Source organism: Haliotis cracherodii, unplaced genomic scaffold, assembly GCF_022045235.1.
Source record: "Haliotis cracherodii isolate W230 unplaced genomic scaffold, xgHalCrac1.p SCAF_18, whole genome shotgun sequence".
Taxonomy (NCBI): Eukaryota; Metazoa; Mollusca; class Gastropoda; order Lepetellida; family Haliotidae; genus Haliotis; species Haliotis cracherodii.
In genome coordinates, this window is record NW_027266273.1 from 5,093,709 (window position 1) to 5,237,887 (window position 144,179).

The following is a 144,179-nucleotide window of genomic DNA, read 5'->3' on the forward strand; positions in this document are numbered from 1 at the left end:
GTTCAGTACAATTATACTGAAGGATGCAAAGTTGGGGTGTAATATCTGTATTGTACATTGTATTCTGAGTATATATGATAGAACCTGACCATCTGTTCAGAACAATTAATACTGAAGGATGCAAAGTTGGGGTGTAATATCTGTATTGTACATTGTATTATGAGGACATATCATAGAACCTGACCATCTGTTCAGTACAATTAATACTGAATGATGTTGGGGCGTAATATCTGTATTGTACATTGTATTCTGAGGATGTATGATACGACCTGACCATCTGTTCAGTACAATTAATACTGAAGGGTGCAAAGTTGGGGTGTAATATCTGTATTGTACATTGTATTCTGTAGGATATATATCTATCTATCTATCTAAACTGAAGCTGAAGCTAAATTAAACATTAATATTTAGGCGCGAAGGTGCCAATATCCTAGCAGATCCCTATTGCCTGCCCAAAGACTATAATAGTTGATATTCAAGAAGTTTTTACTTTGAAATCAGCAAATATGAAGTCCGTAGTAGTGCAATTTCTGTAAGACTTTCGGCGACAGAATGTAAGAAGTTAAAATAAATCCGGGAAAGAATGTCAGACAAGGTTTGAAGAGAAGATAGGAAGAGAAAAACACTAATTTTGATTCGTTTAGGGCGTAACACATGGACCTTAATCACAATGAAATAACATGTAGGAGTGAATAAGCATTTTCACTAAATTTTCCGAATCATTCATAAAAAATGTATGGCAGTATTTATTGATGCACGAAGTATGTGATAAAATATGAGAGTCAGCGCATATCCTTAACGGCCACAAGTGATTCAATTCAAAATTGATAAAAATATGAATATATCTCCTTTCTATTGAAGAAAATAATGATTTCTGTTGTATTGTATTTCTTTAGATTAATATCTCTGTAGACGTCTATATGAGAGATGTTAGAAGTCAGGACGCGGTACCCTGCTCCTGGGCTTGTCTTAACATTTCCATCCACTCTGATCCCGCCTTTCTATGGATGCCTTTCTCCATCATCACAATCTTCACTGAATATATTGCAAACATCAATACAGTGTCACTTTTCAATTTGCAGGGTTTTTTCCGACGGACAATCCGCCAGAACATCACGTACAAACCGTGTGATAACCCCAAGGGTTGTCTTATCATGAGGATCAGCCGGAACAGATGTCAGTTCTGTCGCTTACAGAAATGCCTAACTGTGGGCATGTCTCACGAGTGTGAGTATATCCTTACGCGTGTTTGTTTGTCTATGTGTATGTTTATAACGCTGCACTCGGCAATATTCCAGCTATATGACGGCGGTCTGTAAATAATTGAGTCTGGACCATACAAACCAGTGATTGACATCCTGAGCATCGATCCTACATTCAGTATGTATTAAGTTGTAGGCAGTAAAAGAGTGAGTAAGTACGGGAGTGAATGAGACGGAGTGAGTGTTTTACGCCGTTTGTAGTAATAGTCTGGCAATTTCACGGCGGTGGACACCAGAAATTGGCTTCACACATTGTATTGGAGAATCAAACCCGGGTCATGACGAGTGAACGCTATAACCACTAGGCTACCCCATCGCCCTCCATATACGTTGAAACCTCGTTAATCCGGAATACTACCATACAAGGAATCAACGACGATTGGGTGTAGTTTTCCATTATATCGAGATTTTGACACCAGAGTGAGTGAGTGAGTGAGTATGGTTTTACGCCGCTTTTAGCAATATTCCAGCAATATCACGGCGGGGGACACCAGAAATAGGCTTCACACATTGTACCCATGTCGGGAATCGAACCCGGGTCTTCGGCGTGACGAGCGAACGCTTTAACCACTAGGCTACCCCTTCGCCCTCCAAATACGGTGAAACCTCGTTAATCCGGAATACTACCATACAAGGAATCAACGACTATTGAGTGTAGTTATCCATTATGTCGAGATTTTGACACAAGAAGTTCTATTATGTGAAGAGCATACGGTTCGGACGATGTTGCCTTAGGGTGTATTGCATGTTTTCATGTCTATTTCCTCTTTCAGCGGTACGGTTAGGACGCTGTCCGAAAAAGGACCGACCATCTAGCGCCAATTTCTTTGTCCTTCCACAAAACCAGAGCGGTGCAGTTGATGTAGATAAACAGGTGAAGAACGAACAGATGGTTCTCTGTATACATGACGCCTTCAAGTCCGCCTCGAAGGAGTTTGACAGAGTCTCCAAAGACGTGGCCCCTGTTGAGGTCAGTAGACAAATATTATTTGTAGCAGGGATATATGTGTTGTCCGTGATGTGTAAAAAAGTTGATATAAATCATTGGAGTCATATTGTAGAGGGTATTTGTGAGGTCGACATTTACCCTGTGGCGATTCTTGGACAAAATAGGCAACGAGTACTTCATGCTTTCGGTGATACCAAGAAATCAGCGTCAGAATAGGTCCGCAGCTTGTCCAAGTGGTCAGGGTTCGTTGACTATAAATTGTATGTCATCGGGCCCCGACAGTGTTGCTCACAATATCAACCACATGTTTGTCTAGTTAAGACTCGATTAAGTACAGGGATATTGTTAAAAGCTAAATGCGACATTAAACAACATTCACTCACACACAGCGTCTTTAAGATGTGGATTATTCTGTATCTATCTACCAAAGATAATAGTTTATTATTAGAGTAAATTGGCAGTGAATACTTGTGGAACAGCATTTAGATTGGTTATCGTTAGGAGGTGATGGAATATATTATTGATTCATTATTTATTATAGTTTGTCAAATTGTAAATATAATTGTAAAAAAAATATTTATATAATATGGGGAAAGGTATTATGAAGAATGCAGTGTGCTTTCACGTCAACATGGTGGTTGAAACCTAACTTTAATAAAACTTTTATTCATTTGTCAAGCTTATCCTCACTGAAAATGATGAAATTTCATATTCAGTTTTCTGTTACCTTTTGTGATGAGAAGTGCTTGCAAAATGCAAAATAACAACATAATTAATTGAATACCGTGTTACTGTAAATTTATTCCTTGTTTATTCTATCGCGCTTTATGATGTGGGGTGGTTGCAAATTGCACAGATAACAACAAACGTTAAATACTTTGTCAATCGGTCACTTTAACAGCCGCTGTGGCGATGAGACTGTCTACACAGAGAGCATGAACTGCCTCCTAGAGAGACAAGCTATTGACTTCACACTAAATAACAATGGAAAATTGTGTATTCAATTTTTAATTGATAAGAAATGTGTGCTGAATGGTCGCAATACTAGTGACAATTTATGTCAAACCAGGGTATGTATATTGTTTTTTGCCCTATGAAAGCTTTGATACGTTTCGTAATTTTATATATACGCCCTTCAGATGGGGAGGCACTACTCAAGATAGCCCACTCAGTGCTGACCTGGTGTAGTACCTCGTGTGAACCATACATTGGGGAGATAACTCTGTCCATTCCATGAGAAAATTCTAGCAGGAAAACCACCGGAATATTTTCTTCAGACGAAGTGAAAACATGAACAGATTTAATAAAAATAAGTTGGAATCATCGATGAAGGACCAAACGTGTATTGACGGGGCATAAGGTGAATTTGTGGACGTCGTTTACTCCAAAATTTACATGTATAATAAACAATTGATAAAACGAATGAACACTGTATTCAGTATTGTCTTATTTGTCCAATTTCCCATTTCCATTTGCATAATTCACAGTCCAGATGGGAAACAGTATTGTGATAAAACCGTTCACTGGTTTCTGGTTGGCTAGAAGTTGTCTCTTCTCCCTCAAGGTCATAGTCTAGGTTTCGATACTACGTCTTGGGTGCCATCAACAACTACCTGGATTGTGATGACATCCCTCGAGATGATTTGTGGCGTCGCCCCGCTGTTCAGAGACATTTAATTGTGCTTCGTGAAAGTCAGCTTTGGTGATTGTTGCTTAAATGTAGTAATGATGTTAGCCTGCTGTTTCCGAGGCGCTAAGATGATCATAACTCCCATACTTTAACCTAGGCTTACAATAGTCTCTGCTCTAAGATGATCGTAACTCCCATACTTTAACATAGGCTTACAATAGTATTAGCGCAAAGATCGCTCTGTGCAAGTGGACCCTGGTCTTAATCGTGAACTTATATCTGACAAAACCCAAGGGCCGTTCTCTCTCAGAATTGGGAACGAACTGTAAATGGAATGTCACAATGGAATGGCACTCTTGTCTGCCCAAATCGTACTAAATGATTAATATGTTCACTCATTCATTGATATTTATGTACTTTCACTCAGCACAGTGTATGTGAATAGTGTTCACCAATTAGTTGTGTCGTCATATGTTGTGAGCTATTCATGAATTACTTGTCTGATGTGAGATGCCCCCCTAATCCCATATTGTCTTACCCATCACTACGCACGGGTGGATCTGTACCCTTAATAGGTACAGGTACCCTCGGGTCCGCGCGGGACAAATAGAAAGACCCGTAATAAACCACCAGGCAGACTGGGAGCCGGCCTGATCGTTAAGACAGCGCAGCGCATCAGGCAGAGGGAACCTGTTTTAACCTCCTACAAGGGGAATCCTCTTACCGGAGGATATTTTTCGTTTGGGAGACGATTTCGTGTGTCGTTTATTATTGTGTTTTTCACACGATTTCCGATTGCCACATTTAGTTTTGGTCAATTATTTGTGATTAACTATGCCCTAAAGTATTTATATCTGCAAAGTTGACTTAACTTGCCCTTTGGGGTCACGGGTGGCCCAGTCGTCTAAGGCGCTCCGAGTTGCGTCTCTTAGGCACGCCAGAAACCTATGATAGTGGGCTCGAATCCCGGTTCGCTCCGCTTATGTTTCTAGGTTTGTCAGCACCATACCCGTGCTCGGGGGTTTCACCGAAGTGGTTAACGTCTGAGACCTGCATAACTTCGGGCTTTCCTCCCAAATTAAGCTGACACGCCGTGATATGACTGGAATAATGTTAAAAGCGGCGTTAAACACAATTCACTCACTCACAGACTAACTTGCCCTTTAATAAACCCACGAAATGTCTTCGTGGGCACTTGTGTGCGTGACTGAACTTTTACAAAATAACATTGTATGAACTTCGTGTACTTTATCACATTAACCAGTCTCAGTACAATGTAGAGGCTGTGAGTAATTGTGAGGGCGTGGGTTGGGTTTAGCTCCGATTTGAACAATATTTATAATTTTCACCTGGCAGTTTGGTGTAGGAGAAGTCACAAGTAACGCAGGTCAACCCTTGGGTATGCCGATGAAAAAGACAATGGGAAGAAATATTGAACAGGTTGTCAAGCTTTACCCTTCTATGTACCCACAACACTAGATCTGAAAACTATTTAGAAAATACTAGACATATCTTCACAAGAAATTAGGAGATTAAGTGATGTTCATGCTTCAGGCGAAACTGTGAGGTGATGAAGCTAGGAATTAAAACTATGTATAATCATGGAATGAGTGTTAACGTTCCTTTTCTCCATCCTTAAGTGAGGGGCACGGGTGGCCCAGTAGACTAAGGCGCCGCGATTCTCTGTGCAGAGTTGCGTCCCTTGGGCACGCCAGAAACCTATGACTGTTCGAATCCAGGTTCGCCCCGATTATGTTTGTAGGTTTGTCAGCACCACACCCCTGCTCGTGGGTATTACCGAAGTGGTAACTTTGTAACTTGATGTAACTCTAATACTGTTAAAAGCCGCGTTAAACCCAACTCACTCACCCCATCCTTAAGTCATTAAGACTCAACAACCGTTTACGCTTTGATATTGCGGAAATGTTTTGTTTTGTTGTCATGCAACGCTAATCCATTTATCTATAAAGAGGAATCTCTGTGTAAAAAGCAAGTTATTTGTTCAGAGCGGTAGATTTCCTGTTGAGTGCTACAAGCTCATGATGAACCATTTGCCCTGATCGCCGACCTGAGTGGTTCGTCAGTGAGCGTCGATATGTCAAGCTATATTGGTTATATGATGTAGGTGGGTCACATATCCTTTGACAAGAGTAGGTTTACTCAAGGCCTATGTCTTTTGGAATTACACATGACATTTAGATTGATTATTGTTATTAAAACGTCCTTTGTATACAGGCGTGTGTGTGTCACTTTCAAATGAAGAGTACACTGTTGTAGGCGTCCATTGATTATCAGTACAGTTAGTCCATTGTGTTTCGCAAGTTAACATTAAGATCGTGACATTCCTCTGTGATTGAGACAAGTGCATGTACGGGGTAAAGAACTGCATGGGCATTTAAACCGCTGTGTAGCATTAACGGGAAACATGATATACTGGTGTTGAGGAATGGTTGTGAAATCGTGATTGCTGACAGATCATTGATATTAATGGGTTAGCGCCATATGGCTGTTTTTCAATGATTTGTAAAGGTCAGTAAACTAGATCACAGCTGGTCATACAGAGCCTGAAACAAATATATCCAATCCAAAGTCTATAATAGTTAGCGAGTTTAGATTTCAGTTTCTGAAAATGAAAAGTCTCTGGGCTCCTTTTTTAATATTGTATAAGATAATTTAACAACTTTAGTTTTCTGTAAAATATCTTAATTTCAGAGACTAGAAGGGACCACACAAGCTATTTTAAAAAAAGACACTCGCTTCATTTATTTTTTCCAAGTACTAATCGTTTGCAGTAATAAGTGAATAGAGTTTCTTAGGAAAATAGGAACGTAAACAAGCATTTCCTTAATAATAGGAAATCTCTACTTAAAGCAGAGTCGGTGTATGATTCCGACTGCATTATAAACATGTGTTCATGAATCACTATCAAATAGTAATGATACCAGGTGTTCGCGAAAATGTGAGCGTATCCTGCCCCACTAGTGGCAGCCGTCACAAACACACGCAAAGGCGTGTCAATTGTTTACCTGAAAAAACAAAACCACGGGAACATATGGTACAAGTCAATATATTAAATTGTATCAGACATCATATTTGTCACTGAATGGTAAGAAATAAAGTACTAGAATGAGACTAAGATTTAATGGTTGAATGTTTATGTAACGATTAAGTTGTTTTTCAGGGTATTTTTGGTTATTGTCAGCCCACAACTTTGGTCGTTGTGTCAACAATAATCTGGGAAACATATACATATATGGCGATCCGTTACATGTGTGTTTATATCTATAACTTTGTTCTTTAACTTTGGTGGAATATCACATTGATCACATGACACTACTTACCGACACGGGGTAGAATAGGTCTTTAGCCACCCATACTTGTCGTAAAAGGCGACTATGCTTATCGTAAGAGGCGACTAACGGGATCGGGTGGTCAGGCTCACTGACTTGGTTGATTGGGTAGATCGATGCTCATAATGCCAATCACTGGATTTTCTGGTGTTAACTTAAACGTAACTTTATAAAAATTGAATGATACAATGCCTCAAGGCTAGACGTTTCCCAATAGGTAGAATTTGAGGAACCATCTGGGATTATAATTACCCATTCTGACCATTGTCAATGTTAATCCAGGGTCTGTTTTTCACACTCAGGCCTTACTTACAAATCACTATTATATATCTTCTTCAAACTTCAGCCCTTACTTACAAACCTCTGTTATATATCTTCTTCAAATTTTAGCCCTTACTTACAAACCATTGTTATATATCTTCTTCACACTTCAGCCCTTACTTACAAACCACTGTTATATCTCTTCTTCACACTTCAGCCCTTACTTACAAACCTCTGTTATATCTCTTCTTCACATTTCAGCCCTTACTTACAAACCACTGTTATATCTCTTCTTCACACTTCAGCCCTTACTTACAAACCTCTGTTATATCTCTTCTCCCCACTTCAGCCCTTACTTACAAAACCTCTGTTATGTTCCAGATGGAAGTGATATCCACCCAGGAAGAGTCGAAGAACATCTACCTCCGATATCTCCCAACCATGGTGCGTTGTATCTCGACATTCGCCAAGGAGATTCCTCAGTTCCTTGACATCTCCCTTGAGGACCAGCGTGTCCTCATCAAGTCCTGTTTGCTGGAGATGGCGGTTCTCCACGACTCCACCCATGTTCATCTGACTGATGGGGTTTGGGTAGACGAGAAACTCAAGTTCCATATGGAGACGGAGGCTCTTTCTAACCTTGGGCTCATGGGAACAGTTTTCAGGAACTTCCACGATGTCGTCAGTAAAATCAGGAAGTTTGAATTGACGGATGTGGAGATGTCCCTTGTCTGTGCAATTGTCCTTCTGTGCCCAGGTAGGAAGCAGTTGACGGCTATGTTCAACGAAATGTTTTTAAGGATTGACTTCATTAAATAAATACGACAAAACCCTTTCCACATTCATAATAAAGCTCTGCATATGACACAAGTAAAAAAGGGAATAGCATCGGGCATCATGTTTGTCACTGAAGCGTCATATTTGGAAACATCTTTCCTAGACAAGAGCCTCCACTAGCCTTTTTAGCAAAGTCTTGTTTCCACAAACTAGGCTTTGATATAGGCAAGTGGACACGCTTGCCTCGGGAAGATGATCTGGACATGCCATCCACATATCTGCATCAAAAGCCCTTGAAAGCTCCACCGAGACCTTGAATGTTGTAACCCGGACGAGTTATGAATAAAAACGAAAAGAAAACGTGCTCTCCACTATTTGGGTCCGTATAACAACCCCAAAGCGTTTACCAACTCCAACAAAATATGTCAAAACTGGAATTTTCATATGTTGACATATGTTGAACAATTAAAGTGTTCAGTGCCAGTTTTAGGTGTGTTGAAGTCTGAAGGCTTCTTTGAAGAAATTGGATTCTAAGAATTTGATTTTGAAGTAGAAGCGTAGCATTGAAAAGCTTTCGAATATTCTGAAGCCCGTTTGTTTTTTCCTTTCAGATCGTGAAGGGCTAAAGACGAGGAAGATGTTAGAGAACCTGGAGACTGACCTGTGCATGGCCCTCAAGTGCCAGCTTCTCCTCAACCACGGCGAAGGGGTCCTCCTCCTCGCCCGCATCATAAACATGCTCGTCGATCTACGGACAATCTCTACGAAGTACCTGGAAGAAATTCTCAATGCTCAAGTGGACATGGGTTCGACAAAAGGTTGATCCATGTCCGGGGGACAAAAGGTATCATGACGATACTGGAAGCACCGCCAAGTGCATTCAAGATCTGTGATAAATGTGAAGACACTTTCCACCGACAAATGGCAGCTCGGTGACCTTGTGACCTCTTGCCATGCAAACTTCAGCTTGTGTCGAAGGGAGATAACTCGATGATGTACGTTGATGTTACCGTGGCAACGAGCATTGTCGTACATTCCACATTTTTGTCTTTCACAGTAGTAACCTGGTATTATTCATGTTTTCTTACAGTGGAGCTAAATGATTGTGTCGTACGCTTTGATGTGGATCGTAAATACCAAGTAAATCTATCCGGAATTATGGATGCATGTATTTTTATATGTTTTTTTTTATAAAAAAAAACACCTGTTGGTATCATGTATACACCAACACTAAATGTGTTTTATGGTCTAATAATGAAATTAACAAAACAGAGGTCATATTTCAGATACGAATGTTAATAAATATTAACCATGGGTATTCTCCTGTTCAGAATACTTATTTTGTTGTCTAATGGTATGAATGCTAAGTCGGTTGCAGCGAGTGTGTGCTTCTTAGTATGGTTGAATCGTCTTGAAGAGGGTACGGAGGCTCGATTTTCCAACGAGACTAGGAAGGCTAAACATAACTAATATTTTAACCTACAGCGAACAAATATTTTCTCGAAAAGGTTACCAAGTCATGACACATTTTTTAATCACATTATAAACTGGAATGTTTTTTAATATATTTGATGTCCAAGAGACGTTGGTCAAGACATGACGGCACAACAGAAAGGCTGGTCCTGCGCCATGACTGGAATATGTATTTTATGAAACCCATCCAGTGTAGATTATGAAAAAGCAAGTCTTACCAGATCTAAGCACATAAAATCAGCTCCAGGAAGAAAATAATATTAGAGGAGAGCAATGCGTTGTTATACTAAAAGATTTCATGGACTATATGCCTACAAAAAAGACAAAAACATTATCCTTACCCTTCAAAATTAAATCATAGATAAACAACTATGCATTTCAGTCCCTCATGGTGACTTGGGTTAGAATAGATCCCTTGTCCCCTGTGCTGGTCCTAAAAAGCGAATTAAATTCTGGTGTGTCTGGTAACATTGCAAGGATCCGGCGGCCCCGGACGTTGAAGATAATATCAACCACTGGTTTGATCAGACTCGATTATTTACAGACCTCCATGATGAAGCCGGAATATTGTTGACTGCGGCGTAAAACAACAAACACTTATAGTTGCATGCATCAGGTGTATATATAACATAACGTGCGTGTGAAGTGATATGATATGTATGTTGGATGTACGCGAGTTTGAGGTCATCCTGTCCCATCATATGGTGTCCCCGGCAAGTATATACCACCCATTTCTTTGTCCCCCGACGTGATATTGCCGGAATATTGCTTAAAGCTGCGTAAAACCTTAATCACCCAGTCACTCATATATACCAAGCATCGGCGTGTACATTGAGGTTGTTGTTAGTAATGTATCGGGGTCCAAAACACTGGCTACATTTGTATTTGATTCTTATTTCTTATTCAACATCTAAGGAGGAAAACGTCACTGGAAACGTTCGCTGGAACATATATGGATTGTTTCCCATGTTTTGATTCATATATATATGACATCACATCACATCACATGAAGTTTCGAAACGTCCAATCCAAATTGGAAAATAGTATTTCCAATGATTTATACAATGTAATGGACGTCATTAGGTTTGCATCGTAATGATAGTGCGGCACAGTCAGGAAGGCGGGACTGCTGGCTTCTGTGCAATAACTGAATAAATATGTATCTTTACACATATAAGTGGTTGGCTAAAGGTTGCCCAGGCTTATATGTGGCATGCTTGTTGTTACCCTGTCTGGCACTCGGCATTAAGGGGCTAAAACAAGGACTGGTCGGTTCGGAGTCAGTATACTGTGTCTGAGATGGATATTCATGTTAAACTGCGGCATGGTATCTCAGTGAGCTAGCACTATAAATCGGCATCAGTCCGGTCTAGTGCAAGACACACACACACACACACACACACACGTCGTTATATAAGTGCAATAATCTTGAACGCGACGTAAACCCCATTTCACCTCACCTCATATGAGTGATAAGAATTATCACAATATCAGTTATCCTCCGGTTGCAAAATAAGCCAGGGAATAATAAATTGATTATACAGAAACACTCTGTTCAACCCAGACTTTTTTTGTTTGTTTGATTATGTATTTATGTTATTATCTCCACACATTGTGTTACTGTGTTACATGTTATTGATGCTTGTGTTATAACACAACGCGTGTTTTGTTGAAGTTAAATGGCGTATTTGGTGCAGAGGATGCAGCATGTGTGTTGAAGATGTGTACGTTAATGGGTTTCACGAATCGTTCGACGAGGTGTCTCTTTTATGAATTGCCCATTCTCCTTCAAGGCTCTTAGAATGTGCGTTGGGTAGATTAAGGGTATTCGAAGGGTGGATATTTTCTGCTTATTTATTGTGTACATAAAAAAACATATTCATATTGGACCTATTTTCTTCGCCATGACTTACACAGAGTTGAATAAAACCTATTCAGAATAATAGTTGTTTTTTGTGGGTTTTTTATATTACATGTACCAGTCAAAGATTTTGAATATATCCGAATATGCAACCCCGATTTGTCAGCACCATTAGGTTTCACCAAAGTGGTAAACCCGTAAGGATCCGGGTAGGATTTGGTCTTCAACAACCCATGCTTGTCATAAGAGGCGACTAACGGGATCGGGTGGCCAGGCTCGCTGACTTGGTTGATGCATCTCACAGCATCCTAATAGCGTGGATCGATGCCCATGATGTCAATCACTGGATTGTCTGGTCCAGACTCGATTATACACAGACCGCCGTCATACAGCTGGAATATTGCCGAGTGCGGCGTTAAAACAACAAACAAACCAAATCAAAACCTACACGTCTGAAACCTGCATCACTTCGGTCTTTCCTCCAATATCAAGCTGACGCGTCGTGATATAACTAGAATACTGTTAAAAGCGTCGTTAAACCCAACTCACTCAGAATATGCAAGAATAGTGGTTGAGTGAGTATTGTTTTACGCCGCTTTGAGCAATATTCCAGCAATATATCACGGCGGGGGACACCAGAAATGGGCATCATACATTGCACTCATGTCGGGAATCGAACATGATCGGCATGACGAGCGAACGTTTTAACCACTAGGCTACCCTACCGCCACTGCGTTGTGGTTGAATTAGATTTAACGCTAACTGAACAGTAGTCCGGGTTTATCAAGGCCTGTCAACTTAGAGTTGGAGGAATTTAAAGAGCTCAGTTACGATATTGGTTAAACCCATGTGGCTACTTACTTTGACTAAGCTTGTCGGAAGAGGCGACTAACGGGATCGGGTGGTCAGGAGCGCTGACTTGGTTGTTGCATGTCATCGATTCAAATTGCGTGGATCGATGCCCATGATGTCATTTACTGGATTGTCTGGTCCAGACTCGATTATTTACAGGCCGCCGTCATATAGCTGGAATATTGCTGAGTCATTGTATATTCGGTCTGGAAATATTATCTATCTGAAAATTTATAATTATTAGTCTTATAGGCAAATGTAACTGCGTTACTTTCAATCTGACATACTATTTTAGTTTCCCAGCTCATTATATCAGTGGAAAAATGCGTAAATAACACAGAACAGGGTTATAAAACAACGTTTACCTCATCTCGTTGACCTGATCCAGTTGACACTTTCACTCGTCAGCCAATAAGACAATCCACGTGTGATTTCACAAAATTAGCCAAGTATCCTCGAGGCCTAATATCTTCGATCTTTTCACGTTGTATTTTTGTTGTTTCGCGCAGTTACATCCATTTCCACACACATGCAATTCGAACACAATGGAACCTCACCTCACATAGTTCAATATTCTCACACAACATTCTCACGTGTGTATAAATGCAATTCGAACACAATGGAACCTCACCTCACATAGTTCAATATTCTCACACAACATTCTAACGCGTGCGTGTATAAATGCAATTCGAACACAATGGAACCTCACCTCACATAGTTCAATATTCTCACACAACATTCTCACGTGAGTATAAATGCAATTCGAACACAATGGAACATCACCTCACATAGTTCAATATTCTCACACAACATTCTCACGCGTGTATAAATGCAATTCGAACACAATGGAACCTCACCTCACATAGTTCAATATTCTCACACAACATTCTCACGTGTGTATAAATGCAATTCGAACACAATGGAACCTCACCTCACATAGTTCAATATTCTCACACAACATTCTCACGTGTGTATAAATGCAATTTGAACACAATGGAACCTCACCTCACATAGTTCAATATTCTCACACAACATTCTCACGCGTGTATAAATGCAATTCGAACACAATGGAACATCACTTCACATAGTTCAATATTCACTCACAACATTCTAACGCTTGTATAAAATTTATACAATTAGAACACAATGGAACATCACTTCACATAGTTCAATATTCTCTCACTGCATTCTCACGTGTGTATAAATGCAATTTGAACACAATGGAACCTCACCTCACATAGTTCAATATTCACTCACAACATTCTAACGCTTGTATAAAATTTATACAATTCGAACACAATGGAACATCACTTCACATAGTTCAATATTCTCACACAACATTCTCACGTGTGTATAAATGCAATTTGAACACAATGGAACCTCACCTCACATAGTTCAATGTTCACTCACAACATTCTAACGCTTGTATAAAATTTATACAATTCGAACACAATGGAACATCACTTCACATAGTTCAATATTCTCTCACTGCATTCTCACGCGTGTATAAATGCAATTCGAACACAATATGGAACCTCGCCTCACATAGTTCAATATTCTCACACAACATTCTCACGTGTGTATAAATGCAATTTGAACACAATGGAACCTCACCTCACATAGTTCAATATTCTCACACAACATTCTCACGTGTGTATAAATGCAATTTGAACACAATGGAACCTCACCTCACATAGTTCAATATTCTCGCACAACATTCTCACGTGTGTATAAATGCAATTTGAACACAATGGAACCTCACCTCACATAGTTCAATATTCTCTCACAACATTCTCACGCATGTATAAATGCAATTCGAACAAAATGGAACCTCACCTCACATAGTTCAATATTCTCACACAACATTCTCACGCTTGTATGAATGCAATTCGAACACAATGGATCTTCACCTCACATAGTTCAATTCTAACACAACATTCTCACGTGTGTATAAATGCAATTCGAACACAATGGAACCTCACCTCACATAGTTCAATATTCTCTCACTGCAATCTCACGCGTGTATAAATGCAAATTGAACACAATGGAACCTCACCTCACATAGTTCAATTCTAACACAACATTCTCACGTGTGTATAAATGCAATTCGAACACAATGGAACCTCACCTCACATTGTTCATTATTCTCACACAACATTCTCACGCGTGTAAAAATGCAATTCGAACACAATGGAACCTCAACTCGTGTAGTAAAACATTCTCACACAACATTCGCGCACGTATACTTCAATATATGCTGGCTGTTATAATTATCCGATGTGATACTCAAACTGTTGATAAGCGAATGGTGAATGAATCAAAGAGGTGCAATATTTACAATGCAATTGCGTGGATCGATGCTCATGACATTAATCACTGGATTGTCTGGTCCAGACTCGATTATTTACAGACCGCCGTCATATAGCTGGAATATTGCTGAGTGCGGCGTTAAACAACAAACCAACCAACCAACCATTCATACCTATAGACTCAAGAATGATAAATCTATATTTTGTTCGTTTTGACATTTTCATTTTTCAATAAAATCCTTTGAACTGACATATACATTTGTCTCTCTCTATCTATCTGCGCGTGTCAGTGATTGCCAGGCTACTTACATCTGCATGCTATACCTGGTCACCAGGCGATATTAAGATATCGTTATGAACAAAAAGAATGCTGGCCTAGTATCGAGGTCCAAGTCAGGCTGAGCTTTAGCTACGGCTAAATGTAATTCAGCCTTCTTGGTTATCATATTGACAGTGGTTTTATTATAAATAGGTAGACATATGTAACAGAAAGTGACACTGTGTGGCTCATACAAACATCTTCGTCTTTTGTCTAAGCATTATTGTAACACCAGCAGTTTTGATGATGATGAGGAGGAGCAGGAGGAGGAGGGGGAGGATAAGGATGATGATGATGATGTTGGAGATTTAACGAGCGCTTCCGGTGTTGCCGATTTCGCACTAGGCAGCTTTGTTTGTTGTTTAACGCCGCACTCAGCAATATTCTAGCTATATGACGTCGGTCTGTAAATAATCGAGCCTAGGCCAGACAATTCAGTGAATGAGCATCGATCCATGCAATTTGGATCAATGACATGCATCAACCAAGTCAGCGAGCCTGACCATCCGTTCCCGTTAGTCGCCTCTTACGACTAGCATAGTCGCCTTTTACGGCAAGCATGGGTTGCTGAAGACCTATTCTACCCCGGATCTTCACGGGTCGTTGATGCATGTCATCGTATCCAAAATTGAGGAGGCACGTGTGGCCAAGCCGCCTAAGGCGCAGCGATTCGCTGCGCAGAGGTGCGTTCCTTGGGCACGCCAGAAACATATGATTGTGGGTTCGAAGAAGAAGGTTTCAATCTGTTGGCTTTTTTGGATAGCCAATCTCTTTGCCAGGACAGAAGCAAGAAGATGACTTTCGGAGGAATTGTCTCTAGGGTTGCGTCCAGGAACGAAACTTGATCCTCTCTGGATCACCGAATAGAACACATTTTCACTGTGGTTGCGTTGTTCACAAATTCCTAAAACATGTCTCTCAAACGCCACCTTAAACGTTTCACACGTGCAAATTATGGAAACCGTACGGGCTCTACTTGGCTATAAAAAGAAAACACCTGTCAACAAATTTGTCATTTGGTTTTGCAAGTTTTAACGATTTTAACTATGCCACGACGAGACAGTGCAGCAGGCAATATCGCCATAGGGCGACTTCAGGCTGGAGAGTCGCAGACATCAGTTGCCTGTCGTCTAAATATCAGCCAGGGTACAATTTCCACGTTCCGGTCGGCCACGACTCGCCCTTACACCGGCCCAAGGTCGGTACATCCGGGCGCTGCATTTACGTTGTCGGACTGTCACGACCGAACACAGTGCTGCCAACGTACCAGGACTATGAACGATAGCCGCCCAGGCTGTACGGAATCGTCTTCGCCAGGTTGGATTAAGTGCCAGGAGACCTTACTTTGGCTACGTCGTACGACGTGATCTTCGCCTTCAACGCGTTCGTTGATGTACAAACGTTCCGATCTGGAATCTGCGATATTGGGGGCGTTTATGGTGATGAATCACGGTTTTTTATTACAAAGGCGTGATGGTGGAGGATCAGCAGAACGTACGAATCTTGTTATTGTTATGTCTTGTGGGGTAATCTGACAACTTTACATGACATGTATCATGAAACGCGTTCAATATATAGAAGATTTTTAGATCCACCTAAACAGCACATCATAATGTCATGGTTCATCGTACTTAGGGCAAACAGTTTGGCTGAAGTGAATCCCTATTCCCTCCATAATCTGTTATGGATTTGGTGAGTGAGTGAGTATGGTTTTACGGCGCTTTTAGCAATATTCCAGCAATATCACGGCGGGGGACACCAGAAATGGGCTTCACACATTGTACCCATGTCGGGAATCGAACCCGGGTCTTCGGCTTGACGAGCGAACGCTTTAATCACTAGGCTACCTGACCGCCAGTATTTGGTCCGCCTTGGCTTCCCAAGACACCTTTAACTTAATAATATTCTTCGTTCAGTCCACTTTGTTAGAAGTACCTAAATTTGATGTTCGTACTAGCTGGCACAGTAATGTGTCATTGTATGGGTGAGTGAGTGAGTATGGTTTTACGCCGCTTTTGACAATATTCCAGCAATATCAGGACGGGGGACACCACAAATGGGATTCACACATGTACATTATACCGATGTAGTGATTCGAACGCAGGACTTCGCGTGACGAGGGAACGCTTTAACCACAAGTCTATCCCACCGCCCTGTCAGTCAGGGTAGAATGATACTGTACACAAAGATGCAAAAAGACAACCTTCAAAGCCACTGCTCGTAAAACCTCAGGTAAAAAGTAAAATTTATTAGTAAGAACTTATAGGTTGTTTCCAATGCATCGATATCATATTCAGAAAAATAAGTTTCACGTTTCAACACATCATGTATTAGTATTAACCGAGAGCCCGACACGACTCTTGGAAAATTTCGCAGGCTGATTGTGTGAGTTCGTGCCCTGGCGTGGATCGTTGCTTGTGCTGTCAGCAACTAGCTATATAGTTTGCCTGGCCCTTTTTCGAATATTTACAGGTCGGCATGATGAAGCTGAAATATATCGAATGCGATAAAAAACCAACATTATTCGCTCACTCAGTCAAATTAAACCATATATCCTTGTAGAATCTTCATGCTTTTACGGCGCTTCAAATCATATACTCTCTGATCGGATAAACGAGGCTAAGCGGTTACAGGAAGTGGCTCAATGGCTCGTACGCATGAGTACCGGAAGCTAAACAAGCATGGCTACCAGCGCGGGAGACTGGTGTCTTATTGAAAGTGATCCAGGGGTTTTCACAGAATTAATACGAGGATTTGGTATATTGAGTTTTCTTTATCATATATTTATGCATTAGTTTTCGTAAATTTGGGACCCGTTCGAGTGAATATGTCGCACACGCTCACTCGTTTTTCTTCACATTTCTCAGTGACAAGTAATTTTTATGGCACATATTTTTCTATGGTTCTAGCCTTTTAGCGCTTGTCAGTTTTTATCAGTGTCAATTGACGGCTCAATTTACATTTACAATGTATTTGGTTGGTGTTGTACACTTGACCTGAATCTGGAAACAATGCGTCATCTCTATGGAAAATCTAGGTTACAACTAATTCATTTTCAAATGCTTTTACACACATTAGTCTGGGCAATGTACAAGCAGCCACACAGATGCATGCACGTCGTTATGTATATTCAATAATCTTGAATAACGCAGAGCTACAGATAAGCTTTTGGTGTTGTGGGTATTTTAGCTATGCATTTTAAAATCATTGAGTATCAGTAATTTTTTCAAGGGTGATGAGGATGGATCTTTGAGCATGCTTTGGGGGTGTGGATTTGGTGCATTATTAATATGCACATAATTATGCAATTATAGACTTTTTCAGGTGGTCAATAACTGTTTCAATAGACCCTAGATATAAAATATGCAAGATTCTTTAGTCCTTGCCAAACTGCCCAATAGTTAAGGTATCCTAAGGACCAGTAGACATTTTCCCATTTTAAGGCTTTTGCTATGTTGGTTGGTTGGTTTGTTGTTTAACGCCGCACTCAGCAATATTCCAGCTATATGACGGCGGTCTGTAAATAATCGAGTCTGGACCAGACAATCCAGTGATTAATATCATGAGCATCGATCCACGCAATTGGGACCGATGACATGTATTAACCAAGTCAGCGAGCTTGACCACCCGATCCCGTTAGTCGCCTTTTCCGACAAGCATAACCGCCTTTAAAGGCAAGCATGGGTTGCTGAAGACCTATTCTACCCTGGAATCTTCACGGGTTGCTTTTGCTATGTGTTATCGCAGCTCAGTCATGATGATCCTGACAACTAAAAACATTGGTGTCCTCTGTCCATATCAAATAACAGTTTTACTCCGCTAGTCCTTATAATGGAAATGCTTTTGCTATGTCTCCGCCAAAGGAGACATCTGATTGGCTGAAATCAAGGGATAACCTAGTCCTTGGGTTTTCCTGCTATTTTTAGTAACTCAAGTAAATATTGTTAATTATCAGTTAGTATGCATTTCTATAGACTGTCATGTGATCACTTCTTGGTTTGGCGGGACCTGTGTAGATCCGGGGTAGAATAAGGCTTCAGCAACCCATGCTTGCCATAAAAGGCGACTACGCTTGTTGTAAGGGGCCTCAAATGGGATCGGGTGGTCAGGCACGCTGACTTGGTTGATGCATGTTATTGATCCCAATTGCATGGTTCGATGCTCATGATATTAACCACTGGATTGTCTGGTCCAGACTCGATTATTTACAGACTACCGTCACATAGCTGGAATATTGCTGAGTGCGACGTTCAACAAACAAACAACAATTTGTTCACCCTGCTAAATTTAAGGATTTTGATTTAACCTGCACCAGGTGCATGTTGACATGGAAAGCTTGTTGCTCCAGACTAAACCAGGTTGCACCCTAGTCCCATAAATTCATTCTGGCTTTGTTTATGTCACCATATTAATTTAGGCTTGTGGGGACATAGGTGGTGAGAGTTGCGTCCCTTTGGCATGCCAGAAAACTATCATCGTGGGTTTGAATCCTAGTTTACCCTGATTATTTTTCTAGGTTTTCTCAGCACCATACCCATGCTTGTGGGTTTCACCAAAGTGGTTACTGTGTAAAGTCAACAATGAACCAATATATATAAATATCAATGTAATTAGTGTTTTATTTTAGTTGATAGTTTATTTGATAAGCAAGAATATACTTATATAACCTAGTAACATAAATTGCATCATTGTTTGAGTCACAAATAACAAAACTCGAGTACAGTTTCCACAATTATACAATTCCAAGACTAGTGCTATAACTTGTACATATTATAATAGTTACTTGATAAAAGATAATTTCAAATGCTTTTGGCTACCTACAATATTGGCTTGACTTCTTGATTTTACCACTGGCTACATGGAAAAAATACTTCCAGAAGTAAAACAATTTAATGGTCTTTGCATGCAATATGAGGGTCCTGTAATGTGATGAAATGGTGTAGTTTACTGTAGGTTTTAATAGTTACTTTAGATCCAGGAATGAATCGATGATCATCATGGTTGATGGATGAAATTAGGCCCGTAACTGCACTTGATGCACTGTAGGTAGTCTGTCGTAGTGCACGCATGTTTATAATAGTTGGCAAGTCACTGGAGGGGGTCTCTGGGCTCCATTATATTGAACAACTGTTTTCACTGTAAAATGTGTTCATTTCAGAGACTAGATGTAAGCCTACACTGTAGGTACAATGAATTTTATTATTCATCCTGTGTGTCCATTGTCAACATTTGTGCATACTGGAAGCATATTTGTGAGACATAAAACCCTCCATAAGAGATCTGAGGTTGTACTTGTTTCTACTAGTTAGTGCATCTGTTTCTCCGTAACAGGTGACTAAGCTTGTCGTAAAAGGTGACTATGCTTGTCGTAAAAGGTGACTGCTTGTCGTAGGAGGCGATTAATGGTATCGGGTGTTCAGGCTCGCTGACTTGGTTAATGCATGTCATTGTATCCCAATTGCGTGGATCAATGATCATGGTGTCAATCACTGTATTGTCTGGTCCAGACTCGATTATTCACAGACTGCTGTCATATATCGTATTCGACGTAATAAGCGCCCAGGGCGCTCTCAAAATTAGAAATAGGGGTCTCTTATTGGAATATTATTTTGGTGAAAAAAATTCGTGAATTTCGTGGTTTATGCTGACTGCCTGAAATATTTATATACCACATATATATTTTTCCAGGATTTAATTGGCCATAATTAAGGGTGCATATAACACACGAGTGCGTATTATACACGAATAAATAAGTCTTGTGTACATTGAACAATCGGAAGGGGTGCTAATTGAGATTGTTCACTAGCCAATATATTAGCAAATATCGCCGTGGGCACTTATTAGAGCGGGGCACTTATTACGTCGATTACGGTAGCTTGAATATTGCTGAGTGCGGCGTTGAACAACAAACCAACCAACCAAAGCATCTGTTTCAACTTTGGCAGATTTATTGGACATGATGCAACCTGGTGCAACAAGCTTTTCATGTCATCATGCACCTGGTGCAGGGTTAAGTTCCTTAGATCGAGCCCTGCCATGTTGAACCACCTCACTCAGCGTGTACGTCTGTTTCAGGTTGTAAAGGAGTGCAGGTGGAGGAGATATGGAGTCTGGACAGTGACAGCTTCAAGAACCTAAAGTAATTTTAGTCCTGCAGCAAACCCTGTGTTTGTTCTTCATGCCGCCATTAATGTGTATGCATCACTCACTCTCTGCTTTGCAGAGTTGCATCCCTTTGCCATGCCAGGAACTGACGATTCTTGGTTTCAGTTTCCAAGTCATGATCCAAGTGGTCAATATAACCTGCAACCTCGGGGTATTGCGGTACTTGTCATGTACGCTAAACATGCTAAACGGAAGAAAATGCACTCACTAACCTTTATGATTATTCGTGTTCTCTATATCAGGTTATTTTATTTTATCTAACAATGCATATTTTACTGACAAAAGTTCATTATTTACATTAGTAGCTCCGAGTAAAAGCCGGGCCTCGCACTCAGTTTGACAAGGGAGAGAACTCCATCGTATCGCGGTACAGAGAAAAGTTGTGTATGGAGGTCCGAATTAGACAAAAAGAGGACATAATTCTACCAACCACTTGGTATGGTCCTGCAGACATCAGTGATTTGTCCAGACAAGTGCAAAGACAGCACAAGTAAAATTCTAAATGTGTTAGTAATAGGTATTCAATGCATATTTACCGAAAAGTAAGAGAAGAATTTTAAAAATCAACAACAAAATATAAGAAATGATATTCTAAGATTGTTTTAAAATAAAATTTGGATGACAATAATTTGTCACAAAATGGAAAAATGTTTAAAGTCAACAGTAACATATAAAAAAAGCACTAACAGTACGCCCAAAGTATGTATTTATCTTTTGGCTACTAGTGAAGAACGTATTTCTAAGTTTGGCATTATGGCCCTTATGATCTCCCAATAGATTCTCGGCACAGAGCGGGGAAAAACGTGCGGACTACGTAACCTCCGTTACCTTAGTCGCCATGAATATGCAGATGATATAGTTCAGGTCGATAGAGAAAGTTTACTTGGGGAACTGCGGGTTATATCGTTGGCCATTAATAGATGGGGGTAAGGCAATATTAAAAAAAAATGCCAGAAGTAAGTATCAACACATTAGTAACTCCTTACTTACGGCAGACGGAACATTCCGAGGAAATTGAAATTGTTTAGAAGTGAGCATTTCCTGGTTACTGATTTGCATTATTAGACAGCCGCTTAGAGGCGTGTCCCGTGTGAACTACCGGAAATCGCAAATGCCGTGATATGATGAATGCCGCGATACCACGATTAAGTTGTTACTCACGTAAACACAAATGTTATACACAAATTAACTTGGAATAGTGCCTATAACTGAAGATAAAAAAATGAATGAAAACAGGACAATGCTACGCGCAATATATGAGAACTCTTGCACCTAACGCTCACCATAGTAATTTTCCTAATATTTGCAGATAATTTTGTTTTGAAAAAGACAACTATATCAGGTATCATGTGTATATCAAAAGTTGTGTTTTAATTTTTTATGTTTCAGTTCAGTCATGAATGATTAAACTTTAAGCATGTTAACATGGTTAACAGAGAGTAGCAATAACATCTAGACTTTTCGGACAAGCTAATTACTTGCAGGTTTCTGTTAATTGTCAACACTATTTGGAACATAAAGTATTGACTCCAGTGGTCGCATTCCACTAGTCCACAGCTCATTTCACACTAGTGGTTGATGGATATGGAGAAAACATCTGCTATTTAACCCTGGTAGACCTCCGGTGCTGAGTGTTGTATGTGTCTCCCCCAGACCGGTGCATGGCCTCATCTTCCTGTTCAAGTGGGGGCCAGACAAGGACCCTGAGGGCAGTGTTGTGCAGGACAGCAGGCTGGACAAGATCTTCTTTGCCAAACAGGTGCTTGTAGCTAGAAATATCAGCCTTGTATCTGAATAACACTCGGTGCCACTCTGTGCCATCAGAATGTACATTGTCACATGATCACAGTTCATCTTGGGGCGTTATCGTTTGACAGTCTTCTCTTTAAGAGGGCTTAAATTTTCATAAATAGCCTTGAATTCAGCTAGATCTTGATTTGGGCTAGTGGACACTCCTGCCTCAGGAAATGGGTTGTGAGAGGCAAAGGACTTTCTGTTTCACAGTTTACTTGCATTGGGTACCTGTGGAGATTCCGGTGTAGAATAGGTCTTCAGCAACTCATGCTTGTCGTAAAAGGTGACTATGCTTGTCGTAAAAGGCGACTAACGGAATCGGGTGGTCAGGCTCGCTGACTTGGTTGATGCATATCATCGATCTCAATTGTGTGGATCGATGCTCATGATATTAATCACTGGATTGTCTGGTCCAGACTCGATTATTTACAGACTGCCGTCATATAGCTGGAATATTGCTGAGTGCGGCGTTAAAGAACAAACAAATCCTTAATGATAATATGAAATAGTCATGCATGACATTGACAGACTTTGTATTGTTTTAGGTTATCAACAATGCATGTGCTACGCAAGCTATTCTGAGCATCCTACTCAACACCCATCATGCAGACGTTGAACTCGGGGACACCTTGGGATCATTTAAGGAATTTGCCCAGTCATTTGATCCTGCAGTGAGTGTCGTCTACATCAGTATCGCCTGTTGTGTTTGGGGGCCAGAACAAGTCTCCAGCACTCCTTGCTGGTCAAAACAACTGACTAATGGGAATAGTTACAATGTTTTTAAGATATGGGTTAGAATTGGTCTTCAGCAACCCATGCTTGTCTTAAGAGGCGACTAACGTAAACAGATCGGGTGGCTCACTGACTTCATATCCCTATTGAGGTAGATCGGTCATTGGATTGTGTGGTCCAGACTTCATTATTAACAGACCACTGTCATATAACTGCAGTATTGCTGAGTGCAGTGCTAAACAACAAACAAACATGATGTGTTAACTGGCTGGTGGCACGTCTTCATACCCAAACAGTACATATAGATTGTTTGTACTATTAATTGCTCCTATTACAGAAAAAAAAAGTTGCTTGATTTAAAGAATAAACTCAAATGAAAATCCCATGTCTTTCCCCCGCTAACATTATATGATTGGTTACTGATGTTCTGCTTATGACAGGGTTTTACGTGACACTTAATAACTGTGTGTTTCACACAATAATTTCCAGAAATACTCCGAAATGTTTTGATATGAGTCATAACTGACGCAATAAATTCACCAAGAAAATCTAAATTCAGACTGAGTATTTCCGATATTTTGTTTTAGATGCTGACCACTACTCTGCTAGGTGATTTAAGTGATACAAATCGACAAACTTTCAGAATCAAATTAGACTGAAGTAACTTTCATAAAATAGAAACTGGGAATTTGACTCTCAGTTTTAGAAAATGACACCCACCCCCAAAAAATAAAAAATATATATGTTTACAAGGCTATGTGAAACCCTGTTATGCTTGTCCCTTTCATATCAGTACATTATATGTGTACCATTTATTGCACAAATATTACTGGTATAATTATAACTTCTTATTTCGATTGTTTCTTTTCCAGCTACGAGGTTTAAGTCTCAGTAACTCCGATGTTATACGAGCTGTACACAATAGTTTTGCAAGGTAAATACAAGACGGATAACTATGGTAACAGGTCCTGAACCGAACAAGCATGTGTAGCGTTCTACAACAGTGAATGGAAAATGAAAGGATTTGAGATTTGTCCTATGTTGAGATAACAGTTCTGTGTATTTAACCAGAATTATAGCTAAAATGGATAGAATTATCATTAAACCGCCCGCACGTTATCAGAAATGAGCGTGCCACTGTAACTTGATAATGCCCTCATATTGCTTGACGACGGGCCATTATCAAGCCAGTTGTTAGGTGACATCATGTATTATAGTGACGTCATCTGGTTTGTTCTATCACGTTTCCATATTTGTAAAAGTGGGTCAGTGGTATTCGTATTGACTGCAGTAAATGTTTAAGCTATAATAATGGCATCGCTGGGCAGTTAATGGAAGACCTCGGGCCTCTGCAAATGATAATGCCCTGAAAATTAGCTTTACCCTTATATCGTAAGTGCTAAGAGGCCAGCTCCTTGTTTATCCCTTTGATTTTGTTTGGCCTATACTTGCTAATATCTGGTAGCATCAAGTTAAGAACATTGTTGGTTTGTATTAATGGCTTTCTTGTTTAGAACAGTTTTGTTTTCTTCCAGACAACAGATGTTTGAATTTGATGAGAAGCAGTCAAAGCACGACGATGATGTTTACCATTTTGTAGGTTATATGCCTGTTGATGGGCGTCTGTATGAACTGGATGGTTTGCGAGAGGGACCAGTAGACCTAGGTAGGTTGTGTGTAAAGATTTAGGGGGACCCTAAATTCAAACACTACAGGTACAAAGAATAATTAACCCCAAACCCCCATTATTATTCCTCTGGCATATAATACGGGGGATATATTTGATGCCTTGTCTGTTTATCCGTCCGTAATCATTTCATTTCCGGAGTGTAACTCGAAAATCATTCAATATTTTTTAACAAATTGGCCAATATATCAAACAGATCCTGAAGTGGTGCCTTTTTCCATTTACAGATTTTTGGCATTTTTATTGTTCTCGATAACCATGGAAACCATTTTTACTTTTGTACAATTTGTCTCAAAAGTGGGGAGGTGGGGTGTAGGTGTCAATCTTGAAAACTATGGAAGACTTTTCATCCAAACCTGGTACATGTATTAACCAAAGATGAAAGTGGTGCCATTTGCTATTTAGGATTTTTTCAAAATGTGAATTTTCCTGGTTTACATGGAAACAAGTTAGACTTAGCTGAAACAGATGTTGGTGTTGTTTCTGAAGAGGAACTAAAAACACATTCATCATTTTTCATCCAAGCTTGGTACATTAATCAAGGGCTGAAGTGGTGTGTTTTGCTATTTAGGAAACTAATATTTTCCTCTTGCCATGGCAACAAGTTTGACTTTGTTCAATGTTCATAGTGAGCTTCCTTCTGCTCACTCCCATCTTCCCGAGGCAAGAGCATTAACTGATTTTACAAGTCCAGTTTCCACCCTTGCCGAACTAGGCTGGAATTCCTAGGCTTGATCGTAGCGCCACCAATGGCTATTACAAGTTGTGTCCTTTCCATGCCTCTCCCATATGGACCAATCAGATTCCACCTCTCGTATCACATGCATTTGCTTCAAACAAAATGGTGGCGCCCAGTCAGGACGATCTGATCAACCATCAAGATCTATTTTGTGATAAAACGGTTCTTACTTAGTGAAGTACATCAAATCATGTGAGCACCTTTATTAAAAACATAAAAAGATTTGGAAAATATGTGTTGACAACGAGTTGGCGATGCACATGCTTTGCAAATTTTGCAATCGGCCGAACTCTGCATGACAGTTTATGAACCGGATTTCTATTTCGGTGCATGATTTTCATTGGACTATGCATAGACTCGTTAGTCCAGCCAAAATGCAACTCCATAATCCCAGCCTAGTTCGGCAAGGGTGGAAACTGGACTTTTATAGTCAGTTAACTCTCTTGCCTTGGAAAGATGGCTCACTCCACTCCATGTTCAGGCTGTCAAGATGCCGCTGTAATCTGTGGGACCTAATTCCTAGGCCTTGTTTCACAAAGCACCCTGATCTCAACCTGAACTTAGGGTACTAGCCTAGGCCTGGTTGCGCTAGTAAGGCCATATGACAGTATTTGTGGATGGCACTGTTTTAGGCTGATTTGCATAATCGTCTTCACTTTATAGTCAGTTAACTCTCTTGCCTAGGGAAGATGGCTCACTCCATCTGCTGCTGACCTTGTCTGTTGATCCATCCCACTGACTGTTCATCTGCCCCCTCCTACAGGTGCTGTACCAGCTGACTCCGACTGGCTGGACCTCGTGAGACCAGTCATAGAGAAGCGGATGCAGAAGTAGGTTGCTAGCACATGACTGTTATGAAACTTGTTGATTCCCCAATGTAGAAGATTTCATGAGTCTAGATACTTTTGAATGGACTCCGGCTGTCCATGAAAATATTGACTGGGCAATGTAGTAATGATGTTAGCCTGCTGTTTCCGAGGCTTGGTGAGCACTAAGACGATCATAACTCCCATACTTTAACATTGGCTTACAATAGTCTCGGCGCTAAGATGATCATAACTCCCATACTTTAACCTAGGCTTACAATAGTCCCTGCTCTAAGATGATCATAACTCCCATTGCATGATAAGAAATCACATTCCGACTGTCACTTTCATAATCTGGTAAGCGACGCTCTGATTGGTCGGATGAAAGGTCGTTCTGACGTGACCCCTAATAGGATGTCTTCAGATCTTTGTTGAGTGGTAGCGAGATCTAAGGTCTGATTTTAATGAGATTGGGCTTACAATAGTCTCTGCGCTAAGATGATTCCCATACTTTAACATAGGCTTACAATAGATGGGTTTCATTGTCAAACACTGCAGGTTGTTTTGAAACATGGGCATCTGTCACACAGTCAGATATGCTGGTAGGAATTTTGTTTAAAGGCAAGACCAGTTTTGGTCTTTTGATTTTTTTTAGTTGGACTTTTCTTGAAAAATATTAAGTGTGTTTAGCCTCAAATCAATACTTACAACCTTGAATATTTAGCTCACCTGACCAAGTGTCCAGTCATATGCCTGCCTCTCTCTCTCTCTCTCTCTCTCTCTCTCTCTCTCTCTCTCTCTCTCTCTCTCTCTCTGAAACTGAAAATGGCGGTAGTGCACCTTTTTGGAGCAGATCTTGAAATGTACAAAATTTCTTGCCTTGCACACAACCAGACAAGTAATTTTGATGGGGGATATGAACATTTCATCCTTGTTGAATTATAGGTACAGGTGTGTGGTTTGATGTGTGTTTCTTTTATCAGATACAGCACAGATGAAATCCACTTCAACCTGATGGCAGTTGTGTCCGACAAGAAGATGATGTACGAGAAGAAGCTGAAGGAACTTTCAAATAAGATGGAGGTGATTATCGTGAAGTGTATAGAAGCAGAAACTTGTGCTGAATAGGTCCCCGGTATTTGTCTTTCACCCCAGTGACACTTGGTGTCTTCCCACACACAACTCATGTCGTTGAGTTGTCTCCCTTTGCATGGGTTCCTCCAAGCTCCTTCCCTTCCTTACTCTCGGTTACTCTTGGTAACATCACTGTCACCATTACAAAAGCTTGTGATTTGCCCACTAACCCCAAATGTAGTAAAGTTTATGCTTTTGTTTATGTCCTTGGGAATGACATCATTTTGAAAAGGTTTACGACTGACCATCTAAAATTAAAAAAAAATGGCAACAATATTTGTTTAAGATATGAATAGATAGTTGTAATTGCTAATCTCGTTCACAAAGTTGTATTTGTAAGGCCCATAAATGTTGCACATCATGACGTTTGTTTATTTACAGTTATATATTTTCATGAACATAATAGATATTGTACCAAAAGGAAATATTTACATTATAACTTAGTGTAGCTTTCTATTACAATTGAATACCCATCTGTAGACTTCACAAAATGAATCCCCTGTGAACATGTGTCCTACCTCACATGAAACCTGGGTGAACATGTTCTACCTTGCATGAAACCTGGCCAAACATGTCCTACCTCACATGAAACCTGGCCAAACATTTGTTCTACCTCGCATGAAACCTGGCCAAACATGTTCTGCCTCACATGAAACCTGGGTGAACATGTTCTACCTTGCATGAAACGTGGCCAAACATGTTCTGCCTCACATGAAACCTGGCCAAACATTTGTTCTACCTCACATGAAACCTGGCCAAACACATGTCCTACCTCACATGAAACCTGGTCAAACATTTGTTCTACCTCACATGAAACCTGGTCAAACATTTGTTCTACCTCACATGAAACCTGGCCAAACACATGTCCTACCTCACATGAAACCTGGCCAAACATATATCCTACCTCACATGAAACCTGGTCAAACACATGTCCTACCTCACATGAAACCTGGCCAAACACATGTCCTACCTCACATGAAACCTGGCCAAACATATGTCCTACCTCACATGAAACATGGCCAATCATGTCCTACCTCACATGAAACATGGCCAAACATTTGTTCTACCTCACATGAAACCTGGGTGAACATTTGTTCTACCTCACATGAAACATGGCCAAACATTTGTTCTACCTCACATGAAACCTGGGTGAACATTTGTTCTACCTCACATGAAACCTAGCCAAACACATGTCCTACCTCACATGAAACCTGGCCAATCATGTCCTACCTCACATGAAACCTGGCCAAACATTTGTTCTACCTCGCATGAAACCTGGCCAAACATATGTCCTACCTCACATGAAACCCGGGTGAACATTTGTTCTACCTCACATGAAACCTGGCCAAACATATGTTCTTACCTCACATGAAACCTGGGTGAACATTTGTTCTACCTCACATGAAACCTGGGTGAACATTTGTTCTACCTCACATGAAACCTGGCCAAACATATGTCCTACCTCACATGAAACCTGGCCAATCATGTCCTACCTCACATGAAACCTGGCCAAACATATGTCCTACCTCACATGAAACCTGGCCAAACACATGTCCTACCTCACATGAAACATGGCCAATCATGTCCTACCTCACATGAAACCTGGCCAAACATATGTCCTACCTCACATGAAACCTGGGTGAACATGTCCTACCTCACATGAAACCTGGGTGAACATGTTCTACCTCACATGAAACCTGGGTGAACATTTGTCCTGGGAAGAAAAGGTTGGTTCCTAAAATATTCATGTCAGGAGTTGCTTTGCCCCCTAATTAAAAAAACAAACTTAAGAGGGCTGTGATAGGCGGCCACACCCATACTTGGTGTTGAACTCTCAGTCAACTGACTTCTACTTTTTTACAAACAAGTCTTTGTCAATTTGAATTTCTCTTTCATTTTAACTATCATGTAATTGGTATCATCAGAATGCAAGGGGGAAGTTGGGTACCTTTTCGTTGAACAAAAATATAAATTCATCTTTCCAAATTCACTGACATACTCAAAAAAAAAAAGTCAGTACATTTGGAGTAAGAGGCAAATTTCGAGATTCTTGTAAGAGCCACCTGCACACATGGTAGCAGTGATGATAACAAGGTCCCGTTCCACAAAGTGATCTTGGCGCTACGATGATCGTAACCCTATGTTAAAGTATGAGAGTTACGATCACCTTAGCGCCAAGTTCGCTTTGTGGAACAGGGCCCAGAAGGGTAACGAAGATGTCAAACTCTAGGAAAAAACTTGCTGTACCTCACATTCATGGAGGGGGCACGGGTGGCCCAGCCATCTAAGGCACTGCGATTCGCTGTGCAGAGTTGCGTCCCTTGGGCACGCCAGAAACCTATGATTGTGGGTTAGAATCCCGGTTTGCCCCAATTATGTTTCTAGGTTTAGCAGGACCATACCCGTGCTCGTGGGTTTCTCCGAAGTGGTAAACGTCTTGAGACCTGCGTCACTTCGGGCTTTCCTCCCACATTAAGCTGACACGCCACAATATAACTGGAATACTGTTAAAAGTGGCGTTAAACACAACTCACTCACTCACTTACATTCATGGACTTTACTTTGTATGAACCTTAGTAGCAGATCACCGAACAGTAGGATGTAAAGCTGATACTGTTAAGAGAGCTGTTAAACACCGCTGAAAAATGTGTGGACATTTGGTGTTATCGGTTGGCAGTCATGAAATTATAAGATACATTGGTGAGGTGCTGAAGCTACTTTATAACAGCATTCCTTTGTCTTGTGTTTAATTTTGAAAGCATCAGAAATGAGTTAGCAACTGCTAGAATGTTCATGTAACAATGTTGTAGAGTGGTGGCATGGTCACTGATGATATTCAGTCGGAGCTGACCCAGCTCACAGTCCTCATCCAGGAGGAAGAGATGAAGATGAAGAGATACAAGGTGGGTCACACACGGGGCTTCAATGAGGGTCAACAGGGCTCCGCTCAACAAAGCGATCTTAGCGCTACGATCATCGTAAACCTATGTTAAGATATGGGAGTTACAATCATCTTAACTCTAATGTTGCTGATGTGAAATGTTCAGGCTGTCAAGATGCCGCTGTAATCAGTGGGACCTGATTCCTAGGCCTTGTTTCACAAAGCACCCTGATCTCAACCTGAACTTGGTGTACTAGCCTAGGCCTGGTTGCACTAGTAAGGCCATATGACAGTATTTGTGGATGGCACTGTTTTAGGCTGATTTGCATAATCGTCTTCACTTTCACCACAATGTGACCTAACTTAATTCCATACCTCTGTGTCGTTGTTTGATTAAGAGCTGTATTTAAGTAAAAATATACAGCACCACACATTCTGGATAAACTACGGAGACAAGTACAGTAGAACACGGATATAACAAACTACAAGGGACCAGAGAAATCAGTTTGTTATATCCGTTGTTCGTTATACACGTTTTCGCTCGGGAAACGTTCGCCATCTTGGATAAGACAAAACACAGATTTCACAATAACAGACATAATATTTTAAGACAATATTACATGTACAGATAAGATTAACACAATGCAAATTTAACAAGGTTGATCCGTCACCGCTGATTGTGTTGATTCACCGCTGATTGCGTACAGCCAATTGTCAGTGACACTTGACACTGAGTGAGATTTCTCAGTTCGCTATACACGTTACTAATTAGTGATAGATGATTGGCTTCGGTGATCAGATATCAGTTCGCTGTAGAGAGTTTGTTATATACGTAAATTTTATATGATATTATATAGGAGATCAATCGGGGATTTTTGAACAGTTCGTTGTATCCGTTTGTTCGCTATATCCATGTTCTACTGTACTGCGAAAATATGAAAAAAATAACAGAAAGAATCTCAAGACAAAAATAAACCATGACTCGACAGTTTATCTGTAGGACCATCATGCATTTCTTGAAAATGGCGACTTTCTTTGTAGCAGACGAGGCGGTGATAATGCTAAAATATGCCGGCTGTAGTCCTGTACTTGTTGAAATCATATGTTTTTACTACAGTTATCAACACAACCTCTCTTCCTTCAGTACACCCTTACTTTATACTTCAAGTCAATACTGTATCCAATTTGGAAGTGTTCATGTCATCCCCCTGAAACAAAGAATATCACAGGGACGTTCATAAAGTATTATGTGTCTAGGTTTGTCAGCACCATACTCATGCTTGTGGTATCGATGCTCATGATGTCAATCACTGGATTGTCTGGTCCAGACTTGATTATCTACCAACAACACCAAAGTTGTTAATGCTGTAATATAACAGGAATACTGTTCAGAGCGGCATTCAACAAAACTCACCATGCTCACACACAAGTGCTTACATCACTAAGGTTTCGTTTCCAATTGTGACTGTGTCGATTATACAACTCAATCATGTGTTTGTTTTTATTAAACTCTGACCTGAAAGGGCGGGTGTATATAGTTTTATCATATAATGGGTAGGTTTCTCTGCAGGATAAAGCCAACGGATAAAAACGATATCCGTTGGGGTCATATGCCGATAGAGATGCAAATGTCAAAGGTCAAGTAGGGACTACTTTCACTGTTTATAATCAAACATGGCCTCGTCCTCGTCATTCGACGATCGAGTCGGAATTAAGCATCGGGAATCTAAATACTACAGGGATAATTGCTATCATTATCAAAAGAACAGTTTAATATACTGAAAATCAGTGTCTTACTGTGACGTAGCGAAGGCATTTTATAAGTTTTGGCAACTTTGGAGATGTAAATTTCGAAACAATTTTGCGAGGGCACGAGGCCTAGCCAAGCTTGGCCAGTAGCCATATCTGTGCTTGTAGATCTCTGCGACTTGAAACCTTCTCCACAAATTAAAATAGTTGGATTTTGCCGATATATGTTTGAATTCTTACCTTGTTTGGTTTTGTCGCTGTGTGTACATCTGACTGCACTTCTTAACGTTATGACAGACCGACTGTCAACGTCTGACCGTGGCCGTGACGTCTCATAGACTTGGGTTAGAGTAGCTTCCCTTTCACGAAGGGCAGTTACTCTAGCGGACAGACCGATGGATTGCCTCGAAAGGAAATTAAAAACAATGGTTGTTTTGCATATATGTTGCTTCGCCACGGTGTAAGAAACAGATTTCGGTTGGAACTATATTGGCTACTGTCACTGTCCGACTGACACATCACTTATAGACATTAATGCGTGCATTCCAGGAAAACTCAATGTTTCGGTAATGTTTGTGAGAGAGGGAAAGCGATTTTTTGAAGCACAGATTTCATTGAAGAATGACATTATATGATAAAGAGGTTATCACGCTTGTGTGTTTGGGGATGGTAAATATCCTGCATTAGGAATAAACATTGTATTTAGCTCGCCAAGGCTCGCTAAATACAATGTTTATTCCTAATGCAGGATATTTACCATCACCAAACACACTCGCGTGATAATCTCTATATACCAAGGAATTCCGTCCTTCCCAAGGACAAATTTTGTGTTACCTTTTTCATGTTTTAACGTAGAAATATTTTTGAGTCTAGGGCGGGGGTTAGTGAGCCCTGCTCACTTTTTGCCTTGTTTATTATGTATTTTTTTTTATTGAATTCCAGTAGTTCATGAAACTGGTGTACGTTAGAAATATGTATAGTTGAAGTGTTTTGTGAAAGAGGATGTCAACACTAAGGTTTCTTGAAACAGGGTCCTGGGTTAGACAGCACTAAATTGCTTGTTGTAAGAGGCATCAGAATTGGACTGGGTGGTTAGTCTCCTAACATGTTTGTATGCTCATTATGTCAATTAGTGTGTTTTTTTGCCAACATAATGGCATTTATCCACAGTGTGATCTCCACTTTTCAGGTTGAAAACATTCGAAGAAGGCATAACTACCTACCATTCATCATGGAATTGTTGAAAATTCTGGCAAAAGAAGAAAAACTTCTTCCTCTAGTAGAACAGGTTAGTTACAGGGTCTGTAGGGTAGGTTGTCATGCTACAGGGTTCGATTCTCCACATAGGTGTTAATGCGTGAGTCCAGCCTTACCTGAAAACATCATCACTGTTCCTTCCAGGGGTCCGGAAACCGTCATATGCGCCGGACATGTCCGATTGGGAATCTCAAATGTCCGGTCTAAAATATTGCTTACCGGACATTTAAATTTGAGGAACTTCCTTCTAATCATGGAACCTTAATGTCTTTTGTCACAGGATCAGTCTGAACAAGAAAACAGTGTTATCACTATTCCTACCATGAGGCACATTATAAGTTTGTCACTTGGGCCCCTCATGTCATCAGAAGAAATGTTTTCATGTGAAATTAATATACACTTCAGGTCCCTTCCTTGATAAATATCTCTTAGATAGCTAACCTCAGTAGTGTCTGAGAAAACTATGCACAGAGTAAAATAACATTGATTATTAAGGGCCGAAACTCTGTAAAACATTTTTACGAAATCAGTTTTTGAACTCAGTCTTAGCATGCCTATCCAAGGGATAACTTCAGTTGTTTCTGAAAAACTTCTCCCCATTTCAAACAGTATGCACTGAGTTGAAAAAAAACAGGTCAAGGGCCATAACTCATTTCAGATCATTACCAGTAATATCAGTATGTAAAGTTTCATTCTCTGACTTAAATAGTTTTTGAGAAAATTAGTCCCCTTTTAGAACTGAATGGACGAACTCCGGTCCAATATTAATCATACTTAGGAGTCCTTCAAATACCAGATTTGCATCACTGTTTGGTCTCCTTAATTCAGTTATGTTGTGTTTTCCAGGCGAAGGCAACTGCCGCCAAGAAACGTGAGGAGAAAGAGAAGAAATAATGTGAGTAGCTTCATGTCTGGTTGTCCATTGTTTTATAAAGATGCTGCTATAACACATGTTCACATGACTCGGACCTGGTGATGAATTAGCTTCTCGTTTCAGGTGGTACCGTCGCCGTGGCCTGCTAGTGATGTACTGTTATCGTCATGTCTGGTCATTATTGTTATTTATTGTACAGTCATTAAACTGCTTTCATGTACATCGATGTCCTTGTTAATATTTTTACACCGCAACAGTTGAAATCACAGCAAATAAAACTGTACCCAGAGATGTGAACATTACAATTTTAAGCCTAAAATACAAGTTTTACCTTACCTGATGCTACAGTGCCAATAGGTGTAGCGTCAGGTAAGTATAAAAACATTGCTCATTTTTCTTTTAACAAATTATTTACTTGCATAAATGTCCCTGAAAGTGAATTGTTGATGCAGGGTAAATGCCTGATGAGAGCCATGAATTCACATTGTGTTTAAAACATCCTTTACTCAGTGATATGAGGTCTCTGCTTGTTATATTAAGACACACCCAAGTCAATTTTTGCAGGTGCTGACTGAGTAAAGTTTGCAGTACCGGTCGTTCCCTTGTTCATACACCGACACAATTAGAAATGGATAAGTAGTTTATTTTTGTGTGTATCTATGTACATATCATTGGCTGACTTGCATAGCAGCCTTTGAAATGGATATGTTTTCTTTTTTTAATGAAATCAGTTACATCAATCACATCAATCAAATTGAAAAAGTTTGTTTGCCCTATTTCATACTTCAGAAGGAGATGCTTCTACTTCTTACTGAATTGAGTAAAAGCTGATGCAAACCTTCTCCGGGCTGCTATAGCATCAGGACTGTTTTGGTCGTCTGAGCTACCACCATCACTTTCAGACTCTTTGAAAAATGACAGAAGACTTGCAAATTTCTGCTTAGATGTGTCAATCTCTGGAGATCTGCTATCTGACATATTGTCTGAGGCAAAAGATAGGTTGAGATTGTCCTGGTTTATACTGTTGTCCTTGTCCTCGCTACTGCTGGAGCTCTCCGAATCAGAACTGTCTTCCCCAACTAACCTTTTGCTGTCTGTATTGTCATCACTGCAGTCCTCAACTGTAATCTTAGGAATAGCTTTTGTCACGCTCCTTTTGGAGCTCAAATTGTTCCGAGAATTAGACAGTTTAACATTATCTCTAGACCTTGCTTGCTTTATATTGTCTTCAGATCTGGACAGTCTCACATTAGTTTGAGATGAGGACTTTTTCACATTGCTCGGAGGACATACATTGACCTCTGCCTGCACCGTTTCATTGACGATCTCAACAGAGGTGTTCTTGCTTTTCCTTGCATGGCCTTCCTTGCTGGAGCTTCTGGAACGTCTTTCCTGGGACTGAGCCAAGATGTTCTTGCTGCGTTTCCTATTTGGAACTAGTTTCTCGGCAGATTTTGTCCTACTTTCTTGAGATTGTCTTAGAGTAACCTCTGGATCATCTGATGACTCTTCCACTTCTATGTTTTGTTGCACTGTATTCGCGTTTGTGTGCAATCTCCTTCCTTGATGCCGTTTCTTCTGTGATTTAGTGACAAGCATCTTTAACACCTCATTGGTCAGATCATCCTGTGATAGTTGGGTCCCTTCATCGTCACCTGCTGGGTCATAGCCTTGATTGTACTTGGCCAGTTGGTGCTCCTGCCTGTGGACTGCATCCCTGTAGTAGAAAAAGTAACATTTATTCACTGTAACTATAGATCTGAGCAGTCTTTGATAACACAGTAGGTGTGTTACTGCATTTGTTTCTGACAATGCAATATCCGCATTTACGGTTCGAATAATAATAATATGCTTAACCCATTTCAGTTTATACAGAGGCATATGTTGGAAAGAATTGATCTCCTTCTTATACCCTACTTTTGGCTCATTGCCATTGGATACCTAAAGTTCAGTTTAAATCCCAAATCATCAATAGGCATCAGTTTCACCACTAGACTGATCTGTACAACAAGTTTCATAAACAAAATATTCAATGGAACCTTATTTACTCCTCATAAAAAGTTAATGACCACACAATTCTTTCATATTACAATAAGTTAATCTGTCATGACCTGACATACCATAGTAATATGGAAGAATTAGGTAGTCATTAACTTTTTTTTGAGTAATTAGCCACAGGCAGGAAGACAGATCTACCTGAGAAGTATTTCTTTGCTGGCCCTCTCCTTTACTGACTTCTTCCCGTGCACTACTGCAACAGGGATTTTGTGTCGATCTGGTGATGGAGATGCAGTGATCACCTTGGGGGGATCGGCACCTCCTGACATCATCTTTGCCAACCGAGCTGCTGTCAGGACTGATGATACTGAAAGACACATGTGTTTGTGAAGTTGATAGATTGTCGAAGATGCATGCCCCTGTGGCAGGTTATTTATTTTGGAAGTCTGGACCTAGTATTTTGGTTTGGAAAATGATAAGCAGTTTATAAACTACTCACATCACATACAGCTTGTCAATCTCTTTTCAGAATTGAATATGAGAAATTATTTGATATGACTATTGCCATGTACCCAAGTGGCATACCTGCATTAGTCATGTCTTTCTTCCTGGCCTTAGGTTTTGGAGCCACAGCTGGTCCTTTCCTCTGAATAACTCCGTCACCCTCAGTGTCATGTTTAGCTGGAACAAACATGCAAACCCGACTGATTTATCGCCACATGCTCAGTTGTAAGAAGAGGGTTGTGTGTGAGGATGCAAGCCATAATGAGGTTCAAGCTTCATAATAACTGTCTTCAATAGGTAAGATTATTATTGCTTACCAAAACATACATGTGTTTTCGTATTGATTGTTATACTTTATACCGCGTCTTACCGTCTGCCATAGCGTAGACTTTCCTTCTGCCTTCTGTCCTTTCCTGAAATAACATACACCATTTTGGAAACTGTTCACAACGTAAATTCAAGCGCTCAAATAGTATTAAATATATTGTCACGTCTGCAGTATTTTCAATATATTGTAGGGGGCATGGGTGGCCCAGTCGTGGAAAGTGCCATGATTCGCTGTGCAAAGTTGGTTCCCAGAAACGTTATTGTGGGTTTGAATCCTGGTTGGCCCCGATTATTTTTCTTGGTTTCCTTGGTTTGTCAGCAACATACCCGTGCTCATGGGTTTCCACAAAGTGTTAAACGTCTGATACCTGCATCACTTCGTACTTTCCTCCCATATTAAACTGATACGCCACGATTTAACTGGAAAACTGATAAAGTGGCGTTAAAATCAACTCACTCACTCAGTTGTATCAGATCAATAATTTGCTGCCACTTCAACCATATTTGAGTTTACAGACCCAAATGTCTTGATCTTTTGGAAATAAATATTTTGCATTAAACTGGTCCAAGATAAACATCTATGTCCTCGTTACTCACATATTCCAACTGATTGCGCAGGTCGTTATTGGACTCTCTTAGGGACCGTCCCACAGACACTAGGTAGTATATCGTCATCCTACAAAGGGGGATAACTATCACAACATATGCCATGTATAACAAATTATGGTAACATCAGCAATCCTGAACCCATATAACTAGAAATATGTTATCTTTAGCATAAACTAGCGTTTGCAACATCAGCATCATTAAGTTCTCAAAAGCGAGGCCCTTCCTCTTTCAAAAAGCTGCTCAAGCCTGCTTCCATTTTGAACCAAATTTGTGCTCAGATGATGTAGAATAAGCCCAGAGATGAAATAAACCCATCATTGCGGGAGGTCTATGTATTCAATATGATGTGCTCATCCATTAATGAATGAGAGTAATGGGGCCTTAACACAGGATGGCGATCTTTGTGCCTCCAATGTGCGACCATAAACTTTGCCAGATTGTCGTTGGAGGCTCAAAGGAGGCAGAATGATTGCCTCGGTCATTCCAATGTGACACACAGGACGCCATGAATTTTTGAACATGTTCAAAACAGTCGCACAAAGGTCGCCGAGGAGGTTGGTTGCTCAGAGACTGCTCAAAGGAGGCAGAAGGAAGGCAGAAGGGAGGCACAGTGATCGCCCAATGGTCGCCAGGTAATAGATGCGTTCTGCGGAAATATTTTCCCGTCATTCAGGGCGATGCTTCTGCTTCCCTTGTGCCTCCTTTGGGCGACCCACAGCGTGCATTGAACGAGTGTGGCGACCGCCGTGTCTCCATTCGGCGATCAGAGTAACCATTGAGACACCATGGCAATGCTTCTGCCTCTTTTTTGCATCCTTTGAGTTACCTGCAGTGCCTCCTCAGCCTGCCTATAAATAGAGGACGTGTACCTGCAGTGTTTCATTGTGATTACAGACGCTGAATAACTGCTAGAGCAGTTACATAGAAACATGTTTTTCTGGGTTTAGGCGACCATTGAGCGTCCTGGACAGTTTTTGATCGCTCAAAGGTCGCAGCCCTGAGTAATGGGGGCTTAATTAGTTTTGAAAACGCAGTCCAGACATGTTGTTTTGATTGTTCAACGTCGCACTAAGCAGTGTTCCAACAATATGACGGCGGTCTGTAAATAATCGAGTCTGAACCAGACAATCCAGTGATTGACATCGGGAGCATCGATCCACGCAATTGGGACACGATGACATGCATCAACCAAGTCCACCCGATCCCGTATGTAAGCATGGATTACTGAAGACCAATTCTAAACGGGATCTCCACGGGTTCAAGCCACTTCTACGGGTGAGTAACAATACTTATATAGACGGTTCTCACAGCAGCAGGAGGAAGATGGGGATGATGATTGCGGGGGAGGCGGCGTATTTCAGAATGGAGTTGACCCATGACGGTAGCCCGCTCTGCATCGCGTCTGTCAGGACCTCGTACATCGCTTCCATGCCACTGAAACATATATATATAATATATGAACAAGGGCACATACAAGTTCAATTTTGAACAAATTTCATATTATGTGAAGACTGTATTATACACATAAAGTTTTCAGTTTGTTTCTGCTTATTAATAATCGGCAATAAACATATATCCCCGAGACAAATGACATTTTCGTTTACATCATCTATCCTGTTTTCACATAAAAAAAGGGTTATATAATGTATGTGGTTGTGAGTATTAACTTGTTATATATTTTTAATAAACTTAGCACCTTATCTGATCAGTGTGCATGGTCCTTTGTAAATGTTGTACGAGGGTTGTCAGTCATTGATTATATGTAACAATGAATGCTAATGTATTTTCGTAACCATGTTCTTGATACTTTTGTTTGATGAACTAGTACAGCCGACAACGCACACACGCGAAGGGAAATTACAAGTAATAAGATTGGAAAAGAAAAAAACACTCCAAAACTTACTGGGTACTTGTATTTAACAAATACGGAATGGTCAATATATCACTGAATAAATGCACTCACTAACCTTTATGTTTATTCGTGTTCTCTGTATCAGATATCATTCATGTTATCAAACAATGCATATTTTACTGATAAAAGTTCATTATTTACATTAGTAGCTTCGAGTAAAAGCCGGGCCTCGCGCTGTTTGACAAGGGAGAGAACTCCATCGTATCGCGGTACAGAGAAAAGTTGTGTATGGAGGTCTGAATTAGACAGAAAGAGGACATAATTTTACCAACCACTTGGTATGATCATGCCAGACATCAGTGATTTGTCCAGACAAGTGCAAAGACAGCACAAGTAAAATTCTAAATTCTGTTATCAGAAATAGGTATTCAATGCATGTTTACCGAAAAGTAAGAGAAAAATATTTTATAGGTCAACAACAAAATATCAGAAATGATATTCTAAGATTGTTTAAGAAAAATTGGATGACAATAGTTTGTCACAAAATGGAAAAATGTTAAAAGTCAACAATAAATATATACAATGCACTCCTAGTATGGCCAAAGTATGTATTTATCTTTTGGTTACTAGTGAAGAACGCAAATCTAAGTTTGGCATTATGGCCCTTATGATCTCCCAATACATTCTGGGCACAGAGCGGGGGAAAATGTGCGGACTACGTAATTTCCGTTACCTCAGTCGCCATGAATATGCAGATGATCTAGTTCAGGTCGATAGAGAAAGTTTACTTGGGGAACTGCGGGTTATATTGTTGGCTATTGATAGATGGGGGTAAGGCAATATTACAACAGATGCCAGAAATATGCATCAACGGATTAATAACTCCTTACTTACAGCAGACGGAACATTCCGAGGAAATTGAAATTGTTTACGAAGTGAGCACTTCCTGGTTACTGATTTGCATTAATAGACAGTCACTATAAGAGGCGTGAACTATCGGAAATGCCGCGATTCGATGAATGCCGCTGAATTTGGCTTGCTAAATTAACAACTAGTCGACACAATAATTATTATGTGCAGCTTTTGAAAAGGTACTTCATTGACACTCTTGGGTCGCCAAACACAATGATATTCTGATCAAATTTGGAAAACTCGGAACTTGTCACAAAATTACAATTTGACGAGGCCAATACAAACGTATGTCAAACCCTAGTGAAACTCACCATTGCTGTTTTCATTAGATCTAATTCAAAGGAACACAAATGATTTTATCATAATACCGAAATTGAAAAGAATAGGGATGACTTTTCAGAAGATTTCCTTGAAAATACGTACATGTTGTATATTGGGTTCCAAATGTATTCTAATTAAATTAAATTAATTGAATTACAAAACAAAAGTCATGCGTTCTGCACCGCGGAGAGCTATTTCTTCCTTCATGATGTGTTGGGGGGAATTTACATGTTTTGCATAAATTAAATAGTGACAAGAGTTTCCCGGTCCTACACGTAACAGTTATGTGAAGAGATTCTCACCTGACTGAATTGCGCCTGATAGAGGTGTTTTTGTACTACCCATTCAGGAGAAAAGCCATCAATTCTTACCACCTGTTACAATGTTCCACCATGTAAAAAATAACCGATTCTCTAAACAGTGTTGCTGACGTCACTTACTATGACGTCATTCGCCTGGCATGATGACGTAAACATTCGAACGTCGGCGAGTGGGGCACGGGTGGCCCAGTCGTTTCATTCGTGACCAACTCGTGTTATTCCGGGACAAGCCGAATAGCGACTCGTGCCCCTCTCATGGCCATTTTTGCGACCGGGTTCAGTCTTAGCGCAAACGGGCATTCCTAAAACAACTGTCAACTCGTTGCGTAATGGTTAACATGTATTTCCCAATATATTATATATATTTCATATGCAATTTAAAGCACATCTGGACATGCGGAATTATTCAGTATGATTGAACACATGTCACTGTGTCTTGTGTATATTTTTAGATGCAAGACATATGTAAAATCAAAAATTATTTCTGAGGGTTTCTACGACGAAGAACTTGAAATCATGCGCGCATTCTGATTGGTTTGTCGTATTTTTGCACATAACATTCATCGATAGGGGGACGAGTCTTCTTGCAGGTTACGGAAAGGGGCGAGTGGTGACGAATGCAGTCGTTTAAGGCGCCGCGATTTGCTGTGCAGAGTTGCGTCCCTTGGACACGCAAGAAACGTATGATTGTGGGTTCAAATCCCGGTTCGCCCTGATTATGGTTTCTAGGTTTGTCTGCACCATACCCGTACTCGTGGGTTTCACCGAAGTGGTAAACGTCTGAGACCTGCATCACTTCGGACTTTCCTCCCACATTAAGCTGACACGCCGTGATAAAATTGGAATACTGTTGAAGCGGAGTTATACCCAACTCACTCCCTCACTCACTATTTTAAGTCGGCCTAACAAGAGAGTGAGAAAATGTTACTTTACGCAACGGCAATATTCCAGCAAACGCATTGCGGCCTGCAAATTTTGAAATAATGACGCCCCGGACAGGAATAAAGTGGTTTATCGCATGAATGAGCTAGTCGTTTTTCACGCCGCTTTTTGAACAGAAGTCCAGTAAAATATGGCGTTTCAGATTTAATGAGTAAGGAAAACCCGACGTGACGCAAGTTTCAGACGTTTACCGCTGTGGTTACCCACGAGCACGAGCATGAGCATGTACTGACAATTCAATAATAATATTCAGGGTAAATCTGGGATTTGAAACCACGAGCCTAGGATGGTGGAAGGCCTAAGGGAAGCAACTCTGTACAGACGGCTGGCCTATCCGTGACATCCGTTTGTACAGTTTGTAGCATGAACAAATCTTTTCAAGTTTTTAATGAAGGTGCTCACGTGTTTTGATGCACTTCGCGATGTAAGACCTGTTTTCACACAATATAGACCCTGATTGTCGATCAGATCGTCTTGACTGGGCGCCGCCATTTTGTTTGAAGCAAATGCGAACAAAACGAGAGGTGGAATGTGATTGGTCCGTAGGAGAGGCATAGAAGGGAGATATATAACCCGTAACAGCCACTGGTGGCGCTACGACCGAGCCCAGGAATTCCAGCCAAGTTCGACAAGGGTGGAAACTGGACTTTTCAAGTCAGTTAACTCTCTTGTCTCGGGAAGACGCTTACAACAAGCATGGGTTGCTGGGGATCTAGTCTAACCCGGAATCAGCACGGGTCCCACGGGATTGTCTGAACGACATATGAAAAATGAAAACGTCTTACCTGAACGGCCCACATCTAGGCGATGGCTCCACGCCCACGATAGCAAACAACGGCGGAAGCATACACAGAAACAACATGACGAGAAGTAGTGCGTAGTAAAAGTTGTTAGAACGCGAGGCTCGGAATATCCTCTCCTGGGGGACATTGCACACCATGACTGACCAACATCGGACATACACCAAGATCATCAGTTTGACCATATTGAGGACCGGAAGTCCGGGAGCAAAGAAAGTGCCAAGCCTGGAAAGAGCAAATTAAAAATAAAATGATATTCATACAAACTCTATACCAACAAGTAAAAAGCAAGATTGTGCAAATACACCCCGACTTGTTATTTCAGAGTGTATATCATGATGTATGTATGTACTTGGTGAAAGTTTTTGTTGTATGCCGATCGATTCATCTGTTCATAAATGATTTTGAAAAATAATTCAATCATATTTACTCTGAAGCCCGGAAACCCAATAGTTTTTTTTAAACAAAATAGTTACCAAGTGTAGTTTTAGGCATCTTGTGACAATAGTCAACGACGCCATTGCTGGGGACACGAGTGAGTGAGTGAGTGAGTGAGTATGGATTTACGCCGCTTTCAGAAGCAATATCACGGCGGGCGACACACATTGAACCAATGTCTGGGAGTCGAACCCGGGTCTTCGGCGTGACGAGTGAACGCTTTAACCACTAGGGCTGGGGACACGAAGAATATGTACATCGCCTTTTACCCATTTTTTTTAATAACTTCTTCGCTCATTGCGCCACAAGACAATAATTGTTGTAGACGTACCATATGACGCCCTGGTTGTTGATCAAATGGAGGAGATTCTCTGCGGTCTTAAAGTCCGGATATTCGGGCTGAAATAGAAACAACCGATACACCTCTGGCGTCTAACAATACAGTGTATTTGCCCCAGGTGTCTTAAGATTTTTGCGAGTATGTTTGTTGTTTAACGCCGCACTCAGCAATTCCAGCTATATGACGGCGATCTGGACCAGACAATCCAGTGATTGACCAAATGAGGATCCATGCAATTGGGATTCGATGACAAGCATCAACCAAGTTACCGAGCCTGACCAATTGAAGACCAATTCTACCCCGTGTATTTATTATGTAACTTGTGTATGTTTTTAACTTGAACCTTCGAACAAGGATTTCAGAGCGGATGTTTGGAGTTAATCAATTATTTTGATTGTGCGATTTATCCCCTTGATAATGATAAGTAATGAAAAGAAATATAATGTCAGACCATCCTCGGTTATCCAGCGTATCAAAATAGAACGGAGATATAATACGCTGGATTTTCGAGGATGGTCTGACAGTACATCAAACTGAAAACTGCTAGATTAAATTAAAAGCCTTTCGTAAAATATGAAATAAATACCTCGTATTCATGTAAAATATATTTATCTCAACTATGAGACTGAATCATTACAAGAAATGAGCGAGTGATAAATTGTAATGGCTTATGTAGGCTCCTAGAAATCTAACAGTTCAGAAGGTCGACAAAACGCCCTCAACGGGACGATTCGTTAACATTCTCAAATCTACCAAGAGGTTTTTTTTTTATTTTTTATTTTATTTTTGCGAAATGTTCGTTCTTTAAAGCAAAAGAAAAGACGGCCCAACTCATTATTAAAAGGGCCTTTTTATACTACCTAAAATAAGTTCACAAACACCCATGATATGACAGATTGACCATTGTAATATGAAAGAATTGGGTGTTCTTGAACTTGCTTAAATTAAGTACTTCCTTCCTGTAGCATATATCAACACTTACAAACTTCTTCTCCATGTCCCAGCAGCAGATGTTGTTGCAGTAGCGGATAAAGACGCCACGGATGAAGTCGATGATGACGATCTGCCCCATGGTGAAGATGAGATCCATGACAGTCAGCTTGAACACCTCCTGGGACACAGAATCACAACCCCACATGGGAAATCTACGATTACGCCAAAATCTAGGCCAAAATAATTTGATATTGTCTTTCGTCGGATAATGTTTGGTCCTTTAAGGGAAGTCGACATTTGAAAACATATACATTGATGACAAATTCTCATCAGAATAAAAAAAAGGAGATTTTTTTACTTCAGGTTGGTGTATGTATGTTAAAGGTTCAGCCCCATAACATTGAAATACAAAACAATAACAAAAATCTCCGCTTTTACCTCGCAATGCTCATATAGATGTTTACGTTTTCCCCCTCGAAACCAGAGAAACCTAAAAATATTATTCTTATGGTTGTTTGGCGGAATAATATGTTTTATATAGAAAATGAATTGTATGTGCTGCTTTCTTGAAAAAAAGTACATCCCTTTCCATATCGATCTACATTGAAATGGTTTTGTCTGTTATTTTATTAATTAGGATTTGAGAACTTTTTGGGCACAGATCCGTAAATCAGGTAAGTAGTAAACACAGGAATGACTTACGAGCGTCCCCTGACGGCGCTATGGTGAGATCGTTATTTACCTGGCCAATCATTGTTTCCCAGCAAAGGTCGGAAGTTTCTTCTAAGACAGTACAATTCGGGCGTCCCACTGGGGACTCTGAGACTGTAGGTACTGTTGTGCTGATGTCGGAACAAAGGATGGTGTCGTTTCCGAGGCTGGCCACAAGTGCGACCCTCTCAGACTGGATCTCTTTTTTCTGTGAACCATTCAACGTTAGAGTATTGAGAACATTACATCCATATATTGAAACACGCATGTAGTCAACAAAGGACGCACGCGTCACTCTTATATAAGCAACAAATAATCAAATCTGGACCAGACAATCCAGTGATTGACATGAGCGTCGGACCAAGTCAGCGAGGCTGACCACCCGATTCCGTCAATCGCCTCTTTCAGCTAGTAAGTGAGGTAGTGAGTATGTGAGGTGAAATGGGGTTAACGTTGCTTCCAAGATTATTGCACATATATAGCGACGTGCATGCACTTTTTATGTGTGGCTGCTTGTCCTAGTCCGAACAGATGCCGATTTATAGTGCTAGTCGACTGAGATACCACGCCGTAGTTTAACATAAAATACCCAACTCAGACACAGTACACTGACTCCGAGCCGACCAGTGCTTGTTTTAGCCCTTAAATGCCCAGCGCCAGACAGAGTAACAAGTACCACCTTTTTACCTCTTTTGGTATGACGCGGCCGGGGATCGAACCCTGGCCCTTCCACACCCCGGGTGGACGCTCTACTACTAGACCATGTAGGCGGTCTCAAGTCATTTCACGCACACAGCATTTGGCTTCACACATTGCACGTATTTCGAACCCGGGTCTTCGGCGAGCAAACGCTTTAACAACTAGACTACCCTACCGCCTCCACAGTCACGGCGGAGGACATCAGAGCCTGCAAGCATGTGAGGGTCGAACCCCGATATTCAGCTTGTAAGCCAGTGTTTCAGTTATATCACAGCCTGTCATCTTCATGTGGGAAGAAAGCCAAAAGTGACGCAGATCCCAGATGTTTACCAGCTTAGCGAAATCGACGAGCACGGGGATGGTGCCGACAAACCTGGACCCCGGGATTCGAACCCACAATCATAGGTTTCTCGCATGCCTTAGTGGCACAACTCTGCAAATATAGAGGCGACACCCCAGACGACTGGAGACTAGATCAGCCTCACTCAGCCTCGATCAGCCAGGTGAGGACCGATCACTTGGCAGTCGTCAATTATACGGGGACAAGCATGGATAAAAAGTCCCACTTGAATATCCGCGATAAGAAGTTTGTGTCAAGGGTGTAAAAGGCAAAAATTCTATCCCTGAAACACCACAAAGGTTAAAGGTTGTGGCTCATAGGCTTTTCCAAGGTGAAGGTCAATGCTGCGGATGTCATTCAGAAATAAATTTTTAATTTGAAGTTTACACGATATACGGCTTTTCCATTGGACGAGAGAGCGGTCACATGACCGCGAAATTGACGTTCATAAGTGTATGAACGACACAATTTGACGTTCATACGTTTTTCACGAGACCGTGTTCTTGAAATGACATAAACACTGACGGACTACTTCCACATTCCTCGGGAACCCCCTGGGAATTCCCTAGCACGAAAACACGCATAAGAGTTCTTTCTGATAATTTAGAACCTTTATTCTTGGTCTCAGCGTTTCAGTATACATTGAGAAATGTCAGAGAGCTTGACTGCATGATTGTTCACGAATATCCTCTCTGCGGCCTATCTTAATGAACAAACGATGAAATGCACATCTAAACTATCGTAGTGTCGCCTCGATCCGTGCCTAGGCTGACATTGACCGTCTCCAGCAATCTATGAATTTACCTTAGTGTCTGTTTGACTCATCTTTATTCACCTTTCAATGATCGGCCGGTTGATCAGTGAAGACTAACACATGTAACCGCCACAGGTTCATTAACAACTTCGGAAATCTCTCCCGTCACGTTTATGTCGGCCATTATGACGTCTTGTACTTGATGTAAATGTATTACGACGCGCTGTCATTGTGACTGACTTACTGACGTAGTTCTTTACAGACCCTTCTCATCTAATGAGGATATGATTTGAACACATGTGCTGCTTAAGATGTTTCTGAAGAGCAAGTTTTGCATCCATACGCCCATGTCACCTCTCTTTTTGAGGAACTATTTTACTCCGCGATATAGCTGGTTGTTGTATGGCTGTCAGTGTAAACATGAAGTCACACGTACTAAATAAAATTGTGTTTAGATCTTGGCCTACATCCTTTGAGGTAAGAAATTGTGATAAAAAAATTATAAGAATTGACTTTCACTTTTTATGAGTTCATTGGAGTATGAACCTTCATAGAGTGAGGGCCAAACATTGTATGAACGTCGTCGCAAGCTCCGACGTTCATACAGTTTGGCCCTCACTCTATGAAGGTTCATACTCCAATGAACTCAATCAAAGTGAAGGTCAATTCTTAAGTAAACGACCCCTGGTCGTTGCTTTAGAGGTAATTCTGAAGTATCCTCCCTGGACCGCGAGAGGTGAAGATCGGGGCTCTTTGGTACATGTAACTGAGACTTTCCTGCCCTGAAATACTGTTGGGCAGCTGCTACCTACCAGGTCAGCCTGCTTGTTGTAGAGGGCGATGAAGAGGGTGTAAAGATTGAGGAGGTTGAGGGCAAAGATCCTGGCGAGCTGGAGACGCAGGTTGATCCGGGGATGGTACTTTTCCATCATGGAAATCAGGTCGGAGATGTTAGGAAACAGGGTGGATATCAGGGTCATTATCACCGTCAGCTGGACAAAACATACAGATATCAGAGAATTGATGGGTGGATGCTTGTGTGAGGTGAGGTGTAATGGGTTTTAACGTCGCGTCCAAGATTATTGCACTTATATAGCAACGTGCATGCACGTGTGTGTGTGTGTGGCTGTGTCCGGACAGATGCCGATTTATAGTGCTAGCACACTGAGATACCATGCCGCAGTTTAACATGAATACCCCACTCAGACACAGTATACTGACTCCGAGCCGACCAGTCCTTGTTTTAGCCCCTTAATACCGAGCGCCAGACAGAGTTGCTGAAGACCTATTCTACCCCGGAATCTTCACGGGTCCCTTTTAACGGCCGGGCCGGGGATCGAACCCCGGACCTTCCGCTCTCCGGGTGGACGCTCTACCACTAGACCACGGAGGCGGTCGGATGCTTGGGATGTCCTTGTGTCACGAAATATAACTGATAGTGACTACCCGTTTGTTTGTTTAACGCCGTACTCTGAAATATTCAAGCTGTATGACGGCGGTCTGTAAACAATCGAGTATGTACCAGACAGTCCAGTGATTGACATCATGAACATCGACCTACGCAATTGGGACACGATGATATGCATGAACTAAGTCAGCGAGCCTGACCATCGATCCCCTTAGTCGCTTCTTACACGGGTCGCTTTGCAAATAGTAGCGTAAAGTCCCTGCACTTTGTTGCATTACTGGTCAGTCAGCAATATTCCAGCTCTGCGACGGTGGCCTGTAATTACGCCAAAGCCAACCGGTGGTTGACAGCATGATCAACGATCCACGGGTATGATGCCACACAATCAGCCAAGTCACTGATCGTGAGTGAGTGAGTATGGTTTTACGCCGCTTTTAGCAATATTCCAACAATATCACGGCGGGGGACACCAGAAATGGGATTCACACATTGTACCCATGTCGGGAATCGAACCCGGGTCTTCGGCGTGACGAGGGACAACTAGGCTACCCGACCGCCCCCACTGATCGTGAATAACTGTAGATTGGGGTACGATACAATCGAAGTATTAGTACACCTTATTCGGAATATAACTCATACACCACTCGGTATTATCAAGTTACTAATTAGCGATACTTAATGCAATAAGTTGAGTTGTTTTATGATCATTTGACCCTGTCATTGTTTAAAATCGCGATCGATTAGGTGGGGTTAAAACGGGTATAGCGTCGCTCTCATGATTATTGCACTTACATAGACAGTTTTATAGTGCTAGCCCACTGAAATACCATGCAGCAGATTAACACGTATACCCCACCCAGATGGAGTACGCTGACTCCGAGCCCACTAGTCCTTGTTTCATCCCCTAATGTAGGGCACCAGGCAGGTTATCAACATGTACCATCTTTTAACGTCCTTTGGCATAACGTTTATGGGGATCTGATACGGCCGTGCGTCTATGTTTGTTTGTTTGTTGTTATATTCCAGATATATGTCTGTAAATAATAGAGTCTGGACCAGGCAATCAAGTGATTGACCTCACGACCATCGATCTTCGCTATTGGGATACGATGACATGCATCAACTTCGTCAGCGAGCATGACCACCCGATCTCGTTAGTCGTCTCCTACGACAAGCATATCGTGCGTCTAGGTGTGCCACGCAATTAGGATATATGTCGATTGACGTATTATACGCATGTCCCTTGTGTGTGGTTATCCCCGACCTGCTGACACCCTCATCCTAATTTATGTTGTTTGTACGGCTAGTTGCATGGTTCGTATGGCTTGTTGGCGGTGCCTGCTTCCAAACTGAACTCAGTGGGTTGTTAACCTTACGAATAACATGCCATGAACTTTAAACTGAAGTGAATGTGTATGGTTTTACGCCGCTTTTGTAATATTGCAGCAATATCACGACAGGGGACACCAGATATGGGCTTCACACATTGCACCCATGTTGGGAATCGAACCCAGGTTTTCGGCGTGACGAGCGAATGATTTAACCACTAGGTTGCCCCATCGCATCTTTTAACAGGATGATAAGGAAATATTGGTAAGGAAATGGCACATTAACAAAATTGAAAACGAATATTATTTTACTCTAATTTGCCCCAAATGTTATTCATAACGTTTAAAACTCATTCCTAAATACTACTGGCAAAAACCTAGCATGTTTATATTTGTTGAATTGATGGTCAATGTATTATATTTGTTTGTTGTTTATATGACGGCGGTCTTTAAAAAATCGAGTCTGGACCAGACAAACTGGTGATGACATCATGAGCATCGATCCACGCAATTGGGATACGGTGACATGCATCAACCAAGTCAGCGAGTCTGGCCACCCGATCCCGTTAGTCGCTTCTTACGACAACATAGTCGCCTTTTACCACAAACACGGGTTGCTGAAGACCTATTGTAACCCGTATCTCAATGTACTTAATATGTAAATATGTAGAATATGCATGTAAACACTGATTCTCTGTCCATCCTCAAATATAATGAAAATCGCAAGAAACGTTATAAGCAATATTCCGACGAGGGGCTTATAATCCAAGTCAAATTTATAATTTATGTTACCTCATTCTCTGCCCAGAAACCGGCCACGAAGTTCTTGTCCTGTCGCTTACTGAGCTCCATCTTCCGCGACCTGTCCACGAACAGCTGGATGATGTAGGCGCTGAGAGCCAAGGACATCAGCACCAGGACATTGGCCAGCACCCTCAGGAACAGCAGCAGGTGCCTGCAGCAGTCACGGGAGGGTAACCAGTCAGGATTGAGTGAGTGTGTTTAACGCCGCTTTTAACAGTATTCCAGTTATATCACGGCGTGTCAGCTTAATGTGGGAGGAAAGCCCGAAGTGAAGCAGGTCTCAGACGTTAACCACTTCGGTGAAACCCACGAGCACGGGTATGGTGTTGACAAACCTAGAAACATAATCGGGGTGTACCTGGATTCGAACCCACAATCATGGGTTTCTGGCGTGTCCATGGGACGCAACTCTGCACTGCGAATCGCGGCGCCTTAGACGACTGGGCCACCCGTGCCCCCCTAACGAGTCAGGATATTCGCATACGATGTGCTACTGCTTACAAAACACTCGTAGTGACAGAAATATTCATATTTGTCGCGTTTTATTGATATTTTGTTGCTCATTTCATCAGCACTTTATTTCAGGAAATCAAAACTTGTATCCTTGACTTCAGGCCGGGCATAACAGGAGATAACCGAAGTATTAAACCTTAATCGCCGTATAACAACTTATTTGCAATATTTCAGTTTGGAATTTGGATTATCAGTGCAGTTTCTTTTACCGTCATTCATCGATGAAATCTTCGCTTTGAAACAAGTATATTTTCAAGAAAACTTTAACTACAAAATACACACAAACACCTTCTAATGGACGTGCAACTGTACCAGTGAGTGAGTATGGTTTTACGCCGCTTTTAGCACTATTCCAGCAATATCACGGCGGGGGACACCAGAAATGGGCTTCACACAATGGCCCCCCAGTGGGGAATCGAACCCGAGTCTTCGGCGTGACAAGCGAACGCTTTAACCACTAGGCTACCCGACCGCCCCACAACTGAACCATTTGCCGGATCTCGGAAATCGTCTTCGGAACTGAAGGACGTGTTTCACAATTTTTATGTTCTAATAACGGGAACAACTCCATTCCATCATTTAACACAGTATTTCTCTAGTTCATCAGTATTTGATCGGATAACTAGTTTGAGCGGCGTCTTTCAATGGTTCAGTGCGTGAGTTGGATTACGCCGCTTTTAACAGTATTCCAGTTACATGGCGGCGTGTCAGCTTAATGTGGGAGGATAGCCCGAGTGATGCAGGTCTCAGGCGTTTTCCACTTCGGTGAAACCCACGAGCACAGGTATGGTGCTGACAAACCTAGAAACATACTCGCGGTGAACCGGGATTCGAACCCACAATGGTTTATGGCGTACCCAAGGGACGTAACTCTGCACAGCGAATCGGGGAGCCTGAAACGACTGGGCCACCCGTGCCCCCTTCAGTGGTTCAGTAGGACGCTGTGGACACAACGGTAGTGAGTGAGTGAGTGAGTGAGTGAGTGAGTGAGTGAGTGAGTGAGTGAGTGAGCGGCGGGAGACACCAGAAATGGGCTTCACACATTGTACCCATGTCGGGAATCGAACCCGGGTCTTCGGCATGACGAGCGAACGCTTTAACCACTAGGCTACCCGACCGCCCCTGGACACAACGGGTCCACGGTATTCACCCCAATAGAATGGTGATATTATGTCGTGGATACTCAGGGATGAAAGGAAAAACCTGTATGGGCGATTTCAACATACTTGTTTCCCTCTTTCGTCTTCTCCTCTTCCTCCAATATGGCTTCCTGTAATGAACAAGCATATTATGTTGTTCGGGTGGTTATGTTACGTGTTGTCACTATAGGTTATGGCCCTGTCTCACTACAGCGTATAGCAGTAACGTATGGCGACGTATGCAAATGTTTGCCAAACGCTGAAACACGCTATGGATAAGTTAGGTGTAAGTTGTAAAGTCAGTTGTTAAAAGCACGCTGGTATACTTTCTAGTACGCCGAGGCTTAAAAACATTTTTGTGCATGCACACAATATTTTCGGAGTATGGGAACGTATGAACCTTTTACATATCTAGACTGCTCTCGCTTTTCGTGGTAATTTGATGAATTGGCGTACAGTACTTAGTCTAGTTATACTGCCGCGGGGCCCGTGTTAGGCACCTTTTCACTACGCTGAGGGCGCTAGTCATACGTTACTCATACGCTGGGCATACGCTCGCCATACGTTGAACACGCCAGACACAGTCTGGCAATACGCTTTTATACGCTGTCATAAGCTATGTATAAGTCAGTGATACGCTACTATGAACATGTGCTAAAGTAAGCCCATATTTTATTATATTACTACGAATACCACATGTTTGCTTATTATCAAATTTAATCATGATACAAGCAGAAATGGCCGAATAATGAGCAAAACGTCATTTTTAATATGGCTATCCGAGGCGGCCATGATTAAAATCGAATCTGATTAATCTGAGTATTATACAGACAGTGTAGCTGGAATCATCCATGCATAATGTCAGCGTTTTGTTTGTTGGGAACGTTTTGTTTGTTGTTTAACGACGCTTTCAGCAATATTCTAGCGATATGACGGCGGTATGTAAATAATCGAGTCTGAACCAGACAATCTAATGGTTGATATTATGAGCATCGATCCACGCAATTGGAATACGATGACTCAGAAAGCCTGGTAACCCGATCTCGTTAGTCGCCTCTTACGACAGGCATAAACGTTGACGTACTGCATGCAATTATTGAATTAAATTATCTCAGTTTGAACTTCTTTGATAGTGTCGTCAAAACGCAGCATCTATTGTGAGCATGATTTCTACGTGCAAATTTGGCATCCAGATGAGCACATTATAACATCCAGGTGAGCACATTTCAAACAATGGCGTGAAAGGCGAATAACCCATGATGTTATCAGCCACCCCAAGGCGCTTTGCAATGAACATGATCTTTGCCTCCTTCTTACAAATATATGTCAGTCGTTTAGAGTTACCTACCCTCATTGTGGTGACAAGAGATGCGTGTTTCGTATTGGCTGTTTCCTTGTTTCCGATCATGTAGTCCCACTCAGTAAACAGTTTCCACGAGAAGGTGAAATGTTCGTCTTTGGTCGACATTCGACTTTGGCGAGAGTTGGATGCCATCCTACAACACGCATGATATACAACTCGTACAGTTAACGATGACTACAATTGGTTGTCAATATTTGATCTTCCATCCTTGAAATTAGACAGCGTAAACACTACATATAGTTGCGGGTCAAGTCGGCTAAACATAATTAGTAGACTTAAGCATTACATCTGAAACTCCGCTGGATACATCATCTATTCTTTTGAAACCAGGGGGACCCGAGAGCGGAAGGTCCAGGGTTCGATCCCTGGCCGCGTCATACCAAAAGACGTTAAAAGATGGTACTTGTTGTTACCCTGTTTGGCGCTCGGCATTAAGGTGTTAAAGCAAGGACTGGTCGGCTCGGAGTCAGTATACTGTGTCTGAGTGGGGTATTCATGTTAAACTGCGGCATGGTATCTCAGTATGCTAGCACTATAAATCAGCATCAGTCCGGTCTAGTTCAAGCAGCCGCACACACACACACACACACACACACACACGTGCATGCACGTCGCTATAATAAGTGCAATAATCTTGGACGCGACGTTAATCCCCATTTCACCATACCTGAAACCAGGGGGCACGGTCGTCTAAGGCTTAGCAACTCGTTGTGCAGAGTTGGGCACGCCGGAAACCTATGATTGTTGGTTCGAATCCCGGTACACCCCGATTATGTTTCTAGGTTTGCCAGCACCATACCCGTGCTCGTGGGTGTTAACAAAGTGGTAAACGTCTGAGACCTGCATCACTTCGGGCTTTCCTCCTACATTAAGCTGTCACGCCGTGATATAACTGGTATACTTTTCAAAGTGGCGTTATATATTCTATTGAAATCAAAGGAGTATTGCTCAAAAAGGAATACGTAAATAGTTCAGGGCGAATCGGGATTCGAACCCACCATCATAGGTTTCTGCCACGATTGTGCCTCCCTAATGGATAACCAAGGGAGGAACAATTTAATGAACTCATTTCATAATGTCGGGAGTCACCATTTACACTAGCAACTGCATGCACCACTTCGGTTGTCCAGAATTGACATCTGATCAAAGTCGAATAATCGTTATATCCGTCTTCGTTATGAGAATTTGACTTACATAAATGTCTGTTCATGAGTTCTTTGATTTTGATAATACACTTACGAACAATATCGTTACGATTACAAAAACTCACGTTTTGAGCACAAAGATGAAACTGAGGGCAAACGACATGAAACATGTCAGAAGATAAGCCAGCGGCAAACGATATCCGCTTCCAATTGTGCCGGTGTTACCATAGTAACCATAAAAGACAACTGAATACTTGAGTATACCCTGAAATAAACAAAACAGCATTGATAGAGGAAATAAATAGCACCCAAATTTTCATTAAGGACATTTTTTTACTTAGAAATAATTCATAAAATGACAAGAGCTATCGTTTGCTATCGACTTGTTCCTGAGTGTATATTGTTTTACAACACAGTCAGTAACAGTTCGGCAATGTCGCTGCGGCATGGACACAATCGGGTCTGGGTCAGAAAGCCGGTGGTTGGTATGAACATCGCTCCACGCTGTGTAATACCCGATCCTCATTACCAGACTATTACTTTATATTTGTTGTACTGGAGACCTATGCCCCGGAATACCCGCACGGGTATTATTTTTCATTGTAAATCTATAGAAAGTGTGTTCTGTGTTGTGATTGGCTAATTTGGGTCACATGACCAAAAGTCAAAGGGTGAAAATGTGATTTGAATTCCCTGAAGCATTCGTGACCAACTCGTGTTATTCCGGGACAAGCCGACTTGTGCCCCTCTCATGGCCATTTTTGCGACAGGGTTCCGTCTTAGAGCAAACGGGCATACGTAAAACAAGTCAACTCGTTGGTAATGGTTCACATATATTTCCCCATATATTATATATATTTCAGATGTAATATAAAGCACATCGGGACATGCAGAATCATACAGCATGATTGAACACATGTAACTGTGTCTTGGGTATTTTTTTAGATGCAAGACATATGTAAAATCAAAAATTATTTCTGAGGGATTCTTAGACGAAGAACTTGAAATCATGCGCGCATTCCGATTGGTTTGTCGTATTTTCGCACATAACATTCATCTATAGGTGGACGATTCTTCTTCCAGGTTACGGAAAGGGGCGAGTGGTGACAAATGTTCCCTGAAGCAAGCGACCGAATCACTGTGAAGGAAATAGAGATTACTACACGAGTGTCTGTCAGATACCATTGATCTTACGAGTTGTTTCAAAACGTATCTAACGAGCGAAAGCGAGTTAGATACGCTTTGTAACAACGAGTTGTAAGATCAATGGTATCTGACAGGCACGAGTGCAGTAATCTGTTTCTTTCACACCCCAAAATAGCATATTTTTAGCATCGAAACGATGAATTTGTCATGATTGCAGTGGCGCATTATACATGACACCACTGTCATAAGTGACGTCATCCTATGTGCTGCTTACTACTCATAAATAATGTGACCCGACACAAAAAAAGTTTCCGTCATATCTGGATTATCAAGGCGATGATGAAAATGCAAACTAGACAAAAACAAAGAACACGCTGGGTGCCAAGTTGAAAGTTTACACCTCAAAGAAGTTACCAAATATGTACAACAATGTTTACTTCCGTATGACATCACTACCGGTGACCGGCTTTTATAAAATGGTGTGTTCACTCAACAGTACGCGGATGTTCGTTGATGGAGGGATCGTATACACATAAATGGGTCACGTAAGTAATCAGAAGCATTCTGACAATCTGCGTACTGTTATTTGTTTATCATGTTTTCCAATGTAAGAAAGAGATGCAGATAACTACCGCCAGAAATGCAGATAACTGCAGTCATCGTTGTGCGTGATTTAGCGTCAGTCATGGCGCCACACAGGACGTACACTTTTGTAAACGGCTTCTGTTGAATTTACCACATCATTGTAATGTATATATGTGTATTTCCATAATTAGTGCAACGATACCCTTCCATGAATATTATCAAACGCGTGATCGAGCCAATGTATGCAACAATTAGACGAAAGTGTTTCCGTAAGATGGCGGACTGCGATGTTTCGAAAAACTCGCCTCACTTGTTCATGTATAGATTTTTGGTTATTAAAACAAAGGTACGTACCTGATTGTATTAGAACATTGATATACATCCATTTACTCTGTAAACCTGACGAATTCTGAATGGAATAGACATGTATAGTGCTCGTATGTAGGCTTGAGAAAAGGAGGACTAGATGTCCTGAACAACTCGAATAAGTTCATCCCTGTTCTTTATCTCGTGCACTCGCCTCTGTAGACAAAGTTTTAATTTTCTCCACACGTTTTCAATAATATTCAAGTGCGGACTTTGTGCCGGCCACAACATTGTCGGCATATTGTTCGTAGTTTTCCATTGCATCGTATGTCTTGACACATGGGGTGGTGCATTATCATCCTGGAATATCCAGCGGCCCTGCGGAAAAACTTTTGCCACTACAGACCACAAATTCTCATCAAGAATGTCTCCATACTTCTGGGAGTTTATATTCCCATCAACTCTTACCAGTGTCCCCACACCGTCGTATGTCAAGCATCCCCTAAACATGACACTCGCCCGCACTTTCGGATCAGGATATGCATGTTCACCTAATAAAACCTCGGGGCCCATTTTTCATCATCCTTTCTCCAAATAACGACTTTTCTATCTTTTCCCAACACAATCTGCGTCTCATCAGTAAAAATAACACGTTTCCAATGATTTTCAACAGTTTGATGAAGTCTTGAACGACACCATGCCCGTTTCCGAAACCAATTCCGCTTCGATTCGACAATTTTCTTCTTTACAACTCTTCTTTTGTAACCATAAAATTTCAAACGTCTTTTAACTGATGTCTCAGATATTGTTGTTGGGGCCTGAGCATTAAAAAGTCCTGTTATGTCCTTTAAAGTTTTCCTGCGATGGCCTTTCACTATCCGTAAATGTTGGCGATCCGACCTGACGTCACATTTTGTTGGCCGACCACTTCGTGGTGTGTTCTCCAGAGATCCACGTTCTTTATGTCGTTTGAGAAATTTGGTAATGGTAGAAGGATTAATTTTCAACCTTTCAACAATTTTTCGGCCACTTACTCCATCATTTGACATTTGTACAATGATTTCTTTTACACGTACCGGCAATTCTTTCCGCTTGGTTGCCATTGCTAAGCAGACGACAAAAACAAAAGGGGGGTAATTCGGGTTACTTCCCTTGTCAGATTCATCGGTGTTGACCCACTTAACATCCCCATTACAAAAGATCCGTCATGAAACCGTTTGAGCGGAAAACGCGAAGCGGTTGTAAATCATATATTCGGCAGCCATCTTGCGGAAACACTTTTGGCCCAAGAGTGGACACTTCGGCATTCGTGTATGCGTATTTTCCAAAACATTTTAAACGATTCTAGGCTTATCAGCGACGTTTCAGAATTATCAGTAGTGATTTGATACCCGTGATCGCTAATATGCTAATTTTCTACTTTAATTTCTCGAGTAAATATCCGATATTTAGATTTCTAAACACACAGTAAATATTATATAACGCCGTGAATTGTCATTAGGCGAGATTTACAATGTATCTAATTTTCAGAAGTCACTTTCAGTAATTTTGAATTGCCTAAAATGACAGTAAATGATAAACAGAAAGGGGAATTCAAAACTGTGAAGTGTATTATTTAATCTGCGTGATGTATTTTGAATTTTATTCGATTTCGAAGTAAGGGTTGAAGAGGAGGGACATATGTGTCGCTGTGGTATCCAGGGGGTTTACACTCTGAAAAAACGATTACCGGGTATGTTGACATAACAACAGATAATGTAACTGATAATAATAACAAACAAACCCGCAGTTGATTTCGAGTTTGTTTATTTTTATTATTTATTATACGCCAGGGTTCAGGAAATTCATCAAATGGAATGTCGATAAAATACACTGGATAATCGAGTTTGCGTTGCGATCACAAAATCACATAACAAATAAGGATCCGAAATCAACAATCGCCAAGGACCACTCTTGAGGGAATGTATATTCTCCCCAAGAAACCACCTTGCAAAAGTTAACTTACCTCGGCGTCCCAGATTGTTTTGAGATCGGCTGATGTGGCCTCCTCCTCTGCCGGCACAGTTTTCCTCGTCATGTTGCCGTGAGGGGCGCCCACGATCAGCTGAGGACGTACAATGCACGTGGAAAATGAGTGATTTGGTTGGTTGGTTGGTTGTTTAACGCCGCACTCGGCATTATTCCAGCTATATGACGGCGGTCTGTAAATAATCGAGTCTGGACCAGACAATCCAGTGATTAATATCATGAGCATCGATCCACGTAATTGGGATCGATGACGTGCATCAACCAAGTCAGCGAGCCTGACCACCCGATCCCGTTAGTCGCCTTTTACGACAAGCATAGTCGCCTTTTACGGTTGCTGAAGACCTATTCTCTACCCGGATCTTCACAGGTCGGAAAATGAGTGAGGGAATTTAACGCCGCTTTGAATAATATTTAAGTTTCATTGTCTAATACTGGATGCTACAGTGTCCAGTTTGACCAAACGTTAACAATAATCAATACATTTTCTACGAAAAAGGGCTCTTTTCGGCCCACGAGATCTACATAATTTAATATATTTAAGCAATAGTTTTCAGAACCATTTATGAAATTTTCACATAATGAATAAGAATTAGACTTAAATATTCGAGTCTGGTCCGGAAAACCCAGTTATTGACATAATGAGCATCGATCTGAGCAATTAGGATACGATGACGTGCATCAACTAAGTCACTAAGCCTGACCACCTGATCCCGTTAGTCACCTCTTACGACAAGCATGGGGTTGCTCAAGATCAATTCTAACTCGGATCTTCATGGGTACCATGGTTTGACCTGTTACAACACGAAGCCTTATTTTTTTGGTAATGCTAAAATGTGTGTTGTAAAACTGGATGTTTTGAGATATTTTCTATTTTTTTCTCTAAATTTTGAATATAAGCAAATCTTTTGACTTGGATCGTATATAAATTTTCTCTAAAGGAAGATAGGTCGTCCATTTTCATTAATTGTATCCATACAATCTTTGATCAGACAGAGTGAGTGAGTCGCTATCTGGGCAGACTCTCGACCTATCCACGAGTGAGTGATTGAGTGAGTTGGGTTAAACGCCGCTTTTAACAGTATTCCAGTTATACCGCGGCGTGACAGCTTAATGCGGGAGGAAAGCCCGAAGCGATGCAGGTCTTAGACGTTTACCACTTCGGTGAAACCCACGAGCATGGGTAAGGTGCTGACATAACTAGAAACATGATCGGGGCGAACCGGGATTCAAACTCACAATCATAGGTTTCCGACGTGCCCAAGGGACGCAACTCTGCACAGCGAATCGCGGCGCCTTAGACGACTGGGCCACCCGTGCCTCCTTGATCAGGCAGAGATAATGAAATTGCAAATGTAAGAAGGGAAAAGGGTTGCTGTCAGACCATTGACCATGTCTTCGTACCAATATTTCATATATGTTACTTTATATGTTACTTAACATTAAAAGTTCACATTTTCAGTCTTTTTGCCGAGTTCGCCTCAGACTACATCGAAAGGTATAATATTCTTGAATACACTTGACCTATGTATATTGTGTTTTAATTTATAGTAATGCGATTATAGGGATCCTCTGTCTTCGTTGAAAACGCCTTGATGAGGTTGATCTCTCATAAAGAACTTAATTTAGTAATTTTAGTAATTTAGTGGTTACACTATGACAAAGAGGATCACTTCTCATGTGCTGTGATATCACGAGGGGGTCGGAATGCAGGATTGTAATTAAAGATCATCAACGGACTCCAACATACAATGCCTATGTTATGGTACTATCTTAGCTTTACACAAAACTCCGACAGACGAGGGATCATAACGGACCAATATCTGAGGAGCTGCCAAGGGAAGCAATTCTGTACCGTTGGTTATGGCGCATTATATCCCCCATAATAACGTTGCTTGCACGATCATAATTGACCGTGTGTATCAACTGCGTTAGAGAACACATAAAGTGATGACGTGTACCTCGGGAATGATGACGAAGCAGAGCGGCAAGAAGGTGAGCCATATATTGATCCAGATGAGCCATCGTAGGAAGACAAAGTAGGAGGCCACCACTGACCCGAAGTGACCTGAAACATAGCACTCGTCGTTATGTCCTTACTTTACCCATCTCTGGATATGTCGTTAATCTACCCATAACTGGATATGTCGTTAATCTACGCATCTCTAAATATGTCGTTAATCTACCTATTTCTTGATATGTCAGTCCGGACTAGTATATACTAGACTAGTAAATATGTCGATAATCTACCCATCTCAAGATATGTCGTTAATCTACCCATCTCTGGACATGTCATTTATCTACCCATCTCTGGATATGTCGTTAATCTACCCGTCTCGACATCTGTCAATGTTCTTCCCATCTCTACACCTGTCAATGTTCTACACATACGTCTGTCATTATACTGCCCATCTCTAGATGTGACGTTAATCTACCCATCTCTAGATGTGACGTTAATCTACCCATCTCTGGATATGTCGTTAATCTACCCATCTCTGGATATGTCATTAATCTACCCATCTCTAGATATGTCGTTAATCTACCCATCTCAAGATATGTCGTTAAAATATCCATCTCTAAATATGTTGTTAATCTACCCATGTCTAAAAATGTTGTTAATCTACCCATCTCTGGATATATCGTTAATCTACTCATCTCAAGATATGTCGTTAATATATCCATCTCTAAATATGTCGTTAATCTACCCATGTCTAAATATGTCATTAATCTACCCATCTCAAGATATGTCGTTAATCTACCCATCTCAAGATATGTCGTTAAAATATCCATCTCTAAATATATTGTTAATCTACCCATGTCTAAAAATGTTGTTAATCTACCCATCTCTGGATATATCGTTAATCTACCCATCTCAAGATATGTCGTTAATATATCCATCTCTAAATATGTCGTTAATCTACCCATGTCTAAATATGTCATTAATCTACCCATCTCAAGATATGTCGTTAATCTACCCATCTCTAGACATGTCGATATTCTATCTATCTCTGGATATATCGTTAATCTACCCATATCTGGATATGTCGTTAATCTACCCATATCTGGTTATATGGTTAATCTACCCGTCTCGACATCTGTCAATGTTCATCCCATCTCTACACCTGTCAATGTCCGACACATACGTCTGTCATTATACTGCCCATCTCTAGATGTGACGTTAATCTACCCATCTCTAGACATGTCGATATTCTACCCATCTCTAGATATGTCGTTAATCTACCCATCTCTAGACATGTCGATATTCTATCCATCTCTGGATATATCGTTAATCTACCCATATCTGGATATGTCGTTAATCTACCCATCTCTAGATATGTCGTTAATCTACCCCTCTCGACATCTGTCAATGTTCATCCCATCTCTACACCTGTCAATGTTCTACACATACGTCTGTCATTATACTGCCCATCTCTAGATGTGACGTTAATCTACCTATCTCTAGACATGTCGATATTCTACCCATCTCTAGATATGTCGTTAATCTACCCATCTCTAGACATGTCGATATTCTATCCATCTCTAGACATGTCTATATTCTACCCATCTCTAGATATGTCGTTATCTACCTATCTATAGATATGTCGTCATCTACCCATCTCTAGATATGTCGTTAATCTACCCATCTCTAGATATGTCGTTAATCTACCCATCTCTAGCTATGTCGTAATCTACCCACTCTCTATCCGCTTGATCCGCATCTCCCAGGGCACCAGCATAGCCACAAGGTTGTTCCAGTTTCTATTGAGCTGACGGAAAAACTGAAACAGAAAATATGTATGGAATAGGTAATGTGAACTGAACGCTGCACATGAGTTAATCCAGTCATATCAATACAGAGGTAGTATGACAACATCGTTTTCATCAAATCACTAATTCACATCGGCTTTGTAGGTTGGTTTGTTGTTTAACGCCGCACTCAGCAATATTCCAGCTATGTGACGGCGGTCTGTAAATAATCGGGTCTGGACCAGACAATCCAATGATTAATATCATGAGCATCGATCCACGCAATTGGGATCGATGACATGCATCAACCAAGTCAGCGAGCCTGACCACCCGATCCCTTAGTCGCCTTTTACGACAAGCATAGTCACCCTTTACGGGTCTCGGCTTTGTTTTTATATCCAAAACGGTGTCTCTTGTGGGATAAACATTAAAGGTTGTAAGAAACAAAAGCTAAAGCCCTTTATCTTGACAAATGTACACCGCTTAAGAAATAGTAAATGTGTTTTAATCCTCCATCACCCACCGTTCTCCACTTCTGTTGATAGCCCTGGCTCCTAGAGAGTTTCCCCTCGAACTTCTCCACGTAGGCTTGAGCAAGTCTGGAAAAAACCATACAGTTAACTGCGGTTATAACGAACTCAAAGGGACTACTAATTTTAGTTCGTTATAACCGTAGTTCGTTATAAGCATATATACAGCATAATTACAGCAAACAGTCGGGACCAAAAAGTAAGTTCGTTATATCCGTCAGTTCGTTATAAGCGTGTTCGTTATAACCGTAGTTTACTGTACATGTATATTAAAGGCAAACGTGAGTTCGTGACGACTGACACCGGCGAGGATGAAGAGGTTCACCTTTTAGCGAACACCTGGTATCATCACTATTTGATATGGCCGGGAATCCTAAATGGAAGATATTTCTTGCGATAATAGAAAGGTTTTGTTACTTTAATGTCGATCATGTTCTTATTCATGATGCTGTGATCTTTATTGAAGAAAAAACATTATTTTATCTGTGAAGATCTCTGTGTTCAGTTGGACTTTGAAAAAATTGTTTGAACGTTTAAAAAATTCAAAGTTTCAAATTAAAAGTCTCTCAAGCAATTTTGTATTCTTTACACAAGTTCTCGCAATGGCGTTTTGTGCCGGTATTTTAAAGTGTATTATAAAATGACAATACGGTGTCTCGGTGAGATTTTTAGATAAAACAGTTCTACATTCAAAGTCCCTAAAAGGTGGCAAATCAACTCCAAAAGATGGATCTCAGTATTCTGAGCGGTCTTTGAGATCGATACCTAGAACTTAGCATCATGACATGGCATATTAACTATAGTAATATGAAAAAATCGAGTGGTCCTTGACATCTTTTGAGTAGTATATATACAGATATAGTGAAAATGTGTCCATTGCACATTAACCGCAAAGGTTTTGCAATGTTGTTTATGGATTTACCAACTTGCTAACATATTTCTCTTCATAATTGTCCGATATTTTTACTCTATTGTACATACCCCAGCATTTTCATCTTCTTTGACATCCCCCATGGCTGTAACTTAACGTTATCTATTATGTCTTTTTGTGTCTGTAGGTTTTCTAATAACTCCTCCTCTGTCACGGCCTTCTTGCTGTCTTTGTACACCTGCATCAACTCCTCCTCATTCCTGGAACATCAAGGATCAACATGAGACACTTGGTCTCCTTGTCTTAGAGCAAGGATCAATGTGAGACACTGGGTCTCCTTGTCGTAGAGCAAGGATCAACATGAGACACTGGGTCTCCTTGTCGTAGAGCAAGGATCAATGTGAGACACTGGGTCTCCTTGTAGAGCAAGGATCAATGTGAGATAATAGGTCTACTTGTCGTAGAGCAAGGATCAATGTGAGACACTGGGTCTCCTTGTCGTAGAGCAAGGATCAACATGAGACACTGGGTCTCCTTGTCTTAGAGCAAGGATCAATGTGAGACACTGGGTCTCCTTGTCGTAGAGCAAGGATCATGTGAGACACTGGGTCTCCTTGTCTTAGAGCAAGGATCAACATGAGACACTGGGTCTCCTTGTCGTAGAGCAAGGATCATGTGAGACACTGGGTCTCGTTGGAACGACAAAGGTCAATATGAGACACTTGGTCTCCTTGTACACTTGCACCATCTTTCCTTGTCCCTAGAAAAGGCAGAGATCAATATTAGACAGTGAGCCATTTCTGACACAATATTTCATTAAACATGTTACTGCAAGAATGGCAAATAAGCCTCGTACATTTATATGGCCTACAGCAATAACATGGAATGTAAACCCTAGAACGGAAACACAAACAGGCTGCAAACACCAAATACCATGACATTATAAAATGATAATTACTGCATCAGAGTAAGATCAAGGTCAAGGTCAACGAAGCAGTTACATCGAACACAAAAATTACTTAAAGAAAACGAGTCTGGACCAGAGAACATGACCATTGATCCACCTGGGATAGGATGACATGCATCAACGAAGTCAGCGAGCCTGACCACCCGATCCTGACCACCCGATCCTGTTAGTGGTGTCCGTCCTAGGTTGCTGGGGACCACTCTTAACCCAGGAACCCCACGGCACCCTTGTGATCTACGACAATGTCGTACAGCAAAGTTGACAGTTGATGAGATTTTGAAAGGCCAACGGCCAAAAAGCGAATGTCAAGATAAACCGATTCCCCACGTCAACTCTACGATCCCGATAATAGTACAATGAAGACCCATCAATTCCATCCGGCTTGTCAGGGCACCTCGCCTATCGGACCATTACAATTGTAACAATAATAGACAGGGAACCATGCAATTAATTTATTTTCGTATTTATTATTAATTGCAGATAAATATGTTTATCATATAATGGGTAGGTTTCTCGGCAGGATAAAGCCAACGGATAAAAACGATATCCGTTGGGGTCATATGCGGATAGAGATGCAAATGTCAAAGGTCAAGTAGGGACTACTTTCACTGTTTATAATCAAACATGGCGTCGTCCTCGTCATTCGGCGATCGAGTCAGAATTAAGCATCGGGAATCTGAATACTACAGGGATAATTGCTATCATTATCAAAAGAACTGTTTAATATACTGAAAATCAGTGTCTAACTGTGACGTCGCCAAGGCATTTTATAAGTTTTGGCAACTTTGGAGATATAAATTTCGAAACAATTTTGCGAAGGCACGAGGCCTAGCCAAGCGGGGCCAGTAGCCATATCTGTGCTTGTAGATCTCTGCGACTTGAAACCTTCTCCACAAATTAAAATAGTTGGATTTGGCCGAAATATGTTTGATTTTTTACCTTGTTTCGTTTTGTCGCTGTGTGTACATCTGACTACACTTCTTAACGTTATGACAGGACAGACCGACTGTCAACAACGTCTGAACGTGGCCGTGACGTCTCATAGATTAGGGTTAGAGTAGCTTCCCTTTCACAAAGGGCAGTTACTCTAGCGGACAGACCGATGGATTGCCGCGAAAGGAAAAACAATTGTTGTTTTGCGTATATGTTGCTTCGCCACGGTGTAAGAAACAGTGAGTGAGTGAGTGAGTATGGTTTTACGCCGCTTTTAGCAATATTCCAGCAATATCACGGCGGGGGGCACCACAAATGGGCCTCACACATTGTACCCATGTCGAGAATCGAACCCGGGTCTTCGGCGTGACGAGCGAACGCTTTACCCACTAGGCAACCCGACCGCCCCTGTAAGAAACAGATTTCGGTTGGAACTATATAGGCTACTGTCACTGTCCGACTGACACATCACTTACCCTGTGACGTAATAGATTAATGCGCGCATTCCAGGAAAATGTTTGTGAGAGAGGGAAAGCGATTTTTTGAAGCACAGAATTAGAAAATGACATTATATGATAAAGAGGTTATCACGCTTGTGTGTTTGGGGATGGTAAATATCCTGCATTAGGAATAAACACTATGTATTTAGTTCGCCAAGGCTCGCTAAATACAATGTTTATTCCTAATGCAGGATATTTACCATCCCCAAACACACTCGCGTGGTTACCCCTATATATACAGAAAATAATACTGTGTGAGGTGAAGTGAAATCATGTTTATCGTCGCGTTCAAGAAGATTGCGTATATAAAGCGACGTGCATGCACGTATGTGTGGCTGATTGTACTCGTCCCGACTAATGCCGATTAATACCAGCCCGCAGTTAAACATGAATACCCCACTCAGACGGACTCCTAACCGACCAGTCCTTGTTTTATCCCCTTAGTGTCGAGAGCCAGATAGGGTATCAACAAGTACAACCTTTTAACTTGTTTTGTTACGACGCGGCCGGGGATCGAACCACCGACTTTCCTCTCTCCGGGCAGACGCTCTGTCCACCAGATCACGGAGGCGGTCGGAACAATGTAAGCATCATGTTACATGGATATAGTATTCGACGCTAACGATAAGCTGTATGTTACCATCCATCGGCTCTATGAAGCAGGAGTGAGCGACTTTGTACTACGCTGCAACAGCAATAATGCATCCATATGGCAGTTGCCTGTAAATAACCGAATCTGGACCAGCCAGTACGACCTATGAACTACGTTATAAGCAAACTAAACGAATTTAGACCAGCCATTACGACCTATGAGGTGAGGTGAAATTGGGTTTAACGTCGCGTCCAAGATTATTGCACTTATATAGCGACGTACATGCACGTGTGTGTGTGTGTGTTGCTGCTTGTACTAGACCAGACTGATGCCGATTTATAGTGCTAGCACACTGAGATACCATACCGTAGTTTAACATGAATACCCCACTCAGACACAGTATACGGACTCCGAGCCGACCAGTCCTTGCTTAAACCCCTTAACGCCGAGCGCCAGACAGGGTAACAACAAGTACCATCTTTTAACGTCTTTTGGTATGACGCGGCCGTGGATGGAACCCCGGACCTTCCGCTCTCCGGGCGGACGCTCTACCACTAGACCACGGAGGCGGTCACGACCTATGAACTGCGTTATAAGCAAAATAAACGAATCTGACCACAGGACCAATTTAGTTGCCTCTTACATCAAGCATAGACTGCTGGGGGCCTATTATAATCCGGATGTCAGGCTCGCTGACTTTGTTGAAGCTTGTCAATTGGTTGAAGCTTGTCCCAACTGCGCGGATCGATGCTCATGATCTCAATCACTGAATTGTCTGGTCCAGACTCGATTATTTACAGACCGCTGTCATATAGCTGGAATATTGATGAGTGCGGCGTAAAACAACAACCAAACAACCAACTAATCTGGATGTTATAAATGAGTGAGTGAGTGAGTGAGTGAGTGAGTATGGTTTAACGCCGCTTCTAGCAATATTCAAGCAATTTCACGACAGGAGACATCATAAATGGATTTCACACATTGTACCAATATGGGGAATCGAACCGTGTCTTCGGCGTTTCGAACGAACGCTTTACCCACAAGGCTATCCCACAGCCCCTAAAACTATATGAAGGAAGATCTACTCTTATGTGGGGATTCCGAGTTAGAACTGGTCCCAACAGTAACCTATGCTTGTCGCCTAAGGCATTTTATTTCTTTTATTTGGTTGACTTTTTTTCTCAAAAACATGGGGTCAGTGGTCGAAATGAGTGAGTGAGTGAGTTGGGTTTAACGCCGCTTTTAACAGTATTCCAGTCATATCACGGCGTGTCAGCTAAATGTGGGAGGAAAGCCCGAAGTGATGCAGGTCTCAAGACGTTTACCACTTCGGTGAAACCCACGAACACGGGTATGGTGCTGACAAACCTAGAAACATAATCGGGGCGAACCTGGATTCGAACACACAATCATAGGTTTCTGGCGTGTCCAAGGGACGCAACTCTGCACAGCGAATCGCGGCGCCTTAGACGACTGGGCCACCCGTACCCCCGTGGTCGAAATGAAAATAGTCGGTTGGGTAAAAAATATATACAGTGCATGATCAATTTTACAATTTTTTAAGACAAAACATTCTGGTGCCAAGATAGCCGCTGTGCCAATCAGTAAACAACGGTTACACGTATAACACACTTACTCTCTTTTAAATTACATTACAGAGTTCAGTTTATTTGGTGATATTTGAATATCACGGCGGGGGACACCAGAAATGGGCTTCACACATTGTACCCATGTGGAAAATTGAACCTGTTAGCGTGACGAGAGAACGCTTAAACACTCGACTACCCGACCGCCCCCACATCAAGATCTAAGCGTATTAAGATAAACGCTCTGATTCTAATAGCTAAATGAAGTTTGTTTAGATTCCGAATTTCCTGTCGTATTTGGGAAAATGGGTTGTTTCCGGTCTGTTCTTTTGATTTCCATGACGGCTTCAGTCACCGCCTAATCGTCACCTGACAGAAATCGTCACCGTGACTCGTTTATTCCTTCGTACATGCTCCCCTAGTTATTAACTACTTTATAGAAACCAACCATGACGGCCCACAGATGCTAACAGTAAGACCATCTAAGACCTAAAACTGTCGATACTACATTATATAACTAACACATAAAACGATAGGGAGTGATACCTTTCCTGAATGCCATTCGTTTGGATAGCCTTAAAAATCGAAATTATATTATCCGTGACAAAATAACAGGCACTGGACTCTCAAAGCTACAGTAAAGAGTAGATGGGTTAAAATCCAAACAGGTAAAGTCCCGTGTGCGCTAAGTGGCGGATATCGATTCCTGGGAATAATGTCAGCTAGTCACGATAGTGACGTCACACAAGGGAGAATGGTTTTGGCACCATCATGGAATGGTAAAGTGCATCTGTCAGGTGTTGTTGTGCGAAGCTTGTGATTGGTGACGGGTTGTGTGAGGAACTGAACATATTTCCATGTTAATGTTATATTCTGTATCTATGCAATTATATCTCGCGGAGTAAATAAAGTTAGAGTTCCTGAACGTCTATTTATGAGGTGACCGATGTTTGAACGTGTTTAATGAACGATTTAGTAGACATTAAACAGGTCCCCGGGTAGAGTATGGTAGAACCGCTGCCCGGGTATTTACTCTGTTCTGCTACTGGGGTAGAATTATCACCTGTTTATTGCACATCGGAAAGGAATATTGAGCTATTGTTAGACTAACGATAGTTAAACTGAATTGGCGAGTGCTGTTTTATACCGTGTTCAAACTTTAAAATAAACCAAAGTGCAAGGAATGGTATATCGACGCAAGGCAGACAGGAGCAATACCTCATGCTGTACCCCCGAGTACCGTTACATGAAGATTCAAGTACCCGAGAAGTGTAATATAAAAACTCTACCTTTTTATCATTATCTTTAGAATTTCACATTATTCGTTAAAACATATTTAACTCTACACCAGTATTATTGCACATGCACCCGAAACAAATTAAATAAAAACATATATGAACAGCTTTCAACCGCTTAGTCTTAATTCAATTCTTCAGAATAGTTTATCCCGCGTTCAATAATACGTCACAAGAATATACAGCCACAATATACAATGGACAATGTTGAGAATCGACCCGTGTCTTCGGCGTGACGAGCAAACGCCTGAACTACTAGGCTACCCTCGTTGTGGTACACAGTACCCCAGTACTTATTCTATATAGAGAGACCTTCGAATGACACCTGGCCGGTAATTGTATATAAATAATGACGCACTCATTTCATGCGACCTTGGCCTCCAACCCACCTTTCACCAAGGGAAGGAACTCCATATGATGACCGCCTACGGGAATTCCGACGCTTGCTCTTGCGTCGATTGGCTTGGCGCCGGTTTCCCCCGTGGCCCCGTCCTGATTCCTCCAGAAACTGACCCATTGGGATGTTAGTACTTCAGAACGGTCAATCCAGGAAATAATGGCCCATCACAAAGAGACCACTGAGATGCTGTCTTAATTTACACAGTAATCAAATTCTCATTTGAAGTCTCATTCTAAGAATGTCTTTTCCGAATCAAGTATCCTTCCTGTAGAATTGTATGAAGGCTCAAATATTCACGTCTCGATATCCTTATTATAATATCTCCATATATCACAAAACATCATTTTTTTATCTCGTTTCGGTCATTGCTACAAGAAACATAATTTAAAGTTGTGATTCTATGTAATACATTATAGAAAACCTCACCAAGATGGCAAGACAAACGATAATACGAACGTTAACCTCTAAAGATCGGTGTCAAACCTCTTCGTTCCACAAGAGCACTGTTTCCAATTATTTCAGAAATGTAAAACCAATAAAGAGTTGCCTTTGCCTTTACATGTTTCATCAGCCATCACAGCAAGACATGAACGCGGCTCGTCAATCAACCAGTGTTCTTTATGACACAGCAAACCTTCCCCCACAAAGAAGCAACAAAGGTACTCGCTCCGTTCGTCATCATCAACCAGCACACGTCTTTGTTCGATGACCCAACTCTCGTGACCTACCCATACTTCAGTGTCGTTTATCATGCAAAATCGTCATTTCAATCCATAAATTTGGCATCAGCATTCAGTACAGTCCTGGATGATGTGGGGAATCTTTCCCTCGAGGAATCTCAAACCAGGCGACATGGGCACTTTTACGTTTCATCGGAGAAACCTCAAACCAATTACAGCACCAACTTCGAGAGTTTCTCAAAATAAAGTACCTGTAAACCAATGACTGGACACTTTTCCCTAGGTTCTTGACACCTTGTGGGTATTAATAGATTGTTGGTATGTTGAGGATGTATCTTTGAGAGCCTCTGTAATATATGAATCATAGTTTATTGTGCACCAAAGCCATGATTTGCGACACGGGTCCTGTCCGCCTGTTCCAACCTGGTTAACATTTTCAAAATCCTTTGAAAATGTGTTCCAAGAACGAGTCAGTTCGGATAAATCTATCAACTCAAAACCTTTTCAGTAAGGGTTCACTTTCGAAGGCATTCTCTCGTAGACTTGTATGCGACTGCATCGTATTGCGCTGTTCAGTTGCCTTTCTAACAGTAGGCGTGTCCAATGAAGAGTTTTCCGGGACAAACCAACACCACACACTAGTCCATAACAGGTTTCCTGGTCTATGTGTTTACTCTGTGAATACATATTACAACAGCGCAGTGTATTCAGATTAAATAGAATTGCATAAAGTCTATTAAGTATGATTCTAATGGTCGTACATAAATTAGGGAATCATAAAAGTCCGTATTCAACCCACGCAATATGATTGTGATGTTTGTTGAAAACCTGCTGCAGCAACTGCATGGGTGTTAGCAATCTATATAAACACATTTGGTGTCAATACACTGTTATGCAACCAGTCCTGGTATTTGTGACAATACTCTCCTCTCAAAGCACTCGTGAAGGGACATAATCCATTGTCCTTATCCTTCAAAAGATCCAGTTAATGACATTCACGTTAATTTGTAGGATGGTCTTTCCCTGTGATACGTAGATGTATGGAATAACAAACAAGGTATTCACTGATGCTCACTGACACTTCTTCAAGAACAAATCCTGACGAATGATATAAAATTAGTCATTCATCATCTGATAATGCTACTGACGATGTCAAGTATTTGCCTTTAGATCTGTCATTTTAGTGACGGGAACAGCCAGAGGAACACCTTTTGTCTTATCGTCGTCCACACCATTCTAAATCCACAGTCAATACCTCTAACGTTCAGATCCAGCATCAAGCCAGTCGTCTACTCGCAAATACCATAACTCCCACACTCAAGAAGGCGTAATTAATCCGTTTCACAAATTTCACACCCGAGTCCAAAAATCCATGAATGTCTATATACTCCTAATATTACGTCTGTCGGGCGTTGAAATCGTTGATGAAAATCGCTTCTGGCACAAAATGAAATCGCTAATCTTTTAGACTCCTTGTCAGAAGAACTCATACTATCAACTTGAGGCTCCGAGACACTGCATGTGGACTACCTGGCGTCTTCCAAGTAATTACAGGTAAACGCAGGTGAATACAGAATACAGGTGGATGCTGGTACAGTTGCTTTGACCCGGGGCTCAGTAAGTGTCTGTTTGATCTTTAAAGCGTACAGTGATTGTGTTGATGTTTATTCGGTAGACGACACAGGCGCATACTCCCGATCAATGCGGTAATGGACGATGCTTGTCCACATTTGCATCTCGTGTGAAATTTCTAGAGCCGCCATTGTGAAAGTCAAGAAACCTTTTCAACCCAGGTTTCCTCAGCAGAGAGCCCCAGCTCGATATCTCGGATGACGGGTGGTTAACTCTTCTAACCGTGGATCATTTCAATGAGGGTGGGGAGATTTAATAGACTTTGGTGGGATATTTTTCATTAATGGAGAATTCATTGGCATCAATCAGTAGATGTGAGTGATTATTGATAGCGGGAATTATTAAATGTTCTCATTTTTGTATTTATCATTCTTTAGTGCAAAGTCCTGTCTGTCGATATGCCGGAAAGTACTTCATCGAGGACATTTCCCTGTTGGTAATAAACCCGGTGAGATTTCCATGAGTGAAATCTGTATTCATTTTTTTTTTTTTTTTTTCAGAAATCTGAATTAATGGGATCACAATGGAGGTAAACCCCTATTTTAGGATAAATAGATTTTATATATATTGTACAGAACTTGCGTTCCTTTTTCTTGGGATTTTATACACGACATTCCTCAGCGTGATAATGGCATATGGGGGGTTAATGTCCCCCATACAACACGTGATTGACAGTCATCATTCATTGACAGCGATATGTTTGTTTTTATGATATCATCTTTTAAAGACAAAAACAACCTCCCACTAAAATAATCGGTGTTTTTAGTTCTGTCCACATTAAGATCAATTTTCTTCAGAAAACCATCAATATTGCTTTACGAAACGTTATATTTTACTGATAATGTATTTTGCTTTTGAAGGTTGAAATTTTGCTAGTTTCGGAGACACACATGTAACTATAAAACATGTGCAGGGTTTCGGAATGTGTGGTGGTTTGGGGTGAGGATGGAAGGTTTCAGATTGTGGGTTGTGATTTTTTGTTTTTGTTTTTGAAAATACAAGTCCCATAATCATTGAGTGCATTGTCAGATTTCGACTACATGGCGAGCAATCAGACATAATTTCTGTCACTCATGCGTCAAATTGGGAATTGTCCTCCACATGTCTGCCTTAACACTTTTTGAAAGTTTTATCGAGGCCTTGAATGCAGCAACCCTCGTATGACTCGCTTTGAAATCTTCGTTGAGAGGGCGTGCTCGATTGTAACTCAAAACTTATCAAATGTAGACACCAAAGGCCGGAGCTACTGGAACATTGCTCGACATGAAGGGAAAGTTGATTGTTGCAAAGTTCAAATCACCCCATCCAGTCTTGTGGATAGTTTTTGTCACTCTGAATCTTTATGCATAGATATTGTACCCTAAACGTTATGAAATGTAGACACCAAAGGCCGGAGCTACTGGAACGTAAAGGAATACTACTAGTATTTGACTTCAAGAAGTCACCATCATAGAAGAAAAAGAAGTTATCGTACAGTGTTGTGGATAGTCTATTGTCACTCTGAATGAATATTGATATAAAAAGGAGGTTTCACGTGCCTCTTCTAATTTTTGTTCAAAAGGATAAATCTGTAAATGGGAATGGTCTATTTGACCATGACATCAGATCATCGATGTACCTGGCGCTAAAGTTCAACTTCTTGGTCAAATTCCCTTGTTCTGATTTTGTCAATCCGAACTGACATTCCGACTCATATACTGAAGATAACAAACCTGCAAGAAGGGGAGCACAATTGATGCCCATGGGGATGCCTACTTCTTGCCATAATGCCCTGTCCCCATACTCCACATACAGTAAACTACGTTTATAACGAACATGCTTATAACGAACTTATTTTGTAGTCCGGGCATTTGTTGTATATATGTTGTTACATGCTTATAACGAATTACGGTTATTACGAACTGAAATTAGTGGTCCCTTTCAGTTCGTTATAACCGTAGTTTACTGTATATACTGAGACACTTTGAAATCAGATATTCGAACTTTTGTAATGTTTGGCAAAGGTCCACAAAAATCAAATTAAGTTGTCCTGTGTGTTCAGGCATGAGATAATGAAACGCAACAATGTCGTCGTTCGGGTTCAAATCTCTCAAATCTTGATGTGTTTCGAGATGAAATTGAGCACAAAACACATCTTGTCTGATGCTAGTAACCATTATTCTTCTTCAATGTGTGTCACTATATGTACCTATGAGGAAGTCTAGCATACATATTGTTTTCCTTCATACTGATAACTTTTGACAAACGTTTGAAGAAGCATATTTATGCGACGTTTTGTGATAGAGGTGTATAGCTAGGAAAATTCACATACTCTGACAGATTTGAACTTGGTTCTTTTCTGAGATTAAGAAATTACTTTTTTTGTACCAATCCCACTTGTCTCAGATACTATCCGTGAATACGAAGATAGTCCTTTCCTGGCTGTCTGAAGGGTTATAGTTAATGTTAGGTATGTTGATTGGATGGTTCATGTCCTGAACCCTGCGATACAACTCGGATTGTCATGGTGATGCTCACATGCCATGCTGATGTTATTTGAGGCCTACTCTTATTCACCTGTAACTTATACCAAGTGCTAACATTTGCTATGTTCATCTAATACATGACATCTGAAAGGTATTGAAATTTACCTACTGCAGTCGGACCCCGGTATCTCGAACCTAGCGGGACCCTGTTGTAACTTCGAGTTGTCAAAACATTCGAGATAGCGAGGCGTGGACAGCCGTACATACCATGTAATAGTATAACAGATCCATAACAATACGATAGCGGGCTTCTCGAACCTAGCGGGACCCTGTTGTAACTTCGAGTTATCAAGACATTCGAGGTAGCGAGGCCTGGACAGCCGTACATACCATGTAACAGTATTACAGATCCATAACAATACGATAGCGGGATTCTCGAACCTAGCGGGACCCTGTTGTAACTTCGAGTTATCAAGACATTCGAGATAGCGAGGCATGGACATCCGTAGAGACCAAGTAACAGTATTACAGATCCATAGCAATACGATTGCATATGTGAGAAACTAAGAACACTACACGTGTATGCGATGATATGTTGACATTATTTCGCAGTCACTAATCAATAATAGCTGTGACAAATTAAGTACAATATACATGTATTACATGTAGGACAAAACATCCAGTACTCAGTGTTGTAAACACTGAACCATACATCATTCCCCACCTCGTCAGGTGCGAATGAAATGTGGTGCTCAATATACAACGACACAAGAGGCATTCCAGAAACTCACTGTTTGAATACATGATCAAATTATAGTGTGCGGACATGTATATACATCCACATTATCGGAATTTTGATATTGATGGAACAATTGCTTCAAATTGCACTGTATTTTACAGGATGTTAGCTGTTTTGTGTGAGGAAAGGTACAAGATGTATCTTGGAGAATTGCTCACCGCTATGTGAAATGCGTAATCATTTACGCTTCTTAAAAACTGTTGATGACTTCGAGATACATGTACAGAATTGTACATGGTAATGTCAAAGTAGGGACTAAGTTCAAGGTTCGAGATAGCGCTATATATTTGTGTCTCGAATTCGAGATAAGCGGTCACATCTTGTATGCATATATTAAGAAGGGCGGCCCTGATATCGGTACATTCGAGTTCGAGATAACGGAGTTCGATTGTGGTTGGAGAAGCCGAATGTGCAATTTCCTGTACTAAGATGCTTGCCACAACAGGTAAATAATGGCGTGAGGTTTGGATATAAGAAACGTGGAAGATATCCCCTTTGGCGGGTACATGGATAAGTGAGGTTCCACTGTATTTAGATCAAGTTATAGAGCAGTACCAATATGCTAATATTGTTCATTACGGCAAGAGAATTCAATACAGCAATCACCAACTGACAATCATCAATAGTTTGCCTTATTAAAACATGAAACAGATGTAAAGCTGTTCTGGGCCACAATTAATTTCGTACAAATGTGGAAACGTGGTCAAATTTGATGTATCGATTCAATTAAGATAATACTAGCGATTGGACGAGTGGCAAACTTTAGCTGTTTATCAACTAGCCGTTTCTCTCGAACGCTGGTCATGGACGCGGGACGCCAGACGCCATTTCGTCTCACAGACTTTTCATATGGGGTGAGTGAGTGGGTATGGTTTTACGCCGCTTTTAGCAATATTCCAGCAATATTACGGCGGGGACACCAGAAATGGGCTTCATACATTGTACCCATGTCGGGAATCGAACCCGGGTCTTCGGCGTGACGAGGGAACGCTAGGCTACCCGACCGCCCCACTTTTCATATGGGGCGACAAATTATCATATGAAGGTTATGTAAGTGTCGACAACTGCAGGGGCTGCAAGTTCATCTTTTGTAGCAGGGCGTGGAGTCATCCCACAGGTGACATCCTTTCCTTGTCAGCTTACTGACCTGGTCAACCTCTTTGGTCATGTGGACAGAAGTCTTCGGATCAGAAGTCTGTGGTTGAATCCTATTACGAGACTAGGAAGTTTTATGGCCTCTACATAGGCGCCCAATGTGCGGCTGACCACGTTCTTATAAATATACCTCAGTTCTTTAGTTACTTTACGGCCTGGGACGTGCCTGTTGACGGTGGGTTATGTAGCAGGGCATGGAGTCATCCCACAGATGACATCCTTACCTTGTCAGCTTACTGACGGGGCTAACATGTTAGTCATGTGGACAAGGCGTCCGACCTCTGAACAGAAGGTCCGTGGTTCGAATCCCATCTAACGACTTTGGAAATTTGATGCCCGCTACATCTTGACTAAATTTGAATATCCAAGATTCTTGCACTATTTGCAGCTTGCGAGACTGCATTAAGTCAATGGGCATTCGCATAATGGGTGATTATTGATTGCTGTAAAGAGGAAATCGTTGAATTACTGAAACCCACTGGGGCAAAGTATGGTGCTGAGTGAGTGAGTGAGTGAGTGAGTATGGTTTTACGCCGCTTTTAGCAATATTCCAGCAATATCACGGCGGGGCACACCAGAAATGGGCTTCACACATTGTACCCATGTCGGGAATCGAACCCGGGTCTTCGGCGTGACAAGCGAACGCTTTAACCACTAGGCTACCCGACCGCCCCTTGTGCTGAGAGACCAAAGATCATGAGCGAAGCGAATCAGAGATTCGAACCCATGATCATATTATTTCTGGCGCGCCCCCTTAGTCCCAAGTAAGGTATGGGCGTCGTACGAGGCGACTAAATGGTGGTCGGGTTCGGATTTAAGCGTTGCTCTTAATATCAACCACAATTAGACTTGATTACTTACAGAGCACCGTGTAGTAACTAGGATATTGCTGACTGGGGCATTAAACAACACCCACTTACTCATTGCAATGGTCATAATTCACCCTGAACACCAGCAGATCGCAACCGCCACCGTGGTGTAGTGGACAGAGCATAGCCCCAAGAGCGGGTGGTTGGTGGTTCGATCCCCTGGCCGCGTCATGACAAAAGACACGAAAAATGGTACTTGTTGTTACCCTGCCTGGCGCTCGACATTGGGGGGAATAAAACAGGGACTGGTCCGAGTGGCATGCACGTCTCTAATAAGTGAAATAATATTGAAAGCGAAGTTAAACTCCATTTCACCGCAACATTTTACTTGAGCATATCGAGGCTTAATTTTGACGTCGGATGTCAACACGTGTTCTGAATGTAATTACTAGACGGAACCTAGTTCTGTGGAGCTCCGGACTATTTATAATGGAACTGATATCCTTGTGCACCAAGCGCCTCCGCCTCTCGGGTGACATGCGAGTAAAGGGCATGAAAATGTCCCTCAAATATGTATGACGATCGATCTGGCTTAATTCAATAATCAATACCAGACAATTGTTCAATTATATTAAGTCAGAAATCAATCGACAATTACAATACTATAACTGAGTGGCTTGTTTAGGTGATCGATCACCGGTATCGATCCATTGGTTATAGCCGGTTTAGATGACAGAATAGCGAAATATTAATTCAGTGAAACGCTACTGCACTGTAAGAGTAAACACTGAAACAGGGTCATGACAGAGAATTGTGCGGGGTATACTCAAGAACATTTTACATTTATTACAGCTAGAATCCAAATGTCAAATCCGCGGCCAAAGTGTGAAGTTCTTTAGTTATTCAGACACATAAGTTCAACAAATTATATATGAATTTTCAAATTGTTATATCACCTCAACTTGGTTATACTCAAGCCAGTATTATTCTCCCAAATAGGTCCACTATTCGTAGAGATTAACGCTTATGTACATATGAGCAATACAGTGAATAAAAGCAATAAAACCCTTTTCAAATTCAAAGGAAATCTTTCTTAAAGCCAGACTCCATCGTACGCTTTTCGACTATATCATGAGCTTGTGTTTAAGAACCACTATCAAATTCTATTGATACCAAGTGTTAGCCAAATAAAATCAGCGTAGCCTGCCACACCCGTTGCTCCCGTCACAAACACATGCAAAGGCAAGTCAATTAATCAACTGAAAAAAACACCAAGAACAAATGGTACAAGTCAAAATATGTTATTGTGTCTGACATAATTTTTGTCACTGGTGCGCCCAGATGTTGTAACCTTGGTCAAACAGCTTCTGAGCAAAAGAGTCGTATGGCGCTCTTTTAAAACTTGGAAGAAAGAGCATGCTTGATTGTACCTCAGACGTTGTGAAAAGTTCACACCAAAGAGCTGGAGCTTCTTGAATATTGCTCGACATGAAGGGAAAGTTGACTTTTGGAAAGTTGAAATCATCCCATCCTGTCTTGTGGAAAGTGTTTCTCACTCTGAATCCTTATGCATAGATCTAAATATGGAACAGACGAGGCGGTCTCACTGGTTGTGCTTTGTTTCTAGTTTAGGTGGGTAAATCAGTGGACCGTTATTGAACGATATCAGATCAGCGATATACCTGAAGCTTAAGTTAAACTTCTGGTCCAAATTGCTTTGTACTCCGGAGACCCCGCCATCCTAATGCATTGTTTGTTTGTTTGTTTGTTTGTTTGAAAGCTGTTTAACGCCGCACTAAATAATATTCCACCTACATGCTTATGAGTGATACTCGTACATAATAATGAGTGAGTGAGTTGGGTTTAACGCCGCTTTCAACCGTACTCCAGTTATATCGTGGCGTGGCGGCTTAATGTGGGAGGAAAGCCCGAGGTGATGCAGGTCTCAGACGTTTACCACTTCGGTGAAACCCACGAGCAGGGGTATGGTGCTGACAAACCTAGAAACATAATCGGGGCGAATCGGGATTCGAACGCACAAATCATAGGTTTCTGGCGTGCCCAAAGGGACGCAATTCTGTTTAAGCCTTACGACCCTTTTCTTAATCTTCCGCAACGTCCAATGGGGGACACAATATGCATAATAAATTATCCCATACGGAAAATTGAACACGTGACGAGTTAGATCTTTGGCTGGACGTACCGACACTTGAACCACAAGACTACCAAACCGATAAACATGATGTTTGTTATCTCTTCCGGAGAGGGGCCCTTCACACTTGGGTATCCTCTCGTCCCTCTCAACAACGTACTGGGCCCTATGTCATCAAAGATAGACGAGAATCAATCGAATGGGCAAGAATTGAAAAAATATCTACATTCACAAACGACACCCAGTGTTGGCGTAAATAACCGTCATAAGGTAGAACACTGTGTTCAGTGGACGTCAAAATCCAAGAGATAGATTTTTCTCGAGTCGCAGATGACAATATTCTTAAACAATTTGACACGTATCAATGGTATATTTTATGGAAGATGGAAATAGAAGTAGTTAAAAGCCTGACAATAAATACAAAACGTCAACATTAGAGACTAACAAGTCTGGATAATCCGATGAGGTAAGGTGAAATGGGGTTTAACGTCGCGTCCAAGGTTATTGCACTTATATAGCGAGTGTGTGTGCGTGTGTGTATGGCTGCTTGTACTAGTCCGGACTGATGCCGATTTAGAGTGCTAGCGCACTGAGATACCATGCCGCAGTTTAACATGAATACCCCACTCAGATGCAGTATACTGACCCTAGCCGACCAGTCCTTGTTTTAGCCCCTTAATGCCGAGCGTCAGGCAGGGTAACAACAAGTACCATCTTTTAACGTCTTTTTAACGCCCGTCTGCGGGCGGACGCTCTACCACTAGACCACGGAGGCGGTCTCTGGACAATCCGAGGAAACATATACCGCTGGACGTAAAAGGCAATCTTATATGAATGGATCACCGAAAATCAGTGATGACATCAGGTGTTCGCGAAAACAATAATCAAAACAATGCCATTTACTCCTTCTGGAGTGAGTGAGTGAGTGAGTGAGTGAGTGAGTTCGGTTTTACGCCGCTTTTAGCAATATTCCAGCAACATCACGGTGGGGGACACCAGAAATGGGCTTCACACTTTGTACCCATGTCGGGAATCGAACCCGGGTCTTCGGCGTGACGAGCGAACGCTTTAACCACTAGGCTACCCGACCGCCCCTACTCCTTCTGGAAGGTGCCAGTAACTGTGAAACTTCTGCCCTGGGGGAATCTACAGGGGAGCAGCGAGATCCTGATGTGAGGAGCTCCAACTTGATAGATGAGATCAATGCATTTAATTACAAACCCAAACTCAAATTAATATGCAGATGAGTAGGGAAGCAAATAAAATAAAGCCCACAATTACTTCAACATCTAAATTATTCCATCAGTCATCAGCATGCAGCTCAATATAACGGCATAGACACTAAACATCACAATTACCAAATCATTCTACCAGAAACCGTTTTCGATGACAACTGTATGACTGGCAGATCAATGGGAAACAAACAACCATTAATATCATATTGTTCCATAGATCGAACCATCACACAATCAATCTACAGCTTAGCACTATGTACATGGGCACGGCTGGACTCAACTAGCAAGAGAGCGATTTAGGTTTAATTTGGCGTTGTCTGTGAGCATCCGTCCTTCATCAGATGAGAGTATTGAAAAATGAAGCCCTTTCACAATCGATGAAGCTATTTTTTTCGAACAATGCGCATGAATTATCTCAACGATCCATGAACAACATTGAACAACACCGGCCAGTAAAACCACTCTACGCAGACATACCGGTGTCCTTTGACGCCGTATTGTATCATAAGAAAGAGGTACTAATCCTTTTAATGTTGTGAGATGTTGGTAAGCCGTGTATGGAATTACAATACATTTCATTACCTTATTTCAGACAAGTGCGTGAAGGAACAGCATCAACCTCTAAATAATTGCAGTTAAGCTTCAACCATGAATAAACACTGACATAAATTACATTTGTAAATGCAAGTACTGCCATCAACAGTTGAGGGAGACGCGGTTTGCACATCCAGAACTTGTGACAATTATGCATATTTAATTGTAAACACATCCCTTGATTGAATTTCAATGTCGATTGTGTTTCCTTTTCTTCATCGTACAAATGTTTTTGAGAAGATTGAAAAGAAAGAAAATAGCATTGGTGTGAACGAATCATATGAATGACTTTCTATGTAAATGTAAATCGTCAACGCCAGAGAATAACCATTCTCAATTATGATTATCCAAAGAAGTGTGAAAATCATCTGCACCGTAAAATCGTACTCGTTTACAACATTCTAAAAGGACTTATGTGTTTTCAATTGTTCCTGCCTCTTGGAAAAAGTGGGGCGGTCGGGTAGCCTATTGGTTAAAGTGTTCGCTCGGCACGCCGAAGACTCCCGGTTCGATTCCCAACATGGGTACAATGTGTGAAGCCCATTTCTGGTGTCCCCCGCCGTGATATTGCTGGAATATTGCTAAAAGCGGCGTAAAACCATACTCACTCACTTGGAATAAGCATATGTTATCAAACACTTATCCCAATGCGTGCGTAAGACTTCCTTTTACCACCTCAGTGGAGTTTCACCAAATGTGGTAATGTGGTTCTTGGTGTAATGACATTTCATCACAATGACAAGCATCCCTTGTTGCATACATGTATGTCTAGAAACCTTCACGCGTATAGTGATTGAAGAGGTAGCTGGTTACAAGCATTTAAGACAGACCAAGTTTTGATAAAATGATAAAGTTTGTACAATTTATGCAGAGTTTAATGCATGTGTGCGTTGTCATAAATTTAATGCAAATTTCACAATACGCACGGAAATGTGCGATGGTGGATGACATACACTGTATGTAGCCATTTATGAAAACAAACATTTTGGTTCATCTTGGCTGTGAGTTAATTATTACCCGTGCTCAATCCTGTCACATGACACATGATATTATCTGGAGATTTCTTTGGCAAATGAATTAATTTATCGAACTGCTTATTTAATGCCTTCCACATGTCGTCCTGCCTTATAATGTTTTGGTCGTAAATGCAACCCATTTAAAGATGTCAGTAAACTCTTAAAAATCTAAATTCTGCCTTAAAGTATTCCGTGCCATGTTTATACTAAAGTTTTATAAACTTACAATTGAAACGCACTGCTCTTCCTCCTTCTTTTCCTTGCAATGGAACGTCGTCTGGCTTTGCTACTTCTTTGATAATTTGATGTGCTGTCAAAGAAATCCTCCTCCTCATCGCCGATTTCATTGTCTTCATACACTGCTAAATGGCGAGACTTATTTTGATCTGTTTTCAAATTTTGATTATGCATATGAGTATTCACCTTTTCCGCAGTCCCTATAAATGAGGTAGGACTTAAACCATCTCCTTGCTGCTCCCCGTTTAATAGTTTGTTATTTTCAGCAATGTCGCGCTGTGGGGCCCGTTGGCGTAGAACCTGTCTCTTTAATGGTTTCAGCACACATTCTTTATAGCCACTAAAGATTGAGGACTTGTATTTGACACGTATCCCTGTCGTTTGGGGATGCTGATGCTGTAACACCCTGTAGTCAGGGACGTCGCCGACAACGAACGGATCCCTCCCTCGTCGAGGATGTTGTCTAGCACCATGTCCGAGGTACGGTTCAGGTTGTATGTTATTCATTTTAGCCTGGTGTCATGATCTCTTGATACAGGCATCAGAAGTATCAAGCATAACCTGAAAATAAATATTTTAATAACACACAAATCTACAATGAACATACCTGTATTTCTATTATTTGCTGCAGTTATTATTGTTCCAGAATTTCCTTTCACCATAACTAAGTAATATATCTGCAATGCTCTTTCTGTTCATATATGTACATTCACCGTTTCGAAGAAATATATATGAAATAATATCTGTGTTTAACTAGTATGCACTTTTCTAATCAGACGAATTGTACTAATACATTTATACACACCCTAACACTCTAAATTACCTGTGATAGCTATGATTAACACTTGTCGAAGTAGGTAGCAAATATACTGACTCTGTCATTTAGTTTCAATAATTCACCCTCTCGAGATCCTCAGTCTTAGCCTATCTTGATAAACGCTGATTTCGGAACAAGCACAATCCCATTGTTTGATTAGGCATTATTTAGAAGTTGACGGATGACAAGGTAGACACAATTTTATGGATAACAGCTTCTGTAATACTGTAAAAAGCGACGTTTCGGTATAGATCCTCATAACGTCGCTTTTTACAGTATTAAAGAAGTCGTTATCCATAAAATTGTGTCTACTAAGCACAATCAACGTTTGTCTATTTCTACGTACCCTCCCAACAACACAACGCGTTTCTTACCGAGAGCCTTCAGCAAGGTAGTGGGGATCCGATATATGCACATACACACATAGATATCCTTCTCATTCTCACACGCGAGCCAATCTGTTTTGACAACGCCGAACATCCGATGACATTATTTTTAAATGTTGTAAAAAATAACGAAAGTTAATTAATCCCGATCTATCTCCAATGAAGACTTTTCAAAACGTATATGTTGTACTTAAGCATTGATGTTCGCAAACCCTTCTATGTAAATAGCATGACATGCATGTATACACGCATGTGAACAAAACAGTTAAAGAGCTGATTGTAGTCAGAGCATGTGATCGAACATATGTCATTATACCAAATCACATGCCCCAGGACAACCTCAAAAGCATGATAAAAAACTTACCCCTGGAGTTTTTTTCCCTACGAAATGTTTGTGCGAGTAAAACACGTGTACAACCGCAACAATGGAAGTGTCGTGGGTAGTGGAGTCTGTACACACTGAGTCCGCTGTCAAACGCCATGGGGAGAACAACACAGCCGACTATCGTGAAATGTTTAATTATTACTCACACTAACAATGCTCTTTCCCTTGCGGACATGACGAGACGATGCACATCAGTTACTCTAACAGAAATCGCTATGTGATTCATCGAACGTTTGAATGCGACCCTGTACACCTTTAAGAGCCCCTGGCGCACAATACGATCTTTGTATAATAATTATTCATATCAAATCACTGAACAAATACACTTCAGCTTTTGTATTCTCGCAGCGTATTGTTGTTATGATGGGCCTGTATCATGTATGTCCTATACGACAAGAATACAGAAATACAGACTCGGGATGTTTGTATCTATACTCGCCCTGAATCACGGACGTGTCTACAGAAACTAAATGCCGATGATCCCGAGTGGTTTTCAGATATTTGGTTCATTCATGCAGAAATACAATCCACATGCACTTAATCAACCGTGCTAAAGTATTGTCATTTTACGAATATGAATAATGTATGTGATGGTTCGTCTAAAGCTCTAAGTCTATTGGTCTAATTGTCGCACATTGTGTACATATCTCATCTGAAGTAGTAAGGGTGAGTAATAGTGGATAGGAACATTATATCGATCACAGAGAGTATTAATGAAGATGCGTCAATAATTCCTTTGATCGCTTTGAAGAATTGTCTTGAAAGGTTCCTAGGTTTGGTACATTTGGAGTTCTTGAGACTTGGATTCAAGTCCCTCTAAAAGACCTCAGTAATTCCACTGATACAATGTCTTGGTTCACACAGGTAACTTATTACATCTTCAGGTTTGTTTGGTATGTTTGTTGTTTAAAGCCGCACTCAGCAATATTCCATCTGTATATATGACGGCGGCCTGCAAATAATAGTCTGGACCAGACAATCCAGTGATTGATATCAACGCCGTCGGGATACGATGACACGCCATCAATAAGGTCATCGAGCCTCCACTACCGGAGCCTTTTAGTCGCCTCTTATAACCAGCTTAGGTTGCTGAGGAGGACCTAGTCCGCTACCCCGGAACCCCCAGGTACCACTGCAAGACAAGGCTTGCCCAATGGGTGCCCACATCAATGGTGTAACATTCCAGCTGCAACATGGCAGATTGTAAATAAACGTGTCCGGGTCAGGCAGACTGGTGGTTGATAGCATGAGCAATGATTACACATCGATCCCTATATGTCGTTCCTAACGACAAGTACGAGGCAATGACTCGCTTGTTCTATTCCAGCAAAGGGACTTAACATAGTGTTGGAGGCAGTAGGAAGGACAGAGCTTCTGGAGAGGGGAGGGGCTTTCTTTTACATCAGATGAAATGTTGTATGCCCATTGCCTACCGTGATAACATGTTTAATTGGTGGTTAAAGTAAAATGAATAATGGCTTACATATAGAGTGTGATTTTTGGGGTAGGCTTTCGGTGGACTTTACCACTTCGATTCCAAAATAAGATTCATAGCCAAAGAAAACCGCCACAGAACAAAAATGATGTCATGACGCCCAGAAACGACGGGAAGTATAAAACACCAACAACAAAATACAGTAGCGCCACTCTGTTATTTTGCATTCGGAATTCCTCGAATAACCAGAAATTCGAGGTGCAAAAAAATCGAATATGCTGTCTGAATACTTCGCTCACTCGTACCATGAATTCAGAAGCCTCGACGTTGATTGGCTGGACAGAAAGTTCACCTGATACGACCTCCTGTGAAGGAACTCGATAGAGGGGTTCTCAGCCCTTCCCGCAACGAGGTATCGAATCGGTGTAATATAATCTCATTTTAAATAGATTGATTAATTGTTCCCTTTGACTTGTCTATTACGGCCTCTACTGATTAACGACGTAGAAGACCCGTGAAGATCCGGGGTAGAATAGGTCTTCAGCAACCTATGCTTGCAGTGAAAGGCGACTATGCTTGTCGTAAGAGGAAAGGGTTCGGGTGGTCAGGCCCGCTGACTTGGTTGATGCATGTCATCGTATCCAGTTGCATGGACCGATGCTCATGATATCAATCACAGGATTGTCTGGTCCAGATTCGATTATTTACAGACCGCCGTCATATAGCTGGAATATTGCGTTAGTGTGGCTGGAGTGTGGCTGGAGTGTGGCGTTAAACAAACACACAAACAAACAGTGTAGAACTTGTTCAATTATGTACGTTCTTCATTGATACAGCCCTTAAAGCTGCCCCGTTCCATTACCTTGCGACTCGTCGCGCTAGACTCTGTAACTAATGTAACATCGATCAGTTGTATCATTGTAATGATTAGTATTTGAAATTTAACTGTGGATTTGTAGCTTGAGCCACTGACGCCACGTTCCTTTGAGATATTCTTTCTAAAACATTAAGTAACATTAGCCATCTCTACATTAAAATGTAATTAATGACCTCAAAAATATCATAAAACCAATTAGCTTGTTTCCTGTTGTATTTGAATCTACTGTAGTTCTTTATATGTTTTTAAAAAAACATTATTGTAGTTTGTTGATCAGTATTGGTTATTGGAATTGTACATTGTAATTATACGTTTTAACCTTGTAAAAGTAAACCCGAAACAGTGCTGTGAGGTTTATTACCTGTTTCCAAACTCAGGGTAAAAGCACGGTACATAAGGTTAAACTTGTAAAGGTAATCAAGAAGGCATCAAGTAAACCCGCATCACCCCGCTCGGTACAAGCATGATGACGTAGTGAGTGTGAGTGAGTTGGGTTTAACACCGCTTTTAACAGTATTCCAGTTATATCGCGGCGTGTCAGCTTAATATGGGAGGAAAGCCCGAAGTGATGCAGGTCTCAGACGTTTACCACTTCGGTGAAACCCATGAGCACGGGTATGGTGCTGACAAACCTAGAAACATAATCGGGGCGAATCGGGATTCGAACCCACAATCATAGGTTTCTGGCGTGCCCAAGGGAGGCAACTCTGCACAGCGAATCGCGGCGCCTTAGACGACTGGGCCACCCGTGCCCCCTGATGACGTAGTGGTTCAGGTGTACTTGCGTCACACGTGGTTCTACACGCATGTATTGTGAAATGAAAAAGGTGCTTTGTAGTGAGTGAGTGAGTGAGTTTGGTGTTACAAAGCTTTTAGAAATATTCCAGCAATATCACTAGGCATCCCCATCATTGCTTTGTTACTTCACAAATAACCCAAATAGGTCTCAGTCAATAGTGCACAGGAGTGTACAGCAGTAGAAAACGTTTATTTAATGAACTCATGTAAGAGCATCTTCCCGAGGCAAGAGAGTTAACTGACTTTAAAAGTCCAGTTTCCACCCTTGCCAAACTAGGCTGAAATTCCTGTGCTCGATCGTGGCGCCACCAATGGCCATAACCAGTTAATAAGTCCTTCTAAGCCTCTCCTATGGACCAATCAGGTTTCACCCCTCGTATCACTTGCATTTGCTTCAAACAAATTGGCGGCGCCAAGTCAGGACGATCTGCTCGATAATCAAGATCTATATGGTGATAAAACGGGTCTTGCATCGCGATATGCATCAAATCACGTGAGCACCTTGATTAAAAACATGAAAAGATTTTGAAAATATTTGTTGACAACGAGCTGGTGGTGTACATGCTTTGCAAATCTTGCAAATCTGCATGACCGTTTACGAACCGGATTTCGATTTCGTTGCGCGATTTTGACTGGACTATGCAAAGACTCGTTAGTCCAGCCAAATTGTAACTCCATAATACCAGCTTACTTCGGAAAGGGTGGAAACTGGATTTTTATAGTCAGTTAACACACTTGCCTCGGGAAGATGATATAAGAGTGATTAAAATGGAATGTGAAAAGTCAAATATATACTTCTACATTCACGAATTATGATATTTTTATGACACCCAGTGTTTATAAACCGATTGGTCATGTCTTGTTTTATACGTCGTACTCTGCCAAGGTCACAATAACGCTTAGCCCCACTGTGGCAAAGTATCTCCGCTACGTTTACCAGAACAACTATCGCTCTTTGTTGAAGTTATTTGAAGTGATTGTATCTGGTGACACTAGTGGAGCAGGGGGCGGTCGGGTAGCCTAGTGGTTAAAGCGTTCGCTCGTCACACCGAAGACTCCCGGTTCGATTCCCGACATGGGTACAATGTGTGAAGCCCATTTCTGGTGTCCCCCGCCGTGATATTGCTGGAAAACGGCGTAAAACCATACTCACTCACTCACTAGTGGAGCAGAGCACGCTCACCTTTTTGCGAACACCTGGTGTCATCACTATTTTGTTGTGATTCATAAACACACGCTTATATAGTCGAAATGGTACAATGGACTCTGCTTTTAAAAGACATATATAAAATTATATTATATATATATCACATATGATGGGTAGGTTTCTCGGCAGGATAACGCCAACGTATAAAAACGATATCCGTTGGCGTCATATGCGGATAGAGATGCAAATATCAAAGGTCAAGAAGGGACAACTTTCACTGTTTATAAACAAACATGGCGTCGTCCTCGTCATTCGTCAATCGAGTCAGAATTAACCAACGGGGATCTGGATAAACTACAGGGATAATTGCTATCATTATCAAAAGAACTGTTCAATATACTGAAAATCAGTGTCTAACTGTGACGTAGCTAAGGCATTTTATAAGTTTTGGCAACTTTGGAGATATAAATTTCGAAACAATGTGTGCGAGGGCACGAGGCCTAGCCAAGCGGGGCCAGTAGCCATATCGGCGGCATATGCGGCTTGAAACCTTCTCCACAAATTAAAATAGTTGGATTTTGCCGAAATATGTTACCTTGTTTCGTTTTGTCGCTGTGTGTACATCTGGCTACACTTCTTAACGTTATGACTGGACAGACCGACTGTCAACAACGTCTGACCGTGGCCGTGACGTCTCATAGACTAGGGTTAGAGTAGCTTCCCTTTCACAAAGGCAGTTACTCTAGCGGACAGACCGATGGATTGCCGCGAAAGGCAATTAAAAACAATTGTTGTTTTGCGTATATGTTGCTTCGCCACTGTATAAGAAACAAATTTCAGTTGGAACTATATTGGCTTCTGTCACTGTCCAACTGACACATCACTTACCCTGTGACGTAATAAATATTGATGCGCGCATTCCAGGAAAACTTGCAATGTTTCGGTAATGTTTGTGAGAGAGGGAACGTGATTTTGAAGCACAGAATTAAAGTGAGTGAGTGAGTGAGTGAGTGAGTTGGGTTTAAAGCCGCATTTAACAGTATTCCAGTTATATCGCGGCGTGTCAGCTTAATGTGGGAGGAAAGTCCGAAGTGATGCAGGTCTCAGACGTTTACCACTTCGGTGAAACCCAGGAGCACGGGTATGGTGCTGACAAACCTAGAAACATAATCGGGGCGAACCGGGATTCGAACCCACAATCATAAGTATCTGGCGTGACGAAGGGACGCAACTCTGCACAGCGAATCGCGGCGCCTTAGACGACTGGCCCGGGCCACCCGTGCCCCCCACAGAATTAAAGAATGACATTATATGATAAAGAGATTATCACGCTTGTGTGTTTGGGGGTGGTAAATATCCTGTATTAGGAATAAACACTAAAACTCGCCAAGACTCGCTAAATACAATGTTTATTCCTAATGCAAGATATTTACCATCCCCAAACACACTCGCGTGATCACACACACACACACACACACACACACACACACACACACACACACACACACACACACACACACACACACACACACACACACACACACACACACACACACATCTTAGGATCATAGTGTGTATTGTCACCCAGAACTCATTGGCGATTTGATTTCAATGTATTGTCCGATACAACTGACCATTCAACTTTGCGTTAACAAATAACCTGTCAATATGTCCGCGAAGGCAAACAAATACCATCTTTGGCCAGACTGTGAGACCATTGACCCAGTTCAGACTGACAGGTGACGCTTGCTACAGACAATGGTATGTTTTCTTTGTAGTGGTTTTTGTTCCACACTGTGAATATTTTCGGAGAAGCTTCACAAGTTAAATTTTGATTAAAACCTTCAATAAATCCACCTTCAGCGTCAATACAAGATAGATACAAAACCATCCCAAAGTTAAATATTGCAAATATAGCATAAAACTGCGTAACATGTACCAATTGTTAATTACATGTTGACCGAAACTGGCTGAGTAATAGCTGATGTGGCGGCCATATTGAAAACAGGATTCGAACCTCTTCGAACTCATTTAGGTGTCATCGTTGGTGAGAACAAGAATGTGAAGTAGACTGAGACGTCAGTTATATCTCCAGTCATTACATATCCTTCAGATGGGATGAGTGAGTGAGTTTGTTTTTTAGCAATATTCCAGCAATATCACGGCGGTGAACACCAGAAATGGGCTTCACACATTGTACCCATGGCGGGAATCGAACCCGGGTCTATGGCGTGACGAGCGAACGCTTTAACCACTAGGCTACCCGACCAACCGCTGGGATAATGAACACACATAAACTACGACGCTCAGAAAGCCTCTGTAATTCCAACTTGCCAGCAGGAACCGTCCATATCCCTATCATCCTATTTAATTTACCGTCAACGTTTAACATGGCAGTCTGTCGTGTTAATATACGACCACTCTTAGTCTGTGACACAGCATCAATGTGTCAGATATGGTGGGTTCGTATTAATCCGGTGCTCAGTAATCATGTCATTCTCAAACTTATTTCTGTGTGGACAGCCTCCGTGGTCTAGTGGATAGAGCGTCTGCTCGGAGAGCAGATGGTCGGTTGTTCGATCCACGGCCGGGTCATACCAACGGGAGTCAAAAGATGGTATTTGATGTTACCCTGCCTGCACGGCATTAAGGGGATCAAAACACTGGTCTGCTTGGAGTCGGTATACTGTGTTTGAGTGTGGTATCCACGCCAAACTGTGGCATGGTATTTCAGTGGGCTAGCACTATAAAACCGGTATACGCACGCACACACGCACGCACACACGCAAGCACGTACACACACGTCGCGAAGTACGCGACGTGAAACCCCCAGTTTAGCTCACCTGACCTATCTTGTGATTAGTCACAAAGCAAAGCAAAGGCCACTGCACCATCCGCCATAGCTAACCTGTACAAGACACGGTTAAGCACGTTTGTACTCAAGAGTCATTTCATTGTCATTTACATAATCGATCGATCATCTTACAAGCGTTGTTTTCATCACAAAAGCCATATTTGCACGTTAATACATTTCCTTAACATTTGTTTATTTGTGGCAGTCCCGCGATACCTCTGAGAAACTAAACACGGGCCCGAGATGGGAGTTAAAAGGCTTTGCACCGCGCATTACTCCGTCTGTTATATAATGTTAATTTTGATGTTTTTTTATGCAAAACGGGAAAAGTGTTTACATAAATAATCAGTACCTTCGATGCCTTTAGGGACATTCACCGGCATAACGTCCTGCATTCTGTGCAGCAGATTATTGCCTTTGTTGCAGATACGCACTGAATCCCACTGCATCAACGTGAGAATAACTATGAGTGAGATACACTGCCTCGTATCTTATCTCGCTGAGACCATGCCGGGGGCGTGTGAGGACGTCCCTGAAGTGGACGTGAGTAACAGCTCCACTTCAGTCTTGTTGTTTAACTCCAATATTCCAGCTATATGACGGTGGTCTGTAAATAATTGAATGTTAACCAGACAGTCCAGTGATTGACATCATGAGCATCGATCTACGAAGTTGGGATATTAAGTTGACGACACAATTGCCTAAGGCGCCGCAATTTAATGTCGAACAATGTGTCTAGATTTGTCAGCACCATACCCGTGCTCGTGGTTTCACCAAAGTGGTAAATGCGTGAGACTTGCATTACTTCGGGCTTTCCCGTGTTATTGGTTTTCGAGCGCATAAGAAACATTCGTAGTTTTCTCTCTATTCAGATGGACAACTGTAAAAAACACATCTCATTCACTTATAAAAGACGACCTTCTTTTAACAAGAAGCCAGCATCTAAATATTTACAATGTCTGTGTGATGTTACACTCCCTCTATAGCGCGAGTACTTCCGAAGATGTCCGAAAGCCTATGATACGGCGATAACTGGAATACTGTCCGATGCGGCGTAAAACCAAACTCACTCTTTCCAAATGTCGATTACCAACAATAGTACCAGATGGATACCAGTTCAGTATCAGTCGACCATAATTCTCCAAGTGCATGTATCCCCGTAGAATTACACCAATTCACAGTTCACGCATTAGCACAACATCTTGAAGATTTTATTCTTCCCCGCCCTGAAGGCGAATAAAGAATAGACAAATAAATAAAGACCCAGGTTAGAATAGGTCTTCAGAAACCCATGCTTGCCGTAAGAGGGGACGAATAGGATTGAGTAGTTAGGCTCGCCGATTTGGTCGATGCATAACATCATATTCCAATTGCGTATTTCTATGCTCTTGGTGTCAATCAATGGATTATCTGGTCCAGGCTGGATTATCTTCAGACCGCCGTCATATGGCTGGAATACTGCCGAGTGCGGCGTTAAACAAGAAACTATTCTTAAATATACCTACCCTATGCAAATGTATGAACTGTATTGACCAATACTCAAAATAAATAATATTTTTTTCCACAACAGCGTTGTGTTATTTGTGGTTAATATAATTATGCTCCTTCATGCCTTTCAGTAACATCATAATTATGCGTTTGTGAGGCATCACATATGGCGGGGAACTTTGATGCTCTGCATCAATTTTGTCTTGTTCTTTCTCACCAACTGTATCCCCGTCGATATAATCAGTGTTCAAGCTGTCGTGGCGCATTTATAAGGTAAGAATTGCTCACACGGAGCCACGATATGCAAGTACAAGCTGTGGACTACGATCAATGGAGCTGCATTTCTAGCCAACGATGAAACGCCATGGTCACGTCTCCAAACTGACTTCCCAGTCTGACCCCACACGCCCGACACACAGTTGACCACAGCATCAGGTGAGATGGGGGTAGCTGGTTTGTAATGATATATGCCACCAAACATTTAATGGGGATATTCGGACATGGAACTGACGCATGTTAAGCTTCATGTCAAGTTATGATAACAAAAGTAAACATAAGCAAGATAATATATGGATGTTAACAATATGCTCTCTCCCTCATGGCATTCATTCACCCGATGAAGGAGTAAGCATTGTACCCCGATGACGTGCCATTGCACCTCAAAGGCGTGTATCCTTGTACCCCTATGACGTGTGTCCTTGTACCCAGATGAAGTGTATCCTTGTAACCTCGTGACTTGTGTCATTGTACACCGACAACTGTGCTTTTGTACCCCGATGAGGTGTATTTTTCTTGTATCAGTTGGACAAAGTATTCCTGTTACATATATCAAGGAGTATTGTGTCAGTTGCATTGTGTGGGACAACGTATTCCCGTCACATATATCAGGGGTTGTTGCATCAGTTGCAGTGTGGGGGGGAACAACGTATTTCTGTGACACATATCAATGAGTGTTATATCAGTTGCAGTGTGTGGACAACGTATTCCTGTTACATATATCAAGGTTGTTGTATCAGTTGCAGTGTGTGGACAACGTATTCCTGTTACATATATCAAGGTTGTTGTATCAGTTGCAGTGTGTGGACAACGTATTCCTGTTACATATATCAAGGAGTATTGTGTCAGTTGCATTGTGTGGGACAACGTATTCCCGTCACATATATCAGGGGTTGTTGCATCAGTTGCAGTGTGGGGGGGAACAACGTATTTCTGTGACACATATCAATGAGTGTTATATCAGTTGCAGTGTGTGGACAACGTATTCCTGTTACATATATCAAGGTTGTTGTATCAGTTGCAGTGTGTGGACAACGTATTCCTGTTACATATATCAAGGTTGTTGTATCAGTTGCAGTGTGTGGACAACGTATTCCTGTTACATATACCAAGGTTGTTGTATCAGTTGCAGTGTGTGGACAACGTATTCCTGTTACATATATCAAGGTTGTTGTATCAGTTGCAGTGTGTGGACAACGTATTCCTGTTACATATACCAAGGTTGTTGTATCAGTTGCAGTGTGTGGACAACGTATTCCTGTTACATATACCAAGGTTGTTGTATCAGTTGCAGTGTGTGGAAAACGTTTTCCTGTTACATATACCAAGGTTGTTGCATCAGTTGCAGTGTGTGGACAACGTATTCCTGTTACATATACCAAGGTTGTTGCATCAGTTGCAGTGTGTGGGACAACATTTTCCTGTTACATATACCAAGGTTGTTGCATCAGTTGCAGTGTGTGGACAACGTATTCCTGTTACATATACCAAGGTTGTTGTATCAGTTGCAGTGTGTGGACAACGTATTCCTGTTACATATATCAAGGTTGTTGTATCAGTTGCAGTGTGTGGACAACGTATTCCTGTTACATATACCAAGGTTGTTGTATCAGTTGCAGTGTGTGGGACAACATTTTCCTGTTACATATACCAAGGTTGTTGCATCAGTTGCAGTGTGTGGACAACGTATTCCTGTTACATATACCAAGGTTGTTGCATCAGTTGCAGTGTGTGGGACAACGTATTCCTGTTACATATATCAAGGTTGTTGTATCAGTTGCAGTGTGTGGGACAACGTATTCCTGTTACATATATCAAGGTTGTTGTATCAGTTGCAGTGTGTGGACAACGTATTCCTGTTACATATACCAAGGTTGTTGTATCAGTTGCAGTGTGTGGACAACGTATTCCTGTTACATATATCAAGGTTGTTGTATCAGTTGCAGTGTGTGGACAACGTATTCCTGTTACATATATCAAGGTTGTTGTATCAGTTGCAGTGTGTGGACAACGTATTCCTGTTACATATATCAAGGTTGTTGTATCAGTTGCAGTGTGTGGACAACGTATTCCTGTTACATATATCAAGGTTGTTGTATCAGTTGCAGTGTGTGGACAACGTATTCCTGTTACATATATCAAGGTTGTTGTATCAGTTGCAGTGTGTGGACAACGTATTCCTGTTACATATATCAAGGTTGTTGTATCAGTTGCAGTGTGTGGACAACGTATTCCTGTTACATATACCAAGGTTGTTGCATCAGTTGCAGTGTGTGGACAACGTATTCCTGTTACATATACCAAGGTTGTTGTATCAGTTGCAGTGTGCGGGAACAACGTATTCCTGTTACATATACCAAGGTTGTTGTATCAGTTGCAGTGTGTGGACAACGTATTCCTGTTACATATACCAAGGTTGTTGTATCAGTTGCAGTGTGTGGACAACGTATTCCTGTTACATATATCAAGGTTGTTGTATCAGTTGCAGTGTGTGGACAACGTATTCCTGTTACATATATCAAGGTTGTTGTATCAGTTGCAGTGTGTGGACAACGTATTCCTGTTACATATATCAAGGTTGTTGTATCAGTTGCAGTGTGTGGACAACGTATTCCTGTTACATATACCAAGGTTGTTGCATCAGTTGCAGTGTGTGGACAACGTATTCCTGTTACATATACCAAGGTTGTTGTATCAGTTGCAGTGTGCGGGAACAACGTATTCCTGTTACATATACCAAGGTTGTTGTATCAGTTGCAGTGTGTGGACAACGTATTCCTGTTACATATACCAAGGTTGTTGTATCAGTTGCAGTGTGTGGACAACGTATTCCTGTTACATATACCAAGGTTGTTGTATCAGTTGCAGTGTGTGGACAACGTATTCCTGTTACATATACCAAGGTTGTTGTATCAGTTGCAGTGTGTGGAAAACGTATTCCTGTTACATATATCAAGGTTGTTGTATCAGTTGCAGTGTGTGGACAACGTATTCCTGTTACATATACCAAGGTTGTTGTATCAGTTGCAGTGTGCGGGAACAACGTATTCCTGTTACATATACCAAGGTTGTTGTATCAGTTGCAGTGTGTGGACAACGTATTCCTGTTACATATATCAAGGTTGTTGTATCAGTTGCAGTGTGTGGACAACGTATTCCTGTTACATATACCAAGGTTGTTGTATCAGTTGCAGTGTGCGGGAACAACGTATTCCTGTTACATATACCAAGGTTGTTGTATCAGTTGCAGTGTGTGGACAACGTTTTCCTGTTACATATACCAAGGTTGTTGTATCAGTTGCAGTGTGTGGGACAACATTTTCCTGTTACATATACCAAGGTTGTTGTATCAGTTGCAGTGTGTGGACAACGTATTCCTGTTACATATACCAAGGTTGTTGTATCAGTTGCAGTGTGTGGACAACATTTTCCTGTTACATATACCAAGGTTGTTGTATCAGTTGCAGTGTGTGGACAACGTATTCCTGTTACATATACCAAGGTTGTTGTATCAGTTGCAGTGTGTGGACAACATTTTCCTGTTACATATACCAAGGTTGTTGCAGTGTGTGGACAACGTTTTCCTGTTACATATATCAAGGTTGTTGTATCAGTTGCAGTGTGTGGACAACGTTTCCCTGTCACATATATCAAGGATTGTTGCAACAGTTGCAGTGTGCGGGAACAACGTATTCCTGTTACATATACCAAGGTTGTTGTATCAGTTGCAGTGTGTGGACAACATTTTCCTGTTACATATACCAAGGTTGTTGCAGTGTGTGGACAACGTTTTCCTGTTACATATATCAAGGTTGTTGTATCAGTTGCAGTGTGTGGACAACGTTTCCCTGTCACATATATCAAGGATTGTTGCAACAGTTGCAGTGTGCGGGAACAACGTATTCCTGTTACATATACCAAGGTTGTTGTATCAGTTGCAGTGTGTGGAAAACGTATTCCTGTTACATATATCAAGGTTGTTGTATCAGTTGCAGTGTGTGGACAACGTTTTCCTGTTACATATACCAAGGTTGTTGCATCAGTTGCAGTGTGTGGGACAACGTATTCCTGTTACATATATCAAGGTTGTTGTATCAGTTGCAGTGTGTGGACAACGTTTTCCTGTTACATATACCAAGGTTGTTGCATCAGTTGCAGTGTGTGGACAACGTATTCCTGTTACATATATCAAGGTTGTTGTATCAGTTGCAGTGTGTGGGACAACGTATTCCTGTTACATATACTAAGGTTGTTGTATCAGTTGCAGTGTGTGGACAACGTATTCCCGTCACATATATCAAGGTTGTTGTATCAGTTGCAGTGTGTGGACAACGTATTCCTGTTACATATACCAAGGTTGTTGTATCAGTTGCAGTGTGTGGAAAACGTTTTCTTGTCACATATATCAAGGAGTGTTATATTTGTTACAGAATGTGGAACAGCATATTCCTGTTGGTCGCAATCTCCCAGGGACTGACTGCAACAGAGCATCATGCACACCCTGGTAGCGCAGACAGGAAATCCTTATCCGCAGAGAATGCATTTCAAATCCTGGAGGACACCCACAGATTGAACCAGACGGATCTTCACAATGAAGCTCTGCAGGTGATCCTTCTCAATGGAGATGTCAGTCTCGCTTCCTCTGGTGCAAGGGACATTTCTTACGAATGTTGGTTCGAAGTGGTCAGCTCGGAGTATCTAGCGGCCACACCTGAACAAGTCTTTAACGCGGCACTCACCTGGGCCGCGGCGGAATGCGGGCGAAGGTCCATGGAAGCATCTCCTGCTAACATGCGTGCTGTTCTGGTTAAATCTTTGTATGAAATCAGATTTGCCAAAATGAACCCGTCATTTCTTCTCAAAAGTGTGTTTCCTTCAGAAGTACTGACTCATGTTGAACAGATGGCTGTACACGATATGGTTAGTTGTGAAAGTAGTATATTCCCCTTCCAAGACAGACGTGACCCACTAATGGATGTTTTCCTCCACAAATCTCACAAAGACCCTGGGCTTTATCTCTGTCCCTCTTCTGATGGGATTGATGGGGAGACATGGGAGAGTACGGAGTTCAGTACGGATGACAGGACACTGGAGTGCAGCAAGGATGTGTGGATATATGGAATATACACATGGGGAGCTTTCGAGGAGGGGAGACAACCCCGGGAATACGTCGTGTGGATACGCGAGAGTGGAGGAGAAACCCTTATCTGGGAAACCCTCCTGCCAACAAACACTTCAAGAAATCCTTACTCTGACACCACATCCGAACTGTACTTTGATAATCCAATCAGATTACGAAAGCACGTGTCATATGATATTGATATTACGTTGATGAGCGGAGAGTTACCAGAATTTTGTGGCGAGGGCCTTATCTACGAGGCAAAGATGAAACAGTTTGAATTTAAGCTATCGTTCCAAGCGAAAGCAAAGGGTTGTTGTCAAACAGCAGGGTATATATTGGGTAGAAAGAGGAGTTCTGGTTTCGGTTGTAACTGAGTGTAAATGTGTATGTTTAGTTTCACACCGACTTTCATAGCCAGTGATTAAAACATTTAAAACTTCGAATAAACAGTGTTATTTGAAGCCATCATGATTCACATCAAATGTTCTTCATTAGATATCCTGACGACCGGGATAGAATAGATCTTCAGCAACCCATGCTTGCTGTCAAAGGCGATTATGCTTGTAGAAAGAGGCGACTAGCGGGATCGGGTTGTCAGGCTCGCTGACCTGGTTGATGCATGTCATCGTTTCTCAAATGCATGGATCGATGCTCATGATGTCGATCACTGGATTGTCTTGAATATTTACAGACCGCCGTCATATAGATGGACTATTGTTGAGTGCGGTGTCAAACAACAGCACCTGGCCTCAGATATTCACTCACCGTCTCCGTGGAGTAGTGGATATTGCGTCTGCCAGGGTAGCGGAAGGTCGGAGGTTCGATCCCCTGACCGTGTCATACCAAAAGACACGAAAAATGGTACTTGTTGTTACCCTGCACCAAGGGGATACAACCAGCTCGGCGTCAAGAGGATAAAACAAGGACTAGTGTTCTCACATTCATTATACTGTGTTTGAGGGTGATATCCATGTTAAAGCGGGGCAGTTGGCTAATACTGAAAAATTCATCAGTCCGGTCTAGTACAAGCAGCCACAGACACGTGTGTTTGCACGTCGTTATATAGGTGAAATAACCTTTAACGTGACTCTAAACCCCAATTTACCTCACCTCAGAAATTCGCAACCAGGGATTCCATTAAATATATGAATTCCATGATTTGACTTTCTTCTCTTCATGGCGCCGTTGCGTTTTTGTTTTTTTTTGCCGCTCCAGGATCCGCGGATTTGAACCCACGATTATAGCTTTCTGAAGCACCCAAGGAAAGCACAGCGAATTGCGGCGCCATAGACGACTGGTCCACCCGTGGCCCCACAGAATGCGAATAAACACAATTTAACACATGCTCATGATATAGTCGGTATCGTTCAATCGACTCTTTTCGGAAGATATTTCTTATGAATACGAAAAAGGTTTGAAGCTTTTATTTATAGATACATGACAATGTCAGGTTAGAAGCATGCTAAGAAAGTGACATAACCAAGGAAGACGATGGCGCTTGTTTCAGAGTGACAATCGATCCCTGTTACAAGTTACTCGGCATATATAGAACACGTCCCGGCTGTGTGCACGGATTGACAATTAACATTAGATTTTCCCGATCACCAGATCCGAACATTTTGAGTCAGTGAGTGAGTGAGTTGGGTTTAATCATGTGATTGGTATTACTGTAAATATATGAAGGGCCATATTGACTCGTTTTCGACTTTGCTCCCACAATTGTTAAACTGAACGTGGTCAAAATTTTAAGATTCCTCGTGAATTTAGAAAAGTTCAGTTTGTAACTTAAATCATATCGAAGATAAATATTACCTTTTGTTAACCTATCCAGCTTATGTCCATCTTAGGCAAAGTTACATAAAACCTAAATTTTACATCAAGTTTAAAACACTGTCATCGTAAGCGCCTGTTATAAACATCAATACAGCAAAGTACGTGCTTCATGCTGTTACAGCACAAATAAAAGAAACCATAACATATGTTGTATTCTATATTGTATTGTCAATATCATTTGTAAAGCGTCATGGTACTGGGAATATAAAACTAACATTTCAGCTTGAAAGCTTTGTCATACATACATGATACATTAAGTGCAAGCTCAATAGTTCTGTATGCAATGATCGACCAACAGATCGACCGCTCATACTTAAATTAACCAGTAACATTTAGAGTGAGTGAGTGAGTATAGTTTTACGCCGCTTTTAGCAATATTTCAGCAATATCACGGCAGGGGACACCAGAAATAAGCTTCACACATTGTACCAATGTGGAGAATCGAACCCTGGTCTTCGGCGTGACGAGCTAACGCTTTAACCACTAGGCTACCCGACCGCCCCAAGAACACCTAGAGACAACAATAGAAATGCATAGTTCTTCTTGGTGTTTTAGGAAACCAAGTGATTCAAATTTAAAAATGCAGTTGACATAAATATTTTCGAGGAAACATATACAGAACCAGGCTGAAGACATATGTCCATGTGTACATTACATGAAGCCAAAACCCGTGACCCTCATGTTCCAGGGACAGTGCAGTGTGTTTGTCACTGTAGGCATTGCACCCTGGGACATGGGTTAGAACATGTCCCAAGCTCCGCGTGTCCTAAGAGACGACAATAAATCGATCGGGTGCACATGCTGGTGACGTGGTTATTGTGTTTACTGGGTAAATAATAAAGACAGACCCAGATAGACGTAAGGTTGTTATTATGATATCATGTACCGACAAGTACGATGACAGGCAATCAATAATAATAATAATGATGATGATGATGATGATGATGATGATGATAATAAAACCGATTCTGCTTGTTGAATCCATTTCTAATGATATCGGCATGTCCTTTGGACTCGACAAATGCAACATTCTTCATCTGAAACGTGGGAAGGTAGAAGAGAGTGGGTAAGTCAGTATATTTTGGGGAGGCGTTATTGACCAGCTCGTGGAAGGTCAGGCCTATACGTACTTAGGAATGCAGGTGAGGGACAAACTCCAGAATGCCCCTATCAAGGGCAGAGTACAAATGCAGACTTAAGAAAACCTGGAGTTCAGAGCTGGACGCTAGGAATAAAGTCAAATCAAGAAATACTTTCTGCTGTACCCCTCCTTTTGTATTCTTTTGGTGTTGTTGATTGGACGAAACAAGAAATTCAGGGTATTGACACCCTCACACGAAGAATCATGTCAGACAATAGATCCCACCACCCTCGCCCTTCCCTCAATCACTAATATCTACCAATCATAGTGAAGCATGTCAAGACTCATGATGAAACAAGGCATTCCACAGTTTTCAAAAACGAGCCAAGGATGTGGGACATAATTTCAATGTCAGTGTTGATTTTTTTTATGGTTCTGTACTGCTGGGCGGTACAGAAATGAGTGTCAACCAAGCGAAATGCCAAATCAAGTCGGCCCAGGCTTTCAAGGAGAGGCTATCTGAACGACCTCTGCATCGTGTTTATGTGCAGTGTGCTGAGAAGGTAAGCAACCCTTCAGAGTCCTTCACTTGGATGAGGTCGGCTGGTCTGAAAAGTGAAACAAGGCTTCTGTTTGCTGCTCAGGACCAGTCACTCCCCACTCGAAATCGTCAATGTGTGAGTGAGCTGGGTTAAACGCCGCTTTTAACAGTATTCCTGTTATATCTCGGCTTGTCAGCTTAATGTGCGAGTAAAGCCCGAAGTGATGCACGTATCAGACATTTTACATTTCGGTGAAACCCACGAGCACGGGTCTGGTGCTGACAAACCTAGAAACATAATCGGGGCGAACCGGGATTCGAACCCACAATCATAGATTGCTGGCGTACCCAAGGGACGCAACTCTGCACAGCGAATCGCGGCGCCTTCGACGACTGGGCCACCCGTGCCCCCAGGTCCTCTACAAAATATCGTGTTTTCTTCTTTGTGGATAATTCTAGATTTTATTAATTCCAGCCACCAACCCGTTTCCCAGAACTAACGGTCTACATAAATTAGACATGTGTCGTATCTGTCTTGACGAAAATGCTCTGTGATTAATTTCCGTAACTGTAATTGAATGCCCTAATACATTATTCACGGGAGTTAAGTGAAACTTTCATTTGTCAAAAATTCTCAATATTCGGGGCTTCGTATGAAACTTTCATAAAGAAATGCTAATGTGGTACACGTGCGTGGAGGTTTCGCCCTATCTGAGGTATTGCGTCAGGAATCACGTTTAAAAGGTCAGCAATGTTCAAGCTATATCACGGCCACCCGTAATGATCAAGTCGGTGCAAGTGGTTAACGTTAATATCATGTTTGTCTGTTTGTCGTTTATCGCCGTATCAAGTATGGCAGCAGAGGGAGTCACATCAACAGCCGTCAGGATCGTTCTACGATGACGCGCTCCCAACGAAGTCCCTTATCCCGATCCACTATGGTCGCCTCTCAGGACAAACATGTGTTGTTTGGGATCATTTAATACCCAGCATCCCATGGGTATCATTTTCATGGGAGTACATTAATCTTTCAAATGATTGAACACTATAAACATCGATTTGTCTGTTTAGTAGTTTCCAAGAAACGTTTTGAATTGCTCTTTGCAAAAACACGTACATTAACAGAATACATATGTCATACATGCACTATTAGGTTCCACTTTTCTTTGTATGTACGCCATTTAACATGCAGACAGGCGCTGAATGCATGACAGCCGTCAACATATTCCTTTGAGAGAATCATCTTTCGGATAACGAATAAGAGGGTTCAGCATGCAGTTTTATACACTGCAGGTGAGGGGTACATTTGAATAACTTCGGGACACATATCTGACTACATTTTGACTACACCCTGATAAAAAGAACTCTATCGGTTCTATTTGTAACCGTTGAAAAATACTGTTACCAAATATATTGTTCACAGTGTATGGTTTAACATTAATCGCTTTGCTTCCACGTAGATATTGTAACCCAAATTCCTGTTCTGGCAAGGTTAACAGGTACTTCAAAGATCACACTTGCAGCCTTTTATGACAGTGGGACAACTCTCAGCCACCACACTAATTTCAACCATGGTACCATCATCATGTTGTGTGTTATAAGGTTGACATATTTTTAAGCAGTGTTTTTCCACGATACAGAATCAAGTATTAATAACAGTAAATTCCAACTCGAGTCACGTCAGTCATGTTTACAGTCGCCATCTTGGATTTTCTGACGTCACGGTTGCGTATCATGTCACCTTAGGTCACTTATATATAGTCCTGTCAAGGTTAACTTCGGAGCGGCAATGTTGACTTTGACAAGCAAGGTAGGGTTCCACGGTTACGTCACAGCTAAATTATGTTTTTCGCATTCTAAGAGATTTTTATTCTATTGCTTTTAATTTAAATGGCTAATATCAATACTTGGTCTGCTCCCTATGTATTTGATCGCGGATTAGTGATTTTTTACTTTTGAGGACATCCGGATGACGTCTTGTTGACGTCCGACAGTTCCGAGATTCAGACAGCCATGCCGGATTCATTCCGACGGAATATTCCAAGATCGTTATTATTCAAGCATACAAGTTACAGTTATCACAAGTCGCAAGTGATTTGTCGTCCGTATAAAATATTTCAGTTTACAGTCTATATTTAGATGTTTTGACAGTCGTCGATTGTCATCGCGATCCGGGGGGTCCGAGGTCATTCCGACAGGATTGTTTACATTGTCAAGTTGCGTGATGACGCCATCACAGTCAATGGTCGTTATCAACCGATGTTTATAGGGATCTATCAAGAATAGATCCTATATATTTGATTTCAAGCTTTAATAAGGATTTGACGTCATGCCGACATTTGGACAAACCTCGGAGGTGTGGCCTCAGTGTTATTCATTCTGGGTCACATGACTTCCGGAATGTATTGTTTACATTACATGGATCCAGTTCCGGTTGCAGCCAAGTTCGTACACTTTAAAGTTTGAAAGGTTATAGTACAGTTTAATTGTTTTAACAGTTCAGATATATCAATCGTGGGAAGGATACGGACATGTACCGGATTCTAGAGCCACGATGTGACAGACAATGCCGAGCGACTGATTTTTCCAGTACAGCTGACAGTCAGTATCGTGTCTCAGATCTTGAGACCATGCACAAAAAATTTCAGTTAATTGAATAATTAATAAACTTGTTATTGAACTTTACCTACTTGTTGCGTGATCCTTCTGCATTTCACTAGTTTCGACATTCGTAACTTTGTAGATCGTTGTGATATATTTTCGCTAAACCTCGTCTCCAAGCTCTGGTATTTATTTTGTCATATTTTGTGACTGGTGGCAGCATCCATTTATTTTAGTAGTTTGTCCACAAGTATTTATCGACCAGTCTTTGGCCGTTCCGTTACAATATCATATGTTGTATATCTTACGAACTGGCAAACTGTTGCCAGTTTTTACCGGTCCATATCTCCCAGTGCAAAGAATCGCACCCATAACGTAATGTATGTAGTGTATATCGACTATCCGACAGAAACGAAACAGCAAACGTATTATGTCGAATGCATTCTAACTGACGGTGGGGGTGTCATCAATGCGGGTGATAACCTAATCAATGCGATTAAAACTAACAAATTCACATTTAGGGGTATTAGCACTGATAGGTGAAAGAATGGACACAGCAAAATTGAAGCCAGCTAGGTAATTAACCCCTACAAAGATCAAACTCATTAAGCAATAAGTCCCAAGCACTAGGCAGATAAGTTCCCTGGTCACTTACAAATTCTTACATGTGTGTCCTGTCTTATATTCATCTACTTGTACATACATACACGTCCTGTCTTATATTCATCTACTTGTACATACAAACACGCCCTGTCTTATATTCATCTACATGTACATACATACACGTCCTGTCTTATATTCATCTACTTGAACATACATACACGTCCTGTCTTATATTCATCTAATTGTACATAGATACACGTCCTGTCTTCATCTACTTGTACATACATACACAACGTCCTGTCTTATATTCATCTAATTGTACATAGATACACGTCCTGTCTTATATTCATCTACGTGTACATACATACACGTCCTGTCTTACATTCATCTACTTGTACAAACATACACGTTCTGTCTTATATTCATCTACTTGTACAAACATACACGTCCTGTCTTATATTCATCTACTTGTACAAACATACACGTCCTGTCTTATATTCATCTACTTGTACATACAAACACGCCCTGTCTTATATTCATCTACTTGTACATACATACACGTCCTGTCTTATATTCATCTACTTGTACATACATACATGTCCTGTCTTCATCTACTTGTACATACATACACGTCCTGTCTTCTATTCATCTACTTGTACATACATACACGTCCTGTCTTATATTCATCTACTTGTACAAACATACACGTCCTGTCTTATATTCATCTAATTGTACATAGATACACGTCCTGTCTTATATTCATCTACGTGTACATACATACACAACGTCCTGTCTTATATTCATCTACGTGTACACACATACACGTCCTGTCTTACATTCATCTACTTGTACAAACATACACGTTCTGTCTTATATTCATCTACTTGTACAAACATACACGTCCTGTCTTATATTCATCTACTTGTACAAACATACACGTCCTGTCTTACATTCATCTACTTGTACATACATACACGTCCTGTCTTATATTCATCTACTTGAACATACATACACGTCCTGTCTTATATTCATCTAATTGTACATAGATACACGTCCTGTCTTATATTCATCTACGTGTACATACATACACAACGTCCTGTCTTATATTCATCTACTTGTACATACATACACTTCCTGTCTTCATCTACTTGTACATACATACACGTGCATGCAGTAGGCTTATTCGTACATGTACTTAAACAAACACTAGTTAAAAAACTGGCAACCGATTTCTCTTCTCAATACTATAATTATAGAAAATTTTAAGCTCTTGTGCAGCAAACAGAACTAAGAAAACATTAGCTACGTTAATAAATAGTGACCAAACTAGCTTTATACCTGGTCGATGTATAAGTGGAAATGTTTGAACCATGTTTGACGTCACGTATGAGCTGAAAGAGCAAACTAGGGCAGGATATGTATGTACTTATTGGTTTTGAAAAGGCTTTTGACAAAGTTTCCAAAACATTTATTGAATTGGTTATGAAAAAAATTGGTTTTGGACCAAATATAATAGAACGGGTTAATATCTTAACTAAGAATGCATCATCTTGTGTAATAGTGACTGAGCTGAGTTTAACGCCTCTTTTAACAGTAGTCCCGTTATATCGCGGCGTATCAGAGATTATTGCACTGATATAGCGACGTGCATGCACGTGAGTGTGTGGCTGCTTGTACTAGTCCGGACTGATGCCGATTTATAGTGCTAGCCGACTGAGATACAATGCCGCAGTTTAACATGAACACCCCACTCAGACACAGTACACCGACCAGTCCTTGTTTTAGCCCCTAAATGCGGAGCGCCAGACAGGGTAACAACAAGTACCCCCTTTAAACGTCTTTTGGTATGACGCGGCCGGGGATCGAACCCCGGACCTTCCACTCTCCGGGCGGACGCTCTACCACTAGACCACGGAGGCGGTCTATGTTTGTGTGAAGCACTAACACTTACATCAATACCATAGCACATGTTCTCCGTGTAATATAAAGTCAGGGGCAGGGTGGCCCAACAACAGGGGGTGTCTTCTTTCACATTTTCGTCATAGTCGTCCCAGCATCCATTGAACGTGGGTTCGAATCCCTGATTCGTGCCGTTCATCACCCTTGGTTTGTCAGCACAACTGCAGATATCTGTCCGTACATGTGGTAAATATCTACGCGCTGTGATAACGCGCCGTGATACAACTGAAACACTGTTCGTCGCAGAAGTAATATATTTTAATACTGCTTTTGTTTCAAAATAAAGACTGTCACTGAAAGGACTCGACTGGTTCAACCCTCATCGCTATGCGTGTATCTGAGTGAGTGAGTATGGTTTTACGCAGCGTTTAGCAATATTCCAGCAATATCACGGCGGGGGACACCAGAAATCATCTTCTCAAGGCAAGTGAGTTAACTGACTATAAAAGTCCAGTTTCCACCCTTGCCGAACTAGGCTGGTGTTATGGAGTTAGATTTTGGCTGGACTAATGAGTCTATGCATAGTCCAATCAAAATCGCGCACCGAAATCGAAATCCGGTTCGTAAAGTGTCATGCAGATGTCGGTCGACTGCAGGATTTGCAAAACATGTGCACCGCTAACTCGTTGTCAACAGATATTTTCTAAATCTTTTCATGCTTTTAATCAAGATGCTCACGTGATTTGACGCACCTCGCGTTGTAAGACTCGTTTTATCACAATACAGATCTTGATTATCAATCAGATCGTCTTGACTGGGCGCCACCGTTTTGTTTGAAGCAAATGCAAGTGATACGAGAGGTTGAATCTGATTGGTAAATAGGTGAGGCATAGAAAGGACATAACTCGTAATGGCCACTGGTGGCGCTACGATCGAGCCCAGGACTTCCAGCCTAGTTCGGCAAGGGTGGAAACTGGACTTTTAAAGTCAGTTAACTCTCTTGCCTCGGGAAATAGGCTTCACACATTGTACCCATGTCGGGAATCGAACCCGGGTCTTCGGGGTGACGAGCGAACGCTTTAACCACGGGGCTACCCGACCGCCCGAGTGTATTTGTCTAATCATGCAACATAAAACGTCAACTACAGAGAATAATCAGTCTCGTGATCTTCCAAACCGTTTTCCATTGGGCGTAAAAGTAAAAAAGTGGACCAGGCGAAAATCAGATGAATGGATCACTGTTGTCACCGGGTGTTTGCGAAAAGAGTAAGCATGTCCTGCTCTACTTTAAAGAAATCAGTCAGTAGTATGATAGTGTGTTAAATCCCTGTGATGCATTATATCCTATTGGTGTTAATATCCTAGCACACAAATTTCAGGCACTTTTTCTCAAATTCCTGATAATAGCATGTGAAACTTATTCAGTGTTTCATATTGACAATACATCTTCAGTCAAGTATTATTCTCACCATAATACTTACAGATTAAGACAAAATGAGATTCAACTTCAGTAACAAGTTTACATACAGGACAGGTGCCAAGTGATAACACTATTCCTAATCATATACCTTCAATTTTAACAAACTAGTAATCATGTTATACTATTGTCTTTTTCTGAGATTACAGGTACTTCTCAGGCTTAAATAAAGTTTTGAGCTCTCTATACAATCTGCACGACGAACTATTGTTCAAGCTGCTATTCCAAAACTGAAAATACATGTTTATTAGAACATATTTTAATATCTTAAGAAACGCTACTTTATCACCAACCGACGAAGACAACCACACAAACCAAATCCATTAGATAAGAAAGATCGAATTTGAAACATAATTATATCCAAACGTATTATAGTATAAAAAGCTAAGTGTAGGCTTTTTTCGGTATCCTATACCACCATGCACCTCTATTAATTTCAACCAATACGTTACAGTTCTACATATAGACATACAAAGACTAACGACCACATTCACTATGTGAAATGACGACATGAGTAGTGTTCACAAGTGCTTTGAACGTTATCCGGACGCAAGAGCGCACAAGGTTTCTTGCGAGTCGGTCGACTTTTGACAATGGCCAAACCAGTATCAAGCTTCACTATGGGATGCATATTGAAGAAGTGTCTCTGGTCTGAATCAAAGGATACCTGGTTCCAACAAGGGAAACTCTGACAGCTTTTGATCATCTTCCTAAACGTCCCTGAGTTGAGGGGCCACATAATATTGTTATCTGTAAACCATTCCGAGTAACGATCAACATTCTCCACATACCATTCCCACAATTGGTTGGCACTCTGACAAAACACGAATCAAATGTGATTATCACATATGGAACAGGCAGAATGTTAACTTTAGAGTATTAATAAATAAATGCCAGTTTAAAATTCAAATGCAATAATCAAAAATAATGTTTCGAAGATAACACCATCAGTAGTTTTCCTTACAGATTAACAACACCGTACGAAACCATTGTGGAGTCATGTATATAGCTGCAAGGATTCCCCTCATAGGAACTGCCGAGTACGTCGCTCCCCCGGGGACACATTCGCCTGGGGTAACACGTCTGATGATAACATGAATGATTGCTATCAATATCCGCGCACTCATCAATAAGTGATTTCAATGAAGTCAGTCAGTAGTATGATTGTGTGTTAAATCCCTGTGATGTATTATATCCTATTGGTGTTAATATCCTAGCATACTAATGAAGTGGGCTCCAATGCCTGTTCTAAACACTTACTTCCATATGTACATTGTACATGTACACGTTTGTCCTTCAAATAGTTTTAAGCGTGTTTTACATGTGGGTTAAATTAAACAATAGTATTTTTTTTCTTACATAGAATATCATAGTTTGTTCTTTGCAGAATACAATCGTTTGCGGACAAGATTCTAATCTAGATTTAATTAATTCCAGCCACAAACCCGTTTCCCAGAACAAACAGACTATTAGATATTCAACAAAAGATGTCATATTTGCGCATGCATAAGGACAAAGCAAATATTACCTCCTCCCTGCACTTAACGACGTCAAGGGTATATAACGACTGTGTTGTCAGGGTAAACGACTTCGTCATCGCTTTAATGCATGTGTGTGTCAATATCGGTCTTGGTAAAAAAGCTCTCCGATTACTTTCCGAGATTGTACTTGAATGCCTTAATACATTATTCATGAGATTTCAGTGAAACTTCCTTTTATTAAAGTAATATATAATCCGTGCTTCGCATGAAGCTTCCAAGAAGTACTGCTTATGTGCTATACATGCGTAGGGATTTGATACAACTAGAGGCATTGCGTCAGGAATCAAGTTTTATATTTTTGACTGCCGTGTTTCATTGGCTTGCAGCAAATTATCTGTACATTGATTTTATTCCAACCTTTTATGACGAGCAATTTCAGAAGCGACCCAATAACACACTTTCCTTTTTCATGAAACAGCGCCAATACAGCTTTTCGGAAAAGAGTGGTGCATTTTTTAATGTTTAACGTTTCTATTCGTACTTGAATTATACTTGGAAGAGAGTTGATTAGTAAAGTACAGGTGACAATAACCAAATATATATCTCTATGAACGTGTGTTTATGGTTTTACGCCTCCGTCAGCAATATAGTAGGTAGGTATATCAGGGCGGCTCAGTGAATGATCGAATCTGTAATGGGTAGGTTTCTCGGCAGGATAAAGCCAACGGATAAAAACGATATCCGTTGGGGTCATATGCGGATAGAGATGCAAATATCAAAGGTCAAGTAGGGACTACTTTCAGTGTTTATAAACAAACATAGAGTCGCACTTGTCATTCGGCGATCGAGTCAGAATTAACCATCGTGAATCTGGATAAACTACAGGGATAATTGATACAATTATTAAAAAAAACAGTCTTATATACTGAAAGTCAGTGTCGAACTGCGACGTAACTAAGGAATTTTATAAGTTTGGGCAACTTTGGAGATATAAATTTCGAAACAATTTTGCGAGGGCACTAGGCCTAGCCGAGCGGGATCAGAAGCCATATCTGTGCTTGTAGACCTCTGCGGCTTGAAACCTTTTCCACAAATAAAAAAAGTTGGGTTTAGGCGAAATATGTATGAATTGTTACCTTGTTTCGTTTTGGCGCTGTGTATACATCTGACTATACTTCTTAACGTTAGGACAGAACAGGCCGACTGTGAACAATCACTGGCCGTGATGTCTCATAGATTAGGGTGAGAGTAGCTTCCCTTTGACAAAGGGCAGTTACTCTAGCGGACAGACCGATGGATTGTCGCGAAAGGCAAGTTAAAACAATTGTTGTTTTGCGTATATGTTGCTTCGCCACTGTATAAGAAACAGATTTCAGTTTGAACTATATTGGCTACTGTCACTGTCCAACTGACACATCACCTACCCTGTGACGTAATAAATATTAATGCGCACATTCCAGGAAAACTCGCAATGTTTAGGTAATGTTTGTGAGTGAGGGGGAAGCGATTTTCAAGCACAGAATTGAAGAATGACATTATATGATAAAGAGGTTATCACGCTTGTGTGTTTAGGGATGGTAAATATCCTGTATTAGGAATAAACACTATGTATTTAGCTCGCCAAGGCTCGCTAAATACAATGTTTATTCCTAATGCAGGATATTTACCATCCCCAAACACACTCGCGTGATAACCTCTATAGTCGTGTCGTGTTTGTTGTTAAACGCCACACCCAGTCTGACGGCGAAGGGAGTCACATCAACCGCCGTCGAGATCGTTGTACGATGACATGCAAACACCATCCACTTTGGTCGCCTCTCAGAACAAGCACAGATTGCTTGGGATTAATTAATACCCTGCATCCCCACGGTATCATCCTCATGGGAGTACTTCTAAAACTGTACTAACAATAAAATATGGATATGTCTGTCTTGTAGTTACCAATATATGTATTCAGTAGATCTTTCTGAGGACATGGCCATCGTTGCCATCTGTGTCAACTTGCATTGTTAAAAATTCATCGATCTTTCTTTGCATAGACCCGAGTTAACATGTATCAGAAGAATATGCAATTCGTGGCATAGTGCCAGTTCGAGTCATCAACATATTTCAACATCGCAAGAAATATCCACTGGATAAGAGATAGCGGTTGTCACAGCAAACACTGACGGATACTGCAAAAGTTTAGATTACAAACACACTTATAGTCACCTGTGATACTTGTGAAAACCCCCCAAAGGTCAATTTTGTTTATGTGCTCGGATACTGGTACGGCTGCACCACACAATCAACAGAACGCAAGTGTCAAGACAAATATTTTCACGAAAGTACTTACCGATACTTTAGGTTATAATCCAGTGATGATCTGAATCAGTATTATTATACAGTCTGTTTTAACCAGTTCTGTGTGAATGTCGTCTGTTTTGTTGATGAAACAACAGACGCACTCATAACACTGCACATTCTTCGACATCTTTCATCCGCTGACGTGATGCCAACGATCCAACTGAAAGTTGTTTTCAACCTGCGTGACACTGAATTTGGACCCCTCCAATAGCAGTCAATATATTTACGTGTCATACATCGCACATGTCCTGACCACCTCAAACACACCCGCAAACCGCGGCGCAGGTGACAGGTGAGCACGTGCCTCACGAGATGGACGTGCAAGACAAATGACGCATTGTTAAAGCAGGCTTGCCCTTTGGCCAAATGAAAAAGACAAATCTTTCAGTGACAGAAGTACGAATGGTTTGTTTTTTGTTCGAGCCAGAATATTTTTTTCAGTAGTACTTAATACAAAATTTAAATGTGTGAAAGGATACCAAACATCCCCCACCCTCAACTGCCAGAACACCGTTCTGTATGATATATGAGATATTGTGGAGAACGATATTGTATGTAGGTCAAACCTATTTCACAGAGCTATAATATATAAACCTTCAATGACTTCCCAATAATGACTCAATGCATCTTTAAAAAAACGGGGGTGGTCGGGTAGCCTAGTGGTTAAAGCGTTCGCTCGTCACGCCGAAGACCCGGTTTCGATTCCCGTCATGGGAACAATGTATGAAGCCCATTTCTGGTGTCCCCCGCCGTGATATTGCTGGAATATTGCTAAGAGCGGCATAAAACTATACTCACTCAATCACTTTAAAAAACGTTGTGAGCGTAGGGTAATTTAAACAGAATTTGCGTTGATTGGCCCTTATATATAAAATGTATTTACATCTCACGAATGAGACTAATACCCGTTTTTTTCTGAAGAATGAAGAAAATGCGTGTTCCCAGTCAAGTATTAAATTACAGCAAGAGAAATGATATGTTCTGATCCAGATTTGGCTAAATATCAAGTATGCATAATGTTAATTAATTACACATACAAATGTTTTTTAATGTTTTATTATCATCCACTGGGTGCGTCTGTTTATTAACTACTATATACAGACTGTAGTAGTAGCATTCGTTCTGACAAACGTTCAAAACCAAGTAACAGTGTCGTCAACTTCAACGCACGTTTGTCATGAACATATATACAGTGTTGCAGCATCTACCACACGTCATAGCAAATGCAAAATGAGCAAATCAAGATTGTTAAAATATATTCATCGAATTCCAGTGATAGAGATAAACCTGACTCGCGAATTATAGCACTGTTAATAACCTACTAAAATAGCTCAAGACGATTGATATCGACTGCTACAGATTGTTTTTTAGTATTTAAAGGGCCTCAACTCTACATCGAAAACGTATCACATCACCCCGACGACTTTTAGAGTCACTTGGAATTCCTGCATCAATTGTCGATGCATAGTTGCCATTCCCACCCCCTACAACTTTTTATGTGTTTTATTGCAGAAACGTTCCAGAGATGATATCGAAGGTAAAATAATGATAAAATAATAACAGTGCTTCGCGTTTCTCTGCAACTGCCTATTGGTCCTCTTCGTCACCCTCTTCCTCTTCTTCAGCCTCCATCTCTCCAACTTCCTCTTCCTCGGCATCTAACTCCTTCTCCCGCATTGCTGAGCGCACAGCCGCTTCTGTTTCCGGTTTCGGGTCCTCCGCTTCAATTACTTCCTTTCCGGTCGGGAACTCTGGCAATGGTGGTTCGGGGATGGCAGGCTCGAAACAGCTGCCAAGGTTTTTATGTCCCCAGCCAATATATACGTTCTCAAAAAACCTGTGAAATAATTACAGTTGTATGGTGGAAAATGTAAGGTAAGGCTTCAAAAAAGGATTAGTTGAATAACTAGCTATGTATTTAATGGTAAATGCCATATAAAACAAAAAATATGAAGATGTCAAGTTCTTCTTGGATGATTTATGCACCTTACCCGAGCTGTCATTGTCTGCATTTCAATGTGCGAAGAGATTTAGGTTCCAAAGATATTTTTTGTTTGTTATTATGACTGTATTTGGAGGACTGCGATGAGGAAGAGGTGACTGGCGAGTCCCTCAGTGATGTTGACATTTTGCAAGCCGTAACACAGCCGGAGCAAGATTCAGACGATGAGCAAGACGAGCAGCCCCTCCAACCCACTACAGTCACTCACAAGGAAGCTCGTGTTTGTATAGAGACCTTGATTACCTATTACGAAAAAACAGGCGATCTGGACAATTTGGAATTATTGTTTAAAATTCAAACCTCAAAATGTGGTCAAGTTCAAACTTCCATGACAGACTTTTTGAAACGTGGATGAATAAAGATTGAGTGGATGTACATATCTGTTTGTTCTGTCATCTGTCATGAGTTGCATAATTGAAGGGAAGTAACTCTTCCAGTAAGAAGCTGGTTTCAGTTATACGGAAATTCGTTTATACGGACGAATTGTGAAATGACGCAAGTGTCCGTATAAACGAGTCACGACTGTACTTCACTTCAATCCGATTCGCAAACTTACGACACCCCATGTTGTAGCGAGCATATGTTTCGCCTGACAAAGCATTCCTTCCATTTGATCTAACTTAATGTTAAGATCATCTATTGTGGCATTGACACTGCAATTGGCTGTGCCGAGCTGAGTCCCTTAGCCTGGACAGAACCACTGGTCGTAAAGTACGATTTCCAGATTCACCTTGATAATGATCCTTGTGTGGCACCATTCTCATGCACACGGGTTTCACCAATGCGGTAAACAACGACGCCATGAGTCAACTTGGGTTTTCCTCCCACATTAAGCTGACACGCCCTTATGTAACTGAACTGCTTTTGTCAAAGTGGCTTTAACCTTGACTCCCTCACTCACCACTGATCGCCTATCAGTACTCACCTTCCTTTATCGGAAGCAAAGGCATACGCTCCTGGCCATGTGTTCGAGTGGAGAATAGCTACTGAATATTCTGGGACAAACTGCGATGAAGCCTTGGCAATCCAAGCCGGACTTTTCCCAACCTCTTCAAATAAAAACCAAGATTATAGTATGCTGTTTGTTTGTGTTTTAACGTCAGACTTAGAAATATTCCAGCTACATGACGGCGGCATGTAAGTAATCGAGCCTGGACCAGATATTCCAGTGATCGATATTGTGAGCAACGATCCACGCCATTCTGGTTCAGTGACACTCACAATCAACAAAGTCACCTGGCCTGACCACCCGATCCATTTGGTCGCCTCTCATGACAAGCATAAGTTGCTGGGAATCTATTCTAAACCCTAATCTCTTCTTGTTATAGTCTACATAATCAGACGAATATGTGTCAGTATCATGTTTATTAATATTGAATCATACACCTAAGGTATATTACAATATATATTCTAACTTAAAACTGATACATATTCATGAGATATTCTCTGTAAACAGTTACTATTGATGAATCAAACCATACATCTGCATATTGGTATATCTTGTCGCATAAAATGGCTACGGATGAAAAAGGATCCCCACTCACGGGCATCCTCTGACAGTGGAGTCAATAATGGCGGCCCATGTTCCGGTTCCGGTTCATCGGGCTCGTTCCTTTCCTCCTCTTCCTCGTTCTCTTCCTCCCCCTCGTGCCCCTGCAGGGGGTTGTACCACGTAATCCGACCCTGTTGTCACAAGCACCAGTGTCTTAGAAAGTGAAAAGCAACAAACAAAAAGGCACAAAGTGACCAGGGCTCGCTGATACCCCTACCTCGACTCCCAACATACTTCTAAGTTAAAAACATGAAAAAAACCACATATCTATATCACGACTTTGCACTGCACCTCCTTTATTATAATAAGTATGGAAACTGTTCCCTAAATTTGAAAAGAATCCAGTCAGCAGCGCAAATGTTTAAGTACAAACATTCTTAGACAAAAAATGAAAAATAGCTGTATTATCAAAATATTGCAATCAAACTTTGCACTGCATCTCTTCTATTGGTATAGAAAGTGTTCCCCAAGTTTCAAAGGACTCTATGTGGTAGTGTGTGTTGGATATGGCGTGTTATTATGACAATTAACTACGACAGAGATATACTAGTATTTGATTAAAGCGCTGGACATATGAACGAAAACAAAAGGAAGACCTTCTACCTGTGGTAAGACAAAAGGTGTGTGATGAACCCAAGTAGCCATTCCTGGATCAGTTAGGTCTCGCATGCTCAGTCCCTCAAAGTCCTGATCTTCCACAAACCCTTCCCTGCCTGAAGAAAAAGAAAACACTGGCGCACTGTTATTTCCTGTTAACATAGACGCTATGTAAAGACAAAACACATCAGCAAAGATATGCTGTTTTTGTTATTCTACTTTTCCCGAAAATGTAGAAATATAGGCAGAATTTCGTTGTTCGTATTCATACTACTACACGTATTCGAAATCTAATTTGGAAGATGAAATGGCATCAACTTTGTTGTAATATCAATTACATATATCTCCCAAGTATATTTTGTCATTTAAGATAAGATAATTTGAACAAGAAAAAATCGTTTTCATTACATCCCGGCATGGGGCACATTAGATTTGTGTTTGTTCATATAGTGGTGAATATAAACCATAAAATAGAGTCCTATAAAGCCTAAAGAAAAAAAAGGCATTTTGACAGCTTTATGTCATCAGAAATGATTAAATGCGAATTTAATACATACAAGGTCCCTTCTCTGGAAAAACATAAATCAGTTTTGATAAGTATCTTTAATTGGTTTGTTTGTTGTTCAACGCCGCACTCAGCAATATTCCAGCTATATGACGACGGTCTGTAAATAATCGAGTCTGGACCAGACAATCCAATGATCCAATTGGGATCGATGACATGCATCAACCCATCAACCAAGCCAGCGAGTCTGACCACCCGATCCCGTTAGTCGCCTCTTACCACAAGCATAGTCGCCTATTACGGCAAGCATGGGTTGCTGAAGACCTATCCTACCCCGGATCTTCACGGGTAAGTGTGTCTTCAGTAGTTTCTCAGAAAACTTGTCCACACAGCAGACACTATGCACCAAGTAAAATAACATGGATCAAGGGATATAACTCTCTAAAAAGTAACTTTCGGAACCAATTGTCGAACTCAACATGACAAGTATCTCTTAGATAAGCATGCAAACATTCATTCTAGCAATTTCAGTATTTTTTTAGAACACTTGTCCCCATTGCCGAACAATGCACCAAGTAAATTAACATGGATCAAAGGACGAAACTCTTGTGAAAAATTATTTACAGGACTAATTTTCGAACTCAGTCTTGACAAGTATCTCTTAGATAAGCATGCAAACTTTCATTCATGTAACTTCAGTTGTTTCTGAGAAGTACTTGCCCCGATTTTACGCAGTATGCACTAAGATGAAAAGCACGGAACAAGGGCAATAACTCTCTAAAACAATCATTTACGACACCAACTGTCGAACTCAATCCTGACATGTATCACTCAGATAAGCATGCAAACTTTCATTCATGTTACGATAGTAGTTTCAGAGAAAACTTGTCCCCATTTCACGCAGTATGCACACTTTGAAAAGCACGGCGCAAGGGACATAACAAAAATGAATTTACGACACAAATTTTCGAACCCATTGGAGATCATGACCAGTAACATCCGTGTGTAAAATTTCATTTCTCTGACTTAATGGTTTTGGAGAAATCTGTCCCATTTGAGAAGCAGAATGACGGGGGGACGAACGGACGAACTCCGTTCCTATATCAAGATGTAGGGCGGGGGATGATAATAACTCCACAGGTCTGTATCAAACAGTGAAAGATGTATTCTTACTACCCTCCGCCGGCTCCCCCTCTTCTTCCTCCTCCCCCTCCTCGTCAAACTTAAAGAATCCAATAGGGGAGACATGCGTTGTGGCGCTGATCCGGGCAATCTGCGCGCGAAGGTAGTTCTTTTCAAGGCCGGGAAATGGTGGATACGTCACCATCTTAAAAGTAGATATGTTACGTCTTACTCGTATGCGTATATCATTTGAAGGCCACAACAAATTATTGGTTTGTCATTCCACATCAACAAAACCTACTTTTTCAATTCCAAACAGGCAGTGATTTCCTTATCTGGAACAGTTGACATACTGTAAGCAATTTGATATATTAAGTAAAGCAACATTGAATATAATAAAAAAAAAAAGACTAAGTAAAACTATGATCCCCATGTGCAGATATATCAGAATATGAAAGACCTGAGCGCAATAGCTATCCATTAAGTGAACAGATAGATGGAACAGTCACAGAATTTGTTTCATGTTGCACTTTGAACTGTCCCGTCAGTGCAAGCGCAACTGGTCCACCAAACGGCTGGTGATGACACTGGTACACATACAAGATTGTTTGTTGTTTAACGTCGCAGGTAGCAGTATTTCAGCTATATGACGGTGGAATGTGGACGGTGATCGAGTCTCGACCAAACATTCCCAAGATGGCACCATGAGCATCGATCGCAATTGGGATACAATGACATGCATCAACCATGTCACCACGTCTGACTCTACCCAATCTACTTCGTATCCTCTTACGATAATGCAGTGGAATGCTAACTTACCTGATGGTTTGGATATCCAGTGAAGTACTTCCGAAGTTTTCTGGCCGCTACAATTTGTTCAGGGGTGACATGGGGTAAACGATACCACGGCTGACAGGCTGAGTCAAAATTAATAAAAAAATATATCCATGAATGATTTAGGAATTGGACCCACTGCTTTAAAAGAAGCGTTTTAGCACTCTAAACATCACAAAGGTGTCTATTTGTCAATATATCATCTATGTTCTTTACAAAGGGGCTGTCTAAAACCGAAAACAACGTTAGTATTAGATCAATTAGATACAAGCTCAACACATTATTTAGTTATAAATAATGAGATAATGATCATTGCTATTGCTATTGCATCCCATTTTCTTATAAATGAACTTAGCAGAATTTGTATATGTGAAGACAGAGTTGACACGTATTTCAACTCCTTTAGTCTTTCAATGCGACGTTTCTGTACAGATGCTAGAGTAAATATAGCAACACTTGCTTTAAAAAAGATACTGGCATCTGTACACAAACATCACATTAAAAGAAAAAAGAAGTTGATATCCGTATATCAACCCTGTCTTCTGCAACTTCAAGATATAAAACTTGTATTTGAGACCTCCACTCACGTTCTGAGCACACGAAGTACACCTTTTTGTTCAAGCCTGTCCCTGCTGTCTCACAGGGGATTTTCCGTGGGGGCTTGAAGAGCGGCTTCATAGACAATATGGTTGTGGTTTCTGCATAAAAGACATAAGGTATATGGTAAATGTGATGACAAGTGTCTTTTGCTGCTCTTAACATATCAGAGTATCACCTTATTCCTTTATATAAACATGTATGACTCATATTTAAATTCATGCTTCAATGCTTATATCCTGAACAGTTAAGTAATTGGAACTACTTATATTTCGAAAATATGTAAATACTTACCGTCAAAAAGGCTATCCTCCTGAAACACAGTAACACAAACTGATCCTACACTTTGTTAGCATAAAACGGCATTAGGTGTAATGTGTCAAGCCTCATTAGTTGGTAAACTTCTTAACCATAAAATACCACATTACCGCCTCCTTGGCCAAGTGGAAAGAACGTCTGCTTGGAGAGCGGAAGGTCGTGGGTTCGATCCCCAGCCGCGTAATACCAACAGACGTAAAAAGAGGGTACTTGTCGTTACCCTGTCTGGTGCTCAGCATTAAGATCTAAAACAAGGACTGGTCGGCTCGGAGTGGGGTATTCATGTTAAACTGTGGCACGGTATCTCAGTGGGCCAGTACTATAAAATCGGTATGAGTCCATGCACACACGTGCAATCTTGAACGTGACGTTAAACCCCACTTCAAAACTTGGTGAAGTCTCATATTGAAGGACAAACTCGCTCCTTCACATTGGTATTTCTTTCCTCACTTCTCACAGAATCAGAAGTTTATTGTAAGTCTTTATGTCCACGATTCACCTACCCTCTCCTCTGCCGGATCGTCGTCTTCCTCTTCCTCCTCATCACTGATGTCGGTTTCATACTCCCCCTCCGGGAATTCCGCCTCCGCCACGTAGTAGTTTTGCTTCAGTCCCAGAACCTTGCCCCAGAATCGGACCGTCTGTATCGGCCAGACCTTCACCAGCTCCCTCAGAGACAGAGCTATACGCGTGTACTCCTCCATCGACAGGCCAACACCGGCCATCTAGGGAAGCAATGAACACAAGACACAACTTTGAGAACACTTCAGCAATATCACAGGTGAAGAGATAGAAATGGACTTCACGGATTTTCTCCATGAGGAAAATCGGCGTGACGTGCGATGGCTTTAGCTGCTCCAATCCATTAACTAAATACGAAAGGGTTACTGAGGATATAAGTCGGGTCGAGTCAAAACTCAATCAGTAAAAACGGTATTCGATAGCTCAGGAAGATCTCTTTTCCGTGATACATTTTATGAGACAAAAAAGAAAATTACTCTTACAACGAATGTGAGGAATAGGCATACTGAAAATCGTATTTATATACAAATGTTGGTCGTGAACGCAAAGGTACCTCAAAGACACATGCCAAGAGTGCTCAAGAATGACATTGCAGAAGAACAAAGTTGTGTCACAAGGTTATTTACACGACAGTTTATGAAAAGCATAGGAATATTTGAGTAATAAAAGACATCATTGATTCATCCGAAGTAACAAACAAAGAATGTGTTAAAAATATCTGGATTGGTCTATGAACATTTAAAAAAAAATTCCTACAAAGTGATTAATAGATGAATGCATGACACTTTATGGAAAAAAACTTCTTTTATTCTTTATCACGACCTTTCAGGACTACTTCATGTTCCTTCACGAGGTGCCCCGAAAGGTCGTGACAAAGTAAAAATGAAGTTGCATTCCATTAAAAAGTGTAATGTATTCATGTTCTTACAACTTCCCAATGCCTAGCAAAGACTTGATTAACAGATAAACAGTGCAAGCAAATGACAAACGAGAGGCATTCACAGTTCCTGGATTCTGATAAAGCAGAGAGATGTAAAAGATCTGATTTTAATGAGAATGCTGATACTGGCACTTGCAACTTTTAGACACAGAGATAAACTATGAAAACAGAATAGTGGCAAACGTACAGCTGGAGATCAATGTAGCCTCATAGCCTGCATCTATAAATAAACAGGTACTTCGGGTACATCAGAGAATATGAATATCCAACTTAGTCCACCGACCTGGAAGCAGTGAGCCTGTTTCATGAGGTTCGGAATCGCGGTGTATCTCTCATCTTCCTGAAGGCTCTCCTCCGGAAAATCATGGAGTCGGTTCATCTCCTCATTGCTGATTTTCTGGAAGGCATGCATGCATTTCAAGCCATATCTTCGCAATCAAACTGCGCAAAACATCCATGATAATATATGTCACTGTTTCTAAACTATGCATTAACTATACCCGCTTTGCCAAAATGGCAACCACCTACGCCATGCTTTCTTTGTTTGTTTATGTTTAACGCTGCACTCAGCAATATTCCAGCTATATGACGGCGATCTGTAAATAATAGAGTCTGGACCAGACAATCCTATGACTGACGTCATGAGCATCGATCAACGCAATTGGGCTGATACGCCGTGACTTAATCGCAATCAGCTCTATAATGGCCGTGTTCTTTAGACCGTTGTACCTTTATCTTCCTGAATGGTCCTGCTAAAATAGATGCAGATAAAATGATGCTGGAGATGCCAAATTCATGACAGTAGTAAACAAGCAGTCAATATATCTACATCTGAATCAAGAAATATGAATACCCCACTCAGACACAGTATACTGACTCCGAGCCGACCAGTCCTTGTTTCAGCCCCTTAATGCCGAGAGCCAGACAGGGTAACAACAAGTACCATCTTTTAACGTCTTTTGGTATGACCAAAAGTACCATCTTTTAACGTCTTTAGGTATGACGCGGTCGGGGATCGAACCACGGACCTTCCGCTCTCCCACTAGACCACGGAGGCGGTCGAATTATTGAAGTTTACTTACGTGGAACTGCCTCTGCTCAACCTTGGCAAGGTGGTAGCTTGGCGAAGGGGTTGGAATAGACCTTACTGTACTCTGTGTGACCTTCACTTTGTCCCTCTTCAACTGCAGACTAAGCTTCTCAAGGTGGTCGACGAAGTTCTCCGGTTGACGCTCCAAGGCACCCGACAGTAACACTGCCAGGTGATCGTACCTTGATGTTATCAATAATGCGAATCAATACAGGTGGAAATATCTTCCTGAAACTTGACTTGTCACACTGACTACACCTATCGGTCAAGTATCGGCTGTATATTTGAAATATTACAGCTTCAATGTGCATGTACATTTATGTCACACTATTCCTGATGTCTTTCATTTGCCTTGATGCTCCCGAGGGTTGTAAAACAATGCTAAGATGTTTGTGGAATGAGAATGGAATCATTGTTATTGAAAAACGGGTGTATTGTTGCCTACAAAGATTGTGTTGTAAGTGAGACTAAATTATATTTTATTTTGTTTCAGATCCACCAATAGGAGTTGAATTATCTCAGCCGAGTTTGGCAGCGATCTACAGTGTCCTGGGCAGGACGACGAACTGCATGATCGCACATCGTAAACATCCTATCCCAACTGCAACATCTTTTTCTCCCTCCCCCTCCCCCTCCCCCTCCAATAGAAGCCGGGCCTCTAATTGACGCCGGGTCAAAGGCTTGTCCGAAATAAATAGAAGCCCTGGCGTCTAATAGAGGAAATACGGTATATCACTATGCCTGAACATTCCTGAAATATACAGGCCTTTTGATTTCGGGGGTCACTCATGGCAACATAAATATTGCCAGGGAAAGAAGTATTTGATGCGGAAGTAAAATCCATTCCAATAACACGATAAACAAGCGACGTTACTCTGCTGCCTCTACTGCAGTTACCCTTCAAACAACATGCAGAGTCCGTCAAACATCTTTTTGCGTAGCGAATTCGTACAAAAGTTTGACTGAAAATACCAGTTTTGTGATGTTTCATGTCCGATTAAAAATATTTGCTCCATTGTATCAAATAATTTGGTGACCGTCGACATGACGGCCAAGTCAAGTGAAGGATGGCCAAGGCTCATGCATGCATGAAGCATGTTTGACACGCCGTTGTGAGAAGTAAAATCATCAGTTCTTACGAAAACATTATTATTCTATCTCACGACTGGTGTAAGTGTATGAGTGAGAATGGTTTTACCCCGCTTTAAGCAATAGCACAGCCGGGGACACCAGAAATGGGCTTCACACTTGTACCCATGTGGAGAATCCAACCCGGGTCTTCGGTGTGACGAGCGAACCCTTTAACCACTAGGCTACCCCCCCCTCCCCTCTGGTATAAGTTAGGTCAATGATTATTATTCAATAATAACCAATTTTCGTTGCGTGATTGTGTGTTTCATGGGCAATGATTGTGAAAGGCCGGGTGCCAAAATGAGGTTGACGGTCTATAACCCATCGACTATGCCAACATCAACTGATGGAATGCCTATATAAACTAATTGTATGAATACAATTTACCTGATTTCACAATTTCACACCCAATCTCCTTTAGGTAACTTTGGGGAAACATGCAATGTGTTTATAACATATATGTGTTAGTTTCCGAAACGGTTACGACCATACAAATGCGTGTATCGCGGGTAACAGCTTTTGTGAAATCGCTATCAAGCGAGTCGGGCGTTGCTATGATTTCGCCTATAACGTTTGAGGTTTATGACGCACGAAGTCCCTGGATGGGGCAAAAGGAAATCCGTTTAAAGACACAAAGCAAAGAAAACTTAAGAAGGAAAGACATGCAACATTAACGAAAATATATGGCTTAAAATTATCATTTCTAAAGAATGTACAGTAAATGATATTTAAAGTGTTTCCTAGTAGGTTTTAGGATTTGTCCTCGTTAAATCGTTCACTGGACATGCTTGGATTGTTTGAAAAATATGTAATTATGTAGACAAAAATGTATATGTAAATGCTCTAAGAGTGTGGGTTCGAATCGCGGACGGGACTCACCCCCCCCAAAAAAAAATTACTAGAATTTCTACTTTACTAAGAAAGTATAATCCCAAATACATTTATTACATTTGACCTCTTTCTAAAAGGTATTGGGTATCCAAAAATGTATATTTTGTGGCGCATACTGTCTCAAACAAAAAAGATAAGTTTTATATAGACTTCCTGCTAAACAGCAAAAGGAGATTTCGAACAAAATAGTATTTGATGGCAGGAAACCTTTGGCATGTTAACGATTGTTTAGATTTTGCCTGCTTATTCTCATTTATTATCAATCTAGCAATTAAAGACAATGTTTCAGCTTCAAAAAGAGGAGACCGTTATTCTATTTCGAGTGGCAATAGGAACCAGTTTCTGGAGCATGTACCCCCAGTAAGTCCACAGGTGTGGGATCTTTCTGTCAAATTCACGTTTCTGAAATTTATGGGAGAATGCGGATCCTGAATACCACAATATATAAGAGTTCCTGTTAGTTTCAGAATGTATACAATACTACGTCTGCTGTTCTGATTAGCCTTGTATAATATTGCACACAATAACGCAGTCTAATCTTCCACTCCTGAAAAAAAAATCTCAGCATGAGATGGAGGTGTACTGTAAAATGTGGCATATTATTACAAAGAAGCAATAAAGAGTCTTAAATTATATTTGTATTAACAACAACTGTTTTGCTATCATAAGGGGCGGTCGGGTAGCCTAGTGGGTAAAGCGTTCGCTCGTCATGCCGAAGACTCGGGTTCGATTCCCGACATGGGTACAATGTGTGAAGCCCATTTCTGGTGTCCCCCGACGTGATATTGCTGGAATATTGCTGAAAGCGACGTAAAACAATACTTCCTTACTCATCGTTATCATAAGTAATAAAAAAGAACTAATTACTTAACCATTTTTCATTGCCTTTGTTAACTTTCATAACTCATGGCATTACAGTTGGTGTATGGTATGGACAATTGGTGGTATTCTAAGGTAAACATATAAGATAAGCTTTTCGTCTGTTGCTATTCCTGAGTAGAATAGACTTTTGTTGATCGGGTGCCCAGTTCAGACTCAGTTATATATGCAGGCGGTCGTGATAAACCTAGAATATTTCTCAAATGGACAGGAAATAATCAAGTTTGGTCCAGACAAACTTGTAGCTTATGTCAAAGCTTAACAAATGTTATTAAAGACAAGGCATCTACTACTATGTGCTGCTATGGAGATTCCAACAAATAAGATTAATAATCAAAATTTGCTGTGACCTCGGCTTACTTTCAAGCATACCCGTGAAGATCCGGGTTAGAATAGGTCTTCAGCAACCCATGATTTGCCGTAAGGGGCGACTTACGGGATCGGGTAATCAGGCTCGCTGACTTGGTTGAAGCATGTCATCGCACCTCTATTGCATAGATCGATGCCAATGATGTATATAAATGGAGTGTCTGGTCCAGACACGATATTTACAGACCACAGTCATATAGCTGGAATATTGTTGAGAGCGGCGTTAAACAACAAACAACAAGAACAACTTACAGGGACGTGCCTTCGTCTGTGGTTTGTGTCAGGAGGTGCATCTTGGCATTCAGGCAGTTTCTCTCCTCCTCTGACATGGCAGGAAGAGATTCCTCTTCATTCTCATCTTCTGATGGACGTTTGGGAACATCTCTCATTCCCTTGATGACTTTCTTCTCGCTCCCTCCAGCCATAATGACTCACGATATAATCTAATTTTTATAATAACGATGTTTACGTCATAAAGTTACTTGTTCAAATGAAAACTAGTCTGGCGTATCAAGATAGAGTGTTGTGATGGCAACGCGATATACCTAGAGTTACTTCGTCAATAGTAACTCACAGTTCCGTATTTCAGTTCAGAATTTCCTATCCTAGGTAACATGAGTTTACCAATGATACATTGGGATAATTTGAAAGTAAATCAAGGTAAGTAAATGCTAGACACAACACATACTGACGCACAAATAAAGGCACTGTATCCACACAGTCCCGTTTTGTCCACGGCTCCTAGTAACCAACGCTCTCTCGTATCTTAATCAAATTAGGACTTGCACTGTACTACGAACGTAGAACTCTCATAAAGAATTTACACGAAAACAATTAGATATCAGGTATTTTAATCTCAACTGGCTCGCAACACGAACGCTACCGGCTCGATTAATGTTTGAATTATTTAAGGGTCGTTAAGCAATAGTGAATTGGCCCTACACTGCCATTGTACGAATAAAGATAGCATCTCAGATAATGTTAATAAATAGGTGTGTGCTTGACGTGGGCTAGGTATATCATATGTAGTTACCTTACAATCGAAACCGTGCTCAGTAGTCGTTTAGGATATATCAGAATACAAGGTATTTCTATGTGGGGGATGACTGTTCAACAGCAAATAATATTTTCAAAACCACATTCACACAATATCGAAATACATCTTTCTTATGTTTTAACAATTCCTAATCCTTCATTAAGGTTGTCCAGTTAAAAGGATGACAAACTCTACCACAAAACATATATCAATTTAATACGAAGAATTGATAAATACAACCTTCATGAGATTTTCCCGAGGAGGTGTATGCAATGTAGGTAATTTTAAGAAATGCAAAAAGTTTTATTTCACTTATTCCATATCACAATACACCTTTTGACAGCTAACACAAAAGAGGGATAGGGTTTGCAGCACATATGAACGTCAGGATATATCCAACATAATAAAGTGTCAGGCAAAAGAAAATATACACTTGAAAATTAGATTTGACCAAAATATTACAAACGTAATTCAAACGTTACTAGGCTGCAAACAGTAGAAGAAACATTGCGACGGTAAGGTTCAAAACACAACTATTATACGCGTTTCAAATACATCAGCATCAAATAACCATTTCTTGTTTGTGTCCTGTGTAGCAACCATCACTCACAGGTGTTGAATCCTGTTTATCTATATTTTTTTTATATAAATGTGCTTGTACCTACTTGGTAGATAGAATGAAGAAATGTAGATGATGTAACATTAATTGACATTGCAATGGGCCTTCAAAGAAAAGTTAATGTGTTAAAAGGTTCTGGTAACAAATGGGGCCTAGAAGTTAACGTGGAGAAGTCATGTATTGTTGTTTTCAGAAATGGCGGAGACCTAAGACAAACTGAAAAATATGAGTGAGTGAGTTGGTTTTAACACCGCTTTAAACAGTATTCAAGTGTCACATTAATGTGGGAGGAAAGCCCGAAGTGATGCAGGTGTCAGACGTTTACCACTTCGATGAAACCTACGAGCACGGGTACGGTGCTGACATACCTAGAAAAATAATCGGGGCGAACCGGGATTCGAACCCACAATCATAGGTTTCTGGCGTGCCCAAGGGACGCAACTCTGCACAGCGAATCGCGACGCCTTAGATGATTGGGCCACCAATGCCCCCTGAAAAATATGAAAGAAGTATCCCACTATAAATATCTAGGTATTGTCTTCACACCCAGATTAATTTGGTTAAAAGCGAGTGTAACATTAGCACTACAAACCAGAAAGGCTTTGTTTCCTATTATTGCTTTATTAAAGGATTATCCAAACATTTCTCTAAAGGTAGCATCTATAATAGTTGACAGTAAAATAGCTTCCATATTTTTATATGGTTTGGAAATTTGGGGTTACACTTCTCGTGCAAATACTGATTTATTTTTTTGGCCCATGTGCAAAAGTTTATCTCATGTATTGAACTCTTGGCCATGCTGCCTTTGTTACCGAATACATTTCTTCTTCTTCTTGTATAATTTCTTTTGCCAAGCAATTTACATTAAATTCTAAATTATTTGGTCACATTGAAGCCGCTGCGACCATGTTTGAAATTTTGGTAGGAATAAAGTAACTAAATTAAAGGAGTTTTTGCAGCATAATTACCGAAATTCAGGGGATATGAGGGTCATAAAGGTTTAAACATGAAATTGAGCATAAAATGTGCCATATCTTTCCACAGAGACATATACACTATACACCATTACATATTCATGAATAAATAGTTGAATCATTTAACAATGACTACCTTTGGAGTCCAAACTACACATCAAATGCCTGGACATAACTATTTATAAGCTAGATAATTGGAAATACGTTAGGGACAAATGAAAAATTGCAGGGTACAATTCCTCTGAATAACTCAGTCAGAGAAATAAGCCTGAGTCTGAGTCTAGTACAATTAGTTAGATCAGCTGATAGATACTATAGTCCATAACGAAGACTAATATCTAATGAAGATAATACCAAAACACAAGTTCCAGTTCGCAGACTCGGAAGTTTTGGGTGATAAATTTCTATTATAATGGATTTTCAACCTTGAAACACCACATTAAAATGTTAATTGAGTTTTCAGAGGGTATCCTATAGTTTCGTCCGTGGGCCTCCATTTAGCTCCATGAAACCTATTTGGGTGTCCCCAACATCAAACTGAATCGGCTCTGCTCAGCTAACAGTGGCGTGTTGTTTGGGCGGAACACAAAATCTCCTAGAACATAAAAGAAAATACCTTCATACAAATACAATACAAATATCAAAGAATGTTCTTCGAAAAAGCTTGTCTTCGTCGATTTTAACATCTCACCGCCAATTATCTTCGAGTCATTTATCAAGGGTGTTAGTAATATGTTTTAGTTGTTCAACCCAACATTACTTGCAAGGCATCGTGGACGATAATAGGCATGATACATTGACTATCATATTGTAACCATGAGGGAATCGAACCAGGCTTTTCTGCTCACTAACACACTGGCATCACCTCCCTCCATGATAAGTACAAGTTATTCTCAAACTGTACGTTGTCTCTTGCTGAAAAATGTTTTTTGTTTACTGAATGATAGAAACTCACTTTCGGGGGGTGACGGTGCCCTGGAGCCTTGATTCGAGATATTCTGTCCACGCAAAACATCTGAAGAAGAAAACGAAAACGGTTTCAAGTAGAATTTTAGAATTTGATATATTTCATTGTACTCGGGCACGGCCGTAACTGCGATTGCAAAAAATACGTAATAAATAACTCCAAATGCCTCTTAGACACACTACTTGGCTAATAGTTATACTTGGGTCTGTGAAACCATGTATGATGGGGCTGATCCATTTATGAAAATGACAGAACTATGAAGGGGCTGACAATTGGTACACACACGACGGTGAATAACAGCATGATAACCCCTGTACTTGGAGAGCGGGGTGGGGGGAGGCATTTGCTATAATATCAGCTCCTACATCAAGAAACAATCTGTTCTGTCAGATCAGACACATCCAAAGCGAAACTGCATTCAAGAGAAAGGAAAGCCTACCTGTTTAACCTCCTTAAAGAATATTAGAACTTTTTTTTGTTCAAGCGCGACTCAGCAACTTAAGTGCTGTCAGAAATGCTTGTAAAATGCTTGTCTATCTTCATTTTATAAATATGAATCATAGGGTTATATACATAGCACATATCAAAATAACGCAGATGTACCTAACCTTAAAAGGTACTTTTACAGGTAAAATGATATTCTTAGAAAATATCCGTGTGTTGTCATGCATGTATGAAACAGCCTATAGCCTGAGGTAAGTACAGAACACCTGTCCCCAGGCCCGTGCATTCTCGAGTTGGGGGTGGTCTCAAAATTTTGCTGTCATTATTAGCTTGAAAAATGATCAGGTATGATAACTGATGTAATAAGGCTGATATCTACGCATCGCGTTTGGCGGTACTGACGTTCTATTTCAAGAACGTGATCTCTGGTGTGATTCTAGCAAAGGATACGTTGATCAACCCCATGACATGTGTGAGTTGAATGTTTTGTTACGTCCTGCCACGAAGCCTTTACAGTTAGCTCAGATAAGCTCAATAGGTTTGAGCTCACAATGGCTCACTGGCGTACATAAGAAACGCGACCGTATTGTGCCTCCATGAGTTGAACTTTCGTTTCAGATGGTCTGAAATCGACATTGCAAGGTTTCAGATATTCCTGCATGGTCGCCTTCAGTTGGTTGGCTGGTTGGTTTGATGTTTTACGCCGCACTCGTATCAACTGATCGACCCCGGCGCCTATTAGAGGCCCGGCTTCTATTTTTTGCAATGAACAATCGACCCGGCTTCTATTCGAACCCCGGCGTCTAATAGAGGAAATACGGTACACTCAACTTCAGTCGTAAACAATGTTCTAAAACACTGTAAATAAACACAAACACAAACAAACAAACACACACACACACACACACACACACACACACACACACACACACACAATATCTATACGGTTTGTGTAAAATTACCGAAATGCGATCCCTGGAGAAAAAGAGTTGGTTGGTTTGTTGTTTAACGCCGCACTCAGCAATATTCCAGCTATATGACGGCGGTCTGTAAATAATCGAGTCTGGACCAGACAATCCAGTGATTGATATCATGAGCATCGATCCACGCAATTGGGATCGATGACATGCATCAACCAAGTCAGCGAGCCTGACCACCCGATCCCGTTAGTCGCCTTTTACTACAAGCAGAGTCGCCTTTAAGGCAAGCTTGGGTTGCTGAAGACCGGATCTTCACGGGTGTGTTTAGATTAGATTGGGCAGTAGCTGGTGTTCCAACCAGTCTATAAACACATCACCATTCATTTCCTTATGATAATCATAAGTTGTCCTTTTCGACGCGAAAACTAGCTCGCATCCTATTAGAGGCCCGGCTTCTATTTTTTGCACTGAACAATTGACCCGGCTTCAATTCGAACCACGGCGTCTAATAGAGGAAATACGGTACACTCAACTTCAGTCGTAAACAATTATCTAAAACACTGTAAATAAACACAAACACAAACACACAGAAAACTAGCACACATCCATCAATAAGCCCTAGATCATTGGTAATACAATAATCTGAATCTTTCTCCTGTAATATTGTCGATAGGACTCTTTGTGACGAAAATACTTCAAACCGCAGGTAGGTAGATCGGTAGTTACTTCAGCCTGTGAAACATTCTATTTTGTTTTAACGGGCAAAAATAATTGTTCTACCTTTTCCGACAGTAATTATTTTAACAGATGGGACTTGGTTTTCACTAGCTGATTATAACTGTATGTCTTCACCACGTACACGTACCCGGATTAACCATTATTTACCATGATTAGGCTCATCTTCCCGAGGCAAGAGCGTCCACTAGCCTTTTTATCAAAGTCTTGTTTCCAAGGCTGTGAAAATGTGAAAAAAAAACCGTTCGCTAGCCAACCTTTCAAATGTGACACCATGTATGTGATGAATAACGACCTACCTCCAGTGGTAAGGTTCATGGTGAAGTTTTGTAATCTGTTGGCTGTCTGATCAATCATGGACGCATCCCCGCAACCGTTGAAGGTAGCAGGTGTGATGCACCGTCGCCGGAGTGATTCGTACAACGACTGAATACACAAGATACTGACTATATTGACATGTATACACATACATGTCTAAACCTTATCCTAACACTACAAATTACTAATTCAAATGATCCATGTCAAATACATTTATATATCATGTCATCTCGAATTATACATGCACAATTTCATTATTACTAATATTGCTGCTGAAATGACCGAGTAAAGACTGAATGAGGGAGGCCTGTCCTTTTCTACATTCAAGGAAACATATCCGCAAGGGATCATTACTTCGAGATTAACTTATTTGCATCTTGGATGTTTTGTTTATAAGGGAACCTGTCGATGAAATACAACCTGCAGTTTCTGGTACTGTCTGCTTCTCTCAGATAATCTCTCCGCCAACTCACTGTGCTTCTTTTTCATACTGTCCAGGTCCTTCTTGGCCACTGGAACACGTTTCAATGGACTCCAGTGTCATATTAATTATCTATATTTCGTCACATAAGCGTATAGTCATTATTCAAGTTTATTAGCTATAGATAGGTGTTTGAATGATCAATGCGTAAATTAGATTTGATTTCTACCTGCTATTGTCATGCAAGGACAGACTAACATTAGATTTGACGACTCAAGACGACAGTACAACCCACAAAAATTCTAAAATTTAAACTGATTGTTCATCATGTGACATCCAAGGCAAATGACGGTACATCTTGATATCCCATATATGATCGTTTCATTTGATTCATTGTTATGTTGTGATTATCAAGCGATTTTTTTCAGTTTGTCAACATTATTATTTCTAATTATATACTTGTAAGAGAGAATGTAATACACTGTACTCACACCTTTTAAATGGGATTTCAAGGCAGGGAGTAGTCAAGAAAAATAACGCACACACTGTATCTGAAACGAATACATTCTATCCACATTCTATACATACAATTATGTTTATGTAAACATCATTGAGAATGCCTTATGGTTTTTTTAATGAAATAACAGAATCAATTACGACACTTAGTGAACGTAACCTGTCTGACAACTTCGCGTCATGTGCATATTATTAGACATCTATGATGGAAATGAGAAATACATTGATTCCTTCTCGAGACAGGATACTTGTCAACTCAGTTTGAGTTTTTGACACGATTTGTTCATAGTATTGCTGAAGCTGCGAAGACTTTTCCCTGTGTTTGGTCGCTTGGTATTCCTGGTAGATGATTTCTTGGTGGGTCTGAAAGTGTGACGTTCAATGTAAGAAAAGGCGGCACAGCAAGGGAAGGTTAAAGAACTGGGCTCAGGGTAATTGGCAGTTCTTGCAAGTTAGATTCAAACTATCTCAAATTTGATTAGGTATATAAATCTCACATACTCATTACAATGTCTGTTTCACACATGGCACAAATACGTTTTGGCGTAGGTCAGGAAAGGTTAGTGTCAGTTTGTAAGTCGTTAAGATGCGACCATTGATCTTCTTTACCTATTTGGTTTACCTATCTAAAATGGCCATTGCATATTACTAACCGTTTACAAATTGAATTGGGGTCAGGTTTAAGTTAAATATCGGTCGAGGAAATGTTCCCGAAACAAGTGTTGCGTCAGTTTCAACCTGGTCTTTTGACTTTGATCCTCCGACATGCTTACAGACTCTACTTGTCAACAGATTTCATCTCTCGATGGTGGAACACCTTCTTTCTGATAAATTGAAACGCATTACCTTTGTGAGGAAATGTTTATTCTGCACAAAATACAACGTTGAACAATAAGTACATAAAACATGAATCATTCATCCGAAGTGCAATCCCTGAATATACATAGACGACGAACCATCACAAACGAATTGCGTTGTGCTCCTGGTCATCTGTGAAATCACCAATATCAGCTCCTGCTGACTTTAAAAACCCAAGCGTAAGTGCATTTAGGAACATGTTATTGACTCGCAATTCATACACTATTGTCTAATATAACAGAAAGACATTAGTTTGTCCAAAAGATTAGCGTTACTTGTGTCACTATAAATTACAGCCAAATTCAAAGTTTCCCAATTCTATTAAGTGAAATGCAATGCTTTGAATGACAAAATAATTAAACAATATAAGTTGTTTCAAACTACTTGCTAGTCCCGTCATATCAGAGTTATTTAATCGCGTTAATAAACCCGACAAAAAACCAACAACCTCTACTATCACAAGAAACGCAAAGAAAATCCATTGTGCGATTCGAACTACATCATGAGCATGTGTTTATGAATCACTATCAAATAGTGATGATAGCAGGTGTTCGAGAATAGGTGAGCGCATCCTTCAAAACCGTTTGCACCCGTCACAAACACACGAAAAGGCAAGTTAATTGATAATTATTGTTTAAGACTGGCTAAGCAACAGAATGACATTATCGTCGCATTGGGATCGTAGCGCTGGTAGATGTTACACACACCAGTGTATTTTGTGGTGTTTCCGGTTACAATATGCTTCAACATTTGCCACACGTGTTATATTCCTAAAAAGACACTGAAAAGAGATAAGGTAGTATATGTTTCCATATTTAAGGTTATTATTGAATACTAGTATTCGGTTTCAAATGAAAATCGGGGCATCGAATACTCATTAACACCATATCAGGTTTGTTTTTTCTCTCAGAGCATTGTTAATTTCTAGTGTGGTATATAACATATTCCCAGTGACACGAGTTACTTGAAATAACAAAAATGCTAAGACAAAGGTGTCATTCACTGGTCGTAAAGGCAAAAGACATACACATATTTATACAACATAAAACGGCACGCAGGAGAATAACCAGTCTCAATGATGTACTGAAACAAAGTCCATTGGAAGTAATTAAAGCAAAATAGCGGTGGGAAATATAAGAATGGACCACTGAAAATCAGTGATGACACCAGATGTCCTGACCTACCGGTAGAACACTCAAAGATGTACAATAGATTATCATAGAGTTGGTGTATTTACCTAAAAGCATCAACCAAACCTACTTACACGCCCACGTGTAAAAACGATGATTACAAAATCATGACAAAAATGGTCATCATGTCACATCTCATTTATGAAATGTTTCAACACTCACTGACGTTAATGTGACTTGTTTTACTTGGGCGGGGTCACGGGTGGACCAGTCGTCTAAGGATTATGTTTCTAGGTTTGTCAGCACCATATCCCTGCTCGTGGATTTCACCTGAGACCTGCATCGTGAGACCACAGTAAGCTGACACGCCGTGATATAACTGGAATATTGTTCAAAGGGGCGTTAAACCCAACTCACTCACTCATCTTAGTTGAGCCTCTCTGAAAATCGATTTTCCATGTACTTGTATCACAAAGGGTAACAAGTGTCACTTCACATTGTTATCATTTGTGAAATGTTTTAAATCCCCATTGACGAAAATGTGAACATTTTCATGTGTGCCTCTTAGCAAAGCTGTGTTTCTTCCAACGTCACTAAAAGAAAGTGCAAGCACCTTGCACCGTGACAGAATCATTTGATCTAAAATAACAGTACGTAATCCAAGACATGAATCGATTGTGCCTCTCTCCTCGTCAATGTCCAATACAGTACCCCCTGAATCTATTATTTTATATCCAAACCTACTCCTAGATATTTTTCGAAAGTCGTCAGAATCAGTAGCGATGAATACCTTCGCATTCATTTTTGTCCACTGTTGTAAAATCCGTAGTATATTCTGAACATTTTCAGTTCGAGGGTTAGTTCCAAGTTTTACATGTGCACATGTGAGATCTTCGTATCTTTTTACAGAATGACCGTTGAGTGCAAGTATATCTTGCAATGCAATCTGTGCTTGAATTGAAGGTCCCATCAACATATTCCAGTTGTCCTTAAATGAAGAGGATTGTGTTTGTTTTGCCACTTGAGATAACTGTTTCTGGTAAACTGGATTTTGTGTAACGATTCCATTAAAGTCCATTGTTGCTCTGATGAATACAATATCTTGAGAGTAATACATATTGAAGTTTTTCCATCTCAAAATATCCAAAAATGTTGAATTATGAACGTCATTGATGACAAAGAGAGACTTTCCCCGAAGTTCTTCGATATTCGGTATCCAGTTCAACTGATTAGGGAGTAGGAAGTGCTGTAGTTTACACGGTGACGTCATGGACACTTTAAATATCCTGTTAGTTAGATTTGCCAGGAGAAACGTACTGATAATCCCTGCCTGTCGAACTCCCCATCCTCCACAAAGCTTTTGTTTATTACACAGATAGACCAAATACTTGTTTCTGTTAATCAAAGGCTGTGGTGTGGGATTATCATTGCCACCGTGTTTTAATGATCTTTGTACAACATCACCAGAGCTCCCATTTACTTTCTCAGATACTCCATTTATGTGTCGTCTGCCCATCAGTACATCAACAGCCTTTTGGCCCTTGTCCCCAGTTGGAGCGACGTTATTTGTATGCGAACCCTGACTGTCGAGGATCTGTGATAGCCTCAAATTATTGATCCTTGTGTCCACAAGGTCCCTGTTGTACAGCATCACGTGATAGGATAGGATCAGGGAACAGTTGAAGAAAACGAGGATCAGAGCTAACTTTCCCATGAGGCATGTGGACACCTGCAACACAGAAAGCAGTAATTATAAAATGAAAAGTTTAACATGCACATACAATCTAAGATTTGTTGTAAGCCCAATCCACGCTACACTGTCATATTGTGTTTAGAATGTGAACACATACAAGATATGTTTAGATCTAAACATGTTTAGGAATGTGTTTAAATCCAAAACGGAATGTATACACATTTGGTGCGTTCTATCTAAACACGTTTCGGTACATCGTTTTGCAGATATGGTGGCGACTGTGATCACATTGAATTGTCCCTTGCCAAACAAACCATTAGCCATTTAAAGCACATTTCAATAAATACAAATTCTTAAATATTCTGTTGTTGTCATTGCTAGACCCGGGGGCACGGGTGGCCCAGTCGTCTAAGGCGCTGCGATTCGCTGTGCAGAGTTGCGTCCCTTGGACACGCCAGAAACCTATGATTGTGGGTTCGAATCCCGGTTCGCCCCGATTATGTTTCTAGGTTTGTCAGCACCATACCCGTGCTCGTGGGTTTCACCGAAGTGGTAAACGTCTGAGACCTGCATCACTTCGGGCTTTCCTCCCATATTAAGCTGACACGCCGCTATGTAACTGGAATACTGTTAAAAGCGGCGTTAAACCAAACTGACTCACTCACTCATTGCTAGACCCGTGAAGATTCCGGGGTAGAATAGGTCTTCAGCAACCCATGCTTGCCGTAAAAGATGACTATGCTTGTCGTAAAAGGCGACTACGGGATCGGGTGGTCAGGCTCGCTGACTTGGTTGATGCATGTCATCGATCCCAATTGCGTGGATCGATGCTCATGATATTAATCACTGGGTTGTCTGGTCCAGACTCGATTATTTACAGACCGCCGTCATATAGCTGGAATATTGCTTGACATGCATCAACGAAGTTTGCCAGCCTGACCACCCGATCCTGTTAGTCGCCTGTTACAACAAGCATAGTCTCCTTCTAGGGCAAGCATGGATTGCTGAAGACCTATTCTACCCCAGATCTTCACCTGTAAAACAGAACTAATATTATATTATATGTTTGATATATGTCTTAAACTTCAAGTTGATTATCTTACACGCTGTAGTGAGTATTGTTTTACGCCGCTCTTAGCAATATTTCAGCAATAATTCGGCCGGATACACTAGAAATAGGCTTTACACTACAGGCTTTAACCCTGTGTATCAGTGTAACTAATCCTGCACACATGATTCGTTGCTTATGTCACAAAAAGATATTATTCTACCAATTAAACTTAAAGCTAAGCACGTTCCTTGTCCCATAATTTTGACGCGTTAAGGATCTAAACATTTTTAGGATAGTGTTTATACATTTGTGAAAGACCCTTATTCTCCCTAAACATGTCTTGTATGTGTTTACATTCTAAACACATGTTGTACAGTGTAGTTAGATCTGATGTCCGCAAACTCCTGGAGGAAAACTTTAAATAAATACATGCATGGCCGGTAGACAATCATGTCAGTATGAAACACAAAACACAACGGATGGGAATATTTTGTGTACATGATTATAGCTATTAAAAAACCCCGCCGATTCATACTTCGAAATAAAACACATATGAACTCACATAGGAAGATTAAGATTCATATATACAAGGATATTCCATGCAGGGCGTACATTGTACTTGTTTACCCGTTCCCCAATTTAAAGATGTATAAAAGAAATGATACAAAAAGAGTATCATTATATTAGACTGATATTTTCAAAATTGATAAAATGATGTTATTCTATTTATGAAAGGGTGCTTGAACGACTCGTCAGTATGTCGGTGCACTTGAACCAAAGTGTAGGCCGCCATATGATTAGCAAAACTAATGTGTCTGTATAATAGCTATATGAATAAGGGCGAAAGGGTGTTTCTCATATCAGCAAATAATAATTTCAATACATTCTTTTCTGATGTACCGTTGCGTCACGCGTCATAGCTTCTTCGTCAAACGTTAGACTTTGTATAACCGTATAGAAACTAGTGCGTAATGAATATTCTTAAATCTTATACACAAGCATATTTATCTCAGATTTATTCATCTTGTGGTATGACACATATTTTGTTTATAAGTAGTGTTTTGCAGTGTTATATGACTTGTATATGTGAGAAGTTTATGAGATATTAACAGTATATACAGCCTCTTTAAGGATGTTGATAAAATACCTCGACTCCAACATAAGCAGAAGAACAATTTAGATTTTGGAGATCTATTGATGCTTTAACGTTTGAGTCGGCTTCTCTTAAAAAGCACAATAATATAGAATAGAACTGACATGGTTAAAAAATGCACTGGTGCATCATCGGCAAGCTTTGCCGGATACGGTACACTTGATTTGACATTGATTAATATTTGGACCTTAGATCGATTGTCATTTTGAAGAATGTTCATATATTTATATATGTCTTGTATGCTTTTGTGAACTCATAGTATTACCACGACGTCACAAACAGCACTGACATTATTTACATGACCTGACATTTTCTAAATAACACATTTCTCACACCTATGGACTTGTCTCCCTTTGTGATACGAGTCTTGTTTCTAACCTACGTGGCATAGGTCACTGATGAGGGTTTCTCGGGAGGAAACGGTCAGTGAATAACTCTCACAAAATGATAAGAAGGTTGTCATGGATGAGGATTTCTCATTCATCAGGCAATTAGATTGTATACAACGCGATTATCTACATAATATATAAGTCGATTTACTTAATTAGGACATTCCTTGAGCTATAGTCGAGTCATCATGTTATATAATCTAAGAGTAGACTTCACAATGGTTCCAACGAACCCCTAAGCAGGTGTTTATACCAAAATTAAAGGTTTCACCGGTACCCTCGGGTAATGTTTTCACAGCCGGTATTAACCCCGAACCCCTTCGGTCTAAGTAAGAGAGGCAGTTCAGGGGCAGGGGAAACGGGTTGGATTCTTTCCTTAGGCTGCTTTATGATATCATCGTAAATTGTGTAAACTCCGTCATAGACCGATATAACATATAGTAATCAACTTCATAGTTATAAAAGGCTAAAGTACATCTATATTACTAAGACACAATACAGCATGGTATGCTTATACACGGCCTACCGTACTCTTTTTAGCTGATTGATAACGGATTTCAGGGGCGGGGATAAACGGATGAATTCTTTCCTTGCACTATTTACTACTTGCAGTATCATTCAAAATTGTGTAAACTCCGTCCGAGTCCATTTAATAATGTAGTTATCAAGTCCATATGGTTGTAGCAGGCCCCATTGTGTATTTATTAAGATCAGCATGATCCATAAGCTACCTAGGTAAACAGGTATTAACACATGCACAAAAGCAAATATTGAAGTTGAAAAACAATGTTCCCTAAGGAATGCCAGTTTAGTGTGACAAAGAAAGTATTACCTTCATATTTCTGTCCCGAACTTTCTCTGCTGAATCCGGTTCCTTTTCGTTGCCAACCATGAGCAGGGGATACATATATTGTGCCTGTTTTGGTAGGACATCCGTCCTGGCTTGAATGCGAGTTGCTAATAAAAATAAGCCCTTGGAGGTGTGGCTTCATGTCCTGACACAGCTTGTGGGCTGTTGGTAGCTTGGGCAATGAGACACGTTAAAGTTAAAGAATAAAGGGCGGGATCCCACGCACGAGAGATTTCTTTGGAAACGCGACTCGAGGCAGCTTGGATAGGCGGTTAATACTGACAAAATCAGCCTATTGTGTGAACACGATCGGCATGCGCAAACGGGTATAGTGAACGTGTTCTGCGACCTTTGCATGTACCGGCTGATATATAAAATATTAAACGTTATGTAATACAGTCGTTTCTCGCTATCACTATCTGGAATTGAATTAAGCCATGATGAATCCTATATTAGCATATAGCATCCATTCTTTGCAGTCTGCAGTTTATAGCGCTGAGAAAAGTGAGGTTATCTATAAGTGAACCATTGTCCCGATTAACAGCGACAACGACACCCTACAACTTGGGAGAACATGTTTTTGTCTTACTTGGTAAGTCCAGAATGAGAGTGCTCTGGTGCAAATCTCCATGATAACTTCAGGCCTCTGACCGGCTATCACCATCTGTGTGTTGCAGAAACAATCTGCATAGTTTAGTGAAATACATTTCCCCAAAACGTTAACTAACAAATATGGCAGTTACCTAATTACAATTAATGATAGCAGTTTATGTTTTATTTTGCAGAATAACCAATCTCGTATATATAACTGAGCAGATGTTTATACGTTGGAAACAAATAGTGAGCTTCTAAATTAAGCCAAAGTCATCATTTGAAAAACACTCTGAACACTAATAGTAATTACGAATTCTTGTTAGTAGTGATGAAGCTGTTGAGGACATTTTAAATGTATACACAGATATAATTGATTATAATTTAGCACTGTTATTTTACCTTCAACCGTGAACAGAATTTGAGTGAGCGAATATATGCTAATGTTTAGTTTTATCATATAATGGGTAGGTTTCTCGGCAGGATAAAGCAAACGGATAAAAACGATATCCGCTGGGGTCATATGCGGATAGAGATGCAAATATCAAAGGTCAAGTAGGGACTACTTTCAGTGTTTATAAACAAACATGGCGTCGCACTTGTCATTCGGCGATCGAGTCAGAATTAACCATCGTGAATCTGGATTAACTACAGGGAATTGATACAATTATTAAAAAAAAAACAGTCTTATATACTGAAAGTTAGTGTCGAACTGCGACGTAACTAAGGCATTTTATAAGTTTTGGCAACGTTGGAGATATAAATTTCGAAACAATTTTGCGAGGGCACTAGGCCTAGCCAAGCAGGATCAGAAGCCATATCTGTGCTTGTAGACCTCTGCGGCTTGAAACCTTTTCCACAAATAAAAATAGTTGGGTTTAGGCGAAATATGTATGAATTGTTACCTTGTTTCGTTTTGGCGCTGTGTGTACATATGACTACACTTCTTAACGTTATGACAGAACAGGCCGACTGTGAACAATCACTGGCCGTGATATCTCATAGATTAGGGTTAGAGTAGCTTCCCTTTGACAAAGGGCAGTTACTCTAGCGGACAGACCGATGGATTGTCGCGAAAGGCAAGTAAAAACAATTGTTGTTTTGCGTATATGTTGCTTCGCCACTGTATAAGAAACAGATTTCAGTTTGAACTATATTGGCTACTGTCACTGTCCGACTGACACATCACCTACCCTGTGACGTAATAAATATTAATGCGCGCATTCCAGGAAAACTCGCAATGTTTCGGTAATGTTTGTGAGAGAGGGGAAGCGATTTTCAATCACAGAATTGAAGAATGACATTATATGATAAAGAGGTTATCACGCTTGTGTGTTTAGGGATGGTAAATATCCTTTATTAGGAATAAACACTATGTATTTACAATGTTTATTCCTAATGCAGGATATTTACCATCCCCAAACACACTCGCGTGATAACCTCTATGTATTAGCAACTTTCACAATATCGGAGTGCATAGAATCACTCAGTCGGAGCACAGTGCGACCACTCGACCCTCAATTTTTATCGACACTTACCATACAAATGGCAATATTCCTTAAATTTTAAAGGAACTTAGAATAATATCACTGGGATTGTGTCAATACAATATATCCCGTCATTGATAATGTGCACATTGAACAGGTGTGCAAAGACAGTAATAGTGACCGTGGTTGTGTTGTGTGTTGAAGGCATTTATGGGCTTTTAAACGCATTTTATGTTTTCTGTATCATGTTCTATAATATACCAGGATTACATTTGAACTAGACTATACTATAAAAAAAATAGTTAAAATGATTTAAAGCTATTATTAACACATTGGTGACGCCTAGTACGGTACACTTCGTTCAGGTGTACATCAATATCTTCATACTAAGTTCAGCTCTTTATCACAGGTGGGTGAATGATATTAACACATGAAAAAGCTGATGACAGTTTATTCACACCTCAATATGTTCATATAGAAAGGGGCGTCCACAAACGTATCAGTGCTTGGTAATTAAACTCACTCCCCCATCGTATAATGCTGATCAAAGTATACAATCACGCATTGTGCGTCAAACAGAATTTCCCTATCACTGCACAGGTATCTCTTTCGTGTTTAGAGCGTATAGTGCATGTATCACAGATCAATGAAATGTCTCGATATTTGGTCCAACAAACACATTACTGTTTCTTTTTCGCACAGTGGTGGAAATTTTTGCATTCCAGTGTTTATGTGACTTAAATAATTTATTGTTTTTTTATGCACAATTTATCTCAATAATCAAACAATTATATTGTGTGTATGTCATAGGTTATACTTACAGATTTCCACTGTTCTGTGGGCTGCACGTTACTTCTGACAATGTCGCACTTTCCTGAGAGAGTAGTCTCACCTACATAAAATATGAAAATATTGCATGAGTGAGTGTGTAATGCCGAATTTACTAAACAACTGTCACACTGTTTGTATTTTCTGAACGAGAATATGACTCCTTCCAGTTCAAATGATAATAAATATGTGTCTGGAGATACATGTCCATGGTAATTATTTGCAAAGCTATCCATAATCAACCAGATCTGTCACTGTGTCATACGAAGTATATTTTAAGTAGGTACTTTAACTACACATTGCATAGCAATATATCAAATAGATTGAATATAAGATGAAGTGAAAATAAAATTTTATAACGATATCCCCTTCATACATATAACATGGAAAGGCTGCTTGAAAGGATGCACCAGTGAACACTGTAGGAGAACTGAAACTCTTTGAAAACGCATAGTGGATTTTGACACTTGATAAGTAACATGACTGGTACCTTTTGTTCAGGTACGAGAACGTGAACGAGGATTTTAAACTCAGACAAAACTGTTGCAATGCTGCAGTTATATCCCAAATACCACTTTGCGTTTTCATAGTGTGTCAGTATATATATCACAATATATATAGATTCAAACTCATCGAGAAAGTTAGTATGTTACTCACAAGCAGGACAAACAACTGATTTGTTGAATTCTCGACTCCCATCTTCATCACAGAATACATCTTAGAATGTTAAGAATGTCCCTATGTAAAGTAACTTGGCTTATGTGAAAATAAATATATTGCTAATA

The 144,179-nt window shown here is 40.8% G+C and overlaps 7 protein-coding genes across 10 annotated transcripts in view; 3 read left to right on the plus strand and 4 right to left on the minus strand.

Moving 5' to 3' along the window:
- The window catches only part of LOC139465690 (nuclear hormone receptor E75-like), a 33,676-nt gene extending 24,129 nt beyond the window's left edge, over window positions 1–9,547 (plus strand). The window contains exons 4-7 of the mRNA XM_071247474.1: window positions 1,083–1,227; window positions 2,036–2,232; window positions 7,834–8,209; window positions 8,841–9,547. Coding sequence (XP_071103575.1) covers window positions 1,083–1,227; window positions 2,036–2,232; window positions 7,834–8,209; window positions 8,841–9,052 — 930 coding nt within the window. The 3' untranslated portion in view covers window positions 9,053–9,547. The remainder of the gene's footprint in view (window positions 1–1,082; window positions 1,228–2,035; window positions 2,233–7,833; window positions 8,210–8,840) is intronic.
- Window positions 9,548–17,715: 8,168 nt separating this feature from the next.
- Window positions 17,716–35,081, plus strand: LOC139465692 (ubiquitin carboxyl-terminal hydrolase isozyme L5-like). Of its 3 annotated transcripts, XM_071247478.1 has the most exons (12): window positions 17,716–17,800; window positions 21,119–21,182; window positions 22,862–22,967; window positions 23,548–23,673; window positions 24,607–24,668; window positions 25,270–25,400; window positions 26,924–26,990; window positions 27,950–28,049; window positions 30,911–31,003; window positions 33,920–34,018; window positions 34,834–34,882; window positions 34,985–35,081. In XM_071247478.1, the coding sequence occupies exons 1-11, from the start codon at window positions 17,725–17,727 to the stop codon at window positions 34,879–34,881; spliced, it is 972 nt and encodes a 323-aa protein (XP_071103579.1). In that variant the 5' UTR covers window positions 17,716–17,724; the 3' UTR covers window position 34,882; window positions 34,985–35,081. The 3 variants fall into 3 exon arrangements, with proteins under 3 accessions (XP_071103579.1, XP_071103578.1, XP_071103580.1); XM_071247477.1 differs by having other exon boundaries at window positions 34,834–35,081; XM_071247479.1 differs by lacking the exons at window positions 17,716–17,800; window positions 21,119–21,182 and adding an exon at window positions 21,517–21,698 and having other exon boundaries at window positions 34,834–35,081.
- A 436-nt stretch (window positions 35,082–35,517) lies between these two features.
- Window positions 35,518–85,243, minus strand: LOC139465691 (transmembrane channel-like protein 1). 2 transcript variants are annotated; one of them, XM_071247475.1, is made up of 22 exons: window positions 85,186–85,243; window positions 83,608–84,179; window positions 64,682–64,831; window positions 63,694–63,769; window positions 63,121–63,202; window positions 61,385–61,491; window positions 59,404–59,502; window positions 55,487–55,626; window positions 54,202–54,349; window positions 52,941–52,984; window positions 51,190–51,352; window positions 48,474–48,653; window positions 45,900–46,076; window positions 45,207–45,335; window positions 44,216–44,283; window positions 43,432–43,671; window positions 39,608–39,733; window positions 38,288–38,366; window positions 37,734–37,776; window positions 37,445–37,540; window positions 37,058–37,226; window positions 35,518–36,578 (listed from the first exon to the last, which is right to left on the minus strand). In XM_071247475.1, the coding sequence occupies exons 2-22, from the start codon at window positions 84,123–84,125 to the stop codon at window positions 35,663–35,665; spliced, it is 3,750 nt and encodes a 1,249-aa protein (XP_071103576.1). In that variant the 5' UTR covers window positions 84,126–84,179; window positions 85,186–85,243; the 3' UTR covers window positions 35,518–35,662. The 2 variants fall into 2 exon arrangements, with proteins under 2 accessions (XP_071103576.1, XP_071103577.1); XM_071247476.1 differs by lacking the exons at window positions 83,608–84,179; window positions 85,186–85,243 and adding an exon at window positions 70,834–71,264.
- Window positions 85,244–94,159: 8,916 nt separating this feature from the next.
- On the plus strand, window positions 94,160–99,577 carry LOC139466123 (BTB/POZ domain-containing protein 6-like). The gene is made up of 2 exons (XM_071248147.1): window positions 94,160–94,240; window positions 98,512–99,577. The coding sequence occupies exon 2, from the start codon at window positions 98,513–98,515 to the stop codon at window positions 99,575–99,577; it is 1,065 nt and encodes a 354-aa protein (XP_071104248.1). The 5' UTR covers window positions 94,160–94,240; window position 98,512.
- A 15,075-nt stretch (window positions 99,578–114,652) lies between these two features.
- Window positions 114,653–126,839, minus strand: LOC139466124 (radial spoke head protein 6 homolog A-like). The gene is made up of 12 exons (XM_071248148.1): window positions 126,667–126,839; window positions 123,137–123,326; window positions 122,338–122,451; window positions 121,096–121,317; window positions 120,569–120,587; window positions 120,265–120,375; window positions 119,663–119,760; window positions 118,895–119,048; window positions 117,223–117,332; window positions 116,612–116,750; window positions 115,993–116,116; window positions 114,653–114,902 (listed from the first exon to the last, which is right to left on the minus strand). The coding sequence occupies exons 1-12, from the start codon at window positions 126,837–126,839 to the stop codon at window positions 114,653–114,655; spliced, it is 1,704 nt and encodes a 567-aa protein (XP_071104249.1).
- A 2,716-nt stretch (window positions 126,840–129,555) lies between these two features.
- Window positions 129,556–144,179, minus strand: part of LOC139465696 (E3 ubiquitin-protein ligase CCNB1IP1-like) — a 15,937-nt gene continuing 1,313 nt past the window's right edge. Inside the window, exons 3-11 of the mRNA XM_071247483.1 lie at window positions 144,052–144,111; window positions 143,388–143,458; window positions 141,078–141,152; window positions 133,613–133,727; window positions 133,342–133,362; window positions 132,848–132,939; window positions 132,409–132,535; window positions 129,999–130,058; window positions 129,556–129,638 (exon numbers count right to left, since the gene is read on the minus strand). Coding sequence (XP_071103584.1) covers window positions 129,556–129,638; window positions 129,999–130,058; window positions 132,409–132,535; window positions 132,848–132,939; window positions 133,342–133,362; window positions 133,613–133,727; window positions 141,078–141,152; window positions 143,388–143,458; window positions 144,052–144,111 — 704 coding nt within the window. The remainder of the gene's footprint in view (window positions 129,639–129,998; window positions 130,059–132,408; window positions 132,536–132,847; window positions 132,940–133,341; window positions 133,363–133,612; window positions 133,728–141,077; window positions 141,153–143,387; window positions 143,459–144,051; window positions 144,112–144,179) is intronic.
- Window positions 134,274–140,647, minus strand: LOC139465694 (uncharacterized). Its single transcript, XM_071247480.1, has 2 exons — window positions 140,471–140,647; window positions 134,274–137,081 (listed from the first exon to the last, which is right to left on the minus strand). The coding sequence occupies exons 1-2, from the start codon at window positions 140,543–140,545 to the stop codon at window positions 135,840–135,842; spliced, it is 1,317 nt and encodes a 438-aa protein (XP_071103581.1). The 5' UTR covers window positions 140,546–140,647; the 3' UTR covers window positions 134,274–135,839.

Bases quoted from the DNA above. Each gene is read 5' to 3' on its own strand.
- LOC139465692 (XM_071247477.1), top strand. From the start codon at position 17,725: ATGGCTACCAGCGCGGGAGACTGGTGTCTTATTGAAAGTGATCCAGGG. The intron at 22,968-23,547 runs GTGCTTGTAGCT...GTATTGTTTTAG, and splicing joins AGATCTTCTTTGCCAAACAG to GTTATCAACAATGCATGTGC. The intron at 31,004-33,919 runs GTGGGTCACACA...TCCACTTTTCAG, and splicing joins TGAAGATGAAGAGATACAAG to GTTGAAAACATTCGAAGAAG.
- LOC139465694 (XM_071247480.1), bottom strand. From the start codon at position 140,545: ATGTATCCCCTGCTCATGGTTGGCAACGAAAAGGAACCGGATTCAGCA. The intron at 137,082-140,470 runs GTAATACTTTCT...TCTGTGTTGCAG, and splicing joins TTCGGGACAGAAATATGAAG to GTGTCCACATGCCTCATGGG.
- LOC139466124 (XM_071248148.1), bottom strand. From the start codon at position 126,839: ATGGCTGGAGGGAGCGAGAAGAAAGTCATCAAGGGAATGAGAGATGTT. The intron at 119,049-119,662 runs GTAAGTTAGCAT...TCTACTTTTAAG, and splicing joins CTGGATATCCAAACCATCAG to ATGGTGACGTATCCACCATT. The intron at 117,333-118,894 runs GTAAGAATACAT...CTTTTTCTTCAG, and splicing joins GGGGGAGCCGGCGGAGGGTA to GCAGGGAAGGGTTTGTGGAA.
- LOC139466123 (XM_071248147.1), top strand. From the start codon at position 98,513: ATGTGGAACAGCATATTCCTGTTGGTCGCAATCTCCCAGGGACTGACT.
- LOC139465691 (XM_071247475.1), bottom strand. From the start codon at position 84,125: ATGAATAACATACAACCTGAACCGTACCTCGGACATGGTGCTAGACAA. The intron at 45,336-45,899 runs GTAAATAACGAT...TCTGTGTCCCAG, and splicing joins GGGAAACAATGATTGGCCAG to GAGGTGTTCAAGCTGACTGT. The intron at 36,579-37,057 runs GTAGATCTGTCT...TTTCTACTACAG, and splicing joins AGCAAAGAAATACTTCTCAG to GGATGCAGTCCACAGGCAGG.